General features: G+C 54.2%; 23 protein-coding genes across 26 annotated transcripts; 15 read left to right on the forward strand and 8 right to left on the reverse strand.

Moving 5' to 3' along the window:
- Positions 1–13,409: 13,409 nt before the first annotated feature.
- On the reverse strand, positions 13,410–14,054 carry IUM83_08372 (thymidylate kinase; the record flags this gene model as incomplete). The annotated part of the gene is made up of 1 exon (XM_067932742.1): positions 13,410–14,054. One exon carries the CDS (start codon positions 14,052–14,054, stop codon positions 13,410–13,412), a length of 645 nt encoding a protein of 214 aa, XP_067783517.1.
- A 3,149-nt stretch (positions 14,055–17,203) lies between these two features.
- IUM83_08373 (Gamma-tubulin complex component 2) lies at positions 17,204–19,180 on the forward strand (the record flags this gene model as incomplete). Its single annotated transcript, XM_067932743.1, has 1 exon — positions 17,204–19,180. One exon carries the CDS (start codon positions 17,204–17,206, stop codon positions 19,178–19,180), a length of 1,977 nt encoding a protein of 658 aa, XP_067783538.1.
- A 62-nt stretch (positions 19,181–19,242) lies between these two features.
- IUM83_08374 (phenylalanine 4-monooxygenase) lies at positions 19,243–20,377 on the reverse strand (the record flags this gene model as incomplete). 2 transcript variants are annotated; one of them, XM_067932744.1, is made up of 7 exons in its annotated part: positions 19,243–19,253; positions 19,331–19,467; positions 19,536–19,666; positions 19,729–20,007; positions 20,081–20,155; positions 20,220–20,281; positions 20,359–20,377. In XM_067932744.1, 7 exons carry the CDS (start codon positions 20,375–20,377, stop codon positions 19,243–19,245), a joined length of 714 nt encoding a protein of 237 aa, XP_067783518.1. The 2 variants fall into 2 exon arrangements, with proteins under 2 accessions (XP_067783518.1, XP_067783519.1); XM_067932745.1 differs by having other exon boundaries at positions 19,250–19,260.
- Positions 20,378–20,544: 167 nt separating this feature from the next.
- Positions 20,545–22,563, reverse strand: IUM83_08375 (Phenylalanine-4-hydroxylase, henna-like protein; the record flags this gene model as incomplete). Its single annotated transcript, XM_067932746.1, has 10 exons — positions 20,545–20,667; positions 20,740–20,913; positions 20,988–21,041; positions 21,116–21,199; positions 21,281–21,364; positions 21,434–21,685; positions 21,767–21,865; positions 21,942–22,039; positions 22,117–22,441; positions 22,513–22,563. 10 exons carry the CDS (start codon positions 22,561–22,563, stop codon positions 20,545–20,547), a joined length of 1,344 nt encoding a protein of 447 aa, XP_067783520.1.
- A 714-nt stretch (positions 22,564–23,277) lies between these two features.
- IUM83_08376 (UV excision repair protein RAD23) lies at positions 23,278–24,775 on the forward strand (the record flags this gene model as incomplete). The annotated part of the gene is made up of 2 exons (XM_067932747.1): positions 23,278–23,343; positions 23,498–24,775. 2 exons carry the CDS (start codon positions 23,278–23,280, stop codon positions 24,773–24,775), a joined length of 1,344 nt encoding a protein of 447 aa, XP_067783521.1.
- A 499-nt stretch (positions 24,776–25,274) lies between these two features.
- On the forward strand, positions 25,275–26,591 carry IUM83_08377 (CMGC/MAPK/ERK7 protein kinase; the record flags this gene model as incomplete). Its single annotated transcript, XM_067932748.1, has 4 exons — positions 25,275–25,340; positions 25,427–25,646; positions 25,707–26,266; positions 26,343–26,591. The coding sequence occupies 4 exons, from the start codon at positions 25,275–25,277 to the stop codon at positions 26,589–26,591; spliced, it is 1,095 nt and encodes a 364-aa protein (XP_067783539.1).
- A 175-nt stretch (positions 26,592–26,766) lies between these two features.
- Positions 26,767–30,398, forward strand: IUM83_08378 (Serine protease family S10; the record flags this gene model as incomplete). The annotated part of the gene is made up of 5 exons (XM_067932749.1): positions 26,767–27,095; positions 27,182–28,525; positions 29,734–30,070; positions 30,121–30,219; positions 30,309–30,398. 5 exons carry the CDS (start codon positions 26,767–26,769, stop codon positions 30,396–30,398), a joined length of 2,199 nt encoding a protein of 732 aa, XP_067783522.1.
- On the reverse strand, positions 29,722–30,015 carry IUM83_08379 (uncharacterized protein; the record flags this gene model as incomplete). The annotated part of the gene is made up of 1 exon (XM_067932750.1): positions 29,722–30,015. One exon carries the CDS (start codon positions 30,013–30,015, stop codon positions 29,722–29,724), a length of 294 nt encoding a protein of 97 aa, XP_067783540.1.
- A 9,878-nt stretch (positions 30,399–40,276) lies between the features above and the next one.
- IUM83_08380 (uncharacterized protein) lies at positions 40,277–42,630 on the forward strand (the record flags this gene model as incomplete). The annotated part of the gene is made up of 4 exons (XM_067932751.1): positions 40,277–40,299; positions 40,371–40,480; positions 42,446–42,517; positions 42,590–42,630. 4 exons carry the CDS (start codon positions 40,277–40,279, stop codon positions 42,628–42,630), a joined length of 246 nt encoding a protein of 81 aa, XP_067783375.1.
- A 2,562-nt stretch (positions 42,631–45,192) lies between these two features.
- On the reverse strand, positions 45,193–45,678 carry IUM83_08381 (the record flags this gene model as incomplete). Of its 2 annotated transcripts, none has more annotated exons than XM_067932753.1 (1): positions 45,193–45,678. In XM_067932753.1, the coding sequence occupies one exon, from the start codon at positions 45,676–45,678 to the stop codon at positions 45,193–45,195; it is 486 nt and encodes a 161-aa protein (XP_067783374.1). The 2 variants fall into 2 exon arrangements, with proteins under 2 accessions (XP_067783374.1, XP_067783373.1); XM_067932752.1 differs by having other exon boundaries at positions 45,193–45,564.
- A 322-nt stretch (positions 45,679–46,000) lies between these two features.
- Positions 46,001–56,772, forward strand: IUM83_08382 (uncharacterized protein; the record flags this gene model as incomplete). Its single annotated transcript, XM_067932754.1, has 4 exons — positions 46,001–46,156; positions 46,249–46,460; positions 46,543–46,856; positions 56,099–56,772. The coding sequence occupies 4 exons, from the start codon at positions 46,001–46,003 to the stop codon at positions 56,770–56,772; spliced, it is 1,356 nt and encodes a 451-aa protein (XP_067783377.1).
- An 11,161-nt stretch (positions 56,773–67,933) lies between these two features.
- Positions 67,934–68,170, forward strand: IUM83_08383 (uncharacterized protein; the record flags this gene model as incomplete). Its single annotated transcript, XM_067932755.1, has 1 exon — positions 67,934–68,170. One exon carries the CDS (start codon positions 67,934–67,936, stop codon positions 68,168–68,170), a length of 237 nt encoding a protein of 78 aa, XP_067783376.1.
- A 1,373-nt stretch (positions 68,171–69,543) lies between these two features.
- Positions 69,544–70,857, forward strand: IUM83_08384 (uncharacterized protein; the record flags this gene model as incomplete). Its single annotated transcript, XM_067932756.1, has 3 exons — positions 69,544–69,554; positions 69,662–70,014; positions 70,094–70,857. 3 exons carry the CDS (start codon positions 69,544–69,546, stop codon positions 70,855–70,857), a joined length of 1,128 nt encoding a protein of 375 aa, XP_067783462.1.
- A 1,072-nt stretch (positions 70,858–71,929) lies between these two features.
- IUM83_08385 (Zinc finger, RING/FYVE/PHD-type) lies at positions 71,930–74,059 on the forward strand (the record flags this gene model as incomplete). Its single annotated transcript, XM_067932757.1, has 2 exons — positions 71,930–73,219; positions 73,283–74,059. The coding sequence occupies 2 exons, from the start codon at positions 71,930–71,932 to the stop codon at positions 74,057–74,059; spliced, it is 2,067 nt and encodes a 688-aa protein (XP_067783461.1).
- Positions 74,060–76,388: 2,329 nt separating this feature from the next.
- Positions 76,389–77,000, forward strand: IUM83_08386 (3'5'-cyclic nucleotide phosphodiesterase; the record flags this gene model as incomplete). The annotated part of the gene is made up of 1 exon (XM_067932758.1): positions 76,389–77,000. The coding sequence occupies one exon, from the start codon at positions 76,389–76,391 to the stop codon at positions 76,998–77,000; it is 612 nt and encodes a 203-aa protein (XP_067783379.1).
- Positions 77,001–79,824: 2,824 nt separating this feature from the next.
- On the reverse strand, positions 79,825–81,417 carry IUM83_08387 (Phosphate:H+ symporter; the record flags this gene model as incomplete). The annotated part of the gene is made up of 1 exon (XM_067932759.1): positions 79,825–81,417. The coding sequence occupies one exon, from the start codon at positions 81,415–81,417 to the stop codon at positions 79,825–79,827; it is 1,593 nt and encodes a 530-aa protein (XP_067783378.1).
- Positions 81,418–84,187: 2,770 nt separating this feature from the next.
- IUM83_08388 (Phosphate:H+ symporter) lies at positions 84,188–85,780 on the forward strand (the record flags this gene model as incomplete). Its single annotated transcript, XM_067932760.1, has 1 exon — positions 84,188–85,780. The coding sequence occupies one exon, from the start codon at positions 84,188–84,190 to the stop codon at positions 85,778–85,780; it is 1,593 nt and encodes a 530-aa protein (XP_067783460.1).
- Positions 85,781–88,902: 3,122 nt separating this feature from the next.
- On the forward strand, positions 88,903–91,905 carry IUM83_08389 (uncharacterized protein; the record flags this gene model as incomplete). Of its 2 annotated transcripts, none has more annotated exons than XM_067932762.1 (2): positions 88,903–90,214; positions 90,827–91,905. In XM_067932762.1, the coding sequence occupies 2 exons, from the start codon at positions 88,903–88,905 to the stop codon at positions 91,903–91,905; spliced, it is 2,391 nt and encodes a 796-aa protein (XP_067783470.1). The 2 variants fall into 2 exon arrangements, with proteins under 2 accessions (XP_067783470.1, XP_067783469.1); XM_067932761.1 differs by lacking the exon at positions 90,827–91,905 and adding an exon at positions 90,224–90,245 and having other exon boundaries at positions 88,903–90,152.
- Positions 91,906–92,446: 541 nt separating this feature from the next.
- On the forward strand, positions 92,447–94,732 carry IUM83_08390 (DNA topoisomerase; the record flags this gene model as incomplete). The annotated part of the gene is made up of 2 exons (XM_067932763.1): positions 92,447–94,564; positions 94,643–94,732. 2 exons carry the CDS (start codon positions 92,447–92,449, stop codon positions 94,730–94,732), a joined length of 2,208 nt encoding a protein of 735 aa, XP_067783509.1.
- A 199-nt stretch (positions 94,733–94,931) lies between these two features.
- On the reverse strand, positions 94,932–96,694 carry IUM83_08391 (yth domain containing 2; the record flags this gene model as incomplete). Its single annotated transcript, XM_067932764.1, has 4 exons — positions 94,932–96,022; positions 96,093–96,195; positions 96,266–96,395; positions 96,495–96,694. 4 exons carry the CDS (start codon positions 96,692–96,694, stop codon positions 94,932–94,934), a joined length of 1,524 nt encoding a protein of 507 aa, XP_067783351.1.
- A 139-nt stretch (positions 96,695–96,833) lies between these two features.
- On the forward strand, positions 96,834–97,351 carry IUM83_08392 (uncharacterized protein; the record flags this gene model as incomplete). Its single annotated transcript, XM_067932765.1, has 2 exons — positions 96,834–97,050; positions 97,119–97,351. The coding sequence occupies 2 exons, from the start codon at positions 96,834–96,836 to the stop codon at positions 97,349–97,351; spliced, it is 450 nt and encodes a 149-aa protein (XP_067783507.1).
- A 1,450-nt stretch (positions 97,352–98,801) lies between these two features.
- IUM83_08393 (Tubby-related protein 3) lies at positions 98,802–99,494 on the forward strand (the record flags this gene model as incomplete). Its single annotated transcript, XM_067932766.1, has 3 exons — positions 98,802–99,033; positions 99,099–99,151; positions 99,225–99,494. The coding sequence occupies 3 exons, from the start codon at positions 98,802–98,804 to the stop codon at positions 99,492–99,494; spliced, it is 555 nt and encodes a 184-aa protein (XP_067783508.1).
- A 6,658-nt stretch (positions 99,495–106,152) lies between these two features.
- On the reverse strand, positions 106,153–109,026 carry IUM83_08394 (uncharacterized protein; the record flags this gene model as incomplete). Its single annotated transcript, XM_067932767.1, has 3 exons — positions 106,153–106,448; positions 108,835–108,913; positions 108,970–109,026. 3 exons carry the CDS (start codon positions 109,024–109,026, stop codon positions 106,153–106,155), a joined length of 432 nt encoding a protein of 143 aa, XP_067783505.1.
- Positions 109,027–121,895: the final 12,869 nt, after the last annotated feature.

Raw genomic sequence — 121,895 nt, forward strand, 5'->3', positions numbered from 1 at the left:
TGATGCCGAGGACTGACGCGTTTGTTGTGGTTCAGGTAAATGTGGTGGTACAAGGTGATGTGTTGATGAAGTGCTTCCACTCCAAGAAAGCAAGGCTGTCGGGCAAGCACATGGTCACGATGTTTCACTTCACTTTCAATACCGACTTCTTCCACGATAGGGTAAGTGTCACGAGACTTGGCTGAGCAAGTGACGTGTGCGCTAACAGCGATGTCATCTACTGTACGTCTCGTGTAGAGCAACTTGCTCAGGTTGCCAAAAGCCGAAGTGGATGAGGCTACAGGTAACCAAAGGTTCCCCGAAAGTTTCGAGGTTCTCTGCGAACTTGAAATTCTAGAAATGAACGGGGACCCAGAACTACCATCGGGGAGCACTAGTATGGGAGATATCCAAATATCTGAAACGCCTAATGAACACAACGCCTACAAATCACAGTGCTTGAAGGAAACAGCCCCTTCAATGCAAGGTTGGCTTCTGTACAAGCAAGATGGGTGTTTCACTAGTTGGAAAACATGGTGGTTTGTGGCACGGGAGGGGAAAATCCTGTACTACCGAGGGAGGTTGGATGCTGCACCACCTCTAGAAAAAGTTGATGTACGAGGTGCAAGTGTGGAAGTTTCTGGTATCAGCGAGCCGAAGCGGGGGCAGCATTTTTTTTAGGTAGTCCTTCCAAAGCCCGATCGGCGAACTTTTGTTTTTGGTACCGAGACCGAAGAGGAGCTAGTTGCTTGGATTAATGGAGTGACAGCTCAGTCCGTATATGGCAGGGCTGACACGACGTCGATAGAGCGGTCTTCTTTGCCTCGCAACGATACAATTGCTATGAGCGTTTGGTCATCACCACCAGCGTCAGCCACACAAAGCACCCCAGCTGAATCTGCGATTGTCTCGAGCGACAAACTTTCAACAGAAGCGCAAATGTACGCATACTCGGCGGACGAGCAGTGGGAAGTTGCGCGGCTTCAGCAATTCATGTGCGAGACACGTAGTGCGAGCACAATCACTGAAAATTACACTGAATACGATAGGAATTCAAAGGCATCGACTTTGCATGGGCTGAACAAATCTCCTCACGGAACACTCATGCCCCAGCTCCACTTCTACATTGTTCGCCATTATATGGCTGATGCCGAACAATTGTTGTGCTTGTAAGGTTCCCACTGCATATTGATGCGATGGAATACAATCCACTTGACTTTATTCTGCTAATTGCTGGTGCGGAAATTTCAGCCTCTGATGCGGTGAAGACGCACACGGACCAAAAGGGGGCTTCGGCTTGTCAAAATTCAAAGGAAATTCCTACGTCTTCGAGTGGGAGAAATTACGAAGTACTTAGTACAGGTTTGGCTCTGAAAGCGATCCCAATTGCGACGAAAACTACGACCCATCTAACCAACCATCAAGCCGACAGGACATAAGCTCAACTACCAGCTCGATCTCAACCAAGGCCCGCGACGCTGTTGTAGTTCACTTTGAAGTCCTACTGACAATGTGTGAGGAAAATGCAGGAGACTTTCGAAATGAACAAGTGCGTTCTGGAGCGATTCGCCAAAATACAGCAGCAGATTGACGATGAGAAAGCTAAAAGGCTGAGTGAGTTTCGAGCACTCCGAAATCGTTTCCAAGCCTTCCTCACGAAATACAAGCAAGGTGCAGCGTTTGAACGACTTGTGAGCGCCCGGACGGTAGTTGATCTGCTGAGAGAGTTCCATGTATCACTCGATTCAATTGAAGCAGAATTGTCTGGTGGGTCAATAAGTCCGATTAACCCGAGTTGGAAATTTGGAACAAGAGCGCCAAGAGGTAGAGAAAAGTTAGTACGCCTATGAGAGGCCAACGCCATGAACATCCTCAATGCTTTGCCAGACCAGACGTCACAAGATAACGCATTACTGTTATTCAGTTGCGAGACTACCAGCAGTCGGAATTCTTCCAGTGCTTAATCAACGGAACTACTACGGTCCATTACCCAGTTTCTCGTTCGAATGTCAGGAGCTGCCGTCCCCGTTGTCCCAGGGTGGTTTATCCCAGACCATGAGGTGCAAAGGGAACGATCCCATTTTGCACGCGGTTCGTTTGGCAAAGTGTACCGCGGGAGGTGGCAACCAAAAAAGTGGTGATCAAGTGCGTGCATGTAGTATCCGCTAACGACGAGCGAGATTTCTCGAGAGAGGCTCGGGTTTGGCTCCGGGCTCAGCACCCGAACGTTGTACGATTCTTCGGCGCATGCCATTTAACGCGGCCGTGTTTCTTTGTGTGTGAAGAAGCTACGAACGGCAATTTGGTTGACTTTTTGAGCAACAATAAGGAAAATTGGGGGGCATTCGTGTGGCGCTTGCTGCATGGTGCAACATTGGGTTTGCAATTTCTACACCAGAACAAGATCGTCCACGGCGATCTTAAGTGCAACCAGATCCTGGTGAGCGAAGATTTGATTGCAAAATTGACGGATTTCGCGATGAGTTTCGTGTCAATGGAGTCGAGACCTGCCACTACGAGTGGAGCTGTCCGATGGAAGGCCCCGGAACTACTGATGAACAATAGGAATGCACCAACATTTGAGTCGGATTTGTACTCGCTAGGAATGTGCGTCGTGGAAGTTGTAAGCGGTAGGGTACCTTGGCAAGTTCATCTTCCTGACGTTGCAGTGGTTTATCACTTGACGCATGGGAACTGCCATCTCGACCGAAAGAGTTCAAGAACGACGAGCACTGGGAGTTCGTGCGCAAGCTCTGCTCCTTTGAGCCATCCGAACGGTTGGATCTAGCCGCAGCTGTAGAACAGCTTGAGATTGTTGCTAACGTAGAAAGGATTCAGGCAGAGAATGGAAGTATCGGATGCGGTGACACCCACGGCAACCGCCATTCAATAACTACTGTAGTATGATGTGCCTGGTGATAGTTCTCCTGTACCCTTGAGCAGCAAATTCAACATCAAGATCGATGAAGTGTTGAATGATGAGGATGACTATTAGGCGTTTTCAAATACTGTAGTTACGATGCCCCAATCCTTGTAGCTTTAGGCATTATTAACAACTAAAAAATGCACTGCCTATTTGTGCATTGTGTTGTATGTGCGGGGATTGTTGCCTGTCGATATCAAACCTGTGAAAATGTCGATACCTTTGCTGTCTGGGAAAACAAAACTCTAGCGAGAAATCCGATTCTGCGCCTTATTCAGGCTGCAGTAGTGTCGCTCGTGTTCGGCACGGTCCTTCTCACGGAGTTCCTCACCACAGCCATTTCCACACACCACAAACCGCATGGGGCATGAACGCTGGTGGTTCTTGAGCGTATTACAAACAAACACTTCTCCACAGCCAAGAGGGCACCAAATTGGTCGGAAGGTGCATTCCCACATCTCGTGCCGTTCCTTTTCGTGAGCTAGCAGCAACTTCACAAAGCACTGGTATTTGCACGTCACCTGACGCATTCTGCATTCCTCTTTCCGGTGGTGAGCTATTTGCGCGTGAGATAGATTTGTCTGGCCGCACAGTCCACACACTGTCAACCGATTGGGGCATTGACTGTTCTCGTGCGTTATACGGTCTTCCTCTAGAAGTGTTTGCTGGCACTTCACACAACTCACTGTGCGTTTGCGACATTCCTGCGCTGCGTGCATATCCAAAGTGTGCAGTGGCACTCGGCGACCACAGCCTAACGGGCAAAGCACCAGTCGTCGAGGACAAGTTGTTGAAATGTGTTCATCCATTTGCAAGACAGGAACATTATTTCGTCCACACCGGTTTGGACAGATCAACTGACGCAAATCGCATTCATCTTGCTCGTGAATTGCTTGGGTGTTTGCTATGACGGTTTCCTTGCAACCCCATTTGCATGCAACGCGACGAAGTAAACAGACGGTAGTCTCGTGGTGAGGACGATTCTTTAGCAGAAGATCATTGAGCGCACATCCATTTCGACAACGCACGCTGCGGTGAGGGCAATCTCCTGTCACGTGAGCCTTTACTTCTTGCCACCGAAGCTGGAAAACTTCGGGAGTTGTGCCTTCATCCTCTTCTGTTTCTGCTATCAAACACTGCAATGGACAGGGGACAATCCGCATAGGACACTGCGTTTTTGCATGCAACAGGTTCCGCTGGTAGGTCATACTCTCGCCACAATCGCACACCACCATTCGGAACTCGCAGTCATTTTGGAGATGCTGTGCACGATACTGAAAAAGGTACCGATCAGTACACTTCTGGTTTGTGCAGCTGACAAGCCGAAGCGCGCAAGAATGCTCAAGGTGGTCTTTAAACTCCTCCGCCCATAACTTTTCGATGTCGCAACCATTTGGGCATGACACATGACGCTTTGGGCACTGATGTAACTCGTGGGTTTCTAAAGGGTTGGTGTCTCTGATAACCTTTGCTTGCTTTAGCAGGTGATCCTCGAATTGAGTCATGAAACCACATCCCCACTTGCACACACCATACAAGCCTGATATCGTGCTAATTACATGCCCACGCTTACCACCCATCGCTGCTGCTAGCATACTCGCAATTTTCACGAAACCACGGTTTTGTGCATAGTCCAATGCTGTTTTACCTTTTAAGTCGTGCAGGTACACATCCACTTCTGGGTAAGCCAAAAGGAACCGCACGAATTCCTCTTTCCCATTGTCTGCAGCTACCATGAGCGCGGTACGGCCGTTTAAGCGTGCCACCAGATTCGGATTCGCACCGCGCTCGATCAACACCTGAGCGCACTTCAGCGTGCCATAAAATGCGGCAGTCCCCAACGCTGTAATACCCTTGGAACTCTCATAATTGACCAACGGTCGATTCATTACGCGGTCCAGCAAATATTCAACCACCAACACTTCTTTGCCATCTTCATTCTCTACGTAGACTTCTTCGACACAAGCTGCCATCAGCGCAGATAAACCGCCACCACTCGTTTCGAAGTCTGCAAATGCCCCGTCATCCAGTAGACGCGATACCTCGATGAAATCTTGAGATATAATCGCTGCCTGTAAAGCCGCGTGCTTTTCTTTAAGCTCAGCATTCTTTCGCAGGACACTTCGTCTTATCGCCAACTCTTTTTGCCATTGATGACTCACAGCTTCCATCCTTGATAGAGCATCATTCACAAACTCAGCGGTGGATGCGTAATATGTAACATCAGGAGATTCCCACCCCGTCGTTGCCTTGAACAAGCGACTGTCATAATATTTCAGGGCACAATGGAGCGTATCTGCCACTGTCATCGGTCTGCTGTAGTCGATCTCATCCGAATTTCCTTGATCAGTTCGGGTCTTTTTCTGCTCCGATGCCAGCGGCTGAAGCTTCCACTTACCTTTTCGCTTTACCATATCCTGGCCTTCCGGTGAGATGGGAGCTAGATCCTCAAGAAGAGCACCGGGATACACTCGCTCGGGTAACACGTACGTCTTTTGCCACAATTTCGCATCTTCCGATAGCAGAATTGCTGCGATTTCTGGATACCCGTTGATAACAGCCTCGTGAAGAGCAACTCGATGGGTTTGGCGGAAGTGTACGAGTTTACGACGGTAGTGCCCAACAATAAATGAATGCGCCACGTTGCGAACTAGTGCATCTGTGACCGCGTCGGAGCGAAGTTTAACACCACCAGCACTCATTTCTTGCATGCGCCGCTCCCGTTCAAATTTCTTCCTAAACTGGTAATCGCGCACGAGCACCTGGATGAACGAGGCACACAGGGATTGTTCCTCGAATTGATGGCCGCTACAAGCACCATGAGACATCAGCATGTGAACTATCGCCTCATTACCTACAGCGCAGGCAAATGTCAGTGGAGTGTGTCCACTCAACGCCGCATAATTCAGCAATTTGTATGTGTTCAGACGTTTCTTGGCCACCTCGAGTTCCTTTACAGCTGCATCAGTCTGAACGCGAACGGCTTCGACTTCTTCTTGGCGTGCTGGAAGAGATCGAGCTTCCACTTGGGCCTCAAAATTGGCATGCTGCTGTTTTTCGCGAGCTAGGGTAAGAGCTGCTTCAAGTTGGCGTTTTCGCTCCACCAGAACTTGACGCTCGGACCGAGCCTTGTACTCGATCTCGACCCCTTGCACCCACGTAGCCAAAATCCCCACGATGTTACCACGAAGTGCCTCTGCTGGAGGAATTCGACTATTCAAACTACGCTCACTTCCTTCGCTGTTAGTGAGGAATTCCGCTCGACTCTCCTTAAACGCCGCTGAGCACGCAGCGAAAGCGGGTGTTTTCAGGCATTCGCGGCGGACTTTAGCCATGACATCGGGGGATATGGTTTGCTGTCGATATCCGCGTAGTCGGCGTAAGAGACTACGATCCATGAGCAGAGCCTGAGCTGTCTTCCACCATTCCACATCAGTGTACTCTGTCGCGTTTCGTCTTCCACGGGGAACTACCCCGCATAGCAACGAGAGAGCTTTCACAACAACGAGAGAGGTCTCCGAAGGAACATGGGCGTTTAGTAGCAATGCGATATCTTGTGCAGTGATTTCGCGGATCATAGCTAGCATGTCCACTTCAAGTACGTGCGAGTCGATGTCGGACGCTTCCTCGGCCTTTTCCACATTCTGTAAGCGACGGCAGCTATCATCAACTTGCGAAGATAAATGAACTGTTTCGACACGCTTCGCCTCCGTCTCTGCAATGCATTCATTGAACACGTGGATAGCGTCTTCCAATTCAGCGCGCACCGCCTCTGCCTGTTTCTCTTTCTCATTGACCAAATCCTCAAGAGCCTCCATGGGGTTTGCGACGGGAAGCGCGTGGCTTGCCGTTTTAGCAGAATACTTGAAACACTGGATCAAGTGATCGTAGTTGGAGCACGCGATGGCGATAAAAAGCTCACGCTGAGCGCGCTCAAGCTCCGCCTGTTCTTCAAGCAATTGGATGATCGCTTTCCATTTTGATTCAGTTGGAGGGTGTTTGTTAGCTGTCATCGTAGTCGCAGGATCCGACTCTGCGAATGCGTGAGCCATTTGAATGAGGTTTCTACCTTGTCGGTTAGTGTGAGAAACGTTAGCTCTGTTTTCGATCAATAGTTTTACCATGTCTGGATCTTGTGCAATGCAAGCTTCTGACAGTGGCGTTCTGCCCCGAGATGTTTCAAGGTTCACATCAGCTCCGAACCGGAGCAAAAGTTGAATGAGATCCATATTACCGAGAGAAGAAGCCAAAACCAGCGGCGAAAACCCATTCGCGAATTCTTCATTCACCACGACAGAGGCATCGACGTTCTGCAACAAATACGTTGCGAGATCAAGATCTTGCGTCTTCAAAGCCCAGAGCAGTGCATTTTCACCGTGGACGGCACACCGAACAAGCTTGTTTCCTATGTGCCAGACCCGAATAGGACGAGCACACAACTTCCCGCCGACGCCACACGGAACTACCCGTTGACGACAGCGCTTCCAATGATCCTCATAGAGATACGCAAAAATCCACTCACGGCACCCTGTTGGACACTCCATGGTACGCATCAAGCACTTGCACTTGAGATGCTCCTCCATTTCGCAGCACGGTACATGCAACCCGCATTGGTTTTCGCAAAACAGCAACCGCTTAGAGCATTCATCCTTTTCGTGGGTATCGGAGTCGATATCCTTAAGTCGCACACCGCAACCTTTTCTGCAGCTTACAACTCGTTGAGGGCAGAGGAGATTGTGGTGTTCTTGCAGCGAATCAAACTGCATTCGTTGTTTGCACTCGTTGCAATCCACAAGGCGCTTTGAGCAGCTGTACAGAAGATGATGAGCGATCTCGTTGTGGCGTAAGGTTTGTCCACAGCCAGCTTCGCATTTACCATGTGTACGCAGTGGACAATCATCTTGTTCGTGTTTATCACGCTCGCAAAACCAAACTTCCCCATCACAAATTCTGCACTTAATCGAGCGTTTGGGGCATTGAGTAGATTCGTGCTCGCTGGTGTCATCCCAACAAATTTTCTTAGAACATCCAAGTCTGCAACCTCGAGGACGTTGCTGACATTCTTTGTCGAGATGCGCTTCTAGCATTTTCACTGGGAGTGACGAGTGGCAATACTCGCAGAAGACACACCGTAATACGCAGTGATTCGATTCGTGCTCCGCAAGAAGCGAGAATGCCATAATTTCCCCACATCCCAGCCGGCATTTTCCGTTGCGCATGTTGCAGCGCTTTGCCAGATGAAAATCAACGCTGTGCGCTGGAAGTCGCTGCCCACAGTTGAGAGGACATGGAACCAGTCGGTGACAGCACTCATCTTCGATATGAGCAGCAATTGCACTTGCCGTCAGAAGGCCACATCGGAAGAAGCGAGAGGCATCATGATCTTGTGGCAATACGACGTCGTACTCGCGCAGATCAAGCGACATCCAAACAGAGCGTCCATCTGGCAGTTCAAGTAAATGTTGCGCTTTGCTTTGGTCGAATGTTAGAATGCGGCAAATGCAGGAAGTACTCTTCTGCATTTCGAGCTGGTCGCACGTCCGCTGAAGGTTAGCGTAGAGAGTTTGGAGCCATTCTAGGAGGAACCCCATCGTCTCTCGTTTCCGAAAAACAGTCGGTACTGTTTTCAACTCCTCTTCAGTTGATTCAGACTCAGTCCCGTGTTGCTGCGCACTATTCATCCTAGCAAGAAACATTTCGTACTTCAAAACGCGCTTCTTCATCACCTTCAGGCTGGTTTTTCTTTCCTCGATCCGTGCAATCTTCTCGTCCCCACTCAGCAAAGAACGTATACATTCATTATCACTGTCGAATAGCCGGATGTGTTTACCACACAAATCGAGCGGGCAGTATGTCTTTCTTCTAGGACAGTTGCCAGCGTCTTGTAGTTCATGTACCATCATGAGGTGTTGAGGCAGCATCACAACATTTGTATCTGTGTTGCAGCAATGATTAGGACATGCCTTATATTCCAGCATGCATTGCCAGCGATAGTGTTCTTCTGTAAAGCAAGCCAATATCTGCTCGCTCAGCTCGCATCCATTACGACAAGGTACAAGTCGAAAGGGGCATTCATCAGTTTCATGGTGATGGCGCGCGGAAGCCGTACCGGCAAGTCTTTCGTCACAGCCGTAGGGAGCCCACTTGCACGAGAGCTCCCGCAGCTCACAGAGTGTAGACAAATGAAACTTCATATCTTCATACGTCACCAATATCCCGCACCCTCCGTTCACAGAGTTTTTCCCAGTGCAAGGAACCATTCGTTTCGGGCATTCTTGAATTCTGTGAGTCTTGGCGTAATTCGCAGTGAAAGTGGCTGGACACCCAAGGTCGCACATCACTAATCGTAAAGGGCATTCAGAACTCTCGTGATCATCCAGGTCGTCAAAGCGTACCACGGCTCCACAAAAAAGTCGACATTGCATGTCTCGTTTTCGACAGTGGTGATCGAGGTGGTGGTTGCGGTCTCGGAAAAGCATTTGCTCTTGGCATCCATACTCAAACTTTGTGCACGATACCCGACGCATTGGACAAACATGGGCGTCGTGCTGCTTTCGCTCTTCGAAAATGAACTCGGCATCGCAATTATCGCATTTGATTCGGCGTTTCGTGCAATGATGCTGTTCATGTGTCGGTAGCACATCCTTGGGGGCAATAAAGTTACAGCCATCGTGATGACACGTGGTAAGTTTCGTGCGCTTTGCGTGGGTATCAACATATAGTTTGTGGTCTTCAGCCTCCTTGATGGCCTTTTGGACCTGTCGAAGAACTTGAATCTGAGGAGCCAACGCTTCATCACGATCTGAACACGGCTCGGCTTGGAGATCGGTGCAGATCAAATTTGCCTGCTCTACAGCATATTGTGCCAGGCTGAGGGCATCTCTACCGGTTTGGTCTCGCAACCGCATCTTCTTCAGAAAGGTTTTGTGCCACTCCGTTTCAACGGCCTTAACTTCTTTAGCCCGTTGACCGCTTTTGTAAGACTTGTTCTTGTGTAGAGCTTGCAGCTGTGGGTCGACTTCACAGGAGAAAGTTTCGATTGGTTTTGCTGGAAAACACTGATCACGCGTGGCGATAAGAAGATGATGCACGATTTTGGCTTGCGAATTGCTAATCGCGTGCATTAACGCAGTCTTCCCATCCCTCGTCTTTTGATTTACATCAACTCCAAAGCGTAGCAAGTGCAATACCACAGCCTCGTGACCACAATAAGACGCCCATGTCATTGCAGTATGGCGGAGTTTTGTTTCATAATGAAGATCGGCTCCCAACGCAAGCAACTCCTGCACGGCTGCAACGTAGCCGAAAGCTGCACACTTTGCCAACGGGGTCCAGCCTTCTCGCGTTTCAATATTGACGAAATATTGCGATCGGAATGGAATATCTGTCGGTGTGTCGATCATGACCTTCAAGTCATTGAGAGCGCGAACAAATTCGGTCGATGGTATCGTCGTCGCTTTGAGGAATCTGGTGAGCCCACCTTCGTCGAAGAACTGTGGTGCTATCAAGGTTTCAATGCGCTGAATGTACCCTTCGTGACGATTTAAAAGCTCTCGACACTCCGCCACTCGTTCTTGGCGATTGGCGAAACTTTGAAATTGGATTGATTTTTCTCGCTGCCGATGCTCTAACCATTCGAGAACTTGCCTGTTACCTGTCAGCTTTGCCCAATCAAAGGCAGTTCTCCCTGACTGATCCGTCTTAAGCAGATTCGGCTCGAATGCAAGCAGACTCTCAACGATGTCGTTTTCATAACCGTTGCTATCGACATTGTTCGCTCGAGCGCTTAGAATTGGAACATCTTCGCCAATGTTGTTTGATAACAGAAGGGTATCCGACACACTTCCCTGCTTGGGGAGCGGCCTATGCGGTGCCACAGCTACAGCGATAGCTTTCATGAGCGGCGTGTACCCCTTTTTGTTGGAAGTGTCAATCGAGACTCCGCTAAATACGCAATCAAGCACCACAATACCAGCGTCAAAATATCTCGATTTTTCCAGGCTAGATGACATTGATGTCGTACCTCTTCATCAATATCTGCACTGCATCCAGATTCTTAGCTGACACTGCAGCAAGAAGTGCAGTCTCCCCCGTCTTGGTTTCGTAATTGGCTGGTACGTCTCCATTTGTGACCATCCATAGAACTTGGCGAAAATCTCGTCTTCGTAAAGCCTCTTCGTATTGATGACACAGCTTCGAATCCACGATGCGTGTTGCATTACCCCCAGTGTCTACACCGAGTTTAGCTTTTTTCTTCCTCTTTTGTGGCTTGGCTCCACCGAGAGATGCATAAGGACTGGGATCTTCGACATCTCGCTCGATAGCGACGTACTTTTTGGATTTGCCTCGTTGAGACTTCGAATACGGAGTCAGCAGTGGCGCCAACCTGGACATTTTCTGAGTCTCACCCTCCTATACCTTCGTCTCCTATAACAACTATCTGGATCACCTTTTGGCGTGAGCATTCGCTGATTCCGTTTTAGCTCGTGCGAACGCTCCAGTATTTTTAGGCAACCGACAGCATTAGGCTGGTTGGGTTGGTTATCTTCAACCTCTTCCGAACCAATTCAGCACGCATTGACGTTGTCAGTTCATGCTGTGGCAATCCCTCTAAATTGCTCAAGCGCAGTTATTATCAAGGTTGTCATCCTTCGAGACCAGTCCGCGACGCGGGTGTTGGCGAAATGAGGCGTCGGTCTGGTCTCTCGCCTCCCCCGATCGAGTTTCTCCCCCGACGATTCTATCTGGTAGTGATTCGAGAGCGAACGACTTGTTCAATTCACCGTTCGAAGGACTCAAGTCGTGATTCATCATTCAATTCAATGGCGACTGCAGATCGGCATCTCTTCCCAAGAACGCCAGGCATCCAATTCGTATCACTCCAGGATCAACTTTTACCCAGCACCCCAAGTTGCGGCGATTTTTTGCTTGGAATCCCCCAGACAATTCGCTTCAACTCTTTTCTGACAGGCATCTTGAGGTCGACCGCCACATCTCCACTCGTCGAAGACTCCGCTACATTATGTGACGCTGCCAAAGTTGGCTCTGAAAAGGCGCATTATTTCTTCTTGCGAAGGCGGCATCTTCGAGAGGAAATTCAAGCTGTACACCTCATTTGCAGATGGCGCCTTTTGTACCTTAAGCTGCCTCCACACGAAGCATTGGCCCCGTTTGAACACCTGCCCTACCTTTTCTCGTCATATTTGTCTTCGTCAGATCCATTTGACCCGCCAAATCTTCTGGTGTCACTTGTAGGAATAGCCAGAGGTCTGGAGAAGGAGATCTTGGGTCGATATACTCGTACGAATGGAACAACAGAGCCCACGTGGGATTTGTTGGCTCACAGTGATGAAGAACCAAAACTCTGGACGATTTCTCAGCGGTTCCTTGTATACAACGGATCTTGTACTGGAGAAGCGGGCTCTGATGAAAGCCGAAAAAGTGCCGGGCTCAAACAGGACGAACAACCAGATGATCTGCGGGACACGTTATCAGTTTTCAAGCGACGAAAAGTTTCACTTGTGGTCAATATGAGCAAGCCAAACTGCGAGCCCAGTGTGTTTTCCACGGAAGGGTTGGAAACACTGGACATTGCGGCGACACCATCCGCATTCACTTCCACACTATCTCATGACGACAAACTCGCTCCAATGGATGAAGTTCTCGTAAGCAGATTTCTCGAGGCTTGCGAAGGCACCGAGGGCCTCATTGCAGTTAATGCCTCCAGCGAACTTGGCTGCGTGTCAGCAGCAACCTGTATCGGATGCTACTTGATGAAGCACTCAAATTTCACTTCGCAGGAGGCAATAGGCTGGCTCCGATTCTGTCTTCCCGTGAAAATTCCGTTAGCTTGGGAGCTGTTTCTTGGCCAAATGCAGTCTCAAATGTGGTTAGAAGGGGAGCGATTCCGGAGAGCTAGAGAAGGCGACGACATATCCGAGTCGCCTACCAGCGATGCGATGCATATCAACATCGGGAAAATCAGTCTTGGTCGAGTCTCGCTTCTAGGAACTCGAGATCGAGACAGACACCGCGCTGACCCCCACACAGCGAATATCCCCGTCACCACTTGTCTCTCCAGTCGCACGCAGGAACCTCACCAATCTCCAACGGCAGCAACGACCTCGGCCCAACTCAAACGACGTCCGCTCACGCAGGGCAGCGCCGGTAGTCGACGGTATCACCGCAGCACTGACGGCACGAGCTTGCGTGCCGACTTTGCGCTCATGCACAAGTTCCTCCACCAAACTCCATCGACAAGTACGCGGTCACCAGCTACCACCACCTCGAGCACAACTACAGCAACAACTCCTCTCCACGCCGTTCCATCGCGTCCGAAAGCTTCTCGATCACCCGACGGCACCCCAGCAAACTGTACCGAAGCCCTTGCATGACCACACCATAAAAAACATAAAAAATAAAAAAATAAAACAAGAGATCAAGAAATGATCAACTTTGAAAACAAAAAACAATAGGATCACCTCTTCCTCACTTTTCCCTCTCTTCCTCACAACTTCTCAACGTGGTTAAGCGGTGCCTCTGCGTACTTTGCAATTGTGTCCTGGGCGATCGCCATGACTTTGTCGTGCACCTGCTCGATGGTGCCCGTGGCGTCCACGACGTGCCACTTGGGCGTCGTGCGCTCCATGATGTCATGGAAGTTCTGGTACACCTTCTCCTGGAAGGCCGTGGTCTCGTACCGCTCCTGGCCGAAGTCGGCGCGCGTGGACGCCTGCGTGACCGGCACGTCCAGGAAGATGACGGCGTCGGGCTTGGGCAGGCCGATCTCGGGCGCCCAGCACCAGTCGAGGGACATGCCGCTCTTGGCGGCCGAGAAGGCCACGCCGCTGAACGAGTAGCGGTCCATGATGATGTGCTGGCCGCTGGCCAGCAGGCTCTCGATCTTGCCGGCGGCCTCCCAGCGGTTGGCCGAGAAGAGCAGGTGGATGGCGTGGTCGTCCATGGCCTCGGAGCTCGTCAGGTACGAGTGGATGCTCTGGCCGATGGCCGTGCTGCGGTCCGGGAAGTGCAGCAGCGCCGAGGGCTGCGACGGGGATGACGCATTCAACGCCTCATGCAGCAGCTTGGTCTGCGTCGTCTTGCCGCAGCGATCCACGCCCTCGAAGAGCAGGAAGATGCCGCGTCGAGTCATGCTTGGCCTGGTGGTGCAGTTTGGATTTGGTAAGATGGCGGGAGCGGATAGAGACTGACCAGGGGCTGAGGACGTCGAAAGACCAGTGGATGTATATGTATGTGCATTATCCTAGAGCTCCTTGTTGGCAATGAAAATCCTACTAACGTTCATGTAGTCTTCTTCACCCGATGTTCCACAATCTGTTTGGGCGTGGGCTGATAGCGCGCTGGAGCTTGTTCATGCTAGGCTAGGGCGCATACAGATCGGCAACGGGCAGCAATTTGTAACAGCGGTGATATTCTGCGACCTTGGGTGCTCGTTCAAGCATCCATCTTGCTCTCCAGCAAGGGAGGGGTGAGAGATTGAATCATGACAACGAACTAGGCGAGAGGGGCAAGACGTTTTCATAGTTTGCCAACGTACACAAACAAGAGGTGATAGCTTTGAGGCGTGTTTTGCTTTGCAACCTGCGTTGCTCACGCTTTCTTGGGATACCTCACACGCCACCGCTCGCGGCAGCTTTAACCAGCGATGTGGCCGCCGCAGGTCTCGAGTTATTTCTAGTCGCGCTGAGACTATGTCATGCCTATCAATGTCACCGTGCTGTCAGGCTCACCGGGGTATTTCTGCTTAGCTCCCACCGAAGAAACGGACAACTACTCCATCGCGTTTTCACCGGAATATGTTGGATCTGTGTATCGCGCTACAACAAGGTAGTCAATCGAAAATTGCGAATCAAGATCACCGCCTGCGATGAAGCGCTTTGGGGTAGCCGTGAATACCGACCGATTGCCATCTCCAAGCATTATCACATTTGCTCTCAACCAAGCAAGCCCTCCTTCCACTCCACACCCACCCAGCACCAACAACCATGACCAAGTTGGCCATTATCCTCAGTTTCGCCTCCGCGGTCGCCGTGGCGCTCACCAGCTTCGACGGTGTCAACGCCGCTAGTCTCCGCAAGGTCGATGCCGACGGTTTCCTGGGCAGCTTTGATGCCAGCGCCGACGCTAGCGACAGCGGTTCAGGCGAACGCTTCTTGTTTGAGGTAGAGGGAAGCGAAAGCACCGACAGTGATGCCGATGACGAAGGCAGTGAGAGCCTCGATGGAAAGCGTTTCCTCGTCGAAGTGGAAGACAGTGCCAGCGCCGACTCGGACACCGGTAGTGAAAGTGTCGACGGTGAGCGGTACCTTGCCGAGGTCGAAGGCAGCGAGAGTGCCGACTCGGACGAAGGCAGTGAGAGTGTCGATGGTGACCGCTTTCTTGCGGAGGTCGCGAGTAGCGAGAGTGCAGACTCGGACACCGGCAGCGAGAGTGTCGATGGTGACCGCTTCCTTGTCGAGGTCGAAGGCAGCGCGAGCGCGGACTCGGACGAAGGTAGTGAGAGTGTCGACAGTGACCGCTTTCTGGAGGAAGTTGAAAGTAGCAAGAGTGCTGACTCGGACGAAGGCAGTGAGAGCGTCGACAGTGACCGCTTTCTCGAGGAAGTTGAAAGCAGCAAGAGTGCCGACTCGGACGAAGGTAGTGAGAGTGTAGACGGCGAGCGCTTTCTAGTTGAAGTGGAAGGCAGCGACAGCGGCAGTGTCGAGGATGAGGGAAGCGCGAGTACTGAGGACGACCGTTTCTTGAAGGAGGTCGAGGGCAGCGAGAGCGCCGATGACAGCGAGAGCGGCAGCGCGTAAGTGGCGGTGATGACCGCAATGGGTCTCTGAGTAGGCAAAACTTCAGTTATGAACCACCACGATATGGTGGCAATAATATCAAATTCCAGTTGCAAAGCATCACGGCTATGATTTTTTTGCGTTATCCAAAATGTAGAGCCCCATACTTCAGAAATGTTCTTTAGGCGTGCACCGACAGCCTCAAAGTGAATCGTGAAGGAGCTATTACTCGCCTCGCTTGGTCAAGTCGGTAAGTGTACTGTAGTTGCGTCTAGCATCAGGCTACTATTAATTTGCTAGATCAAGCAAGATGCAGGGATAGTCTGCATCTTGAAGTGCAAGTCCCAACCACTTCTGAAGTGACTTCAACCACTTCAACCAAGACCACTCGATCGTGATCGGACCCAGCTGTTTTAAGCAGCACATTCACAGCGCGAAGTGGCACCACCAGCACCAGCAACGAGGAGCGTCAGCGCCGTCGGGCCATCCTGATGAGCCTGCAGCCAGCAGCCTGCAGCGCAAGTCTTGTTATTTAGCGCCGCCAACTCGATAGGACAGAGAAAACACACGTCACGGGCACTCCGAAGTCGCAGCCTAGCTGGTCTGCACTCGTATTGCTGGTGAGTGACAAACCGAGCGCGACAAGCGAGCGGCGCGTGTCGCTTCGATGACGCGCTTCCTCCGGCTGTTGCCGTTGACACATGGCTACATGATTCATTGGGGCAGCTGTCGGCGACATGGTCCCGACGCGTCTTAGTAACGCGCGCAATATACTGTAGCACCGCCCCGCACGCGGGCGTGTCAGCCCGGCAAGTTGAGCACCGGCACCAGCGAAGGCGACAAAGACAGGGGAGAGCCGCAGCGCAGCGACCGCCGAAAGGTCCGTCTTCGCTGAGCCGAGCCGAGCCAGACCAGCGCTGGGTGTGATAACGCCGGCGATGCCTTCCCTCCGCCACCGAGCCCGAGCACCGGAGCGCGTCGACGAAACTGCGTCAACGCGTGCGAGACCTCGCCAGGCGATTTGCAGTCAGGCCGCTGCTCTTCCGGCGCTGGGGCGCTTCAACCACGCGCTTCGACGTCGTGTGGGCCACACTACCTCATTTCAGGCTAATTTTGGGCCAATCCGCTTGGGGCCATGATGCGTCGTCACCCGTCCGGATTGGGCTTCAAGCTCCGCACCTTCTCTACCCTCCCTTCCAAACCCCATATATCCCATATCCATTATCACAGTGCACACCAAATCCCAGTCTTCCTCACCAACAAACCTATTCACAAACTACGCCGCATCCGCCGCCCTCTCGACCTCTTCTCCATCGCCTCCCGCAGAGTATCCGCTCTCGCAGACCCGGCGTGGCGCTATGCACCCGCGAGCGACAGAGCCATCAGCTCCCAAGGCAGAAGCGTCTCCATTCCCCAACACTGCCCTCGAGCCGCACGCCTCTTCCTCCTCCTCCTCCTCCTCCCGCCTCCATCGCCCCTCCCTCCCTCCTTCCTGACCTCCCGCATGCACCCGTCACTGAACCTCGAGGCCCTGTGGCCGTCGCCGCCCAAGCGCGCGTTGCCGCGGCGCCGCAGCCGCAGCCCGCGCTCCGCCCTGGCGCGCGCCGTGTTCCCGCGCGTGATGGAGTTCAAGGTCATCAGCCGCGAGAGCGACAAGCACGAGTTCATGCCCGTGGTGTACCTCATGGACCGCTCGCCCGCCTGGCGCCGCCGCGTGCCGTCGCTCGTGGAGCGCGCGCTCGTGGAGGACTACATCACGCCGCTGGTGGCCGAGATCCCGGACGACGCCGGCGCGCGCCAGCTGGCCACGGTGCGCCGCGAGATGGCGCTGCGTGCCAACCTCTTCGACCCGTTGCGGCCGTCGCTGGACGCCGCCAGCACCGACGAGACGGACTACAAGATGGGCGTGCTCGTGGACTTCGCCCCCACGCCGGGCAATCCCGGCAAGGCCGCGCTTAATAAGGTCGTGTTCCAGATCGCCACGGCACTGCGTGCCGCCAGCTACAGCCGCGCACTCGTGGTGCCCGTGGCCATGCACTACTGCTCGGCAGCCAGCTTCCTGGACGTGCGCCGCTACGCCGGGCTGCGCTACGGCGCGCCCGTGCTGCTGGAGGAGCGCGAGGTCGCCATCTTTGGGGAGGACCCGACCGAGTTCACGCAGCACTTCAGCGCACGCCTGCGAGCGGCGCTCACCATGCCCCCGCCGCCCTCCGTGGCGCAGATCGAGATGCTGCGCCTCACGCGCACGCTGCACGTGTACTGCGCCAAGGTGGTGCGCGACGACTGCTTCTCCCGGAGACAGCGCGCGTCCATGAACGAGGAGATCATGCAGATCCACTTCCGCACGTCCAACCATCCCGCCATGCACGAGCTGAAACGCAATATGGCGGCCTATTGCGCAACGCTCAAGCACTGGAAGCTGCGAGACGAGGACATCAACTCGGCCAGCGTGCTGCTCGCCGTCGAGGATGTGCCCAAGCACCCGCTGCACTTCGTGTGGCTGTTGGCTGCGGCGCTGCGCTTCACGTTCAAACTGCCCGGCCGGCTGTTCCTGGCCAGCGCCTGCGACCTCATTTACCGCTTCCCGCCGCGTAAATCGCACAACAGGACGCTTCCATTGGTCGCCGCGGCGGTCAAGGCCTCTCTGGGATGCCTTGCGCTCGGAGTGCTTGTGCGTGCAGTTCCTGCGAGCATTCTGGGATGGATTTTCGCCGCACTTGTGGCGATTGTGATGATTGTAGATGCGGCGACGGCGCACACTGCAGCGGCGGATGTGCAGCACCTCACCCAGCACTGGAAGAAGCTCCAGTTTTACGTGATGGATGCGGACGAGTTGACGCGTCTGAAGGAGACGCGAGCTGTGTTGGCTCGCAGTATTCATGACATCGTGGCACGCTATATGTGCACCGACCTCCCCCCTCCGGTTCTGCAGGACGCGTCCAAGTCAGCGGCTTCACCGACCTCTGCGCTGCTGGACAACGATGAGTACACGCTGAACGCGCACCACAAAATATTTATTAACGCGCCGCGCTCGTTCCCGCTGTCTTTCGCTGCGAAGATGAAGGACCCGGAGATTGCTCGTCGCGTCGTATACGCGCCGAAAATGCTGCGCGATGAAACCTGGCGTAACGTTTACGAGACGTTAGCACCTGTGCACCTGCGCTTCCGTGTGCTGCTGGCTGACAACAAGGGCGATAATTTGCCAATGGACGAGCTTATGGCTACGCCTTTCTTCGGTGCCGTGCTGTCCGCCTACATTTTGTACCAGACGCGCTGCGCTGAAGAAGAGAGCAGCACCTCTAGCTCCAGTGGAGATGATGCTCACTTGACGCAGGATGAAGTGCAGCAGGAGCATGCTCGTGTGTACGGCCAGACTGAGCAGAATGTGGACGAGCAAGCTCTCGGAGGCTATGGCTCCATCCAGGAGATTATTGACGCAGCACTGCAGATGGCGCAGGATGAAGAGGAATTGACGGAGTAAGACGAATGAATGTGTGTAATACAAACTTGACTGTTGAAATGATCATGTTGAAGTGGTCGCTTTCAGATTTTAGCTGTATCCTGCGAACAAGGGTGTGTGTGCTTCGTTAGCGCCGAGTAAGATTCATAGGCTGTAGGAAACAATCTGTACCTTGTGCCCTGGCCGACCCAGCAACTCCCCCTTCGTAGCCTACCGGTGCGGATCCATACAATCGTTGTGCATCTTGTCTAGAACTTTTCGTTGGCGCATCTGTTGACATCAGCAGCTTGTCGATAGTATCTCCGTTCCTACAGTTGAGGTTGAGATGTTAGTACCTATGCCAAATAACATGTTCTTGTGCTTTGAGCTCGCTCACCTCGCAGTCGGAGAGTAGCTTCCGGCCTTCTGCAGCGGCAACTTGGGAACACCAAATATGTCGAGTTGTTCACGCAACTTGGCTTCCTCTGCTTCAAACATGCGGATACGGTGAAAGTTTCCGCGGGATACCTAGATCAAGAAGCATGTGAGAGCTGCGAAGTGAAGCTAAAAAGAAAGTTGGCCCACGTTACCTGGCCTTTGTAGCTGCTGGAGTAGGCTGCAACATCCTGGAATGTACTGGACCCGCAGATGAATCCTTCATCGTTCGTGCCCAGATCGGATTTCCTGGCAGCCCGAGGAGGACTGCCCATGGAGTGAACGGCAGCAACGGATGTATTGGTGGGCATTGGCACGTTGCGTGCCACTTGTGCAGCTTGGAACTCGCGTAACTTGCGTTGCATCAAGTCTCCCAGGCGATCCACGACACCCAAGTCGGTGCAACATTCATACATCAAGTTCATCTTCGAGTTCTACGAAGGAAAATGCAATTCCAGTGTAAGAATGCTGATCAAAACTACTTTTGGAAGTAATCTGCGAACGTACAAGTCCGTAGACCTCCCGCTGAAGCTTGTCGTTCTGAGCTTTTAACTCTTCAATGGCGATTCTGCTCTCCATGGCCTGTTGATCGATATCCACATCATAAATATCGCATTTTACTGTACAAGTTAGTAGTACAGCTCACCTCACGCATCCATTGCCCCGTCGTGGGATCAAACTTCTTCCCATCGGGACCGTATTCGCCTCCTTGACCTCGTGGTGAGAACATCTTCCGCGGCGACAAGAATTTCAAAACAACTCATGAAAAGGAAATGCCAGCGTACCAGCTCGTCCTCCAGACATATATCACCACGCTAGCTCAAAATAGGCAAAGTCTCATACCGCATGGTCGTCAAATGGTGTGCCATGTTAGAGGAATGGCTCAGCATGAATATGCTCAAAGGCCTACAGTGGAGTAAGACCTCTATGACGCCGGCGAAGAGAGGTATGATTTATAGCGAACTCGCGCTTCAGATCTGCTCGCGCTGCACAGCACGGTCGATCGTCACAGACTGGGAGTACGGGTTGTAGCGAGCCTGGAATGGCTTCTTCAAGTCCTCGCAGAAGCCACGCATCTTCTCCTTAGCATCAAGCTGCACACGTACGATGCAAACATAAATCAGCAACATACTCTTCAGAAATATGTCAACGTTAGCATTCCTTACCAGGCTGTCAGCCACGTAGTAAACAGGCTGGTAGGTTGTGATAGGGTATTTTTGCTTGCAAGCCGAAAACGGGTCCCAAGGGCGGTATTCAGGCACTTCAGCACCTGCAGGGCGGTTGGTAGCACAGGCGTACTCCATCTCTCCAAAGCTCGAAAGCAGTCCAGCGCCGTAAGCCTACACAACAGTTATTACGTTTAGTGTTAGTGATTCAGTACCGCCGTCCGTAGTAGGAATACAGCTCTACAAACCTTGTATTCACCACGCTGCTTGGTAAGGCCAAACTCCACAGAAAACCAGTAGCACTGTACCCGACATAGACACAAGAACATTCTTAGGTGATGTAACGTGAGTGTGACGATTGGAGAAGCAAACGTACTGTGGCAAGGCGCTCGATCTCTTCGTCAGACGCACCGAGAGAAGCCAAACCAACTTCGTGCGAAAAATCAGCGAAATCGGGGTCCTATTGGCACGAGAATTTGGCGGTTAGATTATGCATTTCATTCATGAACATGTAGCCACTTCCGCAGAAAAATGCACGTACCGCAAACATCGGAGCGTGGCCCATGAGTTCGTGGCAAATGTCAGGCTCCGGCGTGTAGAGCGGCATCGAGTGGTGGCGAATGTACTGGGTACACGTAGATCAATGCGGTTAGCAGAGATCAAATCAAATTGCACGGGTAGTGCCCATTCTTACCTGCGTCGAGAAGAAGACGCGGAAAGCAAGGCCGTTCAGAAAGTCACGCGACGACAGCAGACCTCCAACGGGACGCAGCGTGAAGCCAGTGCACTCCTTGAGGAAGTTGGAGATATCCTGCTGCTGCGGGATGTTGTCCTCAGCGTACCCGCAGTTGCTCTCAAGCAGCGGGATGATGTAGTTGAACTCGTCGCACGCGTGCTGCTTCCACATCTCCTTCATGCGCTTGTAGATGACTCCCCACGTTTTAATCTAATACAAGCAGCAAGCGAATTGCATCATATTAGCTTACAGATCAACCACGCGTCACCGTAGTTCACAATTACAACGCACCTCGTCCTGCGTGTAGTCAAGACGCGGGATCGGGTCTCCCTGACGATACTTCTGGGAGATCTCGGCGAACATGTTGCGGCGCTTGCGGTACACTTGGTCCTTAAAAGAGCACAACAGCAACGTCAGCTCAACCGCTCCAGTTCCACCACAAGCCTGAGTCGAGCGCTCCACGTACGTTGAAGCCCGGGTGGTCCGACTCCAGATCTGTGCCAGCATCCAGAATATTGGCCACAGAGCGGTCGAGCTCCTTGATCTTGCGAGGGAACCACGGCACTAGCAGGAGCAAAAATGTATCATTGAATAACGGTCAGTGCACCAAGAATCTCACACCCCTGAGCGTAGCAGCTCACCCTTCTTGTCGTGCAGCACCACGACGTCCAGGCAGTTCCGTTCGAGGTCGGCCATGAGCTCGTCCACGGCTGCGTCGCCGCGCTTGCCCTCGAAGTCGATGAAGAAGCTGTAGTTCATGTTGTGGCCCTTGGCGGGGCGCGACTCGATGCGCGTCATGTTCACGTCGTGCTTCCAGAAGAACTTGAGCGTCTCCTGCAGCGCGCCGGGGCCGTCCTCCACCTGCAGCATGATGGACGTCTTGTTGTCCTCGCGCAGCGAGCCGTACGAGCGCGTCGACTGCAGCCAGGAGGCCACGAGCGGCGCACGCGCGTTGGCCGGGCGCACCTGGGACGGCAAAGAGGACAGTTTAGATAGGACAAGAGGGGGCGCCTTCATTAGAGGGTGGTGTGACGTACGCCGTGCGCGAGGAAGGAGGTGCGGGGGAGGCGGGCGAGCGAGCGCAGCATGGCGGCCAGGTGTCCGGTTGTTAAATGTGACGTGGAAGTCCTTCCCGACGGTGACGCTAGGGGCGTTGAAGTTCCACTTCTGATTGGACGCCGAGATCCGCGTCATAACATTGTAGGTTGGGATCTGAATTCGTACCTTTCATGGGTATAGTGAAATCAAGTGTAATGATAGAGGGCAACGTGAGAAACAAGCGTGTTTGACGGATTTGCTTCAACATCAAGAGCTCGATGCGCACCATTGTATACTCCACACACGCATTGATAATATACATACATGCCTCCCACAGATGGGACGATAAGCTCAATGAGACGCAGGGTTTCAGTATCTCTGTCCATGAGCCGCCGAGCTTACCATGGTTCACAGTATTCAAGTTCTCCACCACCTATCTGGCATTTTCACGCTTGTAGCTGAAGGCTTTATCCTAGAGCCTCCACAGCCCAGAAATGGAGCACTACGTTTTTCTGCACTTCTTTCGAACCGAGCAATACCTCCGTCTTCGTGGCATCCGAAGCTCTCGTTTCGACCACCTCGACTCTGTCCCAAATTTGCGTGTGCATTTCTGTGGTCCACATCACAATCGTACCCAGCCTTTTCGTACGCCAATTTTACGCGTACTTAACTAATCCGACTAATAAAACCGTGCTTTTAGAGGGAAATCTTTCTCCCGCTTTTCACTTTCGAGAATAAAGCAAGCACGCAACCGAAGGACGACGATGAAGCTCACGGTCAAGACGCTGCAGGGCGTCGCCTTCTCCCTGGACGCGGAGCTCACGGACGCGGTAAGCAGTTGCTCCACTCTTCTCCCCGCGCAGCGGCACGTCCGCTCGCGCCTCTCTCGCCCCGCGGCGCGCTCTACAAACCGCAGCAAAAAAGATCGGCGCAAAACAACAAGAGAAACCCTCTGACCATCACTCTGTTGTTTGTCCTCGCCAGGTGTCGGCCGTGAAGCAGAAGATCGAGGGGCTGCAGAGCTTCCCCGCCGCCCAGCAGAAGCTCATCCACGCGGGCAAAGTGCTCAAGGACGACAGCACGCTGGCCGAGTACAACGTCAAGGAGAACGACTTCCTCGTCGTGATGGTCACCAAGCCCAAGGCGCCCAAGCCCACTGCTGCTGCTGCCCCCGCTGCTGCTGCTCCGGCTTCTACGCCCGCTGCTGCAGCGCCTGCCCCTGCTGCTGCTGCTGCCGCCGCGCCGGCAGCGCCCAGCACGTCGTCGGCTTCTAGCAGCTCGTCGGCCACCGCCGCGGCCGTGTCGACCCCGTCCGCGGCCCCGGCCACGACTGCTGCCAGCTCCTCGGCCGGAGACGGCAGCGGCCTCGTGGCGGGCGAGCAGATGAGCGCCGCGGTGCAGCAGCTCGTGGACATGGGCTTCCCCGAGGACCAGGTGCGCAGCGCGCTGCGTGCTGCATTCAACAACCCGGAGCGTGCCGTCGAGTACCTGATGAACGGCATCCCGGAGCAGGCTGCGGCGCCCGCGCAGACGGCTGCTCCGTCTGCTGAAGCTGGCGCTGGCGGCGACGACGCGGCCAACTCGCTCGAGGCGCTCCGCAACCACCCGCAGTTCGATGCGCTGCGTCAGCTGGTGCAGTCCAACCCGGCGGCCTTGCCAGCGGTGCTTCAGCAGATCGGCGCGCAGAGCCCCGAGCTGCTCCGTTTGATCCACCAGAATCAGGACCGTTTCGTGCAGATGCTGAACGAGCCTATTGGGACCCGTGACGCCGGAGCAGCTCCGAGTGGTGGAGCTGGCGGCGCGCCCTTTGACCTGGGCACGGGCGGCGGCGGCGCCATGCCCACCCCGCAGCAGATCCAGCAGTTGGTGGACTCGCTCACACCTGAGCAGCAGGCTCAGATGGCGGCACAAATGGGAATGACCCCCGAGCAGCTTCGTGGTCTCTCTCAGATGCTCAGCAACCTGCCTCCTGGAGCCATGGAGCAGATGATGGCATCTATGGGCGGTGAAGGCGGCCTTGGTGGACTTGGCGGAGGCGCCGGCGCAGGCGCTGGTGGCCACCGTATCATGCTGACCGAGGAAGAAGCGGCGGCGGTTGACCGACTTTGCGAGATGGGTTTCGAGCGCACCGACGTGATTCAGGCATACTTGGCATGCGACAAGAACGAGGCGTTGGCGGCCAACTTCCTTATGGATAGCGGAGACTTTGGCGGTGGCGCTGGAGGCGCAGGAGGCGACGACAACGATGACATTTACGGCTAAATATCATACACTTGAGCGAGCGAGCGCACCCAGGCTTGGCTGGCAAGACGCGCGACACTCCTCTTGCTTTGTAGTTCGTATGCCAAGCTTCTTGTGGTGATCAGAGTGCCGCCTTGTTCTCGCTGACAGAAATACCGATGGGGTTTTGACTGATGACGTGTTGTACAGTGCTGGATCGCTTTTGAAACTTGCGACCATTTTTGTAGGAGCATCCCAACTTGGGACCCAAGCGGCCTGATCCAGCGGCCTGTGAGAGCTGTCCTTGAAGTTCGCAACAGGTTATTGCACCAGGCCAGAACAGACGACGACGAGGTGGTAAAAATACTTCGCTGTGTTCGGCGGTAGCTGCGTCCTGGTGACTCCGCCAAATTTGGTTTCGGTTTGGCCTGCCTCGACTTCCCACGCGTCGAGATAGCAGGGCGACGTGGCATCTCCCGACTTTCGGTGGTTCCTGCACCCGTTCTGCTCGCGGCTGTAGATCAACAACACAGCACAAACCATGGGTGAAGAAGTGGAAAAGCACGTGCTGCGCAAGTACGAGTTGCTGCAGAAACTCGGCAAAGGCGTATGTACTTGGCAATGCGGTTTGACTGCCCTCTTGTCAAGAATAAGTATGTTGTTAACGCTCGAGGGGTGTGGGCTCGTGTGCAGGCGTACGGTATCGTGTGGAAGGCTATCGACAAGAACAATCGGCAGGTGGTGGCTCTGAAAAAGTGCTTTGATGCATTTCGGAACGCTACGGACGCGCAACGCACTTTTCGAGAGGTTATGTACCTGCAGGAACTAAACGGCCACAGCAACATCATTCGTCTGCTGAACGTGGTCAAGGCCGATAACGACCGTGACATATACCTCGTCTTCGACTTCATGGGTAAGTGATGCAAGGATTGTCATCGTCGAGACTTGGTCCTAACAGCGTGCTTCTCGGTAGAAACGGACTTGCATGCGGTCATACGCGCCAACATTTTGGAAGAGATCCACAAGAAGTATATCATCTACCAGTTGTTGAAGTCTCTCAAGTACATGCACACGGCGGAGCTGCTGCATCGCGATATCAAGCCGAGTAATCTCCTACTAAACTCGGACTGCCACACCAAGCTCTGCGACTTTGGGCTTTGCCGTTCCGTCGCTGAGATCAGCGGACCCAACCCCGTTCTCACTGACTATGTCGCTACGCGCTGGTACCGTGCACCCGAGATTCTGCTGGGCTCTACAAGGTACGCCAAGTCGGTGGATATGTGGGCAGTTGGTTGCATCGTGGCCGAAATGGCCACCGGTCGACCTGCGTTCCCCGGCACCTCCACCATGAACCAGCTCGAGCGTATTCTAGACGTCACCGGTCCACCATCACAAGACGACATCGAGAGTATCAAGTCGCCGTTCGCCAACACAATGCTCGAGAGTCTGCCGACACCCAAGCAGAAGTCGCTGGAGGAGCTGTTCCCGAAGGCGTCACCCGAAGCGCTCGACCTCATCAAGCAATGCTTCTGGGTACGTGAGCGATTGCAACCATCGACACTGCACCGACATCTATCTAACAGCTTTATTGTGCCTTTGTGTTCCTTAGTTCGATCCGTCCAAGCGGATCTCGGTTATTGACGCGTTGAAGCATCCGTACGTGGCCCAGTTCCACAACGAAAAGGACGAGCCCAGTGCCCCGGCACCTCTGCAGATTGTCGTCGACGACAATACCAAGTATTCCGCTGCCGACTACCGCGACCGTCTCTATCGCGAGATCATCAAGAAGAAAAAAGAAGTTCGGCGGAAAGCCGGCGAGCAAGAAGCAGCAGCATCGGGGCCGACTACCGCGCAGTAGACCAGGCGATACAGCCTGGAAGGCTATCCTATCGCCATTATTACCGCAAATTAGTCATTTTCCACCAAAAGTCATAAAAACACAAACACCCGCATACTTTGTTCGAGTAAGTGCGAATTTAACGTTAAAAAAGCACCGATCGGTCGGGATAAGACGCCACTTTAGCATCGTCGAAATGGTGGCGATTCGTGGCGCGCTCGTGTCCGCCGTAGCGGGCGGCCTGGCGTCCGCGCAACGGCTGCACCCAACCAGCCAGCGCGCTCTGGAGCTGCAGACTCAGACGCAGCCAGAGCAGCAACAGGAGCAGGAGGAAGAGACAGCGGAGCGCGCCCTATCGACGGACGACGAGGGGGACCTGGTGTCAAACCTGCCAGGCTTGGACTCGACGATCCACGTGGCGCAGCACGCAGGCCGAATCGCCCTGGGTGACAACGACAAAAACACGATTTTCTACTGGCATTTCCAGGCCGACAAGGACGCGGACAAAGTGCCACTCGTCATCTGGTACATGAAAATTCTAAGCATTTGATTTATTTTTGCGTTGGCGACTAACTTTATTTTTCTCTGCTTATTGTTATTTTTATACCTAGGTTGAATGGGGGTCCTGGTTGTTCGAGCACGCAAGGGCTGTTCCTCGGCAATTCGCCGTTCAAGCTGAAGGACGACTCGACGATCGTCAAGAACGAGCACAGTTGGCACCAGTTCGCGAACCTTTTGTTCGTCGACCAACCGGTAGGCACGGGCATGTCGTACACGCGGGGGAACGACTATCGGGCCGATGAGAGCGCTATTGCGGATGATTTCCACGAGTTCTTGACCAAGTTCTTGCAGCGGCACACCGAGTACCTGTCGGATGGAGATGGCGGGTTGCAACACTCGCGGGAGGTGTACTTGTTCGGAGAATCGCATGCGGGTCGATGGATTCCAGAGTTCTCCGAGCGGATTTTGCAAAAGAATAGCGACCCAAATTATCAGATCAAGGTTGACTTGGGAGGTGTGGGCATTGGAAACGGGTGGGTGCACCCGCGGATCCAGTACGAGTACAGTGACTATGCCCACGGACTTGGTCTGCTGACGTTCGGCCAGGTGAGGTCGCTCAAGGCTTCTTACGCTACCTGCTTGGCTGATCTGGATGCTGGGACGTACTATTCGAAAGACTGTCTGGGCAATATGGACGCTATCACGGGTAGTGTCAAGACGGGCAACGGAGGGAACAGCCTTAACTTCTATGACGTACGGCAGTATGTGCATAGTGTCCAGGCGTATCCATCGGGTCAAGAAAACATTTTCAAGTATATGAACAAGATGGAAGTGCGCAAAGCTTTGCATGGAAACGTGGACAAAAACTTCCGGTTTGACCTCTGCAGCAACGGAGTGTGGCGAGCACTGTCGAAGTTTGACGGCGTGAGCACACTGGACAAAGTGGAGTCACTTCTTCAAGGAGGCCTCCGAATGCTCTTCTACAATGGACAATGGGATATGATGTGCAATCACTATGGCACGGAGAAGTTGCTGCTGAACTTGAATTGGAATGGTTCTGATGAGTACCAGCAGGCCAACAAATACACGTGGCGTGTACAGGGCCGCCAGGAACCTGCAGGCTTTGCGCAACAGGGCGGTAATTTGACCTACGCGGTGGTTACTGGAGCAGGTCATGTGGTGCCCATGGATGTGCCTGATGTGGCTGCAGATATGCTGCACCGCTTCGTGAACAAGCTCGAATTCAACGACAAACAGCAAAGCGTCTTAAACACGCGTTTGAATTCGACTGATCTCGAGGTCTCGTTTTGTTACTCGCCATCGGATGTGTCTGGCACCGACGTCGCATTCGCCGCACAAGATCAGACTGGCGGAAGCAGCAACCAGGTGCACATCGGGATCACGTGGCTGTGGGTGGCGCTGGTCATCGCTGCAGTAAGCAGCATTCTGGCTGTGTGCGTGACTCTTGCTTGCCTCCGCAACCGAAGACATGGGCGATCGGACCATGAAATGATTAACCAAGTGAGCGACGATGAAGATGTGGACCAGTTGGACGACGACGAGGAAGAGTATTCTGACGAGGAAGAGGTCGGGGAGAGCGCACTCGTAAATAGTGTGAGTCAGCGCACCCCAAGTCCTCGCTCTCGAGTGACCGAGGTCTAAATGGTCAATATTTGGTGTCTTTAGTCAGCGTAGCTTGATGTGTCAAAACAATGTGTCAAGTACGTCAGCAGATTCAGCAGTGCACACTGCTAGGAGGAGACCACGTGGGTACCAATCAGCACGTACAGCGTGCGAAGATCACAGTCACCCCCGCGCCTCCGACGTGCGAGACACGAGACCTGTAGGCGCGCTCGTGCTGCGACCTCATTATTCAATCGTCCCCGCAAGACGCAAGTCGAGCCACCACCCCACCCCACTCTACCCCACTCTACCCCGGTCGACCCCACAGCCATGTCGGTCTATTGTGAAAACCGGTGATTTTGTCACTCCGTATAGCTCTGTAAATCAGGGCTGTGAGCAAAAACGATACGTGGTAATTTGTACTGGATAGGAAGTTAATGGGGGTACTAATCTGAGTAAGTCGGATTAAATAGGAGTTGGGAACTGGGCTCTAAAGCCATCTTGTCGGAACAGAGTGGTGAGGGAGAGAGACAGCGGAGACACGATGTATGCTGCAGAATTTCGATGGAGAGCTGTGGTGCTGCACTACGCGTATGGTGTGCCATGTAAGCGTGTCGGCCACATATTTGGCATCAGCTCGCTACGGTACTTCGATGGTATCAGCAGTTCAAACGTGACGGCGAGCTCATCAAAGCTGCCCTCTGGGTCGAAGCGAAACTCCGCGTCCTCGACACGGACGCTGGTTCTGCTCGTCCTGTTGATTCCTCCTATTTTGACTGATATCTTGGCTAGTGTTTGCATAGCCGCTTGCTCGATGGATTTATTTGTGCGGACTTCCTCGGAATGGCGAGGTTGGAGCTGACATTTCAGCCTATTTAGAGACCAAATCGGTTCCGACTCTAAAATAGCTTTGACGCGATGCAGCATAAGACCGATTATAATTAGGGGTACACATTTCTAAATAAGGGATGGGTCGAAATAAATCAGGGTTCCCGTATCTAAATAAGGCACTAAATCAGCCGATTTACTATCCGATTAGACATTCTGAGTGCTTTTCACATAACACCAAGTTCGCCATCATCGGAGCCGGTGGCGTCGGCGGCACCGTCGCGGACGAGCTGCTCAAGAAGGGCGAGGCCGTGTCCGTGACCATCCCCACGCGCGACGAGAGCAAGCCGGAGCTGCAGGCCTTCACGGCGCGCGGCGCCACGCTCGTGCAGGTCTCGTACGACGACGAGGCCGCCGTGAAGAAGGCGCTGACCGGCAGCGAGGTGGCCGTGAGCACCGTGTCGCCGTACCACATGGGCGTGCAGAAGGCCATCGTGCCGGCGGCCAAGGCGGCGGGCATCCAGCTCTTCGTGCCGGCCGAGTACGGCGTGCGCGTGACGGAGGGCCCAAGATGGAGGTGCTGGACCTGCTCACGCAGCACGAGTTGCCCTTCACCCTCTTCTACACGGTCCTGTTCGCCGAGTTCCTACCCTACTTCCTCGGCTACCACTACGACGAGGGGAGTCACGTGTACCGGGTGCCATCACTATCAGTCCTGTTGGTTATCAGCGATGAATTCACATCCAGCTCGAACGTCAAAGCGTCAAACGTTATGTTGGGGGCCAGGTCTACGTGGGCAAACCCTATGTTGGGGGCCAGGTCTACGTGGGCAAACTCCACGCCAACGTCTTCCGTGCTGAAATCACCGGTGTCTAATTTGCTTGAGCTGTCACCGTAGAACAAACAGTGATAGAGGCTTGACGTTCAAGTCAGTTCGTGCACGATCTATTTGGGAATGAAAGTAAAACTAGAATCGAGCAGTTGACGCGGACTCACACGTATGATTCTCGCTCCCGATGAGCGCCGGCAAACCGCTAATACTACCGATACCAACAAGCGCCCATTTCGGGCAGGCGCATCTCGCGCGCTTGCTCAAGTAGCCGTCTTATGGAATCGGGCCAAGGTCTCCAAACTTTTCAAATACTCTATCGATCGTGCTGAAGCTCTGGACAAATACTCCGAGCGCACATCTCTATTAAATGTATTGGTCCTATGCGCATTGCTTCCGTGGCCTTCGCTGTTGCTGGAACTTTTGGTCGAATGCATTCCTGTTAATGACCCTAAATGCGGGTCGAAGGGCAACATTGGAGCTTGTTTTCGTGTTACTATTATCGTTTTCTCCGTTGCCGTTGGAACTTTGTTTCAAGTCCGAGCAACAGCACCTGGTGTAGCCCAGAAAATAATTGTACTTGGGGTACGGTGCATGTTTGGAATCAGCAGTTGTATATTCCCGTTCCCGTTTTCTGTTGTGTTTGTTGGGCTTACGGCTGGGACATTGTTTGTTATCAGCTTTATATTTACCACCCAAGGGGAACAACAATCGCATCACTTCTGCAGAAATGAATTCTTCAGTAACTATTCCGGCGCAATGTTTTTTGTTTGTCGCCCAGGGAGTGCTCGTGGCAGTCAACTTGACCTTTAGTTCGGTGTTTACGGCATGCTCATTCAAAGAACAGGTAGTGCTTCGTCTCTTTTTGCCTGTCATCAAACTCGGTTTAATGTTAAAGCACTTCGTAGCGCGACTCGTATCTGAGAATCCATTCCCGCCGCCGTGGTATTTTCCGTCGATGTGTTCAACGGATTTTACTGTACAGCTCAATTTGTAACCAGGCCTCCAAATCCTGGTGGACCCGATGTTGATGATTGCATTGAATTTCTTCAATACGATGATGTCGGAAAAAATGGACGCGGATGTTGGCGGAGAAAGCGACTGATTTCGCTGAGCGTCAGATTAACGCATTGCCCAAACCAAGGGAGAGTACATATCCACCGACAGAGTTGCTGGGAAAGCTATCGGGAGCGCCATCCCTGGCGGAATACCGAGGATTCGACGTCCGTCCAACTGGATCACAGTTTTTGGAGCGACAATTGGAAGTGGAGCCAGCTGCACCAGTGTATTAGCTCGAACATCGTACAACTTGTATTCGGCATTCGCAAAGTCGAGATCGAACTTCACACACAGCACGTACTCAACTCCTGGCATCACAGCCCATATTGATATCGCCTTGTGGTCGAGTTGTCCTTGTGCCATGCCCCACGGCTGTGAGACGCCAATCTCAATTTTGATCGTCCGAAAATCATCAAATGTTGGAACGCCTGGAGGAAGCACGTGACACGCCCGTGGCTTGCAGAGGGGCTTATCTGGTCCGCGAGGCCTTGCTTGAGAGGGACTTGCGGGGAAAGAGGCAAAATTGAGAATGAATAAGCTTATCCTCGTGCTGCTAGAACCAGCTTCATCTAGTCATTACCTAACATCATTCGTGGGGTTCCCTCACGTAGTCAGTGGCAAGAAGGACGAATACGTGACCTACACGCTAGTGATCACAACAACAACCGCCGAAACCCCAGCGGAAACAGCGCAGATCATGATCAAGAAGTTTGGCGGTGGCAGCGCACGCGACTGGCTGAAATGGAGTGGCCAGTTCCGGAGCCTCGCTCGCAAGAAACAATGGACAGACGAGCAGAAGGCACACAACCTGGTTGCCCTCATCGAAGGTGACCTCGAGGCAGACGTCGAAAGCGCCGCCCAGGATGCGGTCGCAGGGAACAAGACGTTCGAGGAGTTCTTCACGGACGTGGGATTCCTGTCGGTCCCGCACGACTTCAGCGAGGATCTCGACAACGAGCTATGGACAATGACGAAGCGCCGCGACGAGTCGGTGTACAAGTTCTCCCAGCGCATGAGAGAGCACGTCCGCATGTTTGCAGAATTACCCCAAGACACGGAGGTGATACCCGAGGTGCAGCAGTGCAGGTACTTCAAGCGCGGTATGCCGCGCGCCTGGCAAGAGAAATTAGCTGCATCTGGCGGTGTATATGATCGACTCAACGATCTAGTCCTTTACTTCGCATGCATCGAGAAAGCGGAGCGACAACTGGCAACCCGCGACAAGAGTAAGAGCTTCAAGGATCCAAGCAAGGATTACCGCAAGGGGAAGCACCAAGGCCGTGACGTACCGCTGAAGAACCGGTACAAGAGCGATAAAAAGAAGCCTGGGCAAGGCAGCAGCAGGAAGGAGGAAAAGTGGTGCTCCTTCCACAAACATCCTCGCACAACACTAGCGAGTGCTACACCGTCAAGAAGAAGGAAGCGGACGAGCACAAGCGCACGGAAGCCCCGCACCCGCCAAAACCAAACAGTACCCGCGCATCTACAAGAACTTGGACGCCGAGTCAGACTCAGAGCAGTCCAGCGACGACGAGATGAAGTTCGTGGGTCTGGTCGACAAGGAGGTGAAGAATTCGCCAGGCGCACCGCTCCGCATCGCGGCGAAGCTACGCCGAAGCAGAGAGTCGTTCCAAGCCCTCCTCGACAGTGGCGCCTCGAAGAGCGTCATCAACAGAACAACCCTCGATGCCAATGTCCAGTTGGGACGAAAGTTTATCCCAGCATCCCCAACTGTGTTCGACACAATGAGCGGCAAAGTTAACAGTAACGGGACTACAGTCGCACAGTTCCTATTCTATTCCCACAGCTCAAGGCAGATACGATCATCACACATCGATTTGAAGTTACCGAAGACAGCAGTGACGCAATGATCATCGGCCGTGACATTATGAACGAGCTAGGGCTAATCCTGAACTTCAAAGACCGTGTCGTGCAATGGGAGGACTGTTTCCTCAGCCTCAACACGGGGCGCAGCACGCCCAAGCCAGACACCGACAAGCAGGACGACCTTGAGTTCCCCGAAGAGGCGAAAGAAGCGGTCGACAATGCCGTCGAGCCCGAAGAGCTCCTTCCCGAGCACCTGCAAGGAAAGTTGGCGGCCAACTACTTGGCATTACTCACCGCGTACCAGACACTGTACGACGGTCACTTGGGGCGCATGAAATTTGAAGACTACGAGCTAGCGCTCACCCCAGACTTTAAGCCTGCACATGCAAAACCATACCCAATTGCACGCAGTCAAGAACAAAAAGCCAAGGACAAGATTCAACAGCTCATTAACGACGACGTACTCGAGCAAATTTACGACTCGGAGATGGCATCCCCGGCGTTTTTCCTGAGCAAGCCAGACGGTAGTTTGCGCCTACTTGTCGACTATCGATGGCTGAACAAATATTTGCGGCGGAGCCCGTACTACGTGCCCAGAATCAGGGAGATCCTGCTGCGTGTTGCCTCGGCGAAGTGCCTCTCGACGTTCGACGCCAACCTTGGGTACTAATCTCGACGACTAGCAAAACATTCTCGCCACCTGACCGCATTCTGCCTACCATTTGGAAAATTTAGGTACAAAAGGCTACCGATGGGCATTTGCACGGCCCCCGACGAATACCAAGCCAGCATGGAGCGAATCCTTGGCGACCTGAATTTTGTGGTGGTGTATCCTCGTGTTCTCGCAGCACGAGGAAAAGCACCTCGAGCACCTGCGCATCGTTTTCGAGCGCTTGGAGAAGTATGGAGTCTCGTTGAACGGCAAGAAGTGCCACGTTCTCCGAAAGGAAGTTGAATATTTAGGCTACACGCTCTCAGCGGAAGGCATCCGCCCTCAAGCCAAAAAGATTCAGGCAATCCAGAAAATCGCCGTTCCCCGCAACCGCAAGGAGCTCAGACGCTTCCTTGGCATGATCAACTACTACCGTGACATGGTGCCGAAAAGACCACGCTTTGCAAGCCGCTGCATCGCTTCACCAGCACCAAAGTGCCCTTCACATGGCTACCTAGTGATACGGAAGCCTTCCGGGCCATCCAGCGGGCCTTTGCTGAAGCTGTGCTATTATCTTTCCCCGATTTCAAGAAACCGTTCGACCTGTACGCAGATGCCAGCGGAACCCAACTCGGCGGACTCATTATGCAAGGAGCCAAGATTTTGGCATGCTACTCCCGCAGCCTGAACAAGCATCAACTAAATTACACGACCATGGAGCTGGAACTTCTTTCGATTGTCGAACTCCTTCGTGAGTATCGCACTATGCTCCTTAGTGGTGCACACCGACCACAAGAATCTAATCTACCCGACCGAAACGAGCCTACGAGTCAAGCGGTGGAAACTTTTGCTCTCGGAGTACCGCCTGACGATGCGCTACATCAAGGGCGAGAAGAACGTTGGAGCTGACGCGTTCTCTCGAATGCGGTTCGATACGACTGAGAACCCTCCAGTACAAGACGAAATTAATGCAGCAAGCACGCAGTACGAGTGCGTAATGCACGGCCCGGTCATCCGCCAGCAACAAGAAGCCGACGAAATGATCCAGAAGATCAAGTCCGCGTGCCTCGCGGGCACCAACAACCAGGACTACCAGCTCATGCCCCTCTTGGGCTGCACACTCGTTGCATACCAAAAGCGAGTAATCGTCCCGGACACGCTACGCGACGACATGATCGGATGGTACCACCAGAACCTCGGGCACCCTGCAAGCGAGCGACAGTTTAAAACCATGCGGCACACACTCTACTGGCCCAGCATGGAGACCACGATCACCAAGTACATCAAGAAGTGCATCACGTGCAAGCGCGCCAAAGTGCACGGCGGAAAACAGGACTACGGTTTATTACGGCCCCGCATCATGAAAACCGTCAACCCCTTCGACATCGTGCACGTCGACTTCATAGATCCCTACGAAGGCTTCTATGGGATCACCATTATCGACCAAGCTACTCGATGGCTCGAAGTGGGCGTTCAACCGGACAAGGAGTCCCTCACATCAGCCGAAAGCTTCGATCGTGAGTGGCTTTGCCGATACCCACGGCCCCTTCAAGTTGTTCACGATAAAGGGCCTGAGTTCACGGGTGAAGAATTTCAAGAATTGCTCCGAAGCTACGGAATCAAAGCGAAGCCGATCACGACCAAAAACCCACAAGCCAACGCGATATGCGAGCGAGTGCATCTCGAAATCCTGAACGTGATTCGTTGCCACGAAGGTGCAGACTGGAAGAAGGTCATCCACTACGCCGCTTTTGCAATCAGGGCGCGCTACCATAGCATCCTAAACGCGTCACCTGGACAACTAATTTTCGGGCAAGACATGATCTCACGCAAGTTGTACGAAGCCAACTGGAGCTATGTCTAAACGCCGCTTCGACGCCATTCTTGCAGCCAATGACCGCGAGAACGACAAGCGCCTCGCCCACTTCTTCAAGTCGGGTGATCAAGTCTTGATCCGAGCGCCAAGACAGTTCCGGTCGAAGACGAAACGCGTCACCGACGGACCCTATCCAATCCACCATGTTCATGAGAACGGGACCGTCACCGTGGACAAGGGCTCCACGCAGCAGCAAGTCAGCATCCGCCGAAATTCCCGTGCTAGCTACAACAGTTCATGGGGGGAGTATGACACGACTAAGAGTGGATGGTTGCCATCCACTGGCCACCCACTAAGCCATCCACTAAGGAATGGCAACCCACGGACTACGTGAGGGAACCCCACGAACGATGCTAGGTAATGACTAGATGAAGCTGGTTCTAGCGGCACGAGGATAAATGACACGCCCGTGGCTTGCAGAGGGGCTTATCTGGTCCGCGAGGCCTTGCTCGACAGGGACTTCTTGTCCGGTTGAACGCCCACTTCGAGCCATCGAGTAGCTTGGTCGATAATGGTGATCCCATAGAAGCCTTCGTAGGGATCTATGAAGTCGACGTGCACGATGTCGAAGGGGTTGACGGTTTTCATGATGCGGGGCCGTAATAAACCGTAGTCCTGTTTTCCGCCGTGCACTTTGGCGCGCTTGCACGTGATGCACTTCTTGATGTACTTGGTGATCGTGGTCTCCATGCTGGGCCAGTAGAGTGTGTGCCGCATGGTTTTAAACTGTCGCTCGCTTGCAGGGTGCCCGAGGTTCTGGTGGTACCATTCGATCATGTCGTCGCGTAGCGTGTCCGGGACGATTACTCGCTTTTGGTATGCAACGAGTGTGCAGCCCAAGAGGGGCATGAACTGGTAGTCCGGGTTGTTGGTGCCCGCGAGGCACGCGGACTTGATCTTCTGGATCATTTCGTCGGCTTCTTGTTGCTGGCGGATGACCGGGCCGTGCATTACGCACTCGTACTGCGCGCTTGCTGCATTAATTTCGTCTTGTACTGGAGGGTTCTCAGTCGTATCGAACCGCATGCGAGAGAACGCGTCAGCTCCAACGTTCTTCTCGCCCTTGATGTAGCGCATCGTCAGGCGGTACTCCGAGAGCAAAAGTTTCCACCGCTTGACTCGTAGGCTCGTTTCGGTCGGGTAGATTAGATTCTTGTGGTCGGTGTGCACCACTACAGGAAAACCGAGGAGCATAGTGCGATACTCACGAAGGAGTTCGACAATCGAAAGAAGTTCCAGCTCCATGGTCGTGTAATTTAGTTGATGCTTGTTCAGGCTGCGGGAGTAGCATGCCAAAATCTTGGCTCCTTGCATAATGAGTCCGCCGAGTTGGGTTCCGCTGGCATCTGCGTACAGGTCGAACGGTTTCTTGAAATCGGGGAAAGGTAATAGCACAGCTTCAGCAAAGGCCCGCTGGATGGCCCGGAAGGCTTCCGTATCACTAGGTAGCCATGTGAAGGGCACTTTGGTGCTGGTGAAGCGATGCAGCGGCTTGCAAAGCGTGGTCTTGTTCGGAACCATGTCACGGTAGTAGTTGATCATGCCAAGGAAGCGTCTGAACTCCTTGCGGTTGCGGGGAACGGCGATTTTCTGGATTGCCTGAATCGTTTTGGCTTGAGGGCGGATGCTTTCCGCTGAGAGCGTGTAGCCTAAATATTCAACTTTCTTTCGGAGAACGTGGCACTTCTTGCCGTTCAACGAGACTCCATACTTCTCCAAGCGCTCAAAAACGATGCGCAGGTGCTCGAGGTGCTCTTCCTCGTGCTGCGAGAACACGAGGATGTCGTCCAGGTACACCACCACAAAATTCAGGTCGCCAAGGATTCGCTCCATGCTGGCTTGGTATTCGTCGGGGGCCGTGCAAATGCCCATCGGTAGCCTTTTGTACCTAAATTTTCCAAATGGTAGGCAGAATGCGGTCAGGTGGCGAGAATGTTTTGCTAGTCGTCGAGCATAGTACCCAAGGTTGGCGTCGAACGTCGAGAGCACTTCGCCGAGGCAACACGCAGCAGGATCTCCCTGATTCTGGGCACGTAGTACGGGCTCCGCCGCAAATATTTGTTCAGCCATCGATAGTCGACGAGTAGGCGCAAACTACCGTCTGGCTTGCTCAGGAAAAACACCGGGGATGCCATCTCCGAGTCGTAAATTTTCTCGAGTACGTCGTCGTTAATGAGCTGTTGTATCTTGTCCTTGGCTTTTTGTTCTTGACTGCGTGCAATTGGGTATGGTTTTGCATGTGCAGGCTTAAAGTCTGGGGCGAGCGCTAGCTCGTAGTCTTCAAATTTCATGCGCCCCAAGTGACCGTCGTACAGTGTCTGGTACGCGGTGAGTAATGCCAAGTAGTTGGCCGCCAACTTTCCTTGCAGGTGCTCGGGAAGGAGCTCTTCGGGCTCGACGGCATTGTCGGCCGCTTCTTTCGCCTCTTCGGGGAACTCAAGGTCGTCCTGCTTGTCGGTGTCTGGCTTGGGCGTGCTGCGCCCCGTGTTGAGGCTGAGGAAACAGTCCTCCCATTGCACGACACGGTCTTTGAAGTTCAGGATTAGCCCTAGCTCGTTCATAATGTCACGGCCGATGATCATTGCGTCACTGCTGTCTTCGATAACTTCAAATCGATGTGTGATGATCGTATCTGCCTTGAGCTGTGGGAATAGGAACTGTGCGACTGTAGTCCCGTTACTGTTAACTTTGCCGCTCATTGTGTCGAACACAGTTGGGGATGCTGGGATGAGCTTTCGTCCCAACTGGACATTGGCATCGAGGGTTGTTCTGTTGATGACGCTCTTCGAGGCACCACTGTCGAGGAGGGCTTGGAACGACTCTCTGCTTCGGCGTAGCTTCACCGCGATGCGGAGCGGTGCGCCTGGCGAATTCTTCACCTCCTTGTCGACCAGACCCACGAACTTCATCTCGTCGTCGCTGGACTGCTCTGAGTCTGACTCGGCGTCCAAGTTCTTGTAGATGCGTGGGTACTGTTTGGTTTTGTTGTGCTTTGGCAGGTGCGGGGCTTCCGTGCGCTTGTGCTCGTCCGCTTCCTTCTTCTTGACGGTGTAACACTCGCTAGTGTTGTGCGAGGATGTTTTGTGGAAGGAGCACCACTTTTCCTCCTTCCTGCTGCTGCCTTGCCCAGGCTTCTTTTTATCACTCTTGTACCGGTTCTTCAGCGGTACGTCACGGCCTTGGTGCTTCCCCTTGCGGTAATCCTTGCTTGGATCCTTGAAGCTCTTACTCTTGTCGCGGGTTGCCAGTTGTCGCTCCGCTTTCTCGATGCGTGTGAAGTAAAGGACTAGATCGTTGAGTCGATCATATACAGCGCCAGATGCAGCTAATTTCTCTTGCCAGGCGCGCGGCATACCGCGCTTGAAGTACCTGCACTGCTGCACCTCGGGTATCACCTCCGCGTCTTGGGGTAATTCTGCAAACATGCGGACGTTCTCTCTCATGCGCTGGGAGAACTTGTGCACCGACTCGTCGCGGCGCTTCGTCATTGTCCATAGCTCGTTGTCGAGGTCCTCGCTGAAGTCGTGCGGGACCGACAGGAATCCCACGTCCGTGAAGAACTCCTCGAACGTCTTGTTCCCTGCGACCGCATCCTGGGCGGCGCTTTCGACGTCTGCCTCGAGGTCACCTTCGATGAGGGCAACCAGGTTGTGTGCCTTCTGCTCGTCTGTCCATTGTTTCTTGCGAGCGAGGCTCCGGAACTGGCCACTTCATTTCAGCCAGTCGCGTGCGCTGCCACCGCCAAACTTCTTGATCATGATCTGCACTGTTTCCGCTGGGGATTCGGCGGTTGTTGTTGTGATCACTAGCGTGTAGGTCACGTATTCATCCTCTTGCGACGACCCGTGCTTGATGGTGCTTTGGTTTCTTGTGTGATTCTCTTGTTTCCGATTCAGATATCAGATTTGATATATCAAAATGACACGCCCGTGGCTTGCAGAGGGGCTTATCTGGTCCGCGAGGCCTTGCTTGAGAGGGACTCGCGGGGAAAGAGGTAAAATTGAGAATGAATTAGCTTATCCTCGTGCTGCTAGAACCAGCTTCATCTAGTCATTACCTAGCATCGTTCGTGGGGTTCCCTCACGTAGTCCGTGGGTTGCCATTCCTTAGTGGATGGCTGAGTGGGTGGCCAGTGTATGGCAACCATCCACTCTTAGTCGTGTCACACGGATCCCGGTGTTGTTCGGCGTGGTCCATAACTGAGATCGGGGCACTATCGTCGCCCCTGAGAATTCTTGGCGGCCATGTGGCCTTTGAGCCATCGACGAATATTTTGCTCGAAAAATGAAGTACCTCCGCTAAACTCACTAACATAACTTCCGTGTGGAGCGTCGGCAAACTCGATGATGTGGATCTCTCCAGCGTCAGCAAGCCATTCAAGAAAATTGGGTCGAACGATGTGTCCGTCGCTGTCAACAAACTCGTTCCATTCATCTTCCGTCGCCTGGCACACGCACAACGTGCCAGTCGCCGGTGGAGGCTGTACCACTGCAACTTCGAGAGCAGCGTTGATGCGATCAATGCTGGAGAGAAGGTGAGTAGGAAGAGGAATCATGATCGCCGGTGCGACTGGCGCTACCGCAGCGACCACTGTTGTAACTACAGATCGAGGTGCAGCGATCGCGTCCGCTGCCTCCGCCGTCGATTTTCTTTGGACTGGAAAGGATCTCACCACTGCCTGCGACGGAGCTCGGAAAATCAAAGCTTGGGACGAGGTGACGGAGAATTGCTTGATTTTGATTTTAAAACTAACAATGGTTTTGTACGCAGCTGCAAGCTTACTTCCGCATTTCACGGCACGACGAAGAAGTCCCTGCTGCAACATGGCTCGAACGCGAGCTGGGAGGTTCCGCACACACTTGTGAAGAGGTTATTAAGTATGTGAGCGACAGCGGCTGACGACAGAAAGGAGATGTGATCGCAGTGTAAAATCGTATAGCCTAAAACCACTCCGCCTTTCGAAGTATTTTAGTTCAATTCGAGATACATCACCAACAGTTCTTCCGTGCCGTGCAGCTATAGAGTTTTTGCAGCGGAACCTGAAAGCATGTTGATGATGTGAAGATGTTCTGTTTGTCGACTGTAAAGTTATGTTTAGACCTTCTTCGTAACGCTCATGAGGCTGTAACGCTAAGTTGGCACCCGAACTGCTGACTTGGCATGGTTAGCTTGTTCTTGTTGTGACGGTCATTCAAAATAGTGCGACAGCATTTACTCTCACTGTACGGCAATCAGAGACGACAAGAGAATGCCGCTCAACTCGATCGTGCCCAGCGTTGGAGACTCACACGTTCCTCCAGAGCCAAAACCCTTCTCGTCGCTGCTGTTGCATCGAATGATGTCGATTCGAACACGGGTGAAGATCTCCAAACTTGGACAATACTCTGCGAAGCGCGTGGAGGCCCTTGAAAAATATTGCCAGCACACTACCCCGTTGCGAGTGATTTTGGTTTGTATACTAATGCCGTGGCCTGCACTGATGCTGGAGCTTATCACTGAGTGGATTCCACTTCAGAACCCGTCAAGTGGCTGGAAGGCAAATTATGGAGCGTATATCCGACTTTTTATTGCAATTTCATCAGCTGCAGGCGCGGCGCTTTTCCAGATTCGCTCGACAATACCAAAACTCTCACCGTTAAAAATGGCTATAATAGCAGGCGGGAGTGGATGCTGCGCGACTGCAGTGACGGTGGTCGTAGCAAAATTTTGGGTGTTTCCCGTTCCATTTAGTTTCTTCATCTTTGGACCATGCGTCACGGTTACTTTTATCGTATTGTCCCTTTTACTGCTGAGAAACTCGAGTCGTACAACAGAGGAGGTCCAAGGTTCCCTCCTTCGAAAGCTGTCTCTCATCATCGCTCAAGTACTTCTGGCGACTGTCTACATCACATTCAATGTTGTGTTTGCGAGAAGTACACCTGCGGAGCGAGTTCCTCTCGTTCTGATTCTTCCAGTGATGAAAATTTCTCTGAAGCACTTACTGGCACGGTTGGTCTTAGATACACCAGAATCCATACCTTCCGTCGTCGTCTTCACGGTTGACGTTTTCAACGGCTTGTATACTTCAACATGCATGCAAGCTTCAGGATCTTGGTACACTTCACTTTTGATGATATTGATAAACATCGTATATACAGTTCTGTCTGCGTTGGACATCAATCGCACTGCTAAGAAATTCCAAGAGTTGGATCGAAAAACTAGCTCACTTGCACGGAAGGAACAAGCGTGGAATACTGTGGGGCCACAAGCAAATTCAAGAACTCGTTCATCCAGCATAATGATAAGCGCCAAATCGCAAAGCAGGACTCAGACAAACCATGAAGTCTCCGTTTTCCAGAATGCTAGAAGCTTGGAGTCTACGAAAGCGTCGATCACCGCCATGAAAACGCAGTTGTCGTCCTGCTTGTTGTTTCAAATGGAATATCGAACATTGGTGGGATACATTGAATCAGTTATTCCGCTACTATACGCGGTATATCTTTCAGTTCTAATCCGACTGCCGAGTGCCCAGTACTATCCTCATTCGCGTTCGCTGACGATCGAACAACTAAAAACTACGATAGCAAGCATTGCAGTGTACGCGGCAACAGAGATTTTATGTCTTGTTTGGCTCCACGTTATGGTGAAACGCAAGCTAGGCTTTTCGTTATTTTATCAATTGGCCTTTGTGTTGGAGACAGAAATGGAGCAGCTTCAAGGCCGATTATTTGTGTGGATTATTATTTTGTTACAAATTACCCTGACTCACTTTGGTATGTATGTTTCCCCCTACAAAAATGCCGTGGTTTGAAGGCCTGATGTACGGTGTGTCTGTTCCTGTGTAGGTATGGATTTTACATTCCGCTTCGTGTGGCTTCACCCATAGTTCACCTATACTTGATATACAGCGAGGGTATTTTTGCGTTAAAATAAAGCTAGGAGACGTGCCGAGGTCAGTCCAGTATTGGAATTACTGGACATGTTGTTTGGTGGCCACAGCCCCCGTGCTCACGACCTTCTTGGCGATTTTATCGTTTTCACATACGCCACGTCGCCGTACTTCGTGGTAGTCGATGTCATCAGCGACATTGCCAATTTACTCCTCCTTAGATCTTCCACGAGCATTAGCCAGGTGAGGAGCAGTTGATGATCAAATAGTTTTTCTGCAAACTGAGATGGCGTCACCTTGTTGGGAACGTCTGCAGACTTGAGCGTCTGTTGTGTATTCCGATGCAGGGGTGATCGTAACGAAGACGCCATGTGCAGACGCGGGTGCTACTCGTTATCGCATTTCGCTGGACCGCTAGGACAACAAAAAATAAAACTGCTTTCGCTAGAAACCTTTCTTCTTACGACCGCAGTCAATGTGACATCAACGACGCAGATGCCGGATATCGATATCAGTGCTTGAGCTGTATCCAGCATTACCATGACAAATGTCGTCGTGATGTTGTTCGTGCTCCAGATCCCTTCGCTTATACGTTATGACGTGGTGAAATATTTCTTGTGCTATCCTTTCTATATTGACTTTTATTTTTACCATTTTGTCTACGCTCTTTTTTTGTTGTTGGAGACTGGGATAGAGCAGCTGCAAGGGCGGTTGTCTGTGAGGATCGTCAGTTTACTGCAGTTTCCTTCAGAGCATGTCGCTGTTGATACGCCACGAAAAGATGGATTACACCGTCCAAGATAAACATATATGAGGGAAATGCAATGTAGTCCAAATATATGCATTCGACTTTGGCTGAAAATAGAAGTATTCATCATATTCTCTTATTCCGAGTAGTGAAGGTATGCCATCACGCGCCGTCGCCCCTGCACCTTCGTCGCAGCGATCTCTCCATGATTTTACTGCGCTTCCACGAACCTCTCGAAGTCTGAAGCACCTTAGCACACTATGGGATTACATGAAGATTTCTGGACTTGGTGAATACTCTGCTGAGCGCGTGGACTCGCTAGATAAATACTGCGAGCAGACACGTTTTGCAAAAGTGATTTGGGTCGCTATATTGATGCCAGTACCTTCTCTTTTATTGAGCCTCTTGGTCGAATGTATTCCTCTTCAAGACCCAGCAGATGGGTGGAGAAGTAACTCGGGTGTTTACATAAGGCTTTGTAGCATTGTTTCGTCCGGGGCGTTAGGGTCCACCATGTAACTTCGAACGGCGATCAAAATTTCAAACTTGGGAACAGTTGTAGTTGTACTCGGGACTGAATGTGGAACGGCTGCATTGATGATAATGATAGCTAGTCTTTGGGTGTTTCCGATCCCATTGTGCATCAGTATCTTGGCACTTCCTGCCGTGATTCTGTTCGTACTGCTTTTTCTACTTCTTGTCAAGCACCAAGCATCTCAAACAGTACAGATTTCAAGCAAAACTCTTAGGCAGCCGCTTTACCTTATCGCCGCTCAAGCGATTCTAGCGATAATTTACACCTTTTTCAGCGTCCTTTTCGCACGATGTTCACCTACACAAGGTTTTGCACTTCTACTACTTCTTCCGGTGATGAAAATCATGCTAAAGCACCTAGTTGCCCGATTGATGTCCAGTAATCCAGACTCAATCCCTGTTGTCGTTGTGTTCACCGTAGATGTTTTCAATGGTTTATACAACTCGATCTGTATACAAGCGTCTGGTTCATGGCTGAGTCTGCTTTTGATCATCGGGCTAAATGTCCTGCAAACCATACTGTCTACGACAGAGATTAATCGTGCTGCGAAATATTTTTGATTGCTGGACCGAAGGCGCCGGGTTACAATCGACGTAAATTCAGTCAAAATGAACGGGGACGCATCTATTAACGGACCCCCGAGGCGCTCTTCAAGGCTACTGCAAAGTGACAGCTCCTCGTTCCACGATTCTCATGACACTCAAGGAAATGTCACGAAGCTATCTGCAAAGCTATTGTTTCTGCTGGAGTATCAAGCTCTCATCGGATATACTCAAGCCTTCATCCCGCTAATTTACGCAACCTATCTGACCGCCCTCGTATATATGCCAAGTTCGAAGAACTACCCACGAAGTCGTTCTCTCTCTTCGGAACAACTACGAACAACATCATAGCCTACTCAGCGACTCAGCTGTTATCTCTATCGTGGCTTCACTGGGTCGTGAAGCGCAAACTTGGGTTTTCTTTGCTGTACCAGCTCTCGTTTGTCCTAGCGACTGAAGTTGAGCAGCTCCAAGGCCGCCTGCTGGTATGGATCATTTTGCAGGTCTCTTTAGTGCATTTCGGTACGTCCACTTCGAACTCAGTCGCAAAGTGATGAAACCTACGCACTAACTATGGTAATCTTTAGGCATGGACTTCAGCTTTAAGTCCAAGTGGCTTGAAAATCAAGCGCCCGACGTATGAGTGGTAGATCAAAACACCCCAATGGAAACAGCCAAATTTCGGAATGATGTTTGCCATCGAACTCCCAACCGGAAATACACCCAAATGCAACTCACAAGTCCTCCTTCGGCTCGCTTGGCTTCACCAGCGGGTCGATGATCTTGCGCCAGTCCTCAAGTTTCCAGGACGAGTCGGCGTCTTCGAACGGGACGCCGTTCAGCGTGTACTGCGGCGTGCCCGTGACCGTCCGCGTGCACGCATACTTCCACGCGACTCGCGTGTGCTGGTCGGCCTCGGTGCCCCCATAGCCCGTCATGCCCCGTTCCCACTGCTTGTCGGTCAGGTCGGGGAACGTCTGCTTGGCCAGCGCCTTCAGCTCGTCCGTCACTTGCACCGCGCTCTTGTCCTTCGTGGCCTTGTTCCCGAACCGCTCCTGGTTTTGGTAGAGCACCTCCAGCCATGGCGTGAAGTGGTCGTCACCCAGTGCCGACGTGACTGTGAACACGGACTCGGCCGCAATGAAGCCGTGCTGGTGGAAGGGCAGCGGGAACAGCACCGCCTTGACCCGCACCTGCTTGGACGCGTAGTGGTCGGCCAGAGCCTTGACCCCGTCGTAGGCCGCCTTGCTGAAGGGGCAGAGCAGGTCGATGTACGTCTCCAGTTGCACCTTGGCCTCTCCGCTGCCGTGGCCGATAGTGAATCCAGGAGGTTCCCCCGGAATCGGCACCTGGGCCGCGCCCAAGTGCAGCAATAGCGCCGTAGCCAGCACGGCGAGCATCGACTTTGCCATCATAGATCTGAGATAACTAGTTAATGATTTTTTTGGTTGTCAAATGCAGAACTGATTCTGATTGGCTAGATCTCTCGTCCAATGGGACGAGCTTTTCATCATGAGGAATCAGATCGGGATTCGCTCAAAGATGGCGCTCTCGACGTTCGTTGCGCGCTTCTTGCTGCTCTCCATGGCGCTGTATGCCGGTGTCGCCGCCCAGAGGATCCCCAGGAGGCCGCCTGGGTTCACGTTCGGAGGCGGCAGTGCTGACGCCGGCGTGCAGCTCGAGTCCTACATCGATTTGGTGAGATCTTATTCTTGCATACGGGATTTGGCGATGATTGGATGCTGTTATTTTGATTGACGAGAACTGTATGTTTGGCTGTGTGGGGGCAGTTGTGTCCGGACAGCAAGTCCGCCTACCCGGGGCTGAAGAAGCTAGTGCAGCACTATGCGCCCAATGAGCTGCGCGTTCGCTTCGTGCTGTTCCCGCTGCCGTACCACCAGCACGCGTTCGCGACAGCGGAGGCGGCGTTCGCCATCACGACGACACTAGGAGACACAAGCTTCACCAAGTGGCTCGAGACCATTTACGCCAATCAGGACATGTGAGAGCTTCTGTCTGGTTACATGTGTCACATTTGAATTTTGATTTTTACTGACCTTCTATTTCATGTGTTTTTATTAAAGTTTCTGGAACAAGGCGACGAAGGACTTGAGCCCGGTTCAAGTGGTGGGAAAGCTCAAGAAGTTGGCTCAGAAGACTTTCCCGTCGCTGACAGACGAAGAATGGGACAAGCAGATGACGGGGTACGGAGGAACGGACGTGGACGACCACACGCGCGAGTCGTGGAAGTACACGTGCTCCAGAGGCATGTCGGGCACACCCATGTACACGCTGAACGGCGTACCTTTCGATGCCGACGCGGACTGGACTTTTGACCAATGGTTCAATGTCATTGACCCACTTGTGAAGGCGAACAAGCCTGCAGTTGACGTGCAAAGTGCGGCGCAGATGGCATGGAAAGATGTCGACTTGAGCGGAGTCCCTCGCGCTCAACCAGATCGTGACGTGATGCATCTGGTGCATTCTGGACAGTGGACTACGACTGCACAAGTGTGTGCAGGGATTGCCGGCGGAGCGAGAGCGTGCGAGTATGTTCCTGGTCGTGTGATGTGCTGCCAGGCGGATGAAGCTTGCATTCTCCGTGAAGGATGCGTGACACTGCAATGAATTGAGAGATGGACGTTCACCATCACGGCTATCCCGATGAGTCCCATAATGGTAGTCGTAAATGCAATCTAGCACGGGACTCTAGCAAAACACCGTTTGTGCAAGTCCAATTTGCATATTCCTGACGTTCTGAAAAATCCACCTTAACTAGCTTTGCAATTCCCCCGGCGTTACTCACATCATTGTATCCAGTGCACCGACGCTCATAACATAATAATGCTTGTCGCCCGGAGAACGGTGTACATAAGAATCTGTCACTGTGTTTTTGTACCACTTCGTCTATGCATTTCCTCGTGGGCGTTTTGTCTATTCATGTCCTCTTGCTGGACATATCACGAGCACAACCACCGTTGAGAAGGCATGCGGTCGAACAGCGCTGTGGTTTCTCATGATTCGTCTTCCGCTTGGAAAGTCTACGAACAAATGCGACCACTCTGTGGGGTATATGCATATCTCTCGCCTTGACGCGTACTCAGCAGGGCGTGTGAAAGCTCTCGATAACTACTGCCGGCAATCGCCCAAAGTACGCTTGATTTTGGTGGTCATTCTAGCGCCGCGGCCTGCATTATTTCTCGAGCTGTTTGTAGACTGTATACCGCTTGAAGATCCAGCATCAGATTTGAGGGCCAAGTACGGACCGGTTTTAGATACGCTGTCTTCTGCCGCTGCGGGCTCGCTGTTTCAAGTTCGAGAAATTACGCCAGAACTTGTGTATCCAAGACTCGTCCTTATAACACTCGGTATTAACACTGCATGCGGTTGGACGGTGGCACTAATACTTCTGACAAGTCTGTGGATCTTCCATTCACGATATATTACACAATAGTTTTGTGGTTTTAGCGGTATTTGTGGTACTTCTCGTGAGAAACGTGCTTCACCTGTTTTTTTTTTTTTTCAGACGATGGAGGGATCGTTCCGGCAAAAACTGTATCTATGTAATCATTGCCGAAGTAAGGGTTGCCACGGTATTCATCGCCTTTAGCATGGGCTCCGCAAAGTGCACTCCTCACCAGCGTTTTGGGCTCCTTCTGGCTTTAACTTAACATTGATAACATTGGCCTCAAACATGTAGTCGCTCGGCTTGTACGAGGCAGTGACGAGTCTATTCCCGCCGTGGTTGCTTTCACTGTCAATGTGTTTGACGGACTCTACAGCTAGATCTGTATACAGTATTCCGGCTCCTGGTTCGCCTCGCTAGTAATTGCAACGATGAATTTCGGCTTCACAGCTTTATTGACCTCGAGCATAATTCTAGCCGTTAATTGGTTTAATGTCATAGGCAGTTTGGATAAAACAACTAAGTGGGCTGCGGCATCCGCTGTTAGTACTTGCAGGCACTCAAGTCTCATGAAATGTGCGAAGCTGCAGTTTTAAGTACAAGATCATAGGAAAGGTAGTATCTAAATAACACCACGAATTCACACCACCGCTCGTGCGACAACATGTTGTTCTCTTTGGAATATCGTGCTCACGTTGAAGTTGTTACCCCGTTATTGTATGCCGTGTACTTATTAATAATCATCCTAGACCAGCTGTCAAGCGCTATTGCACACATGCCCTTTACCCTTTCGCGGTTCAAGGATACATTTTTCGCCCTTTTAGGCGTTTTACAAAAACAAGCCCTGCAAAATGGCGCATCTTGCGTCCTGTTAGGTTAACCCTTTAGCGCTGCTCCTCAGTACGGGTTCCGAGAGAACTGTTAGACAGCTAAATCCAAACTCTAATTGGTCAGCGCGAAGACTATGGGGCAGGTTGATGTTGCCGCCATCACGTACAGATATCAACAGACCTATACCACAGCGACTCGTGAGCAGATCTGATCAGCACCTGTGCGCGGTATAAGGCTGGCAGAGATTTTCATTCTCCGACTTTCTGGTTCACGCCACAAAGCAATGGGAGAGGACGATACGGGCAATTGGGATGTCCATCCCGACTGTGAGAGCGTTTGGAGCGACAACGAGCACTTCCATGACCTGGCAACGGGAGACGACCTGTCCGATGACGACGATCTGATGCACGACCTGCCTTTCGACTTGGGAGACCACAGAATTCCACTACCCCAGCCCGTTCCTCGATCGGCTACGGCGCTGACGTCAACGCAACCAACATCAGCAACATTGTCTGAAAACGATTACCTCATTGCGGTTCAGAGGAAAAGTGGGCTGCACCTGACAATGGAGACGACAGTCCGAAGTGAATTTGGAAAAAAGGACGGCGCCTTCGGCCTATTTGCGCTGTTTGTAACAGCATCGCTGCGAAAGAGCATACGCGGATGGACTTCGATTAAGCTTGAGAGTAGTGAAGTAAGTCTTTGATTGACAGCGAGCTCAAGGTGCACATTGGACTCGAGACTGCAATGAGTCTGTGCCCCGGAATGCTATCTCTGTAGTGGGTCTAACTTGACTCACTACTTTAGCTTACACGTTGCGCAACGTGTATGAGGAAGCGTAAGTACTTAGTAATTACTTACGTTAATTATATTTGAATACACAAATATAAGTTAACTTAGACAAGACTCCAAGTAGCTAGTTTCAGGTAAAATGAGAACTGTATTGCTTGTAAATTGTTCTTCCTCCTAAATCTGCTAAAACCGTTTATCATCTATGAAAGGGTTGACAGCGGCTGGCTGTCAGAGCCCCGCTAATATGCATGACTCTGATTGGTAGAAAGATGCTGCTTTCTACCAATAGGATCTTTGGGTATGTGTGGACCACTCATTGTGGTGGCCCACTTCAATGTATCCATTGGTGTGTCTTACACCAAGGTGAGGAAGTATCCAAAACTTTTAACAGATAACCTATCTGTTAAATTCACAAGTGGCTTGCAGCCACTTGTGCGTGTAACCCCGTTACACCATCCCCCCCTTAACGTTAGACGCGCGGGGTCCCCGCACGTCAATCTTTGGAATTGACCACTCGTCAATTCTCCGCTTTGGAGAAGAAATCCGCGCTCATTCAACGATGAGCGCGCCTCAGAAGAAGACCTCGAAGTCGGTGGGGAGTCATCTCTCCATCGACGACTACTTCGAACGCCAGAAGGCGAAGTATGCCGACGTCGTCGACTTCGACGACGACGATGAAGATAAGGAGGGCGAGGAGGACTCGCCCTCTAAGCGCAAAGACTCAGTGTCGAGCGAATCGCTCGACCCTCATGCCAAGAACATTCGCCCGCGTGAAGGGGACGAATCGGACGCTTCGAGCTCGAAGCGTTCGCGAACTGAGAACGATACCCCACTCGCTTCTGCTGGGGCTCTCAGTACTCCGCGCTGCTGCTGCAGCACGTGATTACAAAACTCAAGGCTCACCGCGCGCTGCGCCTGCAGTGCGCGATCCGTGGATGGCGTCGGCGTCCGAGATCTTGGACCGGTATGGGAACTCGGTACCTCCGAATGAGGTGCCGCTGTACGTATGCAGCGCCATCAAAGATGACGCTGTGGCTGCCGAGCTGCACTTTGATGCGGAAACGCATCAAAGGCGCGATTTATTACATCGGGCTCTTTCATGAGCTCCGATGGGTTCAAAGCAAGTAGACATCTTCTCGCAGCAAAGTGCCCGAATGGCAGGCACTTTGTCAAAGCTGGAACGCCTTTGTTGAAAACTTCAACAAGAGGCCGAGTGCTTACCGTGATCGGATTAAGCAAGCGCGTGGTCGCTTCGAGACGTACTCGAAGCGTGGAAAGTTGGAGCAACTCCACGTTGCTGCGGAGGAGGCAAATGTGCCGTGCGCTGTGCCCGAGGGCTTTCAGTGCACGAAGTGCTTCCCCCAGGCGCGGTCCGCTTGAGCGACCGCGACCTGAACGGGTACACGTCGTTCCGTGTGCCCGAGAGTCTTAAAGAGCTCCGTGCTAAGTTCTTAGCACGTGAGGGTTCGGACGCTAGCGATGATCGCAGCGCTCGTATTACTTCCGCTGTGCCAGCGCGTACTGCTCCTCGTACGCCCTCACCATTTCCGGAACGTCCTCCAGCAAGACGTTCCGCGGCTCCTATGTATCTTGACGGGGAGGAAATCCTCTCCAACATGGTCAACAATCCGCTCAACAATCCAGCGGGTTGAGCCGCGGGCGTCACGGATCGGCGGTGGCGGGGGTGGGAACACGCCCCGGGTATGATCAGCCCCGGGCTGATCAGTATGCACCTCTCCACGACCGGGTAACCGCCGTGGAGTGTCTTCAGGGCGCTGAGTTCGCCGCCCTGAAACAGGAGTTGGCGAACCAGAAGGCCAAGTCGCGGCGGTCTCGCAGACCGCCTCGAATATCCAGGTCGAGCTGGGGACACAGATGAAGGGGTTGCTCCAGCGCGTCCGCGCGCTGAAGGAGAGGCTGCTCGTCGCCGAGGCCAAGTCCTCCGCTTCTGCCTCGGCTCCTGCTGAGGCTTCGGGTCAGCCGAGCTAGATGGCTCGTGCTGCAGGTATGGCTTCAGCCGTGCGACGTAAAAGGTCGGATGGAGGTGCATGCTAGACGGTATGTCTAGTGTGTATGCGTTGCCGTGCCGTGCCAACACAGTGAACGGCCCGATGAAGCGATAAGCAAGCTTGCTTGCTCCGAAATCCGAAACTGCATGTTTAGGCAGGTTTTGCGTACCTAACAAAACCAATGAACTAACGTTGAATTCATTTGTGTTGCCTCTGCCCACATTGTCTGCGTTCAGCTTCTGTTTGTCAACAGAAGCTGCTATTACGTCTTGGACAAACCGAATCACGGCTTGTCTTTTGGTGACGAAACTGATTGCATCCGAGCTGAAGTCATTCAGCTCGCTCTCCGCTAGAGGCCCTGCCTCTGCGTGGTTCTTCGCGGTGTCTGCGCCCTGCGCAGACCCGTGGTCTTTATTATTGTTGTTGGGGAGTCTGCGCCCAGCGCAGACTCATGCGTTTTCTTCGTTGTTGCAGCTGACACTGTGCAAGTGTCAGTGGTTTTCTGCGGCTGCTGTATTGCAGTCGTAGATCCTCCCCCACTTAAAGTGGGAGCCATCACTCCGAGCAAACTCGGTAGACGTGGATACCGCATGGCATTCACGTAGAACGGTGTATGCCCGGTCGAGGCATGCACTGAGTTATTGATGGCAAACTCTGCCATCGATAAGAACTCGCTCCAGTATTGGAACGAGTGAGCGTAGCTCTACAACATATCGACGAGCACGCGATTCACGCGCTCGGTTTGACCGTCCGTCTGCGGATGATCCGCAGTCGACATTGAAAGCTGGCTCCCAAGAAGTGTAAACACTTCTTGCCACAGGTGCACTGTGAAGCCCGGGTCTCTGTCCGACACGATGTCGGTCGGCATGCCATGGTGTTTGAACACCATGTCGACGAACAGATGGGCCGTCTGCTTTGCGGTCACCTCTGGCGGCACCGCAGCAAGATGTACCATCTTGCTGAAGCGGTCGACGAAGACCACAACACCGGTATTCCCTCCGCTGTCCGGGGGAAGACCAAAGATGAAGTCCAAAGATATGGATTTCCAACACTCCGACGGAGTCGGTAGTGATTGTAAAGGAGCCTGCGCAAACGGCGCAGGCTTTACGCGTTGGCATACCTCGCAAGCACGGACGTACTTGCGCAACCACTTATACTGGTGGTGCCAGTAGAAGTCGCGCGTGAGAAGGACGTATGTCTTCTCACGTCCGAGATGTCCCGCAGTCAGGGCATCATGATATTCGTACATGATCCTGAGTCGCAGGTCATGGTCATTCGGCACGACAACGCGATCCGCGTTGTCGTCGACTGCATTGTAAAGCAGTAGTCCGTCGTGCACACGAAAGCGGTGTGCACGCGCTCGAAGGTGCTTGGGCAGCTTCTGACGGGACTTGCCAGAAGCGAAGTCAACTCCGACGCCATCGTCGGAGGACTAGCGAGTTCCTTCTCTCGATACTGGAATCCAGTATCGGTGCGCGTCAAGACGCTTAGCGTCTCAACATCCGGCGTCACTGCCTCAGTCTGCCCAGCAGACTGCTCTTGTTGCGTCTCGGTCCCGGACCGAGACTTGCGCAGCGTTTTCCGCTTGCGCCGTCTTCTTGTTGTGCGGAGCCCGGCTCCGCACAGTTGTTCTTCTTGTCCAGGCCCGGCCGTGGACAGTTGTTCGCCGGCGGACCCTGTCCGCGGGCGCGCGGTATCAAGCCCGGCTTGACCACATTTTCCTTCGTGCAGCCCGGCTGCACGGTAATGTGTCCCTTCGCCGGCAGACCCTGTCTGCGGGCACGCGATATCAAGCCCGGCTTGATCGCATGGCGCTTCGTCGTGCAGCCCGGCTGCACGACAGCATGTAATTGCGTCAGTGCGGTACGTTTGCAACCGTCCGCACTGTTTGCAGCGTCAACTCCCGGAGTTGACACGCCTTCGTCACCTCGACGCCATTCATTGGCGGAGCCCCTCATGACCGAGGGTGCGTCGGCTCCCGGAGCCGACGCGTCGTCGTCGACCTGACCGCTTCGGGTCAGGGACTGTCCCTTACACGCTTGAACGTGGGTGTTGGTTCCCGGAACCAACACATCTTTACTTCCGACGTCGGCAGCATTGCCGACGTGGGTCTCGCTTGTGTGCGCCCTCGCGCACTTCTTGAACACTCCGGGACAGCAGCATTAAGCGCTGTCTCGACTGGTGAGCCGCGCGCACCTGCTGGTGCGTGCGCTGCGGTAACAGGGCCATCGCTCTCTGTTCCGCTGTCGCGTCCGAAGCGCACGAGCGTGCGCTTCTTCCAGTCTATCACCGGATCATGCCGTGCAAGCCACGGCATGCCCATTACTACGTCGAACTTATCGTCCAGGTCCAGGACGATAAAGTGTTCGACAAACACTCGTTGTTTGTACACGAAGCGCACGTTCACGACGCGCTTCTCGGTCTTCACGATGGCACCTGTTGCCAGTCGGCACGCGTGACTGCATTACCAGTAGGGCGCCCCGCGCCTACTGGTTGTTCGCGTGTTTTGCTGGTCCGCGGCGATGCCTAGCATCGCCACGACAGCCACCTCCAGGGGGGCATGGGAGCTGTACACTCCCGTGCAAAGTGACCGATCCTTCCGCAACGGAAGCATCGCACGTTACCTCCCTGCTGCTGGTAACCAGCAGTTGTCGCGTTCGAGAGGTCCATTGGTTCCTGATCTCCCGTCCTCGCTACCGGGCGAGGTTGCGGCCTCGGTACGTTTACATGGAGTTTAGCCTGCCGCAGGCTAAACTCTTCTTGCATGGCAAGAGTGATTGCAGCTTCGAGAGTGCTCGGGTACTCTCGGAAGAGATAGGTCTTCACGGGCCCATCTCTAAGTCCCTTCATGAACGTGACGACCTCGGTCGCATCGTCAATCGGGTTAGTCACGATATTTGATACCAAATATCGTGCGCGCTGCGCGTCAGCATGGACGTCATGCTTACCCTGCTGAAGGTCGAGGAACTCCGCCCTCGACCGGAACTCGTTTGCGGGGGCTCAAACGCTTGTCTGAGCTCCTCTTTGAATACTTCGTACGTGCTGAAGCACGTAGGATCGGAGAGTCGGCGTCCATACGCCCAACTCCTTGCGCGTCCGCCAAGGCAGGACATGGCGAACGCGACCTTCGACAGCGGGTCGACGATGCGTCGAGCCGCTATGGCTGTGTCGAGCTCGACAAGCCATCGGAGGAGAGGCTCGCCCTCCCTTCCCACGTATTTACTTACGCTCAACTTCAATGATTGAGCACGCGGTGTCGTCCCTGACGACGCCGTCACTGAGAAGCAGCATCCGCGGCTCCTTCATGATGAAGCCCAGAGCAACACCATGTTGCTCCGTCGGCGATAGCGTACGCAGCATCGTGGCTATCGCCGCTTCTCCAATGACTGTTGACAGTCGTTGGAGGGCCTCCCACTATGGGTCAGACAGGTGGGGGCAGTCAGCGCGTGCAGCATGCGTTGCAGGCGTGTTGGAGCTCTCCATGGGCACCTCCGTGCTCACGTGGTTCTCGGCTCCGCGTTCGTACACCGCGTACGAACGTCAAGCAGTCGGTCGTTGGACGGACTACAAAGTGCTACCAGGTGTAGTGGGCCTACTTTGGCTCACTACTTTAGCTTACACGTTGCGCAGCGTATATGAGGAAGCGTAAGTACTTAGTAAGTACTTAGGTTAATTATATTTGAATCCACAAATATAAGTTCACTTAGATAAGACTCCAAGTTGCTAGTTTCAGGTAAAATGAGAACTGTATTGTTTGTAAATTGTTCTTCCTCCTAAATCTGCTAAAACCGTTTATCATCTATGAAAGGGTTGACAGCGGCTGGCTGTCAGAGCCCCGCTAATATGCATGACTCTGATTGGTAGAAAGATGCTGCTTTCTACCAATAGGATCTTTGGGTATGTGTGGACCACTCATTGTGGTGGCCCACTTCAATGTATCCATTGGTGTGTCTTACACCAAGGTGAGGAAGTATCCAAAACTTTTAACAGATAACCTATCTGTTAAATTCACAAGTGGCTTGCAGCCACTTGTGCGTGTAGCCCCGTTACAATCTCGGACTATTGGTCGTGTGAAATATTTCTAGGGCAGCCTGCTTTTATCGAGACGATGTCACGCGATCGCTTCAAACGCATCCGAGGTGTACTTTAATTGCACCGCGCAACTTCAGTGACTTTTGCAACAGTGCGTGACCCCCTTTTGCGATGCCGATGGCTTCTGCAGCACTATCGGAAGCGCTTTGTAGAAATTGCAGTGCCTGTTGGAATCAGCAGTCTCGATGAGATATCCGTCCGAACAAAAGCTCGCTCTCGCACTATAACACACATGTCTTCAAAGCCAGATAAGGGGCGGGTCGCACCGCTTCTCTTTTTGGCTTTTTTATAGCTAATAAAGTGGAGGCCGGGTCACAGCACATTTTCGCATTTTCCTTAAGAAATTCACATGCGAGTCAGTGTAACTTTTGCTCACAGTTAAGCATGACCAGCCTCACAGAAGCAGCCGATCTAGGAGACGCCCAAGGGGCAACAGTGGAGAGCCCAGATGAGCGCCTAGAGTGGAGCGATGCTCTCGTGGAGTCGCTGTTGTTCCTCCGGATGCACAAGTACGGCCCACCTTCAAGAGCTCGAAGAGCAAAGCGCAGCTGACTGCGGCCTGGACTCACATTCTAGATGATTTTAACGAGGAGAACCGCCGCTCATGCAACGTTTCGCAGCTCAAGAACAAGTTCCAGGGGTTGAAGACCACATTCAACAACATCAAGGCCAGTGAGCCCCAAACCGGCAATAGCACGGAACATCCGCTCGAGTATCCTAGCATCTGGCCTACGCTGATCATGTACTTTGGCGATCTGAGTGGGATGGGAAACCGTGACTTCGGTCAAACGGGCTCCATCACCTTGGAGGCTTCACCCTCGCCAGAAGAGCAACCGCGCACCATTGTCACTGAAGGCGCGGCCAATAAGCGTCAGGCTCGAAAGCGTAAGATGGATCTGGCGAGCGCGGTGGCGTCGATGGCCGAGTCACTAAGCTTACGATTGAACTCCAACGGGACATCTCATGACGTTCAGCCGCTTATGACCAAGTTGGCTCGAATGGAAGAACAGATCACCGCTCTCGTTGTCAATCAACAGAAAACACTCCAGCTGATGCAAGCCTCCCTTGATAGGTCGCGTCAAGTAAACGCTGCTATATTGGCCTCCATGCAAAGTACTCCTGATAATGCTGTCACTACACCTGCAGGAACTGCTCAACGCGACAAGCAAACAGGTAATCTCTAATTGCGTCGCGCTTGTCGCGAGCTGGCGTTTCCTGTCCCGCCACTTCTTCTGTAGCCCATCATGCGCGGTTGATCTCCATCCAGTCTTCTATAGCCACAGGAGTAAGTGCAGGTGTTCCATCGAGGTCGATGATCCAGTTGTGAAGTACAAGGCAGCCTTTGATGATCAACGCCATGTCTGTAGGCGTTTGTAGTGACAGATCCGATTTGAACACTCTAAACTTGCCTTTGAGCCTTCCAAACGACTGCTCCACCGCAATACGTGTTCGACTGTGCACCAAATTATACAAACGCTTGGCTCGGATCATCTCCGCGAGGATCGGATACGGGGTCAATACATTAGTGAGAAGTTGATAACCTGCGTCTCCAACGAGGTGCGTTCCAGGGGGAAATGTATCGAGCATCTCGCGGGCGAAAATTGATCGATTAAATACGGATTTGTCGTTTTGAGCTCCGTTGCGTAGCGAATATGCCTTGAATCGCTGGCGGTGGTCTACGACACCCATCATGTTAAATGCCGGATACCCGCGACGGCAGTACCAGCCGTCATAGTCCGCAAAACGTTATACTCGTATTAGGCACCCGTCCACAGCCCCAACAACACCCGGCATGCCACTGTCGTGCTCAAACTCACTGCAAATCAGTTCCCAGTCAGACGCCCGCGTCGGTGGCGTGATGGTCCTCTCGACCCAGGTCTCCATCACTGCAAGCACTTGGTGGATAGACATCACTGCAATCGTTTTCCCATGGCCAACTAGCTCAGCTGCCTTGTACATGGAGCCTCCGTGTGCTAGATAATTCATAGCGATCGCAACTCGTGTGGAAATGTCCACCTCTGCGTTGCTTCCCAGCGGAGGTAGAACGGTGGCCCAGCTACTCGAAACGCGGCGGCATTCTCCTCAAATGCATCACGAGTGCAGCGTATATACCGTCGAAACCAGCCCACGGAAAAGACTTGCTGGGACCGAATCATATCCCAGTCAGCTCGCGGCACGGTGTACTGGTGTTGCGGAGGCTCGGGCCACGTGCGTTTGTCGGAGACGACGACGGCAAGCACACATATCGAGGCCGCTGCGCATGCCAGAGTCGTGTCGCCTGGATTCATGACGAGAGAGAATGACACATGTTACGATAGATCTGTCAATACGTGTGTATAGCAGAAAAAGAGACCAAAAGACCTCTGCTACCTCTTGTTGGGAGTGTACATGCAAAACGAGGTGAAGGGTCGTTTGATTGGCGGATTCTCTTTCTGCGACCTCTTTTGTTTTACTGCGACCCGCCCCTAAACACGGCATTCGGTTCTATGCTGTTGTTGGCTGGCCTACATTGCACATCCTATCCGTGTGGGATAATGGGTCTGGCAATACAACACGAAGCACACCAGCTGAGCGCTACGCCGAAGTGTTCCCGTCACTTCTATCGTCGCTATACAATACACTATCCCGACCAGAAATCAACATCGACCCAAAATCAGCGACAGCACTATGGCCAGCCACCAAAGCAAAACGTTCAAACAGGCAATTGACCTTTCATTCTCCCTGACTGGAGGTAGACGAACACGCGAGTGAGCGCCTTGTGGAGCGCCTTGTGTCGACGTCGATTAGGGCCAATAGAGCCGTTGCTTCGCATTCTCGTCGCGCTCTCCTTCATTGATGCCTCGCACACTGCCCACGCGCACGGTACCTGACCGCACCACCCGTATAATTAGTAGCTGGAGGAGAGAGACATCTTCGTCCTGCAGTCGGCAAATCGGAATGAAGCCGCAAGTGATAGATAGAGGTATACTGACCACTTACACCGTGACCTAATTGGCTTGAAAGTTCAAATGTCGAAAGGTAATTGGTTCTAGTACATATCCGTAAGTACCTCTACCATACGTGGCATTGCTAAAGGGTTAAGAGTTATGGTATTTTGTTACTACCAATCGTATTATTGCAGATAGATTTATTGGTTCATAAATAACGAAGACTTCGTAATTTAAGAATGTCACGTAGCGTGCATCACACTAGATGTTCGCGACACTGCTGGCAGCGCAATGGCGGTGCTGCCAGAGCGAGCAGCTACACCGCTGACAGAAATCCAATGCTGGACGACTCAGCTGTTATGGCTACCACAGCTTTGCTCCCGACCCAACAGGTTATCGCTTGCCGTCGCGACCTCGCACTTGCGCTTGTACTCGCCCAACCCGTCGGTGCCGGCGAAGGCCTGCCGGCTGCCCACATGTAGGTCGTGTCGACGCCACTGACAATGCCAACCGCACCACCAGGGCGAGCTGCTACACCACAGACACAGGCTCCACACTGGAAGGCTCAGCCGTCATGACTACCACGGCGCCGCGCCGACCCAAGACGCCATAGCCGCCGTCGTGACCTCGCCCTTGTACTTGTACTCGCACGTGAACTCGTACTTGCCCCACGCGTCGTGTTGCTGGCGGGGCAGCCACCGACAATAGGAAAGTGGCTCTCACAGGTAATTCAAAGCGAATATATATACATATATATTACTTTATAGATTGGACAGACGATGTACTGTACTATACGATTTCAACCAATGAACAGCCTATTGAACTAGTCGGCCGCGATAAATAGGAATAATACTGAATAGGTGTTTACCTGGAACAGTACCGTCAATTTTTTTAACCCCTTGAACGCGAGAACGTGGACCGTACCTGATATCAGCAAAACCTCAACGTGTACCGGCTCACGTTAGGCTTTTTCGACTTAAAGTTTGTATGGTCCCATACAAACTTTAAGTCAATGAGGGCTAGGTAGTATCCCCTTTCCCTCCCAGCTTTGAAGATAAAATACCTCTGTGCATAGAGACTGTCTAATATAAGAAGATAAGGGCATAACCCGTGCTTGCTTATCACACGTGTATTTATGTAGATTAACCGTTGGCCGCCACACATTTCCCTCCCTCAGTTTCAGAATCGCCGACTCAAGTTCAAATGGCGTTTCAAGCGAGGTAGAGGGAACTCATCAAGCTCGCTTGGAAATCCAGCAAATCCACGGATCTCTCGGATGACTTCACGTATGTCATTCCGGGGAAGACAAAGACGACCGGCGTTCGTGGTCAGGATACTTCGTTGGTGAAGAAGAACTGATGAAGCACTTGGGGGGAATGAACCTCGGTGAGATAGAAACGTTTGAATCGTCCGTGCTGCGTATTTGGCACTATATTGTGGTAATATGATTAATAGATGCTCTCCAGCGACAGCAAGATAGCGGCCAAGCTTCGGCCACTCAACAAAGCGTCTCACACCCGGCTTCCGAAACGCAACAAGGACAGATCCGGGTGGGGGTGCGCACGTGGACATGCAGAGAGCAAGTCGCCAGCTCGTGCTTTGTAGTCTCGTGTAACCCCGTTACACCTTTTATAGATGATAAACAGTTTTAGCAGATTTAGGAGGAAGAACAATTTACAAACAATACAGTTCTCATTTTACCTAATCTAAGTCACTTGGAATCCTTTCTTACTTAACTTATATTTGTGGATTCAAATATAATTAACCTAAGTACTTACTAAGTACTTACGCTTCCTCATATACGCTGCGCAACGTGTAAGCTAAAGTAGTGAGCCAAAGTAGGCCCACTACACCTGGTAGCACTTTGTAGTCCGTCCAACGACCGACTGCTTGACGTTCGTACGCGGTGTACGAACGCGGAGCCGAGAACCACGTGAGCACGGAGGTGCGCATGGAGAGCTCCAACACGCCTGCAACGCATGCTGCACGCGCTGACTGCCCCCACCTGTCTGACCCATAGTGGGAGGCCCTCCAACGACTGTCAACAGTCATTGGAGAAGCGGCGATAGCCACGATGCTGCGTACGCTATCGCCGACGGAGCAACATGGTGTTGCTCTGGGCTTCATCATGAAGGAGCCGCGGATGCTGCTTCCTCAGTGACGGCGTCGTCAGGGACGACACCGCGTGCTCAATCATTAAAGTTGAGCGTAAGTAAATACGTGGGAAGGGAGGGCGAGCCTCTCCTCCGATGGCTTGTCGAGCTCGACACAGCCATAGCGGCTCGACGCATCGTCGACCCGCTGTCGAAGGTCGCGTTCGCCATGTCCTGCCTTGGCGGACGCGCAAGGAGTTGGGCGTATGGACGCCGACTCTCCGATCCTACGTGCTTCAGCACGTACGAAGTATTCAAAGAGGAGCTCAGACAAGCGTTTGAGCCCCCGCAAAACGAGTTCCGGTCGAGGGCAGAGTTCCTCGACCTTCAGCAGGGTAAGCATGACGTCCATGCTGACGCGCAGCGCGCACGATATTTGGTATCAAATATCGTGACTAACCCGATTGACGATGCGACCAAGGTCGTCACGTTCATGAAGGGACTTAGAGATGGGCCCGTGAAGACCTATCTCTTCCGAGAGTACCCGAGCACTCTCGAAGCTGCAATCACTCTTGCCATGCAAGAAGAGTTTAGCCTGCGGCAGGCTAAACTCCATGTAAACGTACCGAGGCCGCAACCTCGCCCGGTAGCGAGGACGGGAGATCAGGAACCAATGGACCTCTCGAACGCGACAACTGCTGGTTACCAGCAGCAGGGAGGTAACGTGCGATGCTTCCGTTGCGGAAGGATCGGTCACTTTGCACGGGAGTGTACAGCTCCCATGCCCCCTGGAGGTGGCTGTCGTGGCGATGCTAGGCATCGCCGCGGACCAGCAAAACACGCGAACAACCAGTAGGCGCGGGGCGCCCTACTGGTAATGCAGTCACGCGTGCCGACTGGCAACAGGTGCCATCGTGAAGACCGAGAAGCGTGTCGTGAACGTGCGCTTCGTGTACAAACAACGAGTGTTTGTCGAACACTTTATCGTCCTGGACCTGGACGATAAGTTCGACGTAGTAATGGGCATGCCGTGGCTTGCACGGCATGATCCGGTGATAGACTGGAAGAAGCGCACGCTCGTGCGCTTCGGACGCGACAGCGGAACAGAGAGCGATGGCCCTGTTACCGCAGCGCACGCACCAGCAGGTGCGCGCGGCTCACCAGTCGAGACAGCGCTTAATGCTGCTGTCCCGGAGTGTCCAAGAAGTGCGCGAGGGCGCACACAAGCGAGACCCACGTCGGCAATGCTGCCGACGTCGGAAGCAAAAGATGTGTTGGTTCCGGGAACCAACACCCACGTTCAAGCGTGTAAGGGACAGTCCCTGACCCGAAGCGGTCAGGTCGACGACGACGCGTCGGCTCCGGGAGCCGACGCACCCTCGGTCATGAGGGGCTCCGCCAATGAATGGCGTCGAGGTGACGAAGGCGTGTCAACTCCGGGAGTTGACGCTGCAAACAGTGCGGACGGTTGCAAACGTACCGCACTGACGCAATTTGCATGCTGTCGTGCAGCCGGGCTGCACGACGAAGCGCCATGCGATCAAGCCGGGCTTGATATCGCGTGCCCGCAGACAGGGTCTGCCGGCGAAGGGACACATTACCGTGCAGCCGGGCTGCACGAAGGAACATGTGGTCAAGCCGGGCTTGATACCGCGCGCCCGCGGACAGGGTCCGCCGGCGAACAACTGTCCACGGCCGGGCCTGGACCAGAAGAACAACTGTGCGGAGCCGGGCTCCGCACAACAAGAAGACGTCGCAAGCGGAAAACGCTGCGCAAGTCTCGGTCCGGGACCGAGACGCAACAAGAGCAGTCTGCTGGGCAGACTGAGGCAGTGACGCCGGGCGTTGAGACGCTAAGCGTCTTGACGCGTACCGATACTGGATTCCAGTATCAGGAAAAGGAACTCGCTAATCCTCCGACAAGGGCGTCGGAGTTGACTTCGCTTCCAGCCATGAGCTGGAAGCGCTTCACACGCGACTTGCACGATGGACACATCGAGCAGGTCTGCGTTCTTTCGAACATCGAAAGAACGGAGAGCGAGAGCGAAGAGCTGAGGCAGCTTTTCATGAGAAGTACCACTGAGAGTGAAGACACTCTCAGTGCGAAGACGAAGCGAGAGCGCTTCGAGGAACAAGGCTGGAACTCGCTGAAGTCGAGTCCCTATTACGCATTATTGAGGGAGTACAAAGACGTACTCCCGGAAGAGATTCCTGCGGAGCTTCCGCAGGATAAGGGCATTCAGCACGAGATTGATCTCGTGCCGGGCACGAAGTACTGTGTCACGCGGCAGTGGCCACTGCCGCGAGAGCAAGTAAAAGCAATCGACGACTTCTTTGAAAGTCGTCGCAAATCAGGACAGGTGCGGGAATCAAAGTCCCCGCACAGTGCTCCGACGTTCTGTGTCAAAAAGCCACAGGGCGGATGGCGCATCGTTCATGCGTATAACAAGCTGAACGATGCGACGGTACCGGCGCAGACACCGATACCGCGAAAAGATGTTATCATCGATTTGATGGCCGGGAGCACCGTTTACAGTGCGCTCGACTTACGGGACGGATTCTATCATATCGTAATGCGTGAGAGCGATATCCCTCTCATGGCAGTGAGTACGCCAAGCGGCATGCTCTGGGAATGGCTGGTAATGCCGCAGGGGCTTAAGAACGCCCCTGCGACCTTCAACAGGTGCGTGACACACTTGTTGCGCTCGGTGCACGACTTCGCGCCGAGCTACTTCGATGATGTATTCATCCACAGCCGGGCTGTGGACGGAAAGACCGACGTAGAAATGCACAGGGTGCATCTCCGGAAGCTACTTGAGCTTATGCGAAAGCATAAGCTCTACGCGAACCTGAAGAAGTGTATCTTCGGGGCGAGCGAGATACCCGTCCTCGGGTGTCTCGTCGGAAAGAATGGCGTTCGCCCTGACCCGGAAAAGGTCAGGGTGATCAATGAATGGCCAACGCCTTCAAGTGTCAAGGAACTGAGGCAGTTCCTTGGCTTGGCCACGTACTTGTGCAAGTACGTGGAGGATTATGCGGGCAAGATGCGCCCGCTGTCACAGCTTCTTAAGAAGAAGTTATGTGGAATTGGACATCCGATTGCCAAAAGACATTCGATGCGGGCAAGCGGGGCTTGACTGAGGCGCCGATCTTGGCCGCGGCTGACCAATATCGCGCATTTCACGTCGTGTGTGACGCATCCGACTTCGCAATCGGATGCGCATTGATGCAGCACGATCACGTGGGCCGTGATCGTGTCGTCTACTACCAATCGCGTCAGCTGAAGCCAGCTGAGCGCAACTATCCGGTGCATGACAAGGAACTCCTTGCCGTGAAGTACGCGCTCGCAAAGTTCCGAGTGTATTTGCTTGGAAGTAGACCATTTGTGGTCTACACCGACCATGCTTCACTGCGCACCGCAGTGAAGTCGCCACACATATCACAAAGAATGGCGAGATGGCTCTCATTCTTTGCGGAGTATAACTTCCGGGTCGAATACAAACCCGGAAGATTGAATGTAGTGGCCGACGCGTTATCACGTCGGCCGGACTATGCAGAAGCTGTTGACGTCAATGCCATTGACGCCATGCGATCGAGCAAACCCACATCATCTCTGTTGGATGATGTGAAGGCCGCGTACGCGCACGACGCGGACGCGAAGCTCTTGCTGGCCTATGGCACAGCGCCTTCTGACAAGTCCCGTCAGAAGCTGCCCAAGCACCTTCGAGCGCGTGCACACCGCTTTCGTGCGCACGACGGACTACTGCTTTACAATGCAGTCGACGACAACGCGGATCGCGTTGTCGTGCCGAATGACCATGACCTGCGACTCAGGATCATGTACGAATATCATGATGCCCTGACTGCGGGACATCTCGGACGTGAGAAGACATACGTCCTTCTCACGCGCGACTTCTACTGGCACCACCAGTATAAGTGGTTGCGCAAGTACGTCCGTGCTTGCGAGGTATGCCAACGCGTAAAGCCTGCGCCGTTTGCGCAGGCTCCTTTACAATCACTACCGACTCCGTCGGAGTGTTGGAAATCCATATCTTTGGACTTCATCTTTGGTCTTCCCCCGGACAGCGGAGGGAATACCGGTGTTGTGGTCTTCGTCGACCGCTGCAGCAAGATGGTACATCTTGCTGCGGTGCCGCCAGAGGTGACCGCAAAGCAGACGGCCCATCTGTTCGTCGACATGGTGTTCAAACACCATGGCATGCCGACCGACATCGTGTCGGACAGAGACCCGGGCTTCACAGTGCACCTGTGGCAAGAAGTGTTTACACTTCTTGGGAGCCAGCTTTCAATGTCGACTGCGGATCATCCGCAGACGGACGGTCAAACCGAGCGCGTGAATCGCGTGCTCGTCGATATGTTGTAGAGCTACGCTCACTCGTTCCAATACTGGAGCGAGTTCTTATCGATGGCAGAGTTTGCCATCAATAACTCAGTGCATGCCTCGACCGGGCATACACCGTTCTACGTGAATGCCATGCGGTATCCACGTCTACCGAGTTTGCTCGGAGTGATGGCTCCCACTTTAAGTGGGGGAGGATCTACGACTGCAATACAGCAGCCGCAGAAAACCACTGACACTTGCACAGTGTCAGCTGCAACAACGAAGAAAACGCATGAGTCTGCGCAGGGCGCAGACTCCCCCAACAACAATAACAAAGACCACGGGTCTGCGCAGGGCGCAGACACCGCGAAGAACCACGCAGAGGCAGGGCCTCTAGCGGAGAGCGAGCTGAATGACTTCAGCTCGGATGCAATCAGTTTCGTCACCAAAAGACAAGCCGTGATTCGGTTTGTCCAAGACGCAATAGCAGCTTCTGTTGACAAACAGAAGCTGAACGCAGACAATGTGGGCAGAGGCAACACAAATGAATTCAACGTTAGTTCATTGGTTTTGTTAGGTACGCAAAACCTGCCTAAACATGCAGTTTCGGATTTCGGAGCAAGCAAGCTTGCTTATCGCTTCATCGGGCCGTTCACTGTGTTGGCACGGCACGGCAACGCATACACACTAGACATACCGTCTAGCATGCACCTCCATCCGACCTTTTACGTCGCACGGCTGAAGCCATACCTGCAGCACGAGCCATCTAGCTCGGCTGACCCGAAGCCTCAGCAGGAGCCGAGGCAGAAGCGGAGGACTTGGCCTCGGCGACGAGCAGCCTCTCCTTCAGCGCGCGGACGCGCTGGAGCAACCCCTTCATCTGTGTCCCCAGCTCGACCTGGATATTCGAGGCGGTCTGCGAGACCGCCGCGACTTGGCCTTCTGGTTCGCCAACTCCTGTTTCAGGGCGGCGAACTCAGCGCCCTGAAGACACTCCACGGCGGTTACCCGGTCGTGGAGAGGTGCATACTGATCAGCCCGGGGCTGATCATACCCGGGGCGTGTTCCCACCCCCGCCACCGCCGATCCGTGACGCCCGCGGCTCAACCCGCTGGATTGTTGAGCGGATTGTTGACCATGTTGGAGAGGATTTCCTCCCCATCAAGATACATGGGAGCCGCGGAACGTCTTGCTGGAGGACGTTCCGGAAATGGTGAGGGCGTACGAGGAGCAGTACGCGCTGGCACAGCGGAAGTAATACGAGCGCTGCGATCATCGCTAGCGTCCGAACCCTCACGTGCTAAGAACTTAGCACGGAGCTCTTTAAGACTCTCGGGCACACGGAACGACGTGTACCCGTTCAGGTCGCGGTCGCTCAAGCGGACCGCGCCTGGGAAGCACTTCGTGCACTGAAAGCCCTCGGGCACAGCGCACGGCACATTTGCCTCCTCCGCAGCAACGTGGAGTTGCTCCAACTTTCCACGCTTCGAGTACGTCTCGAAGCGACCACGCGCTTGCTTAATCCGATCACGGTAAGCACTCGGCCTCTTGTTGAAGTTTTCAACAAAGGCGTTCCAGCTTTGACAAAGTGCCTGCCATTCGGGTACTTTGCTGCGAGAAGATGTCTACTTGCTTTGAACCCATCGGAGCTCATGAAAGAGCCCGATGTAATAATCGCGCCTTTGATGCGTTTCCGCATCAAAGTGCAGCTCGGCAGCCACAGCGTCATCTTTGATGGCGCTGCATACGTACAGCGGCACCTCATTCGGAGGTACCGAGTTCCCATACCGGTCCAAGATCTCGGACGCCGACGCCATCCACGGATCGCGCACTGCAGGCGCAGCGCGCGGTGAGCCTTGAGTTTTGTAATCACGTGCTGCAGCAGCAGCGCGCGGAGTACTGAGAGCCCCAGCAGAAGCGAGTGGGGTATCGCTCTCAGTTCGCGAACGCTTCGAGCTCGAAGCGTCCGATTCGTCCCCTTCACGCGGGCGAATGTTCTTGGCATGAGGGTCGAGCGATTCGCTCGACACTGAGTCTTTGCGCTTAGAGGGCGAGTCCTCCTCGCCCTCCTTATCTTCATCGTCGTCGTCGAAGTCGACGACGTCGGCATACTTCGCCTTCTGGCGTTCGAAGTAGTCGTCGATGGAGAGATGACTCCCCACCGACTTCGAGGTCTTCTTCTGAGGCGCGCTCATCGTTGAATGAGCGCGGATTTCTTCTCCAAAGCGGAGAATTGACGAGTGGTCAATTCCAAAGATTGACGTGCGGGGACCCCGCGCGTCTAACCTTAAGGGGGGATGGTGTAACGGGGTTACACGCACAAGTGGCTGCAAGCCACTTGTGAATTTAACAGATAGGTTATCTGTTAAAAGTTTTGGATACTTCCTCACCTTGGTGTAAGACACACCAATGGATACATTGAAGTGGGCCACCACAATGAGTGGTCCACACATACCCAAAGATCCTATTGGTAGAAAGCAGCATCTTTCTACCAATCAGAGTCATGCATATTAGCGGGGCTCTGACAGCCAGCCGCTGTCAACCCTTTCATAGATGATAAACGGTTTTAGCAGATTTAGGAGGAAGAACAATTTACAAACAATACAGTTCTCATTTTACCTGAAACTAGCTACTTGGAGTCTTATCTAAGTGAACTTATATTTGTGTATTCAAATATAATTAACCTAAGTAATTACAAAGTACTTACGCTTCCTCGTACACGTTGCGCAACGTGTAAGCTAAAGTAGTGAGTCAAGTTAGACCCACTGCACCGTGCACTTCCTCCTGGCGCGGCGGGTTTGTCCTTGGCTCTTGGCACTCTCTCGTCCACGTAGCCGAGTTGGCGGGCCTTCTGGACCGGTGAACTCGGTTATCTGGTACAGTGTACACATCCAATCGAGTAGTACCGTCGATTCCGCTTTTAGGCGGATTTAGTACACTGTTCCACTTGGGTGCTCCACAAAACTGATGTTTCCTACACCACATGGGCGACGAGCCCAGCATGGTCTACGAGAACGGCTGGCACGAGTTAGTGACGGAGGGTCGCTGGACGGCGGAGACGAACAGCGGCGACATGCCGAACGAGTTGGGCGACGAGCCCAGCGTGGTCAACGAGAATGGCTGTCATGGGTTCGTGACAGAGAGTCGCTGGATCCAGGCGGTGGCGAGCACGGACGACCGCACGAACGCGATCTTGGCAGCGAGATGGCCGCCCAGTTAAGAATTGGCAGGCGCGGAGACAAGCGGCCGGAGTTGAGAGCTTGTTCGCACGGAAACGAGTGGCACGTGCGACATTGGCGGCTTTGTGACGAGCTGCTGGACGACGAACGAGGGTAACAGCTCTCATTGAACGAGAACGAGGGACGGTGGAGTGCCGACAGGTACTCTGCAGTCATTGGGCGAACGAGGGACGGTAGCGTTGGTGCTCTGCAGTCCGTGGTTGCAGCTGGACGAGCAGTTGAGCGGTTAGCTGGGTTTCAGGCGGCGTGAGGTGCCAGCGGGTGGTGGACACAAAGTCCGTCATTAGCCGTGTACGTACTTGACGTGGGATCTGGGGACGTTGAAGCTGCGTGATTGCGAGTGTGGCTGTGGTTGAACGAACGAACGAATGAACGAGTGTGGAGATAGTAGCGCACGTGAGGTGGGTGAACTCTCTTTGTATTGATTGAGGTCGGTTCTGGTTGTTAGCCGTGGGCTAGTGACTACGAACTACCTGAGGACTATTGAGTAATCTAGCCTCTTTAATAAATTGGATCCGTTCGTGTATACGAGCGATCCGGCGCAGTAGCTCGGTTAGCTGCTGTCGGCCAGTGCGGAGTTGACTTCCAGTCCTGCGGTCGGACGGACGCAGCGGAGCAGAGCGATCTGACCAACTAGCTGGGGAAATACAAGGCTTGTTACGATGGTGATGATCTTGTCCTTCTTCTTGACGCAGAGGTAGACGCTCTTGCGCTTGGTGTCGAGGGCCGTCCCCTCTAGTCCCGGAAAGAACGAGTCGAGTGTCTGTTGCATACCGACGCTTTCGTAGGAGTTGATGATAGCAAGACGAAAACCGTAGGTCACCTAAGTGTTCTTGTGCTAATGCCGTTTGCGATCACCCGTCCCCCTAAGCGGCTTTCGCCCTGAGGCATCTTGCCAAATGAGCTCTACTCTAATGCAGGCAGGCCGGTAGACGCGTGCGCTCGGGCTCACGCGGAAATTGTTGGCTCTGGGATTTTATCGGAATGAACATATTAGTTTGGCTTTTCTATATGATTAAACGTCACTGGTCAAAATGTGATGTCGGAGTTTACATATTGTCGGAATCAACAAGTTATATACGGTAAGGGCAGTCATTTTCGACTAAATATAGCTACAAATTCGTATTTTACGGAAATCTCGATTTCCCAATAATAAGTTATTTCGTTAATATAATACTATAATTTTATTTATATTATATTTTTTCGAGCACTGGACTTCGGGGACATACTGTTGCTTACAGAAAGTTGGCTCACACATGCGCTTGCTTTCATTTATGTATGTAGGCGTAGAATTCGGTTCTAGCGGTTCCCGTCGACTTCAGAATAGGCATGACTTCTGGCTGCGGTGGCCGAGATGTATAACACGCTAGTTGAAGCTGGCCCCTACACCGAACACTGTGCCCAATCGTTTTCTTTGACAATCGTTTTCTTTGATTCCCATTTCTGAACCACTTTGCAACCGACGGTCTCAGTTCAAGAATGGATGTCTTGCAGCACGCAGCGGTAGGGGCCTTCGTGACCGGCGGTGGGCTTACCGCCGCACAGAGTCTACTAGCTCGGCGACTGAAGGCCCCGAGTTCGCTGGCGCTATCGCTCGGGAGCTTCGTGGGCGTCTTCCGGCTGCTGGAGGTGACAGGCCGCAAATTCGCCGCTGAAAACGGGGAACGCACCCCCAATGCATCCCACGCGGCGGCAGTAGCTGCAGCGGTGGCGCTGGTCATGCTGGATAACGAGCGCAAGACAGTCGTGGTCTCCTACGCAGTGGTTGAGGCGGCGTTGAGCCTCATCAACGAGTTCACGTCACTCGCTGACAGCAAGTACATCGGTAGGCCCGACAGCTTGGCACTCGCACGCTAAGACACTTGAGGCTGGCGCTGATGGTATCGTCGTGGCTGTGTGAGTAGATCTCCCGCTGGGGGCGTTGGCCGCCGGGCCGCTGATCGACTCCTGGATCTACCAGAGCGACGCCATCGCCAAGTCTCAGTTGGCGGCGCTGGACAGCTTCTGCCAGCTGCCGGCGAGTGTGCTGCGCCGCATGCGCGACGAGATCCCGTCCGGGAAGCTGGTCTCGCGCTGTGATGTGTTCCATCGCGGGCGCACCTGCACGCAGTTCCACCGCGCGTACTTCATCAAGGGTATGGCGTTCGCCATTCGACTGTACGTGCCCATTTACGCCGTGTCGGTGCTCGCCCCCAAGTACAAGCGCTGGCTGTGGGGCCCACGACCGGCGCTCGGGCCGCTGGTCGTGCGCTATCTGCGCACGTGTTGCTGCCTCACAATGCTGTACCAGGTGCCGTTGGGCTTCTCGTGCTTGTCGCCGAGCGAGCGACATCGTGCGACCGTCAAGATGGCGGGCGCGCTCACCACGCTGGCCTTCCTGGCCGAGCACGAGCACCGACGCGGCAGCGTCATGAAGGCCGTGGGCGTGTACACTACTGGCACCGTGGCCGCTCGGATAGTGGCGGCGCTGGGCGTCCCGCCCAGAGCGGTGCAAATGAGCCAGCTCGTGCTGTTCTCCGCCGCATTGGGCGTCATCTTCCAGCGCGCGTCACCGAGCTCGTCTCGCATGGCGCGAGTGCTCTACGGGTACAGTGACAAGCCCGCTGCAACGGGGGACGACGTCGACGCGGACGCCGACGCCGCGCCACAAAAGGACAAGGTGAGCTAATGAGCTCGACTAACACACCGACGGAGCATTCGACTCGATCGAGGGCGGACCGACCTCGAAACAGAACAGCGGCGCGCGGGGAATTGCCGTAGGCCCCTTCTCTCCTCCACCGAGCAGCACCTTCCAGCACCACGGCTGGGCATTGTCGGCGCGCTCGACCCCACGTCAACCAATTTGGTCTGTGATCGCTTTGCGGCGTGCAAGAAATAATAGAGACCATGCTAGACATGCAACGAACAGCATTTGGTTACCTGTACAGGTGTCACCGCAATGGCAATTGAAAGCGAGACTATACACACAGCGAGGTGCCAGTGCGGCCGGCGCGATGACGGCATGCACTGCACTGCCGTCTTGACGCGAGACCAGTGAAGATGGGAACTGTTGGCAACAGTCCTGCACGGTCGGTCAACTGCAACCAGACTGCGAGCTTCTTCTGCACTGGTCAGGTCGAGGCGACGACGCCGTGAAGAAGCTTGCACAGTCGCAGAGTGGCATCTCGGGTCACCGCCGCCGCCGGCTGTGGCCATGCGCCCTGTCGACTCGGGGCCGACCTGCATCCGGCATCAGATGACTGGCGGAGCTGCCTGCGCGAGATCAGAGGTGGCCATACCACGCCGCTCTCCTTGATGGTAGCAAGCTCCTCGCGGTCGGGCACTACAAGCCGAGCCTATTAGCACGAGCTGGCTACGTTGCTTACGCGCTGCTGCTGCTGCCGCTCTCCAGCAGCCGGGGCCCACCCGAACACGTGTTCAGCTGCGAATAGGACAGGGTCCGCCTCGAGCGGTGAGCCATCATCGCCGCCACGCTTGGTGATGACATTACTGCGCGCCTCCATGGCCGGTGGCGCTGACCAGCACTCGCACCTGCCGCCGCTGAGGCGTCCGAGACGCCGGCCGCGCGTCAGCACCGAGGATAGAGCGCAGCATTTGCACTGCGTGGTGACGACTCGCCTCGGCCGCGGTGCCGCCCTCACTGGCGCTTTGGCCCGCCCGTCTCTGGAGAGCAAGTGCAGACAGCCGTTCCAGCCGCCGGGCGTGTCGTCGTCGTCGTGCTCATTCCCCAAGCCGCCGCCATGCTGCCCAGCGCCGGCGACAAGCAGGCGCACAGCAGCTCCACGGGCGCCACCAGCAGCGGCGGCGCCGCGAGCCCCGTCGTGAGCCCCGCGGACGCCGCGGGCGCCGCGCTCTGGGCGAACGAGGGCGCGCAGCCCTCCATCATGCTGCCGTACGTGCGCGACCACGCCGACAAGATGGTGGCGCGCGTGCGCGCCGAGGACCCGCGCAAGCACTACATGGCGTTCAAGCAGGTGCGCGACGTGTGTCTCTACCGGCGCATCACGCAGCCGCAGGACGCGCTCAACGCGGCCATGGCCAACGCGTCCACGTCGCCGCTGGGCGGGTCGCTGTCGTCGTCCTTCTCGTCCTTGAACTCCACGTCGCGCCGCGGGATGAGCATCACGGGAGACCCGACGACGACGTCGACGGCCGACGCCGCGCACGTGCCCGGCGACTACGACTTCCGCGGCATCACGCGCGTGCCCGGCTGCGTGGACACGGTGCTGGACATCCTGGCCAGCGAGTCCGCGCGCGAGAACTACTGGGTCGCGCTCAACACCATGCGGGACGTCAAGGCCGCGGCGCTGCTCTCGAACGCGCGGCTCAAGAGCCACTCCACGTCGTCCTCGGTCACGTCCGAGACGGACGGGGACACCACGGCCTTCCCGCGCTGGAGCCGCAAGTACACGGCCGCCAAGTTCTCAAAGCACAGCGCGCACGTCATGGACTGCTGCTTCGCCGAGTACGCCGCGAGACGCACCGAGACCACGGCGGACGGCCACCCGAGGCAGCGCGGCTTCGTGTATCGTCGCTCCGTGGCGGAGCACGCGCTGAGCAACGCGTCCAGCGTGTCGGCTGAGCCGCTGGCCAAGGCGCGAGTGCAGGGCGCCACGCGCTTCTTCATCCGCGACTGGCTGTTCGACGTCGTCGAGACGCAGGAGCCGATGGTCTGCAAGGTGGCGCTCACCTGCTCGGTGTACGTCCCGACCGAACCAGGCCGCACTCCGGCCATGTCCAGGGTGGAGTTCCGAGACTTCTGCACGGAGCTGCTCGTGGGTGCTCGGCGCACGCTGACGCACCAGTGGAAGGACCATGCTGCCCACGCTGGCATCCGTTCGTCCACGTCGTGGCGGAAGGAGACGCGGTGCTGCAGTGTGTGCTCGGCGCAGTTCTCACTGCTGCGGAAGCGCCACACGTGCCGCTCCTGCGGGTCTGCAGTCTGCTCCAAGTGCTGCGTCAAGAATGCTCCTCTGGCAACGACTAACTTCACGGCGGATGGAACACGCAGCGGATTCGGCAGTTCGATGGTAACGGCGGCGAGACCACAGCAACGTGGAGGACACAAGCGTGAGTGCCTACTCTGCGTGCAGTTTGGCCCGGACGACGGCCTCAGTACGGCTCGTGCTGGAGGCGGAACTACTAGACCCCGACATCTCTCGACCGCATCAATGGCCTCCATGGCCACAGCTCTGGGTTATGGTGGTTCCACACGGGGCGCGGCACAACAGGAGTTGGAGCAGGAGGAGATTGATCAAGTACACCCAGACTTGGAGATGCGCTCCACAGCGTCCGTGTCGGGCTCCAGGCGTAATCGCAGTCAACGGAGCGTCGGTAGTGTTGGTAGTCAACGTAGCATCAGCGGCCCGGACGACGATGACGACGAATCGGACGAGGACGTACGGCCATACACACCGACACTGGACCTTCGTGCCACAACATCCAAGCTTCGGACAACGTCCACCGATTCAAGTCTAAGCACGCGTAGCGCCCCTGGAATTGTCCTGCTGTCAGATCTGGAGACGTTGACGCTTTCAGGTAGTTTCCACCGCGCCACCAGCATGTCATCAAGAGCGTCAGCCAATCTTTCAGCTACCTTAGCAGCTCGGTCACCGGTCGGTGTGACGTCGCGGTTGCCGGCTAAGTCTGCGGCGCCAACCCCCGCAGCATTGCGAGCGGAGCAGTTGAAGCAACGTCATGATCGTGCGGTCTCAGAAGATAATGTCCTGCTGTTTGCGGCCGCCAAGCCTCGCGTTGGCACGAAGGACGGACCGCAGGAAAGTAGCGCTAGTACTGATGAGGACGAAGACGTATATTCGGAGGACGACCTGGCCAACTTCACCCTCAAACTGCAGGAGTCGTCGGAGTGAGGCGGTCCCTCAGACATATTTCGTCGCCAGTCGTTTATTTAGTCGCAGTGGTAAGAATCTCCTGCAGATGGAGGCTCACTTGAGGAGAGTCCAGCCCAGTCCAGCCGCGATCTCAGCGAGAACAACCCAAAAAGCTAACAGTGGTGAGTCTGACTTACTTGTCCGACGTTGTGCCGTGTTTGCCTGTCTATTTTCAGTGTTCACGTTGTCTTTGCTGCAGGAAGACAAAAGGCGTTCTGAGGTCTACAGGTATTTCGATTCATTCCAGCAGGGCATTACGCTATTGTTAATCTGTCGACAAGTGAGTGCTAGCAATGTCGTCACGAAACCCACGCATCTCGAATGCGTCGGCTCAACATTTGCGTATGGAGCTGGACGTTCTGGCAGAAGTGGAGTCACGGGTGCAGCACCAGCGGTGGTGGTCCCTGAGGTTCGAGCATCCGGCCATGGAGAAGCGCTTCCAGAATTACCACAATGAGTCTACGCTCGATTCGAGCAGGTGGGCCTGCGGCATCACGTTGGGTTCGGCGACGGCACTACAGGCCGCGGTTTTCTACGATGTTTTTGCTCTCAAGGCACAGGACAGAACTCCTTGGACGTTTGTCTACGTCGCAGTCGCCGGAAATGCACTGTTGCTCGTGCTTTGGGGGCTTTTTCTTTGGGCATCACGAAGTGATGGTAGGCTTCGAGCCAACTTTCAACTCATGCTCTTCGCTCTCGGACTGAGCATGCTGATGCTTATCTTGGTCATTGGCCTGCCACTTGCTGCATATGAGCCGCGTATTGAGAGTACGGACACTAACCCGCAGGCCGCGGTATTGTTGGAGAAGCTGGACGATGCTCAAAAAGCGCACGATGTCACTCGGACATTGTTCTTCTTGCTGATACTTCTAGGCGCTATTGCTACGACATGGTACGCCCAGTTCCTCGTTTACTGTGCTTTGTCAGTATGTACCGTTTTGACTCTTGGAGGGTGGATCATCGGTAGCTCGCGGTACCTTCGACATCAATGGCACCTGATTGTCCTCTTCGTCGGCAGTTTATTTCTTCTTGGGCGCGCTCTTTATTGCGAAGAACGCACTATGCGCCACAAGTTCCTGCGCGTACGCCATCTCATGCTCGAGAACCTCAAACTTTCTCGACAAAATTCTGTAATGCACCAGCAGCTCAGTTGTCATGTTGATGCAGTTGGAATTGGACACGGACATGGACATGGACTCAGAGATGATGAACCGCGTTCCTCTAGTGCTACCTCTGGGCGTCCGCAGCAGCAAAAACAAAAGGTTCGACCAAGTATGATGCAACCAATCCGTGAGCCGCCAGCTATCGGCGAAAGTTGGATGGAAAATGTGCTAAGAAGCTTGAGTCAGCTTCGTCATAAGCTTGAAGACGATGATCAAGCTACTAGCGAGCTAGACTTCGTATTGCAGACGCTGACTTCTGAGCACGATCTCTTTCTTGACACGTGGTCGCGCCAACGTCGTGTGCCTACCACCAACGGTACAAATGAAAAAGCTGACACAGGTTGGCTATCCCTACTTGAGGAAAAGCGCAACCGTCGACGTCGTGCGGATGGAAAGCAGCAGCAAGTTCAGTCACCTATGGCGTTTTTAGCGAAATCCCTCCGGCGAACGTCTTCGGGTTCTCGCCTGACGGTAATCACACTGCTCGAAACCTTTCTCCCTCCTCATACTGCTGTCGACGCAAGTCACCAAAAAGTATGGACAGCGGACGCGGTGTTAGCACTCTCCACTTTACCAGAAGAACTGGATTTATTTGCATTTGCGCACATGTGTACATTACCACTAACGACACTACTACTTTCGACACTGGAGAGCCATCGCGTATTTGCTACCCTACCACTACGCGTGGAGAGCGTCACCGATTTTGCTCAGGAGATTGAGGCTCGCTACCAGGCTAAAAACCCGTATCACAATGCACTGTACGTACGTGTCACACTGCACGAAAATTAACGAACCGCTGTACTTACATTTCTTGCTATCTAATGTCACTCAAACACAGACATGCAGCTTCAGTCGTGTGGGATGTGAATTACTTCCTTCGAAAGCTCGAAGCACCTAAATTGACACCTGTTCAGCTCTTCTCAGCACTCGTGGCTGCTGCTGTCCATGATGTCAACCACCCTGGCGTGAATAATGCCTTCCTTGTAGCCACAACTGCACCTCTCGCGATCAAATACTCCGATGATTCCGTGCTGGAAAGAATGCACTTAGCGGAAGCATTTCAAATCTGTACGAAAGATGGTTGCGATATCTTTGAGGCATTTCCGGCGGACCTGCGTCGACAAAGCCGCTTGCAAATTATCTCGATGGTGCTAGCTACTGATCTTAGTGGTCACCTCACGCATGTGAATCGTCTCAAGAGCAAATTGTACGCAGTGCATCCCACACCGTCCGACTTGTCAATCAACGGCGACGAGGTCAGGGAAAGTGTTGGTTCTCCGTGTCTGCTTCTCCCCGACGAGCTCGTGCTGCAAACTCTAATTATGATGGCAGATATTGGTCACGCCATGAAGTCATTCCCTCTTCACTTGACATGGTCAGAGCGTGTGGCTGAGGAGTTTTACCGGCAGGGCGACACCGAGCGGCAATTTGGATTGACAATTTCACCTCTTTGCGATCGAAGCACGGGTATAGAGCGCTTCGAAAAAAACCAAATCGGCTTCCTTGAGTTCGTGGTGCTCCCGCTTTATACCGCCGCGCGCGACGTTCTTCCCCTCGCAGGTTTCGACGACGTGATCGCGAATGTTCAGCAGAATGCTGCTACGTGGGAAAAGCGTGCTCAAGCGAAGGCTTCTGGTAATCCAATGCCAACGTCTCCTTCAGGTATTCCCGCAACGATCGCGGAGGGAGATCCAGGAGAAGAAGAGGCCGAGAGCTACGCTGAAATTGTTGTTGATGTGAAATCGGGCATCGAATAGTGAAAAGCAAGGGGCACAGCACAATCTATAGACGAATAATATTTCGAATTTTACTGCTGAAATTGCCGGTCTACAAGTGGGGGTATGATTCTTGACTTCCCTTTTGGCGGACCGAACGAATCGATCTCATGCGTAAATCTCGATCAGGTACACAAACGCATGAGTCGCTCGCAATGTGGTTATCAGATAGCACCCTCTTACGTGCTCTGAAAACATGCAAATGCGACTACGTAGTACTTCAAGTAGTATAACACATCTACACTGTGCGAGATACAATATACTTGAGTAGAGCTTGTCGAGAGGAATTAAGCACGGAGTGCTGCTACTTGAAGAAGTTTGAAGCATGATCCAACGCTATTCGTTTACATGTTAACTGTATTACATTGGCAAACCACTACCTACGTCGAAACCGCAGGTTTAAACTGAAGTCCAAAATCCGCACCTTAAAACCAGACAACCGCATACTTAAGTATGGTACGCTACAACACTTTACAATATTGTACTTCAGAGTATCAACGTACCGAAATGAACCAATGAAAACTGCAATAAAATGATAATCCATACGAACAACCGACCTTGTATCAATTCCATCTCGGTCTCCAGCACGAACGCTAGTTGATAAAGCAGCGAGAAACCGAGCTTTCTCTCCACAACAATCTGAAGCCATGCGAACGATAAAAACTCCACTATCGCATATGCCACGATGCTCCCGACAGTCGTTTGCAGTTGGCTGGGTGTAAGATCGCGTGCATGCGGGTAGAACTGAGCGCTTGGAAGATTGACTAGGATCATTAAATAGGTGGCGTAGACCAGAGGAATAGCCCCTTTAATATACGCGCTAAGCACTTGGTACTCGAGATAGAATAGTAGCTTTGACGCCTTGATCTCGCTAACAGAAGCAGGCTGGGCTGAGTATGAGGTGTTGACGCTCCTAGGAACTTCGATGCTTTGCTCGGGTGGAGTAGTTTGTACATGTACTTGGCAATTTGCATTTCTGGCCACAGTGCGACATCGAGCCGAACCGGCTAACGAAATTCTACTCGAGAGTTGCTTCCGCCACGGCAACAATATATTCGTTGTACCTAGACTATGCAATGCTCTTGCGGCGCGATTGATCTCCAGCACGCAGCTCATCGTATAAAAGAAGGACATCCCAATTATAAACAACGCTGTCGCCCACGAATCGGACGACTGCATACAGATCGAGGTGTACAATCCGTCGAACACGTCGACCGAAAACACTACCACCGCCGGGATCGATTCTTTGTCGTTGGAAGCGAGACGAGCAATCATGCGTTTTAGAATAAGCTTTATCGTTGGTAGTAATAACAAAAGTCCAAATCGTAGATGCGGGGTAGACCTCGTGAAGACGACAGAAAAGGTGAGGTAAACTGCTGCTGGTATCAATTGAGCGACAACCAGAAGCATCTTTTGGTTGAGTTTGTTGTCCAGCTTCGAATTAATGTTTCGTTCGTCCATCTTGATTGAAATGATGAATAAACCCACGAGAAAGGGTGCACCCAAAATTCCACTCAAGAAAATGCTAAACGGGATTGGATACATCCATACACTTGCTACCAGTATCATCACTGACGTTGAACCACATGCGGTGCCCATCGTTATGCCAACTATCTTCGCATACGTAAGCTCAGGGGTTGATGCTCGAACTTCGAAGAGAGACCCAGCTGAAGTGGCAGCGATTACAAGCCACAACCGACACCATGCACCATAGTTTCTCTTCCACCCGTCAGTTGGATTCTGCAAGGGGATACATTCCGCCACGAGCTCTAACAGCAACGCAGGCCAGGGTATAAGCACTTCGACCAAAATTACTCGTAGAAGAGGTGTGTTCTGGCAGTATGAATTGAGCTTTTTGACGCGCTCGCTGGAATATTTTCCGAGATGAGACATTTTGAAGCACCTTCGAAGCTGTAGTGCCCCCTTGAATATCTGCGCCGCCCGAGACCTAACACCTTGCTGTCCGACATTGGAAACAGATGACCCATCAGGGACAACGGCGTTTATCGACATCGGTGCTTCTCTTGAACTGCAACACGGACGCCCAAGAGATGGTCGTACGCACGCACAAATAGCACAAAGCCAATGTGAAATTAGATGACCCCAAAACTGAAGCAAAAAAAACTATGCTAGTTAAGACATTCGATATATCCAGCCCACACACAAACGTACACCACTACCAGGGATGTCCAAAAATAAATATAGACGGAAATATATTTGTATTTTCGGTACAAATAATTTATTTCGATTTTTCACTTAAATCCGAAATGTATGCAGACAAACTCTAATGATTGGAAATTTATTGCTACACCAACCAATATACCGAGCCCGTTGTACACACCTTCGCTGAGCGATTCGAAAGCCGTACCCTACTTTTCAATAAGCACCCAGTCCTGCATTGCATCCGCACATCTCTCGCCTACACGATGATGCTGACAACCCTATGGTGTTGAAGATGACTTTGTTTTGAAGACGAACAGTTCGCGCCCCAGTCTGCAGGGATGGTCAGTAAACTGAACGCAATTGCAGTAATTTATTGTGGTTAGCGAAATCAAGAAATAAACATTTTTATTTAAAAACTGATTATTTATTGTATTGCATCATTCTTTTTACCTCAGACACTCACTGGACTATTGAATCAAACGAACTCACCGGCCAACGTCGACATACATTAGTTACTGTAAAATGCAGTGCAGAGCTCTCACTGCTGCTCGTATCGGATTGACGTGTCCATATCGTGTACGCGACCAGTACCGCCCCAGCCACAACGCGTTTCATCCTCGTGACCCCAACTCACCAACCGACTTCAATTCACCGAGGTGTTCGGCGTGTGGACTGCCTTGTAGCTCGGGTCCACGCCGTCTTCCTTCGCGACGCCGTCCTCGTCCAGCGAGCTCAACTCCTCCAGCGTCAGATTCTTCGTCTCGGGCACCCAAAACGAGAACAACAACCCGAAGAAGCAGCACGCCGCGAATATGTAGAGCACGCCCTTGAAGCCGAACGAGCCCTTGGCGATGACCGCGAAGCACTGCGCCGCAATGATAGCGCCCACCTTGCCCGAGGCGGCGGAGATGCCATGGCCCGTCGAGCGCACGGCCGTGGGGAAGACCTCGGCCGGGATGATGAAGGTCGTGGCGTTGGGGCCGAAGTTGAAGAAGAACTGCGCGAACGAGTACATGACGACGAAGAGGGCCGTGTTGTTGGTTTTGAGCTCGTTGAGGAAGATGGCCATGAAGAGGAAGAGCAGCGTGAGCAGCGAGAAACCCATGTACTGGATGGGCTTGCGGCCCCACTTGTCCACGAAGTAGACCGTGAACCAGTAGCCGGGCACCGTGCCCGCCAGGTTGATGATGGCCGTGCCCACGGAGCGGTTCCACAGGTCGTCGTATATCTTCTGATTGCCCGTGGACTTGGCGGCGCCGTAGCCGATGATCTCGAGCACCACGGACGTGTTGAGCGACGTGCCGTAGTAGCCGATGTCCAGGAAGAACCAGGCCGCAGCACAGCCGATGAGCACCTTGAGGTTGGCCCACTTGTTGAAGTAGTTGCGGAACGAGTAGGCGAAGTTCTGGAAGAAGCCCGACTTGCTGTCGCCGTGGCTGTACATGTCGGTGGTGAGCTGGTCGGAGGCCAGGAACTGCGTGGCGGCGCGCGCGCCTTCCTCGGCGTCCTTGAGCACGTCCATGGCGTAGCGCGGCGTCTCCGGGATCTTGAGGCGCCAGTACACGGCGGCCAGCGCCGGCACCGCCCCGAAGGCGGCGAGTGTGCGCCAGCAGTAGCCGAGCGACGACGCGCCGTTGTCGAGGATGCTGTCCTTGGCGGCGGCCAGCACGATGATGGCCATGACGGCGCCCGCGATGATACCGAAGCCCTGCATGGCGAAGACGGTGGCGATCATGGTGCCGCGGCGCTTGGACGACGCGAACTCGCTGGTGATGACCGCGGACACGGGGTAGTCTCCGCCGATGCCGACGCCCAGCACGAAGCGCCAGATGCTGAGCATGATGAGCAGGTTGTTGCCCTCACCGTTCACGGGCCACGACGCGAAGGCGCACAGCAGCGCGCCGCCGATGAGCACCATGAGCTCGATGCCGTAGATGCGCTTGCGACCGAGGATGTCGCCGAGGATGGCGAAGGAGATCTGGCCCACGGCGTTGCCGTAGGACGAGGCAGCCTTGACCCAGCCGTCGGCGCGCGACGTGAGGCTCGACTTACCGAAGTACTCGTAGGCGATCATGGGCACCATGAGGCCGATCACGAAGTTATCGTACGAGTCCACGAAGAAGCCCGAGCCGGCCACGAGGATGGCCTTCACGTGGGCCTTGGAGAACTTGGCGTTGTCGAGCGCGCTGAGCGCGTCGAAGCGCTTGTTGGTCGGAGACTGCGAGACCTCGGCCATTGCGTTGGCAAGGGGTATGCTCACTCGCTCGCTTTGGGTAGTGCTTGCTGCGCGGGTGCACGGCAGATTGGAGAATGGACCGTGGAGATCCTCTTCACCTATAGGTGGTGATCTAGTGGCCAGGCCGCCAGCGTCAGTGAGTCGGGCAGGCAGCCGTTGGTGAGGCGGGTGCATCCGACGAGAGCCAGGTGGTGGTGAAGTTGGGTTGGGCTCATCGCCACGCGGTGGAGGCCCTCGTCCACTTTTGTGAGGGCAAAGGTGCATATATCGCCATGAATGCAGCGGCGCAGGATTCGGCCACCATCGGGGACCTCGTCCTGCGCTGTTGCTCGCGCGCGGCCGAATCTGTTCGCTGTTATACGGAACCCGCGGACCAGCGGCGACGCTCGCGATGGTCAGATGAGGATGGTCGTCTTGGAGGCGAGATTCGCCAGGCGCGCGATCGCAGTCGCTCTCGGGTTTCGGGCGATCGGAGACCTTCAAGGTGCGCTGGCATGGCGAATTAGGGTTCTCTCGAATCTCGAGCCCAGTGGGACGCGGTTCGCTGAGTTTTTCTTAGCTCGTCGTGCCGGTCGATGCCAACGGCTGCTCCGATTGTCCGTTCCTGGCTGGCAAGGCGGTGAGGCTGTAAGCAGCGCAGCGGCGCCTGCTGAGCCTTGGGGCTGGGCTGCTGCACACTTGAATGGGGTTAATTAAACCGGGATTAAACAGATTAATAATGGTAAGTACCAGCAGATTACTTGCGCCGTATCTGCCGGGGCCCGCGGAGGGCATGGACTGGGCACTGAAAACTGCCTGAAAGTGACGTTTCCCGCGCCAGGTCAGGTTTCACGGATTCACTAAAGTTACTGTCGGGGTTTTCCATAGGAGTCTTCCCACCAGGCAAGCTGGGGCAATTCCACAATCGACAGGGCGACAAGAACCTATTTGAACTCGTCGAGCTCGAGCCGTAGCTGATGGATGACCCATGGACGCACGAGATGCGTGTGTGCGAGGGGGGCGGGGGGGGGTAAATGCTGACCACGAAGGTGAAGCTCGTTACCAGGAGTAGTTTCAGTATAACGGTTGCTGTAGTATTGGCATCGCCACTGACCCACAGTGCCGGCTTGTCAAGGGTGTGTGTGGGTGTGTTTTCTTTCTTTTTTTTTTTTTTTGGGGGGGGGGGGGGAGTACCTTTAAAACGTGGCGTTTCCTGGTTTTGAACAAATCAAGCCCGGATCGCAGCACGTAGCGAAATTGAGCTGTGCGTGCGTCCCGAGCTGTCATGACCTGAAACTTACTGATATTTTTTCCTAATGGAGGTAAGCGTGCAGGCAAAGTACTAATTCGAACAGAGCAGCCTAGCTAGACCTAATTTACGGGTTGCCCCGAAATGGTGTAGGACAACGGCATTTCCATGCCAGATAGGTCTTCTTCGAATGGTATAGCGACTGAGGGTTTTCTGAAGCTAAACCCGGTTTGTGTTTTTTTTTTATTTGGTGGCGGCAAAAATTCCACCACCAACTCAAAAGTTTATAATACCTAGCCTGCATCAGCCACTTGTACTATACATCCCATTCGGAGTGAGCCGAGTCTGGTGTGGGATCAAACTTGAGACCCAATTGAGTTCCAACTCGAAACTCACGAGCACGGTGGGAACCGGCAAAAAGAAACCTAGATCCGCCTACACGACCAACTCGAACAACCACAAACGGACCTCGTATTGGATCTCTACTCAGAAGCTTTCCAATATATAAAGCATGCCAATTACCGTAACAGAAGACCCCCCCCCCCCCCTCGCACACACGCATCTCGTGCGTCCATGGGTCATCCATCAGCTACGGCTCGAGCTCGACGAGTTCAAATAGGTTCTTGTCGCCCTGTCGATTGTGAAATTGCCCCAGCTTGCCTGGTGGGAAGACTCCTATGGGAAACCCCGACAGTAACTTTAGTGAATCCGTGAAACCTGACCTGGCGCGGGAAACGTCACTTTCAGGCAGTTTTCAGTGCCCAGTCCATGCCCTCCGCGGGCCCCGGCAGATACGGCGCAAGTAATCTGCTGGTACTTACCATTATTAATCTGTTTAATCCCGGTTTAATTAACCCCATTCAAGTGTGCAGCAGCCCAGCCCCAAGGCTCAGCAGGCGCCGCTGCGCTGCTTACAGCCTCACCGCCTTGCCAGCCAGGAACGGACAATCGGAGCAGCCGTTGGCATCGACCGGCACGACGAGCTAAGAAAAACTCAGCGAACCGCGTCCCACTGGGCTCGAGATTCGAGAGAACCCTAATTCACCATGCCAGCGCACCTTGAAGGTCTCCGATCGCCCGAAACCCGAGAGCGACTGCGATCGCGCGCCTGGCGAATCTCGCCTCCAAGACGACCATCCTCATCTGACCATCGCGAGCGTCGCCGCTGGTCCGCGGGTTCCGTATAACAGCGAACAGATTCGGCCGCGCGCGAGCAACAGCGCAGGACGAGGTCCCCGATGGTGGCCGAATCCTGCGCCGCTGCATTCATGGCGATATATGCACCTTTGCCCTCACAAAAGTGGACGAGGGCCTCCACCGCGTGGCGATGAGCCCAACCCAACTTCACCACCACCTGGCTCTCGTCGGATGCACCCGCCTCACCAACGGCTGCCTGCCCGACTCACTGACGCTGGCGGCCTGGCCACTAGATCACCACCTATAGGTGAAGAGGATCTCCACGGTCCATTCTCCAATCTGCCGTGCACCCGCGCAGCAAGCACTACCCAAAGCGAGCGAGTGAGCATACCCCTTGCCAACGCAATGGCCGAGGTCTCGCAGTCTCCGACCAACAAGCGCTTCGACGCGCTCAGCGCGCTCGACAACGCCAAGTTCTCCAAGGCCCACGTGAAGGCCATCCTCGTGGTCGGCTCGGGCTTCTTCGTGGACTCGTACGATAACTTCGTGATCGGCCTCATGGTGCCCATGATCGCCTACGAGTACTTCGGTAAGTCGAGCCTCACGTCGCGCGCCGACGGCTGGGTCAAGGCTGCCTCGTCCTACGGCAACGCCGTGGGCCAGATCTCCTTCGCCATCCTCGGCGACATCCTCGGTCGCAAGCGCATCTACGGCATCGAGCTCATGGTGCTCATCGGCGGCGCGCTGCTGTGCGCCTTCGCGTCGTGGCCCGTGAACGGTGAGGGCAACAACCTGCTCATCATGCTCAGCATCTGGCGCTTCGTGCTGGGCGTCGGCATCGGCGGAGACTACCCCGTGTCCGCGGTCATCACCAGCGAGTTCGCGTCGTCCAAGCGCCGCGGCACCATGATCGCCACCGTCTTCGCCATGCAGGGCTTCGGTATCATCGCGGGCGCCGTCATGGCCATCATCGTGCTGGCCGCCGCCAAGGACAGCATCCTCGACAACGGCGCGTCGTCGCTCGGCTACTGCTGGCGCACACTCGCCGCCTTCGGGGCGGTGCCGGCGCTGGCCGCCGTGTACTGGCGCCTCAAGATCCCGGAGACGCCGCGCTACGCCATGGACGTGCTCAAGGACGCTGAGGAAGGCGCGCGCGCCGCCACGCAGTTCCTGGCCTCCGACCAGCTCACCACCGACATGTACAGCCACGGCGACAGCAAGTCGGGCTTCTTCCAGAACTTCGCCTACTCGTTCCGCAACTACTTCAACAAGTGGGCCAACCTCAAGGTGCTCATCGGCTGTGCTGCGGCCTGGTTCTTCCTGGACATCGGCTACTACGGCACGTCGCTCAACACGTCCGTGGTGCTCGAGATCATCGGCTACGGCGCCGCCAAGTCCACGGGCAATCAGAAGATATACGACGACCTGTGGAACCGCTCCGTGGGCACGGCCATCATCAACCTGGCGGGCACGGTGCCCGGCTACTGGTTCACGGTCTACTTCGTGGACAAGTGGGGCCGCAAGCCCATCCAGTACATGGGTTTCTCGCTGCTCACGCTGCTCTTCCTCTTCATGGCCATCTTCCTCAACGAGCTCAAAACCAACAACACGGCCCTCTTCGTCGTCATGTACTCGTTCGCGCAGTTCTTCTTCAACTTCGGCCCCAACGCCACGACCTTCATCATCCCGGCCGAGGTCTTCCCCACGGCCGTGCGCTCGACGGGCCATGGCATCTCCGCCGCCTCGGGCAAGGTGGGCGCTATCATTGCGGCGCAGTGCTTCGCGGTCATCGCCAAGGGCTCGTTCGGCTTCAAGGGCGTGCTCTACATATTCGCGGCGTGCTGCTTCTTCGGGTTGTTGTTCTCGTTTTGGGTGCCCGAGACGAAGAATCTGACGCTGGAGGAGTTGAGCTCGCTGGACGAGGACGGCGTCGCGAAGGAAGACGGCGTGGACCCGAGCTACAAGGCAGTCCACACGCCGAACACCTCGGTGAATTGAAGTCGGTTGGTGAGTTGGGGTCACGAGGATGAAACGCGTTGTGGCTGGGGCGGTACTGGTCGCGTACACGAAATGAACACATCAATCCGATACGAGCAGCAGTGAGAGCTCTGCACTGCATTTTACAGTAACTAATGTATGTCGACGTTGGCCGGTGAGTTCGTTTGATTCAATAGTCCAGTGAGTGTCTGAGGTAAAAAGAATGATGCAATACAATAAATAATCAGTTTTTAAATAGAAATGTTTATTTCTGGATTTCGCTGACCTCAAAACAATATAAAGTTTATCCAATTATTGGCAATAAATTTGAAAGAGAACGCAGCCTTAAGCGTTAGCGGTCGATCGTGATCCCTGGTTCGGTTCGCCAGGTACCCCTAGCAGAACGCTCTTCTGGCGCTCAGCCGGACGTGCCACACGAGCCATCGAACAATCCGAACCAGGCGCCTACTCGCGTAGACGTTCCCCAGACTGATCTGATCCGACAGCGCGACTCTCCAAGTTCCGTAGACACGTCAGCAACTCATGGTTGGACTGAACAAACTCGGTCGCGGCACGTTCCGCGCGCCAGGCGCGTTCCTCCACCTGCTCAGCATCAGCCTGAGTGTCCCAAGATCGATTCACAGCATAATCAACTTCATCCACTCCCGGCCAACCGTGCGCAGTATCGCCGCGAGGGACCGCTGCTGGCTATTGATTCGGCGGGCGAGATCCGCTGGATTGTAGACCATATTTTGGCGCACCAAGATCTTCCTGTCACACGAGACCACGCCCATGATAGTCACCCGGCTGGTCACCTTTACCGGTTGCGCGTAAGCATCGGGTATGCTGGCTTGGGTTTCCTGCTGAAGGTGATACGTGGGAGGATCGCGCCAACTTTCTCCGTGACGTCCCAGACGTTGTTCCCGAGTACGAGAGAGTGTCCGAGGCTGCTAGTGATCCCGCGGCGTGCGCCAGTCGGCTGGTGAAATGAGAATGCGGGCGCAAACGCGAAGAGCGCTGTCGCGATTAACTGCTCGAGCAGTATCGGAGCGAAAGGGCTTGTGCTTGGCGATCCATCCCGCATCTTCATCACCAAACGGACGCTCGCCTCCCACTGAGCTGATGTTGATCCGAGACGCCCCACATGACGCACAACCTTCCGACACACGGATGGAACACATCCGATCCTGATCCGTCGCGGCACGTGAGCCAAGTCGCAAGCTCTGATCTTCGCAGGTCATCTTGTTCCAGCGCCGGATGGTCTCACACCACGAGTAATGAAGCGCCTCATGCGAGAATCCGTCGAGGTCGTTACACCGTGTGCAAGGCGCATGCACCATACCAGCAGCAGGCGCACGGCACTACATAGGCTAAGCTTGGCCTCGCTGATGAACGAGTTGGTCAGTATACCTAGGCTGACCTTCTTATCTGTAGCATGCTGCGTATGGTGACAGAAGCGCCACCGATTTCACTCGAAGTTGAGCCGTATGGACATACGTTATAGTGGACATAACTTGATCTTGTCTATCAACTCCACCACCTTGCATTACTCTGCTCAGTAAGCCTCCTCGCAGGTAGCCTCCTTCACCTTTGCTATTGTGAAGAGGCTCTCGTCGTCGACATCATACTGACGCGCAGATACCATGGCGGCAGGAGGCGGAGCTGGTGGGTGGGGTGGGGGATGGCGCTTGGTGGTCACGTGAGAACGAACGGGCGAAGGCTAAAGTGAGGACTAGAATGACTGTGCGGAGGATAGGACTCTGCAGGCATGTATTTCCATTGCATAGTAAAATCTAGTGTAGCGTAATATAGCTCTGCCCGAAAACTGGCACGAAACCGGTGGTGAGTGGCGTGGAGAATGTGTTGTGAAGACACATCAAATAATGTTCGTACACAATGTCAGTTCTGCCCATTTACGATGGTTCAGATTTAGATCTGCATATTCAAATTAGAAAAGCCGATGTGTTGTTCGGGAGAGCCCCGACGAGAACAAAATGTATTCTGTCGCAGGCATGAATTCACGTTTACCTTTGCGTGGATGACTTGAACAGCTCAACATGGCAATATTTTTCACAGTTCTCAAGGCAATAAGCAGGAGATCTAGCAAACGTGCATCAGAACATCAAATTCGAGGTTCAGTGTGCTTTGCAGGTCGAAAAGGTGGCGAATTGAAAAAAAAATACGGACAAGCTGCATATGGTTTTGATCGTCATCAGCGAACACGCTCTTCGGTGCTGTGCAGGTCCATTTTAGCAACACGCCCGCCTAGCTTCTTCAGCGTATACTTCGGAGGCTCTCTCCGCACCGCGTTGGCGTGGAATGGCCAAGCTCGACTAGCCGTACGGTGGATTGTCCACTTGGAGAGAAAATCCCCGCGGGCGTTGACTCAAGAAATAAAGAAGCCGAGAGCGGAAGCTGCTCGGCACGAATATCCATCTGGTCGACGCGCGAGAAGTACGAGATCGGCGAGATCGCACCGTCACGGTGCCACCGTGACGCCACCGCTCATTCGCAGCCAAACGCCGCTGGTCACGTCGTCAACCTGCCGCGACCCGGATTTTAAAAGTTGGTGGGCTGTACTGCAGCAAGGCCGCGAGCCGGGTGACGCGCATTGGCGATATCCACCATAAACGACGCCGGGGTCAAGTACGACGCCTCGACAGAACGTGGTGGTGGTGCCGCGCCTAAAAGCGCGAACACCCGCCATCCAGCTAGCAGCAATGTTGGCACTTGCAACCACCCAGCCGATCGGGTGTTTGGCTAGTCATTCCACCCGCAAGGCAGCAGCGCGAGTGTGCTCTGCTGAGCGAGGACGTCCCAGGCACTGAATTCCGTGCGCCATGAGGCCATGCTCTTGCTCGAAGTGCACTGCAAGGCGCGAGCGGACGACGGCGCTAGGGTTGTAGGGTCGGAACGTGGCGCGGCATACTGGGCCCGAGTCATTGTGCGTACCGGCCTTTTGGTACCACTGCACCGACGACACCAGCTGGGCCTTCACTCGGCGTTTTGCATCACGAGGAGCAGGAAACCGCCGCCTGCCGCCTCGGAGAGAAGCTGGTGGCAACGTCACGTCACGCCTGCGAGCAGCGAATCCCCAGCCGATACTCGCAGCAAGATACGCGCCTCCAAAGCCTGACTGAAGCATGGATCGCTTCCGCCTCGACGGCGTGGACCAGGACGGCGTGGACACCGTGGAGCCCATGCGCCCGAGCTCCTTCGACATGACCTTCTCGCTGGGCAGCTACCCGCGCGCGCAGGGGCTGAGCCGCGACAGCGACGTGCAGCAAAGCAACCAGGACGACGGCGTCCCCGACTTGGAGGACCGGCGCACGGGCCGCGGCGAGAAGGGCCGGCTGCACGTGGACGAGCTCATGGACAGCACGCGCTCGCTCAAGCTGGACGGCAGCGGCCTCGGCGGCTCGTCGTCCGGGCTCAAGAAACACACCGCCGCCGCCGAGACCGAGGTCTCGCAGGCCTGCAAGGACGCGGCCAACATCGCCCTCCGCTTGGAGGAGAAGGCGCACGAGGCCATGGACCTCACCAATATGTGCGGCCGCATCAATTGGAAGCTGGCCAGGAAGACGCAGGACGTGCACGTGTACAGACCCGCCAACCTGCCAGCGGAGGAGGACGCGTCCACCAAGCTCTACTTCCGCGTGTCGTGCGAGGTGAAGGCCCATGTGGGGACCATCATGGAGTATCTGTCGCCCAGCAACTCGAGGAGCTACTTCGACATCGAGTCGCAGGTGTTCCCCGGTCTGTTGCACGCGGCGGTCATCAAGCGCATGGAGCTGCCGGAGCGCGCACCGTCGACGATGTCCAACTCGGGGCAGACGCTGCTCTTTCCGTCGGGTGCTTCCGCCACGACGACTGGCAGCGGCAGTCACGATGACACGTCGAGCGTGGATGAAGACTCGAGCGACTCGTTCCCGCAGCTGCAAGTGAAGTGGCACGCGAGCAGATTCGCCGGGCGGTTTGTGAAACCAGTGGACTTTTTCTTCGTGGAGTACGCCAATATTGAAGCGTTGGCCGATGGACGGAAACGGGGGTATGGATACATTCGGTCGGTGGAATCGTTTAAGGGAGACGAGCTCGCGATCCGACTCGCCGGTGAGGATGTTGCGATTCCCCCCAGTGTGGCGAAATGCAAGCGGGCGGTGATCAACAAGGGTGTATATGTGGTTTCGCCGTCGAATGACACCTCTGGCACGTACGAAGTGAGCGTCATGATGGTCATTGATTTCCAGAAGCAGTTCACCAGCGCTGTGGGGGCAAAGATCATTCACAACTTCACTGAGCGGCTTCTTGGCATTCGCGAGCTACTATTCAACACGCTTTTCCGCCCCATTGTGGTGCTGCCTAAGAACCAGTGGAAAGCAGCGCGTGGCAACAAGTGCGCGATTTGTATTTGCTCCTTCTCGATTGTCAAGTCCAAGCATCATTGCCGGGCTTGTGGTGAGGCAGTTTGCGGGCAGTGCAGTCGTAAATGGACCCTGCAGCCTGGTGCCCAACCTGAGACCCACGCGCGACTCTGTACGAGTTGCTCATTGCAGGCAAGGAGCTACCTCATGTCGAATGGAGAACCCGGACGTTCACCTGCTGGTGCCTCCTCGCGGTTCTCATCGGTGATTAATGATTTCGCGACGAGCCAGCTTGCTGCGAGTCGCTCTGCGCATATTCCTAGAATGGCGAATGTGTACAAGTGCGATGTGCAAGTGGCAAGTACGGTGTCGAACGATCCGGACACTTTTGCTGCCACTATTTCGGCGTTTGGAAAGCTTGTGAGCGCTTTGGGTGACCAAGCTCCTCACTTCATGTTGGTATCGTACTCACACCACCACAATGGTGCAGCAGTGTATGAAGCGCTGGCCCGTGCCGCTCCTGACACACTTTTCATGGGTGGCACATCCAGCGGTGGTGTGTATGTTGGTGCTTCCTCGCCAGCGCTGGGCATGAGCATGAGCATGAGCAGGAGCAGCAGCAGTAACAGTTCCCGTTACCGACAGCATAGCAACACAGGATCACACGGCCCAAGTGTTGGGCTGTGGGGTATCTACGACCCCGAAGGATCCTACGCAATCCTGAATGCCGACTTGGACCTCGAGAACCCGCGTGAAGCCGCTCGCAGATGTCTTTTAGACGGCATGGGGATGCTAGCGATGGAGCCTGAGGAGAGTCCCGACTTCATATGGACTGTGATGGGAGGTGGGGTTGACACCTACGATGTTGACGATGAACGGGATGGCGAGGAGGAGCAAATAGCGCGGGCAGTGAATGAGATCGTTGACTGCTCCTACTCAGTCGTCGGCGGTAGCTCGTCCCGAAATGTCAAGAAAAGCCGTGGGTATGCAACGCAGCTGTGTTCGGAAGGCGGCAATGTGGGCTGCGTGACGAAGCACGGTGTGTGTTTTGCGATCTGCTGCCCAAGCGTGGAAGTTGCACACGCGTTATTCACCTGCTATGATGCAACCGACAAGAGCTTCGTCGTCACGAAGGCAAGTGGCCGCGACCTGTTTGCTCTGGACCACAAGCCGGCCCTGGAGGCTATTAACGAGGCAACACACGGCATGTTGACCGAGATGACGCAGCGACCAGACAAGTTTAACCTCGAGTCGAATTTGATGCCCGCTTACTATCCTGTGGCGCGTGAGCGCCGTGCTGCAGTTCCCCGGGGAATTAAACGGAATTGCCCAAGTTACCAGATTCTGCAGCCAGAGACGTCTGCGCGGGATCTCTCGCTTCACTTGGGCGCCGAGGTTCGTCTGGGTGAACGTCTGCACATGATGGCTCTTTCGCCACGGGGTGTGGCCTCAAAGGCGCGACGCGGACTACGGGATGCTGTTCGGATATCCATTCCAACCATGGATCTCCAGGATGTCATCGGTTGCTTCCTCAGCGTTGGCATGAGCTACGACCGCGTGTTGCAAGGTGACCTGAATGCGGTGGCTGATGCGACGGGAAGTGCTTTCCCTCAAGGAGCGTCGCTATTGTCTGTTTCGCACGGTCAGCAAGGTGTCATGACTGGCGCCAACGAGGTCGTCCACGCGAACAGCATGCTGACGGCCCTGATCATCACCAGCCGCAAGAAGGCGAAGAAGCTCAACCCGCTGCGGCCGCTAAATGTGCGAAGGACCACCACCAACTAACTGAATGTCTCCTTTTGACGAACGAAGCAAGAGGCGTATCCACATCGTGCTAAGCACCTCGCCGTGCAATTTATTAACCTAGAGACTGTTTGTATCGACTCGATCTCCTCAAAAAAGAGGCCAGCAAGTGCGCACAGGTAGATTAAACGCTGTTCATGTACACAAGGCACCAAGCATTCCATGTCTACTTCAACGCACCTGAGTACTTCCGACTAACTCTGAACATACGTGTTTGTGTACAGTTGGTGTGGCGTAAAACCCCGGAAAAATACCCCGGCAAGCGTCGCCAGTAAAGCCATTGTAACGTGACAGACACGACAGACAGGAAGCGGCTCGGGGGGGCAGGTGAGTCGAGTCCCTGGCCTGGCGAGGGGAGGGGAGGCGACAGACGGCTGCAGGCGGTACACTGCGCAATCGACTGGGGCACGGCCGTGTCCTCAGCAGCCGTCAGGAGCCCCGCATAATCCCCCAAGATCGCTCGATCTCTCTCTCTTCTAACCATTTTCGTTCCCCTGCGGTCCCCAGACATCGCGCAAGGCCCATGGACAGCAGCGACGACGACCAGATCCCCATCGCCATGCTGCGCAAGAAGAGCAAGCCGGCCACGCCCAAGAGCGCGTCGCCCTCGTCCAGGCGCGGGGCGAAGCAGGACAAGCCGCGCGTGGTGGACTCGGACTCGGACTCGGACAGCACGCCACTGGTGCAGCTCAGGAAGAAGAAGGCGGCCAGCAGCAGCAAAGCAGACAAGAAGAAGGCCGCCGTGAAGAAGGAGACGGGCGTCAAGCGCAAGGCGGCGGCCTCCGCGTCGTCCTCCGCCTCGGCCAAGAGCAGGAAGACCAAGGCCAGCTCCTCCGCCGCCAACAGCAAGGCACGGGTCAAGAGGGAGAAGGGCGCCAACGTGCGCAAGCTCAAGGTGCACTCCAAGGCCGAACGCCTGGACATGGCCATCAAGTCCTTCCGCTGGTGGAACGCCGAGGAGCTGCCCGAGGGCATCCAGTGGCGCACGCTGGAGCACAACGGCGTCATGTTCCCGCCGCCGTACAAGCCGCACCACGTGCCGCTGGTGTACAACGGCAAGGAGATCAAGCTCACCCCCACCCAGGAGGAGGTCGCCAGTTATTACGCGGGCATCCCCAAGGACGGCCCCCAGCTCGGCAACCCTAAGACGGCCAAGATCTTCAACATAAACTTCTTCACGGACTTCAAGAAGGTGCTGGGCAAGCAGCACGAGGTAAAGAGCTTCGAGGCCTGCGACTTTTCAAAGATTGCGGCGTATTTGGAGAAGCTGCGGGAGGAGAAGAGGAGCATGACGAAGGAGGAGAAGCAGCCGGAGAAGGAGAAGCGAGAGATGGAAGTGTTCACGAACGGTTTTGCGTTTGTCGATGGTCATTTAGAGAAGGTAGGCAACTTCCGCATCGAGCCGCCTGGGCTCTTCCGTGGACGTGGTGAACACCCGAAGACTGGTACCCTCAAAGAGCGCGTGATGCCAGAGGATGTGACAGTCAATGTGGGCATTTCGGACCGTGTGCCGATCTGCAATGTGCCGGGCCACGCGTGGAAGCAAGTGATTCACCGCGATACAGTGTCATGGCTGGCGTACTGGAACGAGAATGTCATGGGCGGCATCAAATATGTATTCTTTGCGGCTAGCTCCAGTTTCAAGGGCAAGTCAGATTTGGCCAAGTACGAAAAGGCTCGACGACTGAAGAACTGCATTGATAAAATTCGCCGAGACTACACAAAGGGCCTGCGTGCCAAGGATATGTTCACGAAGCAGCGCTCGACAGCTATGTGGGTTATTGATGTTCTAGCTCTGCGTGTGGGAAACGAAAAGGGAGAGGACGAGGCCGACACAGTGGGTTGCTGCAGTCTACGCGTGGAGCACATGTCCTTCAACGATGAGAACTGTGCTCTGACACTGTCTTTCCTCGGTAAAGACTCGATGCCATACAACAACACCGTTGAGCTCGCCCAATACGGCGATGTCGGCAAGCAAGTGTACCAGAATCTGCAGAAGTTCTGCGCCAAGAAGGATAAAAATGAGGAGGTTTTCCATGAGCTGTCCGTCACGGAGCTGAACAAGCACTTGAGCTCGCTCATGCCTGGACTCAGTGCAAAGGTGTTCCGTACGTTTAATGCGTCGTTCACACTGGAGAAAGAGCTGCCCGGACCATCGGGAGAGGAGCTGGATCCGCAAGGCAAAATGGAAGTGGCACCGAAGGTTGTGCTGTACAATGATGCCAACCGGAAGGTTGCCATTCTCTGTAATCACCAACGTACAGCACCGAAGTCATTTGACACCACGCTAGACAAGATGAACGCTCAACTCGATCAACTAAAGGGCCAGCTGAAGGATCTGAAGCAGATGCAGACGCTAATTTCGAAGGGTAAGGCTAGCAGCGTTAAGCTGAAGAAGGAGAAGAAAGAGAAGCCGACCGGCGACAAGGATGAAGATGCTTTGGCAAAGAAGGCTCAGGCTCATTTGTTCCAGCGGACGCCTTCGGCGGACCAAGTCGCGAAGAAGATTGAAAACTGGAAGAAGAAGATCAAGGCGTTGTCCCTGCGCCTTCAAGATAAGACGGACAACAAGGAGGTCGCTCTTGGCACGTCCAAGCTTAACTACATGGACCCGCGCATCACCGTCGCATGGTGCAAAAGGGTAAGTTCATTTCTTCTGCCAGTTCCTTAGTTTTGGATGTGCCGCTTTCTTACTCTCTCCCTGTGTACCTTATTACAGAACGAGGTGCCGATTTCAGCAGTGTTCTCCAAGGCACTGCGAGAGAAATTCGTGTGGGCCATGGACGTGGACCCTGACTGGAAGTTCTGATCTAGAAAAGCAAAGCACAAGGTGTAGATGCTCAGAGAATTGCATTGCTCAGATAAACCATAAAGAAAAATGCTCTGCAGTCATTTCCACCACCAACACAATGTGGACTAAGTGCTGCATCAGTACAGTAGAAGATTCGCCGCATGTTTCGTGCCCACTTTGTAATCGATATATGGCGAAGCTCCATTCATTGGCAACCCTATGGCTGCTGCATGTCCACATCCGCATCCTTGTGTTTCTGCTCCCATTCCTCGCAACACTTCTTCAGCTTCTCCATGAGCTCCGTGTGCCCTCGTCGCTCGGCAAAGTTCCACGCCTTATTGCCAGTATGGTCCTCAAGGCACGGGTTTGCACCGAGGCTTAACAGCTTGCTAGCAGCATCATCGCGGCCGTGGTGTGCTGCAGCCATCAGGGCTGACGAGCGATCGGACTCGATCCGCTGGAAGTTCACGTCCATCCCGTTCTGGATCAGACTGAAAACGGAGTGGAAGTCTTCCTGGCGGAAGGCGTGGTAGATGGCTGCGTCCATCACTGATCCTAGCACCTGCACATTGCGGTCCTTCACTGAGAGCGACTTGCCTCCAACACCATTTCCTACGGTCTTTTTCCCATTACCATTGCCTCCAGGCGAAGGCGCTGGGCTCACGCTGATCGGCTCGCACCTATCCTTCTGCCCGCACTTGGCGCAGAATTCGCAGTGTGTACAACGCTTTGAAACCATGCGCTTGCATTTCCGGCAGGGCGAACGCGCTCCGTACTGCATATCGTGGCCGTTTCCTCTGATTTTCTGCTCCAGGGAAGCACTCAGCGCAGCCTGGTTCACGTTAGTGATCACGCCTTCATCGGCGAGCAGCATCTCTTCGTCATCGTCCTCCACGTATTCCTCGAGATCGTCCTGGTCCTGCTTGCTAGGCCCCCCATCTTTCTGCAGAAACGATTTCTTCTGGTACTGTAGCACGGACGCAGCCCCGATCCGATGGCTCGTTGTAGCTGTGCTGGAAGAGCTTGTCGTGGACGTGGCTCCTGCCGAGGACCCCGAACTGGTCACCTTCCGAGACGTCGTAGTGGTGCTTGTCGGCGTCGTGGCAGTCGTGGACGAAGAAGACAGGAACGAGTTTTGTGACGAGCTGTCACTCGAGGACTTGCCGCTGCGAGAGCTGCTGCCGTTCGCAAAGCTGCTGGCAGTTCGTCGAGACTCGCTACGGCTATCCTTCACAGTCGACGGCACGCCACACGAGCTCTCGAAGTGACGGCGATAAATGTTGAGACGACTCCACTCCGCCGCATAGTCTGAGCAGCAAAAAGAGGGGCGCTGTCAACGGTAGCACCACAACATACATAACATTCCAGCTGCATTTACCTGGTCCGGCATTGTCCAGCAGCTCGATGACCTTGGCGAAGGTGGGCGTCAGGTACGAGTTCTGCTTCCTCTGCGCGTCCGTCTGCACGTTCACGTCGAGAATCTGCAGCAGCCAGCCAGCAGCACACAGGTCAGATCCCATCACCTCAACTCCTGCACTCTGCGTTGCTCACCCGCAGCAGCGCGCGCACTTGGGAGAACATCTCGACCCGCTTCTTCTCCTTGGACAGCCCCGGCTCGCGTCGGGCGACGCCGTCCACCAGCCACGCGTTCAGCACCTTCAGCCCGCCCTCCGCGAAGAACCTGCGTGTGCGTGGCAACGAGTGAGTCTATGTGCCTTGCAACCAGGCAGATTCCTGGCTGGCTGGATAGACAGATAGATGGATAGACTGTCGCGCATACACTTGGGCGTCGGCGTCGCTGAGCTGCGTGACAAGCAGCGCCAGGATCGCGCGGTGCGACAGCGTGTGGATGGACGGCATGAGCTTGCACAGCACCTGCGTGCGCTCCGAGCCCACGACCTCGCCGTCGTCGTTCATGATGAAGCCCAGCACGCTCACCACGCTCATGGCGGCGGCGTCCTCCCAGATGCGCGTGCGCATCGCTGCTCGAGTGCGTCAAAGCCCAAGTGTCAGTTGGGCTACTGCTCGAGTGCGTCAAATGCTGGCAGTCTCAGTTTGGTTGCTGCTAACTTAAATTTCCGAGTGGAACGGCCAATCAGCAGACGGCAGATTTGCCACGATGGACACGACGGCGCTGCGGAGCTTCGCCTTCAAGAAGCTGCAGGAGGCGCGCGAGCGCGGCTCGGAGCTGGCGGCCGTCACGGCGGCGCGCGCGGCCTCGTCCATCTCCGGCTCCGTGCCGGTGTCGTCGTCCTTCGTCTTCCGCGCGCAGAGCTCGGCGGCGCAGCAGGAGCCGACGCTGCCGGTGCCGCTGGACCAGAAGCTGGAAACGCTCAGTGCGTAGCGCGTAGGCTGCTGTTATTGAACAGAGATGGTCGGTGCTGACTGCTGCTGCTGCTGGCAGAGACGGCGAACGACTCGCTGCGAGCGGCGCTCACGGGCAGCTCGTCCGAGGCGCTGGACGAGAGCCTGTACAAGCTGGACCTCATTAACGAGTCGCTGGCCTTCACGATCGAGAACATCCAGGAGGGCTCGCACGTCATGAAGCTGCTGAACCGCCAACTGAGGGACAGCGCGGCCATGCAGAACGCCGCGCACAAGGAGTTTTACCAGCGCGTCGAGCAAGGCGCGCAGTAGGGCAGGAGATTCAAGTGAGTAGCCAACGACGCTGTAGTGTATTGGTTGCCTGGCGATAACGTTATGGTGTACAACTTGTTTTCTTGACAACAAGAAGTGAATAACTGCACCAGGGTCAGCCGAAGACGACCAGTGGACCAAAGCTGATCTCAGTCAAAGCCAGGGCCCCCGAAAAAAATATTGTCGCTGCAGTAATTTTGATAAATAACAGCAAGTTATTTATTTTCTCAATCATGTGCCCGTTATTTATGTTGGGCCACATTATTTCAGGTAATTTTATGTGTATCAAACCCTAAATTATTTCTTGCAGCGACCACTTGACACCAGCCAGTCATTCTGCTGTTCCTTTATAAACTTCTGCAAGACCACTTTCAATTTTTCCTCTTGTAGTGACCCCCACCATGGTATTTAGTGCCCAACGCCCCACCCGCACCTTCACTCCGGCTCAAGTGGCGGGCTTCTTCTTCCGGCCGTGCAGAGACGAATACGATGAAGTGGTTCCTGAGTATCATCGGTGTCGTTGCGGTACTGTTAGAAAGCAGGCTCGCCGCAATGGGTTCTCAAATCTGGTGCCACATGTTAGAAGTGAGCATCCTGATTTCGAGAGTCTCGTGGTTGCTGCTACCTCTGCCGAAACGGGGTCGATTCTCAACTACGTTCGCCGTTCCTCTCTCAACCTTTTTAGCTGGATGGAGTGGATTCTCAAAAGCAATCTTCCGCTCTCATTTGTGAAAACGAGGCGGCTAGACGGTAAGAATTACGGGTGTATTTTGTATTTTATTAATTTCTACTGAGTATTTTCTAATCCGTTCGCAGGTACTCAACTCTCAATCCAATCTGTGTGAAGACACTTGTCTCTGGGATGACCAGCTTGACCAAGGCGGTCGAGCGTTCGATCGCGTTAGAGATGCCTGACCGCGTTGGCCTCATCTTTGATGGATGGACGCATTCATCTGAGCACTACATTGCGGTATATGCTTGTTACGAGGTTGAAGGGGAGGTGAAGATTCCGTTGCTCTGCATGGCTCCGCTGCTGGAGGAGGAGGAGGACCTCTAGCCGCGCGGCCACATGGAGTTCCTTACAACCATGTTACCCCGAGATTTTGGGAAGCAACTGGATCAGTGCTGCTTCTTGGTAGCCGATAACTGCTCGGTGAAAAAGCGGCTAGCGACGCTGGTGGACGTGCCGCTCGCAGGCTGTGCTAGTCACCGCCTTAACCGAGCAGTGCAGGCTGGCATGCAAGACTACGAGGAGGAACTGGATACTGTCCAAAAGCTTATGATTCGGCTGCGAACACTGACGCAGTCGGAAAGCTACGGTGAGTATTTCATATTTTATCTGAGCGACACCAATCATTAATTTTGCATTTAATTATTTTATTTTATTAGGGCGAAAACGCAACTCCGCCCGGTTATTCGGCAGGACACGAGGTAGTCATCCACCTTCGCCATGGTGAACCGATATTTCAAGTTGCTCGAGTTTATCGACAGCAGGGACGACGACATCGCCGATTTGATGCCTTCACCTGCGTGCAACCGCCGTCTGCGCGGCTTGCTCAAGGACCTCAAGAAAGTGGAGTCAGTGTCAAAGGCCTTGCAAGGTGAAGGCGTCTCGTTACTGGATGCGCGAATCTGGCTGGATGGATTGATTTCCATAAAGCCGCACTACGCACGTTTCATCAGTACGTTTTTGTTATTATCCATTTAATTTTCTTTTACTAATACTGCATGTACCTCTGTTACTTAGGACCCCGCGCTGAGATAGTGTATAGTCCTGACTTCGAGGCGGGGTGCGTAAAAGTACTGGGCGGTAACACGTCCCGACTTACACGAGCTGAGAAGTCGATTCTGACCGTTCGCTGTGAGCAACCAGCCTGCTGAGACCAACGATGACGAGGAGGAGGAATCCTTCGTTGAACAGCTCCAAAAGCGCCGCCGGTTGGCTGCGAAGGAGACGAAGTACAAACTGCTCCACATTATCCCGGCGACATCGAACAAGGTCGAGCGCGTTTTCAGCGTGGCTCGCATCACGTTCGGACATGAACGTCGTGGTCTGATGCCAATCACCTTGGAGATGATTCTTTTCTTACGAGAAAACGCTGCCTATTGGGACGCCAAGACGGTTGATGAGGCCATGCACTAGTAACTTCGCTCTTCATTCAATACACGTGAACGTGCGAAAAAACTGTGGCTCTGTGTTCTTATTGACACCAATTACTCAATTATTTATTTACCTTCTTGCGCGCAGGTCATAATGTATGTTTGGTGCAGCCTCGACACTTGCCATAATTTATCCAGGCTCGAAGCCCTTGATAAATATAAATATTATTTTCGGGTCCCCTGTTCAAAGCTGTACAAGCTACTTCGGAGAGGCGCGACCGGGTATGAGTTTGGCCGCGCTTCAGCCGCCTGAAGGCCAGCCAAATTCATCGTGGGCACTGTGCTCGCTGAAGAGACTGGAAAGAGCATGGTGTACTGTGATGGTCGGGCCACTTTTAATCCGTCTGATAATTTTATTATCAAATAACAGCTTACGTCAATTTTGCGGTTAAATTTAACTTGGAGTTTGTATACTGAATATTAAAATATTACGCAATGAGCCTTCAGAAAACCACGAAATCCGATCCCCCCCCCCCAACACACGCACGGATTTCTATCCTGGTTGATGTCCAATGGGATGAGTGGAGCGATTTGGCACCGCTAAATGCTGTTGAACAAAAAAGTGTTGCACCACGTATTTTATGTGGCGTTGCCACGGTTATCCGTCGGATTAAGTTGAGTCGGTGCTGTAAAGTTAAAGCTGTGTCCTCTTTGTTTCGTCTAAACAACTCGACACTAGTCTAGTCATTAGGAGGGAAACTGCAGCCTTCTTCGCTCAGATGGCGGGCGGCGGGGCGCAGGCCAGACAGCAGAAGGATTCGCGGTATCCCCAGTTTTTTCTTCTCTCTCTCTCTCTCTCTCTCTCTGAGGAAGAAGGGGTGGGTGGCGCTCTTGGGAGTGACTGGCTTGCACATTCCTCGCTATTGGAGCTGTCACTTGCGTCGCAGGATGGCGATTCTCAGCAAACACAGCTGAGTGAGATGTCAGCTCCGCAAGAGCCATGCACACATCGCTCAAAACGCGGTCGCCCACCTAAGAAAAAGGGGAGAAATTCTGTCGAGTAGACAGAAGCTCTGTCGTTCAAGAGTACTTCAGTACCTGCGCGGCTGCTACGGCGGCCGTCACCTTGGCGCTCATGGGGAGGCGAGTGCGGTCTTGCTTTAACCCGTCGAGTTACGAGTTAACTGCATCGGAGAGGTTGCTAACATAACACCCTACGGTGAAGTCATTTAGACCAATCAGGGGGTCGTTGGCTTAAGGCCCGACTTAACTTAACCCGACAGGTAACCGTGGCAAAGACTCCCTAAGACTGTTCGCTTGAAGTCACCCTGAAAAAAGGCGGACCACCCACACCAAAGTGTAACCACCACTGAAATGTAGGAATAGCTATCAGTTAGATTACATCTCCGCTCGAATTGTATGTAGACCTAGGGGTTCTCGAGTTACCAGAGAGAGAGAGAGAGAGAGAGAGAGAGAGAGAGAGAGAGAGAGAGAGAATATGTCTTCCGATTCCGACAGCGCCGATGGAATTGAGACCTCTCACAGGCCAAAGTGGTTCAGAATTTTGATACCAACTACGGTTGAGGCCCTGAAAGAGTATCGTGATTCGCTGCTGGTACACAGCACAGAAAAACGCGACGCGCCCAACCGTACACTCGACCATTTATTGGCCCGAGTCTATTCCCTTTCAGCTTCTGTACACGAGATGAGAGTCCAGTTAGCTACGTGTCGGTCACGTCGTTGCCGATCCAAGGTGCCGGCAGCTCTGAGTTTGACGAGGTTACTAATCCCACCTGTCCATGCAGATACAAATTCAACATGTGTCTTTCGTCTGGGGCTTGCGAGTTTTTTCAGCTGCAGCACCCATGCTGCGGGTCCGCTAACCCACTACTGAAGAATGTGACAACTGAAATGAAAAATTATATTATGCAACAACTATTAAAACAACCGCCGCATGGCTTTTCGCTGTGATATGTACCATGGTTTTTGAGGGAGATATGGTGGGACCTGCACCGAAGGACCAACAAGCGATTGACTTCGTGAAATATTGATGATGAAAACACCCCAATAATCCGATGGATCCAATGATAGAGATTTGTAGTTCTCACCTATACGACACGCTGGAACTAACATCGATCCTAGATCTCGATATGATGATTTTATGTGATTCCCAACCGAAAGGATGTTCGGGGAACATTGGCGTGGTCTCACTCCTTTGTAATGGTTCCGAGGCCTTTCTATTTCGCGTCGGTTTGAGTTGTCTCCTGCAAATCGGAAACCTAAGTGTGTAGAGTTGAAGTGCCTGCACGACCATGCTGCATGCGGATAGTACGCATATTATGGCGATTCAAGGTTACTTCGTGTTTGCATTCGGATATTCCGACCAAATCTAGCACCTTTTGCCACTCGCGTACTTCTACACGTCACAGAAGCGCAAATTTGATATCGGCTTATGCATTCGCTACATCAAACACGTATGTGAAGAGGCTTGTGGAACTCATTTTAACACACAATTTGTGATGATGGATGCCGACAAGGACCAGTTCAACGCCGGCGTGATCGAACTCCCTCATACTACTGTTTTGATGTACTGATTTCACGTCACGAAAAATGTCTAAACGTATGCAGTTCAATTTCGGGTATCTTGCGAAGATACTCGTCTTGTATTTGAGGGTCTATACGACATTCACTATGCTCCACAGGATCGATTTTGAAGCATTCAATGAGCGCGTCCTTGCAACTGGAGAGGTTTTCCTAGCGGATCTGCTGTGCGGAAGTTGGCAGATCATGTGATAAAACAGGGGATTGAGAAACGTAGATGACAAGCATTTCATACGCCGAGGGGGTACGCCGTGACTAACAACCCGTTTGAGCAGACCATCGCAATCTGAAATTGGAGTGCCCTGAAGGCTCTCAAGCCCCGGACGAACTGATCGAAAATTTGAGAAGCGCATGCCTTGCATTTTTGAGCCGCGAAATTTCTTTTTGCAACTTTTCGACTGCATTTGAAAGTTTGATGCTTCTGTATTGTCTTTTATTCAAGCGCGACTGCATTGAATTTGAGCCTTTACCTCGCATTTCAATTGTCCCTTTATACCGTACCGAGTGTTATAACGACCACTTGAGCTTACCGCCACCGAAAAGAAGTCTGTAAAACAGTCTTTCTAGTCGGCTAATGCTAGGCGCAAGCAACTAGATGGTATGTCCGCTGGCGGGTGGATTGTGGACACCCAACACGAAGGCGTGCCCCTGTTTGTACTTTGAGACAAACGTGCTTGTTGTCATCTAGTTGCGACTTGCATCCGCGGTGGTACCACATGCCACGAGTGAGTCCAAATTGCAGACAATTTGTCTATCCACGTCATCAGCCGGTGCGCCGTATCAGCGAATATAACGAGACGACGTGGACATCTCGACCGTGAACCTGCGCGAGCTAAGAGGAAAAACGAGGTTTTGCAGGCGATGCGGCCAAATCAGCCCTGTGGCAGACTCCGACACCGGAACGCTAGCGTTTTCAGATACTGACGAATCTCATGCGGAATCGCGTTCGAAAGATATAAAGCGGGGCGTGCAGGTATATCTACGATCACCGTAAACACCCAAGAGGATCTCCCTATCTCAACCACTCGGTGCCATACACTCGGGAGCTCCGATAAAAGCCGTGATACTGTCCAAGATCGGCTGCTTCACGTAGGGGGTTCCAGATGGCCAGTCTTTGTTGCCTCTGTGGCAATTCAGCTGGCTTATTGTACAGGCCAAAATAGGTGATAGCAAAGTTTACCCCTAATTTGCACAAGGAAGATGATGCATTTCCATATACGATAGTTAGATATAAGGATAACGTTTACCCTTAGTATACGATTGCGCGGTCAGATTTCGCCGATTCTGCGTCGGTTTTGAGCTATAGACATCTGAAAAATCTCTCTCAGTTTTTAGAAGTTTGGGGAAACGGCTCAGATAGGATTAACAGACAACGCAGTGTTTTCATTGGCTCATTCGACAATGCATACGGAGCAACACATGTAGTCGAGGATAAATGGTACAGTCTGGTGGACAGACCCCGAAATGGTGAATGCAACGCTACAAATCAATGCAAAGTTATCCGTATTATATTTTAAAGACTGTTTGCTAGACTACCAATTCCATTACTCTCGCCCTCTCCGTCGCTTGCGTTGGTCCATTTGATATCCTTCACCTCCAGTGGGCGCAGGTATTTAGCTTCTTCTTTTTGTATCTCTTTGTCAGCAGCCTTCCACGCTTCGACAGAATTCTCTCTTGGCTTGTTGCTACCTTTACCTCCACCTCTCCTATGGTCTTTGCCGGAGTCCTCCCTACCTACCCCTCTATATTGCCCCGTACCAGCTCAATTGGCTGAAGTTCAGGGTGGTAGGGAGGGGTATACGAGACCTGATGCCCATACATTGTGGCAATGACGACTGCCATCTAGAAGGGGCAGGCTTGTGTGCGTGAACGATCTCTAAAAGATGTGCGTTGTAAAGATCGTGTTTATTGAGGGTTTGGTCATAACTCAAATTGGTGTCCGTCGAAATTCCGTGGTAATCACCCTCACTTCCTATTCGACTAGCGACCCTTTTTCCGAATGACTCCTCCACGAAATGCCCCCGCAGTGCACTTTTCTGTATGTAGAGAATACTAGCTCCAATCATACATATTCTACCATAATTTTCATGTTAGTTAGTTTGGGCAGTATCAATTAAAGTCGAAACAGAGTGCCTTACCGAGTCCATTTGCCGCTGGTGGCATAGCGTTTTCTATCGACGTCGAGTCAAATTTTGCTGTGAACGTGATTAACCCCTTCGGTACCACGATTTTGATCGTTTTTATCCTGTAGCCTACAGGATTGTAGTGTATTTGATTTTAGGATTTGCGGAGCTTTGGGACGATCAGTGGAAAGTCCCCCTAACCACAACGATGTAGAGTATCCTACACGGTATCGCTAACAAAAGTGCAGCTCCATATCCTGTACTTGTTGGATACGATCACAATCATCGGGTTGAAGGTGATGAGCTGATCAAGAAACTGCGTACGTCACATCAATAATGCAAACACCTTGCGCTAGCTTTGTCCTTTGCATTTGATACAGTAATATTTCATTAGTTCATTATCCTCACTACCCGAATCTGCAACACTACCTTGTCCATCCTGCGGTGCTCTGCGAAGATAGCGATCACCTTCAGGCGTGTGGATGTCATCTCTCCACATAATCTGCCAGATTTGCCTGTATGTCGCCGTATTCACGGAGCCGACATGATCATGTTAATGGACACGCTGACAGAGGTAGATGATGCAGCTACCGTGGGCATTGGAACACGTCTGGTAAAGGTACGTCGTCTCCCATGCTGGCTTGTTCAACGCGCGTCGTAAGATGGAACACACTTTACATACGTATTGGCGCCTATTTCGCTGTGTCTTGTCCCCAAGGTGAACGGTCCGAAAGCTTTCAATCTGTTCGAGCCCGTGCCGGGCAGGTGCAGCGGAACGTGGGCGTGCGACGGATTGCCAAATAATGCATCTAGTGACAGGTCGTCCTCGAAGTCACTGGGACCAACGGCCAGCAACGTGGTCCGCATCTCCTCCATAAATTGACCGTGTGTTGGAACGGGTTTGCCCGGATACTTGCGTGCAAACAGCTTCGAGTAGATGATAAATATATTTACCAAATCTATGTCAACCAACCCGACAAATATCGTGTGATAATACTTCTCGAAGCGCACGGCCTTTTGAATTGAGAAACACTGAAGGCGTTTTTGGTCATGCGTATCGACCCCACCCATGCCCTCATGGTAGTCTCGAACCAGTTGTGGAGCAAGCACTTGCTCAATGTGTGCGCCATTGCGCCTACCCACTGTAGTTAGCGCCGTTGAACATCCTGTTGAGGAAGTAGACCGGCTTATCATCCATCCTCGTGGCTACAGCCGTATTCGAAAACACACGAGACTGTGTAACACGATAAGAGCCCCGAGGCCCTCTTGGCTCTTTCTTCTTGTAGACAACGCGCACATAGCAACCCAATGAAGTTGACAAGTTCGTGGGGCTGGGTTTCCTTGAATTTAGCATCTCTCGTAGCCGTTGGGTGGGGCTCTTCGGTCTGAACGCTGGGGCGCGGGCACGCTGACGCTGGTCCCACTCTGCGAGCTGGCCAGGAGAGAATTTTCCGCTGCTAGCGTTGATATTCATTTGATGCATCCGCGATTGTCACCCACAAGTATTTGGGAAGCATCAGAAAAATTGTCCTTCGAGCTTTAGGCCGACAGTTCGGCGTTGTCACTGGGAACAGCTTGATGTTGGTCCAGCTGAGCTGCAGGAAGCTGGACTGTGTGGCCTGTAGCAAACAGGGTAAGATAATTAGTTTCGCAAATTTATCCTGTGTCATACAGACAATACTCACTTGAGTCGTCCATGTGAACATCCCAGCCCTTGAGGGTGTGAAGCCGTAGATCAGACTTCGACAAATCTTCGGCGCTTGCGGAAACGTAAAGTAGATGCAATAGATCCAGATCGCCGTCGCTTGGTTCTACGACTACGGGTCAGGTGTGGCGGGTCTGGCGTCACTCTCGTTACTGCTTTCGCCGTCACTTGCAACGGGAAGAAAGACGATATCATCATCGCTATCCTCGTCGTCAACACATAAATCCTCGTCGTCACCTGACCCGATGAAAGCACCATCAGACGCACGGACGTCATGTGTTCCCCTTGACGGAGGCCGCGCTCGGCACGCACGAGTTCCACTTGGCGGAGCCTGCGAACACCGTGCCCACAGCGAAGGTTGTAAACGCCATGCCCTCGGCAAAGGCTGCAAACGCCGTGCAGGAGTCGTCATGGCGAGCACCCGTCGGTCCGGAGGTTTGACCACTGCTGACGATGGCATCGATGGCGGTATACCCGTCGAAGTTGGCGTAGACGTCGCCGAAGCCGATAATGGCGCTGAACCACCAGAGCGGGAGTGTGCGCTGGCGGAGCCAGTCAACAGTGAATCCTGGAGGTGAGGTAAAAGCGTCAATACCAGCGGAAGCTGCGTTGGTGTACTGGAGCTCGAATCAATTATCGAGTGTGATTGCTTTGATGGTGGCTTCAGCGCCTCTGTATACATCATCCATGGTTAGCACGCTACACGAATGTTTTAGCCCCATGATTGTGCCGGATCTTGCCTTGCTCGGGTATAAAGCGCAGTAGTTCATCTTCGCCCCCAAACACGTCAACACGGTGCTTAGCGTTGGTCTTGTTGGCCCACCCCGTCGGCGTGTAGTACTTGGTAACAGACGGTATGCCGCGCGGCAGCTGGAGGCGCCATCCTCGCGCACGAAGATTCCTCCACATCGCCGATAAAGACAGCTCGGTCATGGTTTCCTGAGATGTGAGTTCGACTCGGCGAGTTTCCGAATGAGACGTGAGGGAAGCGCGCCAAGCGCGTGCCTATTTGCCCGCTATTGTACTACTATCAGAATTATTGGCTCGAGGTTAGCTACAACACACTGAAACTTAATGTCAGGCAGGCGACTTGGTGATTGTATACAGTTACTTGAGTTTATTACATCGCTCCCAGTGGCGGAAACGCTGGGAGTGACGGCCACGATAACGATCCTGGTGATCACAGCGTAGCGTCTAACGAGAGCGATGGCCACGGTAGCAAACACGACGACGCCAACCCAGTGTCTGGTGCTGGCGCCGGCGATGCAGCACCTGGTGGCGGTGATGGAGGATCTGGTGACAGCGGGATCTACGAGGATGACAGTGATGACGACAGCAATGAAGATGGAAACTACACGACCCCTCCGCGATCTACGGGCACACGCCGCCACCGCCAAGCCACTAATGCGTCCAGCGCCCACGCCAACGAAAATGACGACCTTGAAGCTGCTGTTCAATCTCTTCAGCTGGGAGGTAAGGCAAACCGCAAGAACATGACCATTGAGCAATTTACGGGCATTGTATTCTGAACCGCTACCGCAGACAGCGCGGTCTGCGCCACTCGTGGTAAAACCCAAACTGTATTTGAGGCCGTGCTGCATCTCCAAGGTCCTAGTGTAAGCTACAACTTCAACTACAACTAATCCTTGAGCTACTGTAACCACGACATATACTGTTTCTGTCCTGCAACCACGCAATCTACTGCTGCCAGCAGTATCTGCTACGCCCGCACAGCTGGCGCGCAGATCACATTGTTCGTTCTGGTGCTTTCGACTTCGGCGTGCGAGGTTGGTGGCGAGAGTTCTCTAAACAGCTTATCCAGGCCCAAATCATGGCAAATCACAAGATGGTCTGCACTTCAGTCCAAAGGTGTCTTTGAAGCATCTTTATCTGGTGATGCCCGTGAGTGGTTCGCGAGGTACCGCATGATCCATCCTGGTGCCTCGCTGCAGCAGTATGGAACAGCATTGATTGAGGAGTTCAAAAATCCCCTGTCGGAACAAGAAGTCATGCGCCTTCTAATCAAGGAACGGAAAAAGCCCGACGAGTCGGACCGTCAATGTGCCTATCGGATATTGAGTATGGTCGATTCCGCGTAGATGTTCCTGCTAACGCTAGTCATGCTCTCCGTACCTTCGTACAGCATGCGTACCCCGAGCACTCCAAACTGCTGAAGCTTTCTCTCGTTCAGCAACCCAATGTGAGCCCCGTGCTACAGCTTCCTATCAACTGTGGCGTAATGACGTCGCACGTCGAGCAGGTCATGGATAGGGCAGGAATTTGGTCGGTGCATAACATATTCTGGTTGGTCGTCTTGGTCCGTCGTTAGCATCTTGTCTGGACTATACTTGAAAGTTGGAAGGACTTTCTGGGTACAAATCAGACGGCGACTGGTCGCGACTGGTCGCCTTATCAGAGGTCGGCATTCGGAACCTGGCGTTCTCAGTTTCTTCGTCTAGAGTCGGGAGACTGGGGGTTCTGGAGATGAGTTAAGTTCGTATAATCACTTCCAAGCGTTCTTAAGCGGTCTCATTCCGCACTCCACTTCCACTTGCCTGGACTCTCAACTTGCACGTGTCCCTTCTCTCCACCGTGGTTGACGATCTCCATCGCCGCATTTTTTCTGGACCCATCGCAGGCAGGGTTACCGGACAACCGCTTGGGCAAATTCTGTGGAGCCGCTTCGTGTCTGATGTAAGATTTGTCTAATCACACCTCTGGTTTGATAGGATTGTTGTTACAATCGCAGTTGACAATCGTCCGCCGCAAGTAAGTTACTCTGTAAGCAACATTCTGGGCGAAGTCTGCAAGGTAATGACGGCTCTTCCCTTTAACATATCGATAGTCAAGTCGACGTACTAGATGGTTCATAGCCAGACGAGAATTTGTAATGGACGTGCGCCTTAGAATCTCATCACTTAGCATTTGTGCAGTAATCCGTTGCCTTTCCTTACTGCATTTGTCGATGTAGGTATTGGTGGCAGACGAGACATTCTTCACTTCATTGTTACGGGGGCGATCACGGTTCTCCTCCTGTAATATTAAAAGGTAAGTGATACATAACGTTAAGGATCACCACAAGCGCGCACCTTGGGACTTCTCGAGTCTTCTCGGTGCAGGTACGCCTTCCAGACGCGAGTAACCATGGCTTCTGGAAGCCCAATACACTCGTGTACCAGTCTGCGCGTACGGCCGGCACTCTCGGAGTCTTCTTTGCGCTGTTTTAGGAAGTAGTTCTACGCCTTTACAATCATATTCCGCTCAGCAACACTCAGCTTTTCGCCTCTGGTCATCCTTCCAGAGCTTGTTTGGCATATTATCTGCTAGCAAGACGCTTGGCAGTGGTTTGCGGGTAGTTTCACCCTCCTTCGACTGATGTTACCCGAGTAATGGTTCATAAGGTGGTTCGGTTACAATTCCTGGTATCAACTATTTTGGCCGGTAAAATACATCCGAACACCAGTCTATCGAGTGCTGGCACTTTGCAATCAGAACTACGCCGATCCCGCTGTCGACGAAAACGGACCAATCGAACGCTGGAATCGCGGCTCTAGAATGGCAAGCGTCCTAGGAAGTAAGGTACACACCCCACGGCTTAGCTTATTTATTTCACGATTCTATGAATCCATAACGCAACTACGTAGGGTATCTTCTGTTGTTTGTGGAATATGAGCACTTCATCGCAAGTTAGCCGCTAGGAATCCATACGTTCACGTCGGTATGAACATAAACGTAAGAACCGTCCATAAGTGGTGGTACCGGTGGCGGATGAGAATGATGCGTGGCGGGTTCGGTAGTGCGGAGAGGCGTGGAGGTGAGTGCGTGGGTGTTGTGTGTGCGGGGTGCGTGGTTGTTTGTTTGTTGGTTGTGGCGCAATGGCGTTTTTTGTTGGCGTGAGGGTTGTGGTTTGCGTATGGTGGTCAATTGGCCGAGCGGTCTAAGGCGCCAGTTTAAGGCACTGGTCCGAAAGGGCGTGGGTTCGAATCCCACATTGGCCAACTTCTTGCTCTTTTTGCACCACCGCTGCAGCTCTGCCATACACACACACGCCTCTGCAGCCTCTCCGCCTCCCCATCACGCCTGCGGCCCGTCGCCAGGCCACTGGCCACTCGCTCCGCACGGGTTCAAGTCCGCCACGGACTTGACTTCTGACCCACGACAAAGCGTCAACCTTTGTCAAATAGCGTCTTCTCGTCGTCAACGCTGCATGGCGTCTGTGCTTCGCCATGAGCGATGCGCGCCGTCTCTGTCGATTCTGTGGTGGTACGGAGAAGAGTTGCGACGGGTGAGACGGCGACTCAGCGTTGCTTCGAAGCCGGCCACGGGGTTGTTAATTGGTAGTGTCTGGGTTGGTCCGAAACGTGGACGGAAATGAAGCGGCGACCGGCGATTGTGCGGACCCATCAGCAAGCGTAAAGCCACCCACTCGTCCGTAGAGCGTCTGATGTCTGATGCGGTGCCTGGAGGGCAGAAAGCGTAGCGCCGCGGCCGAGAGGAATTGGTCCATAAGTGGTGGTGCCGGTGGCGGATGAGAATGATGCGTGGCGGGTTCGGTAGTGCGGAGAGGCGTGGAGGTGAGTGCGTGGGTGTTGTGTGTGCGGGGTGCGTGGTTGTTTGTTTGTTGGTTGTGGCGCAATGGCGTTTTTTGTTGGCGTGAGGGTTGTGGTTTGCGTATGGTGGTCAATTGGCCGAGCGGTCTAAGGCGCCAGTTTAAGGCACTGGTCCGAAAGGGCGTGGGTTCGAATCCCACATTGGCCAACTTCTTGCTCTTTTTGCACCACCGCTGCAGCTCTGCCATACACACACACGCCTCTGCAGCCTCTCCGCCTCCCCATCACGCCTGCGGCCCGTCGCCAGGCCACTGGCCACTCGCTCCGCACGGGTTCAAGTCCGCCACGGACTTGACTTCTGACCCACGACAAAGCGTCAACCTTTGTCAAATAGCGTCTTCTCGTCGTCAACGCTGCATGGCGTCTGTGCTTCGCCATGAGCGATGCGCGCCGTCTCTGTCGATTCTGTGGTGGTACGGAGAAGAGTTGCGACGGGTGAGACGGCGACTCAGCGTTGCTTCGAAGCCGGCCACGGGTTTGTTAATTGGTAGTGTCTGGGTTGGTCCGAAACGTGGACGGAAATGAAGCGGCGACCGGCGATTGTGCGGACCCATCAGCAAGCGTAAAGCCACCCACTCGTCCGTAGAGCGTCTGATGTCTGATGCGGTGCCTGGAGGGCAGAAAGCGTAGCGCCGCGGCCGAGAGGAATTGGTCCATAAGTGGTGGTGCCGGTGGCGGATGAGAATGATGCGTGGCGGGTTCGGTAGTGCGGAGAGGCGTGGAGGTGAGTGCGTGGGTGTTGTGTGTGCGGGGTGCGTGGTTGTTTGTTTGTTGGTTGTGGCGCAATGGCGTTTTTGTTGGCGTGAGGGTTGTGGTTTGCGTATGGTGGTCAATTGGCCGAGCGGTCTAAGGCGCCAGTTTAAGGCACTGGTCCGAAAGGGCGTGGGTTCGAATCCCACATTGGCCAACTTCTTGCTCTTTTTGCACCACCGCTGCAGCTCTGCCATACACACACGCCTCTGCAGCCTCTCCGCCTCCCCATCACGCCTGCGGCCCGTCGCCAGGCCACTGGCCACTCGCTCCGCACGGGTTCAAGTCCGCCACGGACTTGACTTCTGACCCACGACAAAGCGTCAACCTTTGTCAAATAGCGTCTTCTCGTCGTCAACGCTGCATGGCGTCTGTGCTTCGCCATGAGCGATGCGCGCCGTCTCTGTCGATTCTGTGGTGGTACGGAGAAGAGTTGCGACGGGTGAGACGGCGACTCAGCGTTGCTTCGAAGCCGGCCACGGGTTTGTTAATTGGTAGTGTCTGGGTTGGTCCGAAACGTGGACGGAAATGAAGCGGCGACCGGCGATTGTGCGGACCCATCAGCAAGCGTAAAGCCACCCACTCGTCCGTAGAGCGTCTGATGTCTGATGCGGTGCCTGGAGGGCAGAAAGCGTAGCGCCGCGGCCGAGAGGAATTGGTCCATAAGTGGTGGTGCCGGTGGCGGATGAGAATGATGCGTGGCGGGTTCGGTAGTGCGGAGAGGCGTGGAGGTGAGTGCGTGGGTGTTGTGTGTGCGGGGTGCGTGGTTGTTTGTTTGTTGGTTGTGGCGCAATGGCGTTTTTTGTTGGCGTGAGGGTTGTGGTTTGCGTATGGTGGTCAATTGGCCGAGCGGTCTAAGGCGCCAGTTTAAGGCACTGGTCCGAAAGGGCGTGGGTTCGAATCCCACATTGGCCAACTTCTTGCTCTTTTTGCACCACCGCTGCAGCTCTGCCATACACACACGCCTTTGCAGCCTCTCCGCCTCCCCATCACGCCTGCGGCCCGTCGCCAGGCCACTGGCCACTCGCTCCGCACGGGTTCAAGTCCGCCACGGACTTGACTTCTGACCCACGACAAAGCGTCAACCTTTGTCAAATAGCGTCTTCTCGTCGTCAACGCTGCATGGCGTCTGTGCTTCGCCATGAGCGATGCGCGCCGTCTCTGTCGATTCTGTGGTGGTACGGAGAAGAGTTGCGACGGGTGAGACGGCGACTCAGCGTTGCTTCGAAGCCGGCCACGGGTTTGTTAATTGGTAGTGTCTGGGTTGGTCCGAAACGTGGACGGAAATGAAGCGGCGACCGGCGATTGTGCGGACCCATCAGCAAGCGTAAAGCCACCCACTCGTCCGTAGAGCGTCTGATGTCTGATGCGGTGCCTGGAGGGCAGAAAGCGTAGCGCCGCGGCCGAGAGGAATTGGTCCATAAGTGGTGGTGCCGGTGGCGGATGAGAATGATGCGTGGCGGGTTCGGTAGTGCGGAGAGGCGTGGAGGTGAGTGCGTGGGTGTTGTGTGTGCGGGGTGCGTGGTTGTTTGTTTGTTGGTTGTGGCGCAATGGCGTTTTTTGTTGGCGTGAGGGTTGTGGTTTGCGTATGGTGGTCAATTGGCCGAGCGGTCTAAGGCGCCAGTTTAAGGCACTGGTCCGAAAGGGCGTGGGTTCGAATCCCACATTGGCCAACTTCTTGCTCTTTTTGCACCACCGCTGCAGCTCTGCCATACACACACACGCCTCTGCAGCCTCTCCGCCTCCCCATCACGCCTGCGGCCCGTCGCCAGGCCACTGGCCACTCGCTCCGCACGGGTTCAAGTCCGCCACGGACTTGACTTCTGACCCACGACAAAGCGTCAACCTTTGTCAAATAGCGTCTTCTCGTCGTCAACGCTGCATGGCGTCTGTGCTTCGCCATGAGCGATGCGCGCCGTCTCTGTCGATTCTGTGGTGGTACGGAGAAGAGTTGCGACGGGTGAGACGGCGACTCAGCGTTGCTTCGAAGCCGGCCACGGGTTTGTTAATTGGTAGTGTCTGGGTTGGTCCGAAACGTGGACGGAAATGAAGCGGCGACCGGCGATTGTGCGGACCCATCAGCAAGCGTAAAGCCACCCACTCGTCCGTAGAGCGTCTGATGTCTGATGCGGTGCCTGGAGGGCAGAAAGCGTAGCGCCGCGGCCGAGAGGAATTGGTCCATAAGTGGTGGTGCCGGTGGCGGATGAGAATGATGCGTGGCGGGTTCGGTAGTGCGGAGAGGCGTGGAGGTGAGTGCGTGGGTGTTGTGTGTGCGGGGTGCGTGGTTGTTTGTTTGTTGGTTGTGGCGCAATGGCGTTTTTGTTGGCGTGAGGGTTGTGGTTTGCGTATGGTGGTCAATTGGCCGAGCGGTCTAAGGCGCCAGTTTAAGGCACTGGTCCGAAAGGGCGTGGGTTCGAATCCCACATTGGCCAACTTCTTGCTCTTTTTGCACCACCGCTGCAGCTCTGCCATACACACACGCCTTTGCAGCCTCTCCGCCTCCCCATCACGCCTGCGGCCCGTCGCCAGGCCACTGGCCACTCGCTCCGCACGGGTTCAAGTCCGCCACGGACTTGACTTCTGACCCACGACAAAGCGTCAACCTTTGTCAAATAGCGTCTTCTCGTCGTCAACGCTGCATGGCGTCTGTGCTTCGCCATGAGCGATGCGCGCCGTCTCTGTCGATTCTGTGGTGGTACGGAGAAGAGTTGCGACGGGTGAGACGGCGACTCAGCGTTGCTTCGAAGCCGGCCACGGGTTTGTTAATTGGTAGTGTCTGGGTTGGTCCGAAACGTGGACGGAAATGAAGCGGCGACCGGCGATTGTGCGGACCCATCAGCAAGCGTAAAGCCACCCACTCGCCCGTAGAGCGTCTGATGTCTGATGCGGTGCCTGGAGGGCAGAAAGCGCAGCGCCGCGGCCGAGAGGAATTGGTCCATAAGTGGTGGTGCCGGTGGCGGATGAGAATGATGCGTGGCGGGTTCGGTAGTGCGGAGAGGCGTGGAGGTGAGTGCGTGGGTGTTGTGTGTGCGGGGTGCGTGGTTGTTTGTTTGTTGGTTGTGGCGCAATGGCGTTTTTGTTGGCGTGAGGGTTGTGGTTTGCGTATGGTGGTCAATTGGCCGAGCGGTCTAAGGCGCCAGTTTAAGGCACTGGTCCGAAAGGGCGTGGGTTCGAATCCCACATTGGCCAACTTCTTGCTCTTTTTGCACCACCGCTGCAGCTCTGCCATACACACACGCCTCTGCAGCCTCTCCGCCTCCCCATCACGCCTGCGGCCCGTCGCCAGGCCACTGGCCACTCGCTCCGCACGGGTTCAAGTCCGCCACGGACTTGACTTCTGACCCACGACAAAGCGTCAACCTTTGTCAAATAGCGTCTTCTCGTCGTCAACGCTGCATGGCGTCTGTGCTTCGCCATGAGCGATGCGCGCCGTCTCTGTCGATTCTGTGGTGGTACGGAGAAGAGTTGCGACGGGTGAGACGGCGACTCAGCGTTGCTTCGAAGCCGGCCACGGGTTTGTTAATTGGTAGTGTCTGGGTTGGTCCGAAACGTGGACGGAAATGAAGCGGCGACCGGCGATTGTGCGGACCCATCAGCAAGCGTAAAGCCACCCACTCGCCCGTAGAGCGTCTGATGTCTGATGCGGTGCCTGGAGGGCAGAAAGCGCAGCGCCGCGGCCGAGAGGAATTGGTCCATAAGTGGTGGTGCCGGTGGCGGATGAGAATGATGCGTGGCGGGTTCGGTAGTGCGGAGAGGCGTGGAGGTGAGTGCGTGGGTGTTGTGTGCGGGGTGCGTGGTTGTTTGTTTGTTGGTTGTGGCGCAATGGCGTTTTTTGTTGGCGTGAGGGTTGTGGTTTGCGTATGGTGGTCAATTGGCCGAGCGGTCTAAGGCGCCAGTTTAAGGCACTGGTCCGAAAGGGCGTGGGTTCGAATCCCACATTGGCCAACTTCTTGCTCTTTTTGCACCACCGCTGCAGCTCTGCCATACACACACACGCCTCTGCAGCCTCTCCGCCTCCCCATCACGCCTGCGGCCCGTCGCCAGGCCACTGGCCACTCGCTCCGCACGGGTTCAAGTCCGCCACGGACTTGACTTCTGACCCACGACAAAGCGTCAACCTTTGTCAAATAGCGTCTTCTCGTCGTCAACGCTGCATGGCGTCTGTGCTTCGCCATGAGCGATGCGCGCCGTCTCTGTCGATTCTGTGGTGGTACGGAGAAGAGTTGCGACGGGTGAGACGGCGACTCAGCGTTGCTTCGAAGCCGGCCACGGGTTTGTTAATTGGTAGTGTCTGGGTTGGTCCGAAACGTGGACGGAAATGAAGCGGCGACCGGCGATTGTGCGGACCCATCAGCAAGCGTAAAGCCACCCACTCGCCCGTAGAGCGTCTGATGTCTGATGCGGTGCCTGGAGGGCAGAAAGCGTAGCGCCGCGGCCGAGAGGAATTGGTCCATAAGTGGTGGTGCCGGTGGCGGATGAGAATGATGCGTGGCGGGTTCGGTAGTGCGGAGAGGCGTGGAGGTGAGTGCGTGGGTGTTGTGTGCGGGGTGCGTGGTTGTTTGTTTGTTGGTTGTGGCGCAATGGCGTTTTTTGTTGGCGTGAGGGTTGTGGTTTGCGTATGGTGGTCAATTGGCCGAGCGGTCTAAGGCGCCAGTTTAAGGCACTGGTCCGAAAGGGCGTGGGTTCGAATCCCACATTGGCCAACTTCTTGCTCTTTTTGCACCACCGCTGCAGCTCTGCCATACACACACACGCCTCTGCAGCCTCTCCGCCTCCCCATCACGCCTGCGGCCCGTCGCCAGGCCACTGGCCACTCGCTCCGCACGGGTTCAAGTCCGCCACGGACTTGACTTCTGACCCACGACAAAGCGTCAACCTTTGTCAAATAGCGTCTTCGTCGTCAACGCTGCATGGCGTCTGTGCTTCGCCATGAGCGATGCGCGCCGTCTCTGTCGATTCTGTGGTGGTACGGAGAAGAGTTGCGACGGGTGAGACGGCGACTCAGCGTTGCTTCGAAGCCGGCCACGGGTTTGTTAATTGGTAGTGTCTGGGTTGGTCCGAAACGTGGACGGAAATGAAGCGGCGACCGGCGATTGTGCGGACCCATCAGCAAGCGTAAAGCCACCCACTCGCCCGTAGAGCGTCTGATGTCTGATGCGGTGCCTGGAGGGCAGAAAGCGTAGCGCCGCGGCCGAGAGGAATTGGTCCATAAGTGGTGGTGCCGGTGGCGGATGAGAATGATGCGTGGCGGGTTCGGTAGTGCGGAGAGGCGTGGAGGTGAGTGCGTGGGTGTTGTGTGTGCGGGGTGCGTGGTTGTTTGTTTGTTGGTTGTGGCGCAATGGCGTTTTTTGTTGGCGTGAGGGTTGTGGTTTGCGTATGGTGGTCAATTGGCCGAGCGGTCTAAGGCGCCAGTTTAAGGCACTGGTCCGAAAGGGCGTGGGTCTGAATCCCACATTGGCCAACTTCTTGCTCTTTTGCACCACCGCTGCAGCTCTGCCATACACACACGCCTCTGCAGCCTCTCCGCCTCCCCATCACGCCTGCGGCCCGTCGCCAGGCCACTGGCCACTCGCTCCGCACGGGTTCAAGTCCGCCACGGACTTGACTTCTGACCCACGACAAAGCGTCAACCTTTGTCAAATAGCGTCTTCTCGTCGTCAACGCTGCATGGCGTCTGTGCTTCGCCATGAGCGATGCGCGCCGTCTCTGTCGATTCTGTGGTGGTACGGAGAAGAGTTGCGACGGGTGAGACGGCGACTCAGCGTTGCTTCGAAGCCGGCCACGGGTTTGTTAATTGGTAGTGTCTGGGTTGGTCCGAAACGTGGACGGAAATGAAGCGGCGACCGGCGATTGTGCGGACCCATCAGCAAGCGTAAAGCCACCCACTCGCCCGTAGAGCGTCTGATGTCTGATGCGGTGCCTGGAGGGCAGAAAGCGCAGCGCCGCGGCCGAGAGGAATTGGTCCATAAGTGGTGGTGCCGGTGGCGGATGAGAATGATGCGTGGCGGGTTCGGTAGTGCGGAGAGGCGTGGAGGTGAGTGCGTGGGTGTTGTGTGCGGGGTGCGTGGTTGTTTGTTTGTTGGTTGTGGCGCAATGGCGTTTTTGTTGGCGTGAGGGTTGTGGTTTGCGTATGGTGGTCAATTGGCCGAGCGGTCTAAGGCGCCAGTTTAAGGCACTGGTCCGAAAGGGCGTGGGTTCGAATCCCACATTGGCCAACTTCTTGCTCTTTTTGCACCACCGCTGCAGCTCTGCCATACACACACACGCCTCTGCAGCCTCTCCGCCTCCCCATCACGCCTGCGGCCCGTCGCCAGGCCACTGGCCACTCGCTCCGCACGGGTTCAAGTCCGCCACGGACTTGACTTCTGACCCACGACAAAGCGTCAACCTTTGTCAAATAGCGTCTTCTCGTCGTCAACGCTGCATGGCGTCTGTGCTTCGCCATGAGCGATGCGCGCCGTCTCTGTCGATTCTGTGGTGGTACGGAGAAGAGTTGCGACGGGTGAGACGGCGACTCAGCGTTGCTTCGAAGCCGGCCACGGGTTTGTTAATTGGTAGTGTCTGGGTTGGTCCGAAACGTGGACGGAAATGAAGCGGCGACCGGCGATTGTGCGGACCCATCAGCAAGCGTAAAGCCACCCACTCGCCCGTAGAGCGTCTGATGTCTGATGCGGTGCCTGGAGGGCAGAAAGCGTAGCGCCGCGGCCGAGAGGAATTGGTCCATAAGTGGTGGTGCCGGTGGCGGATGAGAATGATGCGTGGCGGGTTCGGTAGTGCGGAGAGGCGTGGAGGTGAGTGCGTGGGTGTTGTGTGTGCGGGGTGCGTGGTTGTTTGTTTGTTGGTTGTGGCGCAATGGCGTTTTTTGTTGGCGTGAGGGTTGTGGTTTGCGTATGGTGGTCAATTGGCCGAGCGGTCTAAGGCGCCAGTTTAAGGCACTGGTCCGAAAGGGCGTGGGTTCGAATCCCACATTGGCCAACTTCTTGCTCTTTTTGCACCACCGCTGCAGCTCTGCCATACACACACACGCCTCTGCAGCCTCTCCGCCTCCCCATCACGCCTGCGGCCCGTCGCCAGGCCACTGGCCACTCGCTCCGCACGGGTTCAAGTCCGCCACGGACTTGACTTCTGACCCACGACAAAGCGTCAACCTTTGTCAAATAGCGTCTTCTCGTCGTCAACGCTGCATGGCGTCTGTGCTTCGCCATGAGCGATGCGCGCCGTCTCTGTCGATTCTGTGGTGGTACGGAGAAGAGTTGCGACGGGTGAGACGGCGACTCAGCGTTGCTTCGAAGCCGGCCACGGGTTTGTTAATTGGTAGTGTCTGGGTTGGTCCGAAACGTGGACGGAAATGAAGCGGCGACCGGCGATTGTGCGGACCCATCAGCAAGCGTAAAGCCACCCACTCGCCCGTAGAGCGTCTGATGTCTGATGCGGTGCCTGGAGGGCAGAAAGCGCAGCGCCGCGGCCGAGAGGAATTGGTCCATAAGTGGTGGTGCCGGTGGCGGATGAGAATGATGCGTGGCGGGTTCGGTAGTGCGGAGAGGCGTGGAGGTGAGTGCGTGGGTGTTGTGTGCGGGGTGCGTGGTTGTTTGTTTGTTGGTTGTGGCGCAATGGCGTTTTTGTTGGCGTGAGGGTTGTGGTTTGCGTATGGTGGTCAATTGGCCGAGCGGTCTAAGGCGCCAGTTTAAGGCACTGGTCCATGAAAGGGAGTGGGTCGTGGAATGCGCCATAGTACATTGGTCCATGACTTTGCACAAGTCTGTATTGCTTAGTGGGTTAGTACCCACGAAGGTCGTGGGTTCGATTCTACAGATGTTTGCTTTTCTTTTGCCAACAAGAGAGCATAGTAGGCAGGCTAGAAGCTCATCAATCTTACACGAAGCCGTCTTTAAGTGTTTCAAGCTTTACAGCTCGTAGTCCAACTCCGCCCTCCACCAAGTTCACGCCTGCGGCTCGTCGCTGTGGAGCTACAAGATGAAGATGTACCTGATGTCCAAGGGATTGTGGGATGCGGTCAGCGGAGAAGCCGAGGTGGCCTCGGCGAAGGAGCAGCAAGCGCACGCGGCGATTGTGCTCAACCTCAACGACTCGCAGTTGATGCACGTGGTGACGTCCAAGACTGCGAAGGAAGCGTGGGACACATTGAAAACGTTCCACAAGACTCAAGACATGGCGAACCGACTGTGGCTCAAAGAGAAGTTCTCGGCGTTCAAGTTTACAGCATCCTCCGTCAGCAATCACGTAACGGAGTTAGAGAAGCTCGTGATGGATATGAAGAACGCGGGGTGTGAAGACGTCTGTGCGACGATGTTGCGGAGTCTACCATCGAGCTACGAGCCTGGTTCAAGCATTTCGCATGTGTGAGCGATTTCAAGCTTGCAGACCTCGTGAGCAAGCTGATTGCGGAAGAAGTGCGTCAAAGGACTCGACGCGCGTCGAGAGGCGACCGCGCTTCTTGCCGGTAAGGGCAATGGAAAGCAGCAACAGAAGAAGAAGAACACACGCGGGGACGCAAGAAGGGATTCTCCGGAGCGTGTTTCAACTGTGGCAAGATGGGCCATTACGCGAGGGATTGCCGTTCTAAGGCAAGTCCCGATGATAGTATCCAAGACCAGTCAAACGTTGCGTTTAACGCGACCGACGCTTTGAAGCGAGCGAGCTGGGTGATGGATAGTGGTGCTTCGGCACACATGTGCAAGACACGCGACGCCTTTCACGAGTACTCGGCTATAAAGACTGCGCCCAGCATATTGAGCGCAAAGAACAGTGCGAACTTGAAGATTCTCGGCTTTGGAACAGTTGTTTTGCGTGTCTGGACTGGAAGTTCGTGGATAAACGCGCGGCTGGAAAACACGTTGCATGTTGAAGACTTAAACAAGAACCTGTTCTCTCTGACGGCTGCAACAGCACGCGGTATGACCGTGACTATGGACAGCGAGCGGTGCGTTGTGAAACGCGGCAGCCAAGTTGTGGCGACGGGTAGGAAGCAAGGCAAGCTGATGTACCTCAACACTGATGGTGGTGAGGAGTGTCATGTGGCTGAAAACGACGTTGGTCTATGGCATCGGCGACTCGGTCACGTGTCTTTCAGCACGTTGAACTCCATGGTTAAGGACGGAAAACTCAGTGGTGCGCAAGTTGCACCTGGAACCGTGTGTGGTGTATGCGCGACTGCGAAACAAGCACGCAAGCCATTCAGTTCAACCGAGAAGGAGCTCGAAGCCAGGGAGAGTGCACGCAATGACACCACCGTGTGCTCTGATGTGTTGGGGCCTGTCACCCCGCATCCAAGTCGGGCTACAAGTATATTGTGAGCTTTATTTTGATGAAAAGCCGTTTTGTGACGATCTATCCACTGCGCAAGAAGAGCGAAGTGTGTGAGGCGTTCAAGAAATTTCTCAAAGAGGCAGAAACAAGCGCGGGCATCAAGGTTAAGGTGTTACGCAGTGATAATGGTGGTGAGTATTGCAACGCAGCAATGGAGACTCTTTGCGACGACAAGATGGTCAAGCAGGAGTTTACGGTACCATACAACCCGCAGCAAAACGGTATGGCAGAGCGAATGAACCGTACTCTGGTCGAAATGACACGCTGCATGCTGAAAGAGAGCGGGATTGACAAGTCGTACTGGTGTGAGGCTATGATGACTGCAGCAGACATTCGGAACGTGTTGCCTAACACTTCAAACCCACACTCAAGTCCGTTCCAACTGGTTTTACAAAAGGGAGCCACGTCTGGAGCACATGCGCGTTTTTGGGACCGAGTGCTATGCCCATGTGACCAAGCAAAAACGCAAAAAGCTGGATGACTCGGGTATCAAGTGCGTTTTCCTCGGCTACGCCAAACAGCACAAAGCATATCGACTGCTGGATCCAACTAACGGATCAATCGTGATTTCAAGGAGTGTGACGTTTGCTGAAGCCCCACTCGCTACGGCGCGTAAGGAGGGCAGCCAGGAGGTGATCGATATCATCGGCAACGACGAAGAAGAGGAGCGCACGGAAGAACCCAGCGTTGAGGAAGGTTTCCGCACACCCCAACTCACCCACGCCGGGAACCTGATAATCACAGCGGGCCGACTGACTCTGTGCCGACGCGTGGCTCTAGCACTCCGGGGAGAGATGGCGAGGAGGAGTGGATGGTGCGTCCGGCACGCAAAAGGCGTGGAGTTGTGCGCTACCAGGACGAGTACCCCGGGACTCGACGTGGTGAGTTCAACTTGGACGATTTTGAGGGTGAGTTCGATTCCCTCTACTGTCTACTTACTGAAGACGACGACGGCGAGCGTGCTGTTTCATACGACGAAGTTATGCGCAGCAAGTACAAGGACGAGTGGCTGCGTGCCATGGAAAGCGAGATGAAGTCGCTTGAGGATCACCGCACCTGGACTTTGGTGGATATGCCATCAGACAAAAAGGCAATCGGGTGCAAGTGGGTTTTCCGCATCAAGCGAGACCCGAGCGGGAAAATTATCAAGTTCAAGGCTCGTTTGGTGGCAAAGGGCTTCACACAACGCCCAGGAGTTGACTACACGGAGACGTTCGCTCCTGTAGCACGCAAGGAGTCCATCAACATGGTTGTGGCAATTGCTGCAGAGGAAGACATGGAGGCTGAAAACGTGGATGTTGACACCGCGTTTCTATACGGTGACGTGG

Source organism: Phytophthora cinnamomi (assembly GCF_018691715.1).
Source record: "Phytophthora cinnamomi strain GKB4 chromosome Unknown Contig99, whole genome shotgun sequence".
NCBI classification, from domain to species: Eukaryota; Oomycota; class Peronosporomycetes; order Peronosporales; family Peronosporaceae; genus Phytophthora; species Phytophthora cinnamomi.